This window comes from Phascolarctos cinereus, unplaced genomic scaffold (genome assembly GCF_003287225.1).
Source record: "Phascolarctos cinereus isolate Bilbo 61053 unplaced genomic scaffold, phaCin_HiC Scaffold_1;HRSCAF=81, whole genome shotgun sequence".
Lineage (NCBI taxonomy): Eukaryota > Metazoa > Chordata > Mammalia > Diprotodontia > Phascolarctidae > Phascolarctos > Phascolarctos cinereus.
In genome coordinates this window covers 91,203,104-91,347,282 of record NW_027555514.1, presented here as the reverse complement: position 1 = coordinate 91,347,282, position 144,179 = coordinate 91,203,104, and the positions used below count along the sequence as shown (strand labels likewise).

The following is a 144,179-nucleotide window of genomic DNA, read 5'->3' as shown; positions in this document are numbered from 1 at the left end:
AAGACCAATATTTGTAGCCAGCCCTCAGTTATCACCAAGGGAAAATGATATGGTAGACAAGGCATTAAATTTAGATGCAGATGACTTAGGCTCTCTTCCATCAAAGTATTTCTCATGTGTGTATCAAGATTATACAAGATCTCTTAAAAAATATAACAAAGATAGCTTTGTTCTACAACCCACTATTCATTAATACCAAGTGAAACATAAAACAGGGAAACACTTCCTCAACAAAAGCGTTCATTACTTTCATGAAGATCCAGCACGGAGTCCAAACTGAGGACGCATTTCCTATAGATGTTAACATCCTCTAGGTTTGCCTGGTTTTTTGATAATCTTATGATGATAGCACCATGCCCCAGAAAATTACAGGGGTTCCTAGCTGAGATCCACAAACATTCTAAAGAGTTTGGCTTAATTATCCAGTTCGGAAAAACCAAACAGATAAAAGAATCACCATTATCCAGACTATGATATACAATTGAAAGGACAGCCTGTAGTGCCCACCCATTAGTATCTATCTTAAACTAGGACTGCAAATGGACAATGAATTCTGACCAGAATTGAATGGGAGAATAGACGGCCGGATTGCCTTTGGAAAATTGCATCGTTCTTTTCATGACTAGAAACTTCTCCCTGAAATAGACATTCATTTAAAAAATACCAATATTCATCCAGTGGCTTGAAATGTGTGACGTTACAATCTCTGAAGAAATAAAAATGAATATTGCACACAGTACAACAGAGAGAGATAAATAATGGGTATGAGTAGTCTACAATGATACAACTATAGAGAATTTTAAAAAAGCAAAAGAAATGATGCCATCAAAGAAATGTATGGATTAAAAAGAAGATGGACTGTTCGAATGGTTAGAGCAAGGAATCAATGACCAACCCAAGTGCTCTACTGATGACGGCAAGAAAAAGTGAGTAAAGCTCTCACAGTGCTTCTGTTGTGAATTTATGGGAGATGTGTACAAAAGTCCATAACAGACAGGCAGGGTTGGGTGCAATTATTATAGTTGGAAGGACTACGTGCCTCCTATGTGCCTGGCACTGTGATCCTGTCCTAAGTTTACATTCAATCAGTGAAGACAACATGTACACATACAAGTTACATAAAAAAAAATACAAAGTAATCTTGAGTGGAAGGCACTAGCATCTGGGGCGGGGTAAGGAAAGGGCTACATACTTATGTAGAAGGTATATGAGATTGAGGTGAGTTTTGAAGGAAACAAAGGATTTTAAAAGGCAGAGGTGAGGAAAAAGTGCATTTCCGATACAGGGGACAGCCTCTATAAAGGTATGGAGGAAGATGGAGATGAGCAAAGGGGCAAGGGAAAAGGACAGAAGAGTAGAGGGTCGAAGATGGAGGGTAGGTGAAACAAATAGCCATGGGAGAAATAAGAGAAGGCATGGAAGAGGAGAGAAGAAAAGGAAAGGAGGAAGAAAGAATGGAAAGGAGATACGATGTATAAAAGAAGCTGTTTGAGGGCTGGAAAAAGGAATGGGCATGGATTGTGTCCTTTATATTTGCATACCAGGCCTTTAGAACAGTACTTGGCACATTTGCTCTTGTTCAGTCATGTCCAACTCTTTGTGAGCCCTTGGACAATACTGTCTATGCCAATACTGTCCATGGGGTTTTCTTGGCAAAGATACTGGAGTGGTTTGCCATTTCCTTCTCCAATAGAGAAAGGGATTAAGTGACTTGCCCAGGGTCACACAGCTAGTAAGTATCTGAAGCCAGATTTGAACTCAGGTCCTCCTGATTCCAGATCCAGCCATTCTATCCTCTGACCCACGTAGCTGCCTCTACTTTGTACATAGTAGGTGTTTAGTACATTTTGTTCAATTGAACTGAAAAATTAAATTTAAATTATGGAACAAGAAGGAGAAAGGAATTAGGGGAGCAATTGGGAAGGGAAAGGGAAATGGGAGGGGAACCCCAGGAAAGATAAGGAGAAAGAGGCAAAAGGACAGTGACCGTGTCCAGGCCACCTTAGGACAGAAAGTCTATGCCCTCCTCGAGCTGTTAGGACATCCTCGTGGAGCTGCTCTGTCCCCGCCAGGGTGCGCTGTCCTGAGCTGTTCAGACTTCACCGGTCTTCATGCTGCAGGCTGCGCTGTGGCCCCAGCGCTCCGCTGATCTGGCCTGTCCTGCAGTCCCCTAGTGGCTATGCTGGTCCAGCCCGGCAGCTCAGCCCTGCTCTGTCCTCTTGGAGCGGCTCTGTCCCCATAGCCGAAGCTGAGCTGTCCTCACCACGCTTCGACGTCCTCGCCGGCCTCTGTTGTTTCACTGGAGCGGTTCTTTTCTCATGGGGCTGTGCTGTCCTCGAAGATGCTCTGGCCTCGAGTGGCTGCTCTGTCCTCAAGGGGCTGAGCTGTCATCCAGAGGTGCTCTGTCCCCAGTGGGATACTCTGTCCTTGCTGTCCTCAAAGACAGTCCTACGGGGCTGCTCTGTCCTTGAGGATGCTCTGTTCTCAAGGGGTTGAGCTGTCGTCGAGCGGTGCTCTGTCCCCATTGGGATACTCTGTCCCCATTGTCCTCTCTGGGCTGCACTGTCCTCGAGGACAGCCCCGCGGGGCTGCTCTGTTCTCAAGGGGTTGAGCTGTCGTCCGGAGGTGCCCTATCCCCACTGAATTACCAAGCTCTTCTCTCTGCGATGTGCCGATCCCGACGGTCCCGAAGGTGGGCGCTGTTCTTTCTGGGTTGCACTGGTCCAGCTGGGTCTCTCTGTCCTGTTTGGGCATGCGTACTGGGGCCCAGAGAGAGCCATAGAGAAGCTGGCGGCCAGGAGGAAGCAGCCGGATGCGGTCACCATAGTGACCGGGGAAGCGGAAGAGGAAGGAGCGGGCCCAGGGGGCTGTGAGGTGGCAGCGGCCACAGTAGCGGAGCCGGCAAGTCTCCGGAACTTGGAGTCTGGTTCGTTCGTGTCTTGCGGCCGGGATTCGGGCTTTGTCATCCCCTAGAACAGCGTCAGGTCCTCTCCATTCTTTGCTCGGGATCTCCCTTCTCTGGGGTGTGTGGAAATTAGGCTGCTCCCCCGCTCCGCTTCTCCCCCCCACTCCCCGCACCCATCACGGTCCCCAACAAGTCAGAGGCCGAGCTCTCCCCGGGTCGGTGGGGCTGGAGTCCAACCCGCTTCGCTTCGGACTCCCTGGGAGGAGGCTCGCTGTCTTCCCCGAAGCTTCTATTCAACCTTAGGACCCTCCTTGTCAGGATCCTCCCTCTTTTTGCCTTCTCTCCCCCCCGAAAAGAAAAACGAAAAAAAAGAAAATAACAGCAAACTGGGCTTGTTTTGCTGCTTCCCCTGCGCTCTTTGAAAGAACAGGTTTTCAGCTCTAACCCCGGACAAACCCAGACTCGTCTTTGTCTCTGTGCAGACTTAGTATTTATCCCTGGCTTCTGGGAGGTAGAACTACGTTTTCCTTACGTTTGATGTAGGTACATCCAAAGTTAGCTGAGCTAGGCTTCCCCTTGCAGGGAGATTTAGCAGTCCCTTCACCTTCTTTGGTTTCTTTGGTATTTGAATCTTTCTTGGATTCTTTGGTCTAGAGCTGGAAGGGAACTTGATCTGTTCCAGCCCTCTCATTTTACAGATGAGGAAAGTGAGGCCCAGAGAGGTGAAGTGACTTGTCTAAAATCACATCTCTATTAAGTAGCAGAATCTCTATAGGTAGACCAGATAAAGGAGCAAGAACTCATGCAGCAAAGACTCCTGGAACCTGGCTCTTCCATTTCCCTCAAAAAACGATCCAGGCAAAACTGTTCTTTGCAGCTTGCCTTAAGGTAAGCCAGATTCCAGGGAAATGCCATCTGCTGCTGGGCTCTTTTGAGACGGTGTGGCTGCTTAGTCAGCAAGCTTGCCTACTTCACTCAGGTACCTCTTCTCAGATGCAGAATATTAGTAGCTCTTGGTCACTTTTGACTTGTGGACTACCCTGACCTCCCCCTTTCTCCACATCACCAAAGGGAAGGCCAGGAGAGCCAGACACTCTTTCTTGTATCATCTTGAACAGATAGGCCAAGTGAGAATTCTAGGGTATGGCTGATCTGGAACCTGGAACTCTGCAGGACAGGCAGATCTTGGTTGAGGCTGAGGTTAGTTACTGTGGTTGGTGGCTCTTGGTTTGAGGTGCCATGAATCTCTCCTCTTATCCTTCTTTCATCTCTTATAGCCACCACTTGCACTAGGTCTAGTGCAAGTCATTCTCTCCTTGTATCAGGAACAGGAGTCTAGTCCTTATGTTTGGTTTTCTCATCTTTCACCAAAAGACCAAACTGTGATCCCAGCTGTGGAATCTTGGTAAACTAATTGCAGGCCTAATTGCTTCCTGTTCAAGAGTTAGATTTTTCTGCTCTAACAGCTGGGGAGTAAGAGGGGGCTAAAAAATAAAGGCCTGGCTAGACTCAAGGGAAGCTCCTGGGTCCTGATTTTGTCTTGAACTTCCCTGGGAAACGCTAGATCCTGGAAGCACACCTACTCTGCTGTGCTATACACCACATTGACTCCAGGTTCTTAACATAAGGCTTTACATGTAGCATTACCCCAAGCTATATAACACATATAACATTTGCCCAGTTGATCCCCGAGGCTGTGCCCCTTGTTGGGGGAAGGCATCGCTGCCACAGGACACACCACCATGCGACTGAGCTCCCTTCTGGCTTTGCTGCGACCAGCACTACCCCTCCTCCTAGGACTGTCCTTGGGGTGCAGTTTGAGCCTCTTACGGGTCTCCTGGATCCAGGGTGAGGGTGATGACCCCTGTGTGGAGGCTTTGGGGGAACTTGGGGGGTCACGGAAGCTAGATTCAAGGACCCAGCTTGGCCAGAGTGATGAAGACTTCAAGCCCCGGATTGTTCCATACTACAGGGATCCCAATAAGCCATACAAGAAAGTGCTCAGGTGAGAGTTGTGCTCTGTATAATCCTTGAAATACAGGAACCCTACCTTGGCTTTATAAGAGGTCAAATTTGTAAGCTCCTTGAAGGCAAGAGGGACATCTAATTCACGTTCAGTAATCCTATAAAAACACTTACAGTGCCAGATATTCGGGAATACTCTTTTTTGGTCCACACCTATAATTTCATCAGTGTAAGGAATTCCCAATATGAAAACTTCCTCAGGTGAAGCAGATCAGCAACCTGTTAAATTACAGTCTTTGAGAGTTGCCTGGGATATTGAAAAGTTAACTGATTGACCCATGGTCACTTTGCTTGATTGGTACAAGATTTAAACCTGTCTCCCTGACTCCAAGGCCAGTTCTGCCTGTTATGCCAGGGTGCCTCTCTAATCAGTGAATGAATTGAGTGTCAGTAGAGATAGTCTCTTCCTTCTTTCCTAGCCTAATCTTAAGGTAGCATAATCTGAAGGACAAACTGTATCTCAGAAGGGCTCTGGAGAGTTGAGAAGTTGGTCCTTTGACTTCGGTGGTCTCTCTACAGGACACGGTATATCCAGACGGAACTGGGCTCTCGTGAACGGCTGCTCGTGGCTGTACTGACCTCCCGGGCCACACTGTCCACACTAGCAGTGGCTGTGAACCGCACTGTGGCCCACTACTTTCCTCGGCTACTGTATTTCACAGGACAGCGAGGTGCCAGAGCACCTGCTGGGATGCAGGTGGTATCCCATGGGGATGAGCGCCCAGCCTGGCTCATGTCAGAGACCCTTCGCCACCTTCACACTCACTTTGGTGCTGACTATGACTGGTTCTTCGTAATGCAGGATGACACTTATGTCCAAGCTCCCCGCCTGGCCGCGCTTGCTGGCCACCTTAGTATCAACCAGGACCTGTACTTGGGTCGGGCTGAAGAGTTCATTGGTGCAGGGGAGCAGGCCCGGTACTGTCATGGTGGTTTTGGCTACCTGCTGTCTAGGAGCCTCCTGCTTCGGCTAAGGCCCCACCTGGATGGCTGCCGTGGAGACATCCTCAGTGCTCGTCCTGATGAGTGGCTTGGGCGCTGCCTGATCGACTCCCTGGGCATCGGCTGTGTCTCTCAGCACCAGGTACTGCCCTCCCATAACCTCAGGCTCCAAGAGGCTCATCAGAGTCTCCTGAGTGGTCCTGGAGCCCGACTCAATTGATCTCTGTAGAAGCTGCTGCCAATACAACCTTTAGTTTAGTAGCTACTTGCATTTTCAGCAAAAGCCATCCCTGCCACCAGTCTGTATTTGCATCAATCTGTACCTTCCCTGCAATAGTCATAAAACTTCAGAGACACCAAAATTATTAGCTCAGGACACTTGACCAATAGAGACAGGAACAATACTGAACATATGGGAATTTACTAGACATGGCCTTTACCCCCAGAGAAGAACCATCTTTTCCCCTTAATGAACACATCTGTTCTTCTCCCAGAGAGAGAGTGAGAGCTACTATTACACATTCAGCCCTCTCCTGGAGAGAAAAGGACTGTTCCTGGATATGTTCCACCCTTCCAGTCCAGAAAGATGGGGCTCTTCCCTGGAGAAACAGGAGGCCCATTTAAGGGAATGGGGTATTCTTAGCTGCTGATCTCTCCTTTTGGATATCAGAACAATGGGACTCAGAAGTGAAATTGAGGTGCAAGCTGGAGTGAATTTACAGTCCCCTTCCCCTACCTCCTTTAGAACACTGGGGATGAGTAATCCAGCAGGGAAAAGGGAGGTTCTTGGGCAAGAGACTCTTAAGGGGCAGTGGGCAAGTCCCCTGTATTGGGGGGGGGGTTAGAATGCAGTGGGCATATATACAAGTTGGGTGAAAAGGACATTGTCTTTTCTCTGTCCCTCTAGGGGCAGCAGTATCGCTCTTTTGAGCTGGCCAAGAACAGGGATCCTGAGAAGGAGGGAAGCTCAGCATTCCTGAGTGCTTTTGCTGTGCACCCTGTCTCTGATGGGACGCTCATGTATCGGCTACACAAGCGCTTCAGTGCCCTGGAGCTGGATCGGGCCTACAGTGAGATAGAGCAGCTGCAGGTGAGCCAGAAATTGGAGATAGTTTACAAGGTGGCTTTTGTCATAGGGAGAGGGAAGATAAAGGAATTGAAATGGGTTTACAGTGAGAAAGCATCCAGATGAGCTGGAGCAGTGGACTAGGCCAGAATGGAAAAGAAGGTGGTGACTAGATCTGATTTTTGACCATCTTTAGAGAAGAAGATTTTGACTCATGTCTAAGATAACCAGAGGGAGAAAGCTACTGGGTGAGCCCATGGGCTGTTTAAGTGTCTGAGGTTATGTGAGGAGTAAAAGAGGCTACAAGCAAACTCTCAGGGAGATATGGATACAGGAATACTGTGTGTACTGTGTTGGGCAGAAGCCTGGCAGTTTCTCTTAATTAAGAAGAGAAGCTTTTGTTCCTGCTCCTGGGGACTTATGACCTCCAGAGATGTCTAGATGTAGTAGGTTAATGTACAGCTAGGGGGTGGGGGATGGAAACCATATATAGACAAAGTAGGGGCAAGAACAGGGCCTGGCTGTGACAGGGATGTGCTATTGGGTTTGGGAATGATGGAGAAAAGGTTGTTACAATTTATATTTCTCTAGTGCTCTTAATTTTTGTTCAAAACAATTAATTTCTATTATCTAACTCTCAAAACAACTCTGTGAAGTGGATAGGGTTAGTCTTATTATCTCCATTTTACAAACGGAAGAAAAAGGTTTCATGATATGCCTAAGTTCCTGTGGCTAATGAATGGCAGGGCTAGACCTGAAAGGTGAATTTGAGCTTAGAAAGCCCTAGCTATGTGAGGCCCTGTGTAAGGCTTTGACAGGTTATGCTCTCTCTTTCTCTAGGCACAGATCCAAAACCTTACAGTGCTGACCCCAGAGGGTGAAGCAGGGTTGAGCTGGCCAGTGGGGCTCCCTGCCCCTTTCACTCCACGCTCCCGTTTTGAGGTGCTGGGTTGGGATTACTTCACAGAGCAGCACATCTTCTCCTGTGCAGATGGGGCCCCCAAATGCCCGCTCCGGGGGGCCAGCAGGGCAGATGTGGGTGATGCTGTGGAGACTGCTCTGGAGCAGTTGAATAGGCGCTACCAGCCCCGCCTACGCTTCCGAAAACAGCGGCTCCTCAACGGTTACCGCCGCTTTGACCCAGCAAGGGGCATGGAGTATACGCTGGACCTCCTTTTGGAGGCTGTGACCCAACGTGGGCACCGTCGAGCCCTAGCTCGAAGAGTCAGTTTACTTCGGCCACTGAGCAGAGTGGAAATCCTACCTATGCCTTATGTCACCGAGGCCACGAGGGTACAGCTAGTGCTCCCCCTTCTGCCTACAGAAGCTGCCGCTGCCCCAGCCTTTCTAGAGGCCTTTGCAGCTGGTGTCCTAGAGCCAAGGGAACATGCTTTACTGACCCTGCTGCTGGTCTATGGGCCACGGGAGGGTGGTCGAGGGGCCCCAGACCCCTTTGCAGGGGTGAAGGCAGCAGCAGCTGAGCTGGAGCGCAGACACCCTGGGACACGACTGGCCTGGCTTGCTGTGCGAGCTGAGGCACCCTCCCAGGTGCGGCTCATGGATGTAGTCTCAAAAAAACACCCAGTAGATACACTCTTCTTCCTAACTACTGTCTGGACAAGGCCTGGGCCTGATGTTCTCAACCGCTGCCGCATGAATGCCATCTCAGGCTGGCAGGCTTTCTTCCCTGTCCACTTCCAGGAGTTCAACCCTGCTTTAGCCCCAGTGAAGTCACCCCCAGGGCCTCCTGGGGCTGGCCCTGATCCACCCTCCCCTGCTGGTCCTGATCAGCCTCGGGGGGCCTCAGCTGGAGGCCGATTTGACCGGCAGGCCTCTTCCGAGGGGTGTTTCTACAATGCTGACTACTTAGCAGCTCGAGCCCGGCTGGCCGGGGAACTGGCTGGACAGGAAGAAGAGGAAGCCCTTGAGGGACTAGAGGTGCTTGATGTTTTTCTACGCTTCTCAGGACTGCACCTTTTTCGTGCAGTTGAGCCAGGCCTGGTGCAGAGGTTTTCACTTCGGGACTGCAGCCCGAGGCTTAGTGAGGAACTCTACCATCGCTGTAGGCTCAGCAATCTGGAGGGATTGGGTAGCCGGGCTCAACTTGCTATGGCGCTTTTTGAACAAGAGCAGGCCAATAGTACCTAATCCACTCCTCTGTACACTGGTACTTCCTTATCCCTTCCCTTTTGCTGTTTTTGCCCCAGGAAGGGCAAGGCAAGATGGTCTGAGACAGATGGAGAAATTGTTACTGTATTTTTTTTAAATGAGAAATGTTATTAAAAGTTTCTTCTACCAAATTATTGTTAGGTTTGGAGGCAGGGCTGAGAGAAAGGAAAAGTATGAGGGGAAAGGAATGTGAAAGCGTCCTTCCCAATGAGCCACTGTCTTTTGCCTCTTCCAACTTCCCAGTTCCCAATAACTACACAGTTACTGGTAGCCGAATGACCTTTAATCTGGTCCCCTCAGCCCCACATGGAAAATATCTCAGAAGTGATGTTACAGCCCAGGGGGCGGTCCCTGGGGTGGGGGGGGACCTGGCCCTGGAGGTCCATGGTGGAGTCTGGTCCAAGGAGGTGTCCCTAGGTGTTGCGCACACCCAGGGATTGCTCCAGTTCCTGCCTGCGCTGCTGGATCTGCAGAAAGGAAGAGCAGTACTGGGTGCAGCACCCCCAGGGAGGGAAGAGCCCACCCACAGGCACACAGGCCACCTAACCTGGGCAGAAATCCTGGGAGCAAGCTTCCTGTGTTTAGATGGGAGCAGGGGAGGTACTGTACCTTGGGGGCGGAAGAAGGGAGAGATTTCCCCATAGGGAATAGGAGAGATTTCTCCAGGGGGATTCTCAATGAAGAAGCTATTTTTTTTTAAATAACTTGCCCTGGAATAGAGTGGATAGGGAAAGGAGAGTGTACGTGGTTGGAACTATTGTGCTACCTTGCAGTAGAAATAGCGGCTGACAGCTTCCTGGGACCAGGGCTGGTGGTAGAACTCTGCCCGACGTTCCTCCTCAGGATTTCCTGCTACATCTGTCATTACCTGAAGGACAGCACAGGAATCAGCCTCTCAACCCAGAACCAGCTTTCTTTTCACCCATCTTCCTAACGCTAAAAATCTACCAAATCTCTTTCATTCCTCACTCACAACCCTGAGCTTTTCCTCCACTCCAGCGTCTTACCTTAAGGTCCCGACTCTGGGAGCGGAGAAGGTCTTGGACATAGCCTTTGGGGTCTCTGGAGAAACTCAGCATGAAGTCCCTCTGAATCTTGAGCTGGTTTATAGACTCAATGGTCTCATGGATCTAGAAGTGAAATAGAAAGGCTTTCTTATTCTGAACCTGTCTCGATGGCAGAAAGAGAAGTCATGAGAGAGGGAGGGAGTAGGGTGTGACTTCATTCTCCTGTGCTTCCAAAGGCAAGTCTTCACATCCTTTAACCCTTCAAAGATCTTAAGGAAGTGGGGGAGAGGGGAGTGGCACAGGAAGATACTGAGATTCAGGAAGCAAAGGGAAAAAGATGGAAAAGTCATCATCTGCTTATGCTCCAGGACATTCATTCTATATCTGCATTTTGTTCTCCAGGTTTATGCTCAGTGCCAGCTCTAAGTACTGACCCTACCTTACTGTCCAGGGCACTGATCTCCTGCTGGTTGGCTGTGGACAGAAGGAAGCTGCTCATCTGACCCTTCAGTGGCTCTTCCACCTCCACGTCAATATCATAGCATGCTGTCTTCTTCTGGTCTGAGGGGTCCACACTACCAGGAGAAAAGCAACCCTTCCAGATTCCAGGGCCTGTACAGGGCCCAAGAGGCTTGGGATAGGAGCCAAAGGGATCAATGGGAAGCTGAGGAAAGACCAAAAATTGGAGGCGGGGAAGGGAAAGTACCTGGAGAATTCTGGGGTGGGGAGAGGGAGAGGAACTATCTCACCTGATGACATGGTTGATTACAATTGGGTCTGGGGGCAGTAGCAGGGCTGTGAGGCGCTGGGGGATTTCAGAAAATTTCAGCCGAGGACAGTCAAAGATCTGGGGAAAGGGGGTAGGGGATAGGAAATATATCACCCTTTTGTGCTTGAGGATGTCAGGGTCCTCATTTCATTTTTCCAACTCCAGAAAAGCCCCATTATGGAGACTGAGACCAGCCATCATTACTCAGTAAAAATGGGGGTGTGGTGATATGACTAAAGAAAGAACTCTTACTCTGAGATTACCTTCTGAGATTATTTAATAATAGCTTAGTGATCCTCCCACATTTGTAGAATTCTTTATATTTTTCAAAGTGTTTTTTACATGCATTATATATTTTTCACAAGAGTCCTATGTGGTAGGTGAGGCTGGTATTTCTATTTCAGAAACAAAGAAAATTTGGCTCCGAATGGAAGTTAAGAAATCTGTTCAAGGTCATGTAGATCTTGGGGCTAGAAACAGAACTGATTCCTAACTCCCAGAGAACCTGGGCTTCTAAAACGCTAGAATTTTGGAAGACTCTAGGTCTGGTTGAGGACACTCAAATGGTTTAAGTGACTTGTCTGTCCACACAGGCATTTAGTGGTGAAGTCAGGATCAGAACCCAGTTTTCCTGTTCCTGATCTGTTGGTCCTTCCTCTACACATGTGGCCTCCAATGAAAATCTACTTCTTGAAAATCTTCTCCATGAAGCTTGAAGCCTGCTCCTGCGTGTAGTAGGGAGTTCAATAAATATTCATTAAGTTAGGGAATTTGATCCTCAATGCTCTTGGGCAGTAGGAGAAGAGGTAGCATCCCCATTTGCAAGATGAAATACAGATTCAAGAGAGTTTTAGGTTCTAGTTACCTTGGAAGTCTTTGTCCCTACTCCTTGCTCCCTCAGATCCCTGGATTTAGGGGAGAGGTTACCTGCTGGAAGTACTTGTCCCCATTGATGTACTCTTTGTCATGAGAATCCTGCAGCCGATTAGTCTTTACGTATTGCCACAGGGCCTGCACGATGGCTGATCGGCTCTGTGTGTGAAGCCCCAGCAGTCGTGCCAGGCGAGGATCCAGTTTGAACTGGGGAGGCTGTAGGAACAAGTACAGGGGAGGATAAAGGGAGGTGGACGGGCAGACATTTTGGAACTGGGGACCGTGAAGAAAGGGCTTCTTTGAGATAAGGCATTCCCAAAGGAAGAGACTTGGGGAAGGAGAAGAGGGTTTCCAAGGGGCCCAACCCACAGGTCTAAGGCAGGGGGTCTATCTGAGAGAAAAATCACTGGGGGCCTCTCGGGCCTTTTCCCACAGAGGACAAGGGCACTGATGTGGTTTTTGAGGTGAAGCAGGCAGGAGGGAGCAGGTACCTGGTAATCCAACATAAGGAGTAAGGTGCAGCGCACGCTCAGGTCCCCTGGCCGTTTTACCTGGAATCCATCCGTTTCCTGTGTTGTGGGTGTCCGGTGCCACTGTCCAGGGCAAAAAGAGCTAGGTTACCACCACAGCCCTGCCTGAATTTTGGGTAACTTTGAGCTCCAGGATGCCATTTTCTAGGCTAAATGCTGAGACAGCTTGGAAATGGTGGTGATCTTAGTCGGGGACCTGTCTGCAAGCTGCTGTAGAGTACTGCACGCAGGAGGTACCTAATAAATGTTTGCTAAAAGGATCAATCTTGGGCTCTGTGTGGAGAGGGCAGGACTTGGGGGGCACAATAACAAGACTTTTTTGCTGTATGAATAAATGAATGAATAGGATCTCTCACCTCCACCAAGTGGTTGTCTGGGCCATAGAGATCTTTGTCCAGCTCAATGACCAAACTCTTAAAGAAGGAAGAGAACTTCCGCTTCTGCTTGCTGGGCTGTGGGAGCAGAACAGGGGCCGTGGGGGCAAAACAGGGGCCATGGGGGGTAGAATAAGGCTGGGCTGGGAGCAGGCAAGGGAGGGGCTATCAGGATGAAATTGATGAGGGCAAGATAGGGCAACATGAACACATGCAGCCTCCTCCCTTCCTCCCCTAGAATTGTCCCTTCTGCATAAGCACCCCAATTCCCACATCCCTTCCCCTCATCCCATCCTATCCCATTGCCTCTGTCTTGCCCCCTGATGCCTGGCACAAATATAGCTGCTGCATCTGTCCCAGCAAGTCCATCGTAGACCCATAACCCACCCCGGAACCCGTGGAGAGACCTGGGCCAGGACGTACGTCATCCAGCAGTTTCCCCTCCACCCGCAGTTCCCAGGATGCGATGCTGCCATCTGAGTCCTCTGCATCTGGCTTTGCAGGGTTAAACGTGTTGGAGATATAGAGCCGAAGCTTCCTCTTTTGCTGTAGAAGAAAAAAGAGTGACACACCCACCACTGAGCAGTCAGGGAAGAGCCTTTGATCCCTGAGGCAGATAGCCAACTTGTAGGACCAACATTTTATTCTTCGGGGAGGGTACCATATGCCCGTCTACCTTAGAACAGATGCTATAATATCCAGAGGGCAGATATCAAACTCCCCCAGGGCAGATAATAGCTAACTTTTATAAAGAGCTTTTTCAAGTTTGCAAAGGACTTTACCAACATCTCATTTAAACTTTCCTCAATGATCCTATGAGATGGATACTTCAGGTATTATCCCCATTTTACCGATGGATCTGAAGCTGAGAGGTTAAGTAATTTGAGATTAAATAACTTGCTTGTGGTCACATAGCTACTTAGTATTGGGAGATGGGATATGAATCCAGACCTCTCAATTCTCATCCAGTGTCTTCTACCACTGCTGCTTCCTTATACTCTATCCTCTGGTAATTAGATACTATGTGCCCAAGGGCCTGGCTCTGTGGGGTCCCACTTCCAACCCCGTGACACCTTCATTGGCCTTTTCAGGGCTTCTTGGATGTCCACTCGCTTCCGCATGATGGTCTGGTCCAGCTTCCTCTCAAAGGCCAACAGGTCCATGTAAGCCTGGGACTCAGGGACCAGCTCTCGGATCTGGAGGGGAGGGCAGAGAATTAGGGGCTTCAACAAACTTGGGCTATGAAATGTAGAGATGTCGTCTTCTCCCAGGACTTTGGAGTTAGGGGTGTCTAAACTCTGAGTGTAGAACGTGAGGGTTTCAGTCAATCCTGAGGTGTGGAATTGACTGAGGAGTGGGGAGACTCCATATCCATATTTGCTAGAAAAGACTTCACAAGTTAGGGAGAAGGGGATTATCTCATCCTTTAAGGCAACCCATCCATTCTGTCATTAGGGAGGGGGAGAATCAGCTGGCAAACTAAACCAGCAAGGAGAAAAGCTGCCCACTTTATCCTTTAACATAGTCACTGAAGCTTGGGGGTCTAATGAGACATGGTGGATTCCTAGTGGTCACTGTGAAGCCGAGGGCTCTTGGGTCCTTGAGACAACTGAGGGAGCCAGTAGCCATACTTTTGAGGACTACGGGGTCAGACCTTAGTCTCATAGTGCACAAACTGCTGGCATTTGGGTGACTTAGACATTAATTCAGGCTCCTACCCTTCACCCTAACAGTGGGACAATTACCCTGTTCAGTCTCTTTGCTACCCTCTCCCTATTCTCCCAACCAGTCTCTATGCCAGCTCTCTGAAGTATTCTACTTCCCAGCTTAGCCCCAGGCTCCAGTTTCTATTCCCCTTAACCGTGCCCCCCAAAGCTTCTGTACCCCTTTTTGTCCCCAGTCTCTATTTCTAGATCCCTCAACTTCCATTTACTGAAACCCCACCTCCCCCAGCTCCAGTCAGCATTCTGGCCCCTCATATCTCTGCGTCTTTCCTCTGTCCCCCTCCCCCCTCCCAACCCGCTGGCCTGGGGAGCCTCACTTCTTAATTAGCTTTTTAGAGAAAAAGTGAAAGTGACTGTGACGAAGAAGCTTTGGCCCGGAGGGAGGAGGGGGAGGTATCGCAGTGGGGGGGGGCAGCAGAGGAGGGGAGCAGAAAGGGAGGGGGACAGGCAGGGGGGCTGCCGTGAAAGGCACTCACCCTTTGAGGGAGGATTTTGTCAGCCATCTTCCTCCTCTTGGCACTGTACATTTTTTAAAGAAAAAACCAGGTTACCATGGCGACAGATCTGGGAGTAACGAGGCCACCTGCTAAATTATCCCGACATCTCCGCCCGCCCGGCTGGGGTTCCCACAGCCTGCCCGCTTGCCTGAGGGGCTGAGCGGCCAGGCAGTGGGGCTGGGGCTGGGGCTGTGACCTTTCCTGGGGGACAGGGCTGACCATAATCACTCCCTAGCCTAGAATCCCTCTCCCTCCCACCGCATCCACAGGGTTAGGGAGGATCTGGAACAACTTGGACTTGGGGGACAAGGAGAGGGAGTGATATTCAAAGGTCTTGTTGGCTTGGATTTTGCAGGCAGCTTGGACTGGAAGGAAGACCAGGGATGGGGGCAGGGCAGGGCTGGGGAGCTCGAGCCAGTAAACTCCAGGGTTATCAGGTTAACTTTGGGGGAGAAGGCATGGGTTAGGGCCGGTGGCCTAAGGGAAAGGAAGGCTGCTTTCTTTCTAGTCACAGGGGAATGGGCTAAGGATGTGCCCCAGCTTGGGGGTGAGGCATTCAAAGGATACACATGCATGCACAACCAGGATGATGGGTAGGCTCTGGGGACACTCATGTCTATATCCCTTGTATGCCCATGCTAGGGGCATCATTTAGTATTATATACAGTTAGGGAGGTGTGGCTGGCAACTGGAGACTGAGGGATCAAAGCCACATTGGGGCTTAGGGAAAGATTTGAACTTTCTCTTATAAGGTCTCTGCCTCTGACCCTCAAATAGGATTAAATGCTCCCTAAGATCCCTTCCAACTGTAAATTGTACAATCCTAGGATCTGTTCTTTAAACAGAGGCTGGGGAAATGAAAGGCTCTGGTTTAGGCATGTACTGGGACGATAGCTCCACACTGCCCCCATGTGGTGTTCTGTCTCATTGCCCAGCTCCCCGTTCAACCTCATCCCCCACCTTCTTATCCCACCCGAGGGAGGTGAGGGGAAAGCCTCTTTTTTTCACAGGTGTACCTCACTTTAAGCTAACTCACTATATGGAAAATCCAGATTTACATGTGATAAACTGGGGACAAGTTATGCTGTTCAGGCTAGCGTCATTTACTTTACCATGAGACTCCTTTGAACTCAATGGATTTAGAGTTGGAAGGAACCTCAGAGGTCATTTAGTGAATTCTTTCATTTGACAGATAAGGAAAGTGAGGCTTTAAGGAGTGAACTGAACTGAATGTTTTAAAATAGGATTCAAGTGAACATTAATGATAATTTACAAAAGTTCTAATTACACCCTTTTCAAGAATTCATCTGTTGTGCAAAGTAAGGCTTCCATGTTTCACTAACAACCAAAGACCTAAAGGGAGTTTTGTATATGCAGCCCAAGCTGCGGCAGGGAGGAAGCTGATACTGGTGGGACTGAACTGGATCAAGAGGATATGGAGCCACGCTTGATCTGGTAGGCTTGGCACCTGTCTTGCGGCCTCTAAGACCCTCCCAGGACTATAACCAATTGAGCCACCACCCCCAAGAGCTGACAGAGAACCAACGGAGCAGATATGCTGGGGCTGAGAGCCAGGGGGACAGTAATGATGGGAGGTTGGGGAGAAGGGACAAGGTGGGATAAGGGCAGGCAAGAGAGCACATGGGGAATGCAAGGAAGAGGCAGAAGCTGGGGATATGCCATCACTTCATAAATGAGCTATGGAAGGAAAATAGTTTGGAAAGCCAAAGGCTAAAAAAGCCTAAAGGAAGGCCATTGACTCTAGGTCACCTATTTAAATTCACCTAGAATGGGGAGTGGAGGGGGGAACATATTCTTCCATCTTGATTACTCCTAGCTAAAAACTTTGCCCCTAAGACTAGCTATTCCCAAAGCCAATCACTCTCCTCCCCCCCCTCCTTCCCTCCACTTGCAGGTAGCTCTCTCACTCACCTGCGGCTCCTGGTAGGGGCTGTGGGCACTGGCTGGCCCTGACTCTGCGCCTGGCTCTGCCCGGGTGGGGGTGCTGCTCGCTTGCGGGCTGGCTCCATTCCGGCCGGGGCCAGGCCAGGCCGAACGGCGGGGCTGCCCATGTACGGGGAACCCGGGGGACCCATGGGCGCCCCCTGATGGGGCATCCGGGCTCCAGACGGCATCCCGGGGCGCTGGGTTGGGGAGCAGGGTGAGGGGGAGAAGGGGAGCAAAGCAGAGACATGGCGAGCCAGTCAGACTGGAGCAGCTAGCCTTTGAATCTGTTCTCCAGAGATCACACCTGGAGGCTCAAAGCCCATTTGAGATTTAAACCTCTAATTTGGCCACATCAACATCTGGATACAGCCGACAGTAACAGTCCTTCCCCACCCACCTCCCAAATACCTTCAGAAGTCCAAGACACCTCAGCTACGACCCTGAGCTTTCTAGGCTGCTAGCAATGAGAGGGATGAAGGGGGCAGAGTGGGGGGGGGAGGGGGAGAAGTATCAGGGTGTAGAATATGCTCTACTTTAGTGCAGTTCATTCTTACAAAAGGAAGCTGCGCACTTCCCAGATCCCCTAATGGGATCCGTTTGAGTCCTATTCAATCGGGATCTGCAAGAGTAAATAATAATAGCGCCTAAACTTTTTTCATGCTTATTATCACACCACCTAGTGCAGTAGTTTGCATACTGGTCTGGACATATAGGTTTCAGGAATACCCTCTACTATGGCACATCAACAACTGAATTGCAACCAATAGTCTTTAAGAGTTGCCTGGGGTACTGAGAATTTAAGTCACTTGCCCAGGATCGTGCAATCAGAGTACATCCGAGGAAAGAGTTGAACCCAGGGCTTACGGACTCAGGGACCAACTATCATGCCATTACCTCTCTTCAATACCTCAAGGACCTATCATCATCTTCATGTGGGCTCTCCCTCACCAATGTGTGTCCTAGGCCTTCATTTGCCTTAGAAAACATCACATCAACATGAGCTGCTACAGCAGCCAGCACTCTGACAATGAACTTCTTTGCACTTGGTTGGGTCGTGCTTGCATGGTAGATACAGTCAATCACTGGCCCCATACATGAAGTCTCTCCAGCTTGAGAGCACATGCCAGAACTACTTATACTTGGCTGGCACAGTTTTCAAGACCCAGGGTCACCTCTTTATCACAATGATGAATCATAGTGGGACATCTGTGGAGGTTGTGCATGAGCAGGAATTCAATAAATATTTGCTGAATGAAGGAATCTCATATGATCCTCACAACAATCCTATGCCATTAGTAGGGAAAGTATTATTACACCCATTTGACAAACTAGGAAAGTAAGGTTTAGTGATTTGCTTGAGGTCGTAAAATTATAGAATGTTAGGGCTGGAAGAGATAGATCACCTATAGATTTCAAGAGGTCTGTGAACTTAGATGGTAAAAATTACATCTTTATTTCAATATAATTGGTTTCCTTCATAATTTTATGTGTTTTATTTTATGCATTTAAAAACATTCTGAGAAGGGGTCCATAGATTCACCAGACTGCCAAAGGTTGTCCTGGTCACCAAAAAAGGTTAAAAAACTGCTGATCTAATCAGCATCCCTTTTTACAGAGAGGAAAGCTATATGTTACACAGCTAATTTGTGGCAAAGGCAGGATTAGGGAATCTAAGCCTCAAGGCTTCTAGTTCTGTAATTTCCTTAGAGGATGCTGCCTTTCTAAACTCAAGGGCTAGACTCCTGGGGCTCAATCCAATCCAATCCCAATCCCCAGCCCTGTCTAACCTTGTCTCCTAATTTCTTACTTCCTAACCCTGTCTGCTCTGTGGTTCTAAATAAAGGGGCTATCTTTTTAGAGGGGATGAGAACCGTAGACCAGTTCCACCTCTCCTTGGTAGACAGGAGGGAGGAAAGCAGTTACTGAAATATTACAAAGTAATTGGATGGAAGAGCACCACAGTCTGGTCAAGTCATGAGAAGGCTTTCTGGTTGGTTGAGTTGGGGATTAGAAGAATGGATGAATAAGTGCATACAGAAAACTCAGGTGGGTCAATCCCAAAATTGGCTTCGGTGTGTTCTAAGTAATGGCATCCTTTCCTGGGGCTATGAGGAGAATATGACTCCAGATTAGGGGCTCTTGGCAAAGAAGGAATCATGGAATAGGCTAGGCCTGGGGAACTTTAGTTAAGGATTAGGTTAGAAAACTTAGGTGCCACTCAGTCTGGGACTGGGTAGATTTCTTTTACACATACTTCTAATTACCTTGCCCTGGTGTATTATTTTTGAATTTGTATATTCTCTTTTTCTTTGTAAATAAATCCCAGAAAATGCACTCTTGTGGTCTAGAGGGGGTAGAAGGGAAAGAGGGAAATGGGTGCAATGGTGGCTGCAGCAGAGGAAGGAAGACAGGTAATTAGGGATTGGATATGGCAGTTCTCTGAATCCAAGAAACTAAGACAGCTTAGTGAGCCAAGAAGGTTGGAGAGCTCTGTGCCTCTGACTGGGGTCAGTGATTAGGGAAGTTTAGAAAATAGTGAAAGGTGGAAGCCCTACTAAGCTTCCCTTTGGAGGAGCTGATGCCCCTGGAAGCTGACTGGGATTCTGATTGGTATAAAGCCCAACAGTGGATCCTAAAATGAACCCTATTTCCAGGTCCCTGTTGGACCCTGTTTCTTGCTCTTTGGCTCCAAATCATCTGACTGAAATCCCCACTCCTCTCCTTTCCAATGAGACTCTGCTCTAATCCTGATCCATGTTCTGAGAGAAGAAGATCACAGAGGGATAGGAGACCAGCAGCTTTCTTTTGAACATGCTGGAGGACAGATTGGAGATAGGATCTTGTTGGGTTTCCCATTTCTTTTCTCATCTGGGGGTGATGGAAGATAGTATCCAAGATACTCTCATAGTATAGTACACTATAGTAACTATAGTATCCAGAGACAAGGTCAGAGGTGATATTAGAGTAGGTCAGAATATTGGGTCAAAGAAAGTCTGGGGCAGGTCAGAGTTGGAAATAGGTTCTGTAAAAGCCGAAGAGTAGGCCTTGACCTTGTTTACTTCCACTTCTCTTTGGACCACTCTTTTTTTTTTTTAAAGGCAATTGGGGTTAAGTGACTTGCCCAGGGTCACAAAGCTAGTGTCAAGTGTTTGGTCTGAGGCCGCATTTGAACTCAGTCCCCCTCACTTCAAGGCCGATGCTCTATCCACCGCACCACCTAGCTGCCCCTTGGACCACTCTTTGATAAGGTAGGAAAGAATATTTAGGGAATACAGTCCCAATCTGTCCAGTTTTCCCCAACTTCCTCCAAAGGTTCTGGAATCCTACATGAAATGTTCCCCTAACTGTCCTCCTCATTCTCACCCCCCCCAACTCAATCAAATCCTGCCACTCAATACAGTAAGGGGTCAGAGGGGCCTTGGAGAAGGAGATGAGGCAGAAATCAGCATCCCTGTCCCTCAGTGGTCAGATGACATGCAAATGAGATGCAAATGAGCAAATGAAGTGATCTACATGCTCATTAACCCCAATTGTCCAGGCCCTAGAAAACAGTTGGGGGAGGGAGGAGTGGGGAGCAAGGGAATCCAGGGACTACAAAGAGGGAGAAGAGAGATAGGGTCAAGGAAAGAGAGAGGGAGGTTAAGGATTCTCTGCACCTGTCATCTTCTCATGAAATTACCAGTTCTAGCCTAAGTGCTCCCCTCCCAGGAGTACAGCTGCCTTTGAGTCACAAGGAGGAGCCTATATACTGAGCCTGATGCCCCCAGAGCAGCCAACTCTCCTCTACCCCAGAATATCCCTAACCCTAATCTCCCCTCCCCCTACTTGAGGCCAGCTGTCTCTGCCCATCTCTCCTAAGGCCAAGATACTAAAAGGCCTCAGTATAAGAGAATCCTGGAGGGAGGGAGGGAGGGTAGTCACTTCCCCACAACAGACCCCCTTCCTCCTGTGCTGACTCTCCCTTTCCCCCCTCCCTCAGTCTCCCAGGAAGCCCCGCTGGTCCTGTCACTCACACTTCTGAGGTGGGTTGCTTGGTCATGGATATTCAGAGCAAGTCCTTCTTGGAGCCTTCGATTCCCCTTCCCCACCCACAGAGCAGACTCACAGAGGATTGCCTGATCTCTGTGGAGGGAGCACAGGGCAACACCCTGCAAAGCTCACAGCATAAGATCTAATGCTCTAAGTTGGTCACATCATTCCTTGGTTAGGCATATTAATTCCACATCCCATGCCCATTTTCTCAAAGGGGCTTCATTTGGAAATGGGCTTGAGGCTTAGTATTCTTGGGGTGAGTTTCCTCCAAATGCCCTTCCCTGGGGGTGAGCAACTCCAGAAGTAGACAGCACAGAAGTCAAGTCCAAGGGCCACCACAGGCCCTTCACCACTTAGCAAAGCTAGTCATTCCTATTCTTTCTTTATCAGGGGACCTCCTTTGCCTCCAAGAGAATTGGGGAGCTCTAGATCTCCTCCCCAAGGAGCCAAAAAGAACCACTTACATTCTGGAGAATTTGCCATAACCTAAAAGAGGACTTCCAATGGGGGCAAATCCCAAATTTGGTCTTTTAAATCAATTTCCTCTAAAAAATGAGGGGACCTGAATATACCTCCATCTCTTATCATCATCACCTATTCCCCACCAGGTGATGTCATGCCTGCCCCCCCCAGTCACTTCCATCAGTTCCCATCTTGCTCTACTCCCCTCACACACACACATCCTCTACTGACTCAGTGCCACAGCCCACATCCCCCAGACCATCGAGTTCTCTTTGGAGCCTCATTCCTTCAGAGGTATACCCTGGCCTTTCTGACATTCCATCTTCCCTGCTTCTGCCATCACAATCTCCCCTCTGGATGGTGACTCTGCTCTCTCTCTCCAGGTCCCAAGTCTCACACCCCATGGGGCCCCACCTCTTCACACCTTTGACGACCTGGGAACATCTTCCAGTGTGCTAAGAGAACTCTCAAACCTCAAACAGCCTCAGCTCTCCAAAGGAAGGCATCCACTGCGTGAGGGCTCTCCCTGTCTCTAGGGACAGGGGGCTCCAGGAGCTCTCCCACCACCTCCCTCTTGCCACGATGCTGAGGTTGCCTAGGCCTAGCCTGGACACCTCTTTGGGTGCTGGGAATTTCTCCCGATCACAGCTCCCTTAAAGTCACCTGCTACTCCACTCCCGAGTCCCGGGAGCGAGTAAGACCCAATGCTGATGTCCCAGCTCCGACAACCCTGTTTTCTCCCTGGCCAGGAGGGAGAGAGCGGCCTGAGTCACAGACTAAGTTTGGGGTCACAGAGAGGATGCCCCTACCTGAGGCTGTCCCTCAGATCTTCCCCTAGTCTTCTCCCCACGTATCCCCCAAGTCTCCAATGAGTGGGCGCCTCGCCCCCTCCCTGCCCATCCCCATTCCCATGGTCCAGGCTCTGAGGCTTTCCTGGCACACCTTGCCTTGGGGCTGGGGCGCGGGTCCAGCATGCCCCCCACCCCCAGAGCCGAGGGGAGCTGTGAGGGGAGAGCCCGCCTGGCCCCTCCCGGCCATCCCTCCATTCAGCCGGAGCCAGCTCACTCACCCTCCCCCGCTAACTTTCCCCCACTCACCACCCCATGGACCAGAAACTCAAAAAGTTTGCTTTTCGTGGCTTTGCGCGCCCCTCCAGTAACTTCGTCCGCGGCCATCGGGGTGGGCTCAGCCGCTCCTCTCCCTCACACACACACTCTCTCTCTCTCTTCCTCTTTCTTTCCCTTTTCTGCCTTTTTTTTTTTTCCTCCAACTCTCCCCTCTGAGTCCTGCTGGGCTCTCTCACACTTCTACTAGAGCGGAGTGGGGAGGGGGGCCCCTTCAGGGCTGCCCTGACGGCCCACGGCCCACGCCGCTCCTGCTCAGCTGCTGCCACCACTGCCGCTGCTGCTGCCGCCGCCGCCGCCGCCGCCGCTGCCGCTGCCGCATTCCTGCACTGATAAGACAGAAATAGTCCGGGCTGCCCGGGGTCTGGCTGTTTACTCGGTGGGGACAGAAAATCCTGCCTTTTTAAACCTCGCTGTCCAAACAGCGCAGATAAGCGGGGAGGCGAGCTCAAAATACCGTCTGTTGCTTGGCTCGGCTTGGCCTGCCTGCCCGCCCGCCAGCCCGCCCTGCAGCCCCGAGGCCTGGCTGGAGGGGGCGAGGGGAGAGAGGGGAGGGGAGGGGAGGGCTGCGAGGATGGGGGAGTGGAGGTTGGGGACCGGGGCTCAGCCACCCGGGGGCCGTCTCCGCAAATAGTTTCTGGGTTAGAGAATTCGCCAAGAGAGCCAGGCGAAGAACAATCATTTCCAACTTTCCCCCCCCTTCCCTCCCCAAGTTGTTCCTGCTGCATTTCTAAGGCTCTTTCCCCCAGAGACCTGGCAGGCCAAAGCAGGGAAACATTCACTGGCAAAGATTCCAGCATGAGACCAAGAATGGAAGAGCCCCTTCCGCACCGGGGCAGGGAGGCAGCAGGGGGTGGTGTGGAGGGCTGTGTGGGAGAAAGCCTGGATGAATGTGTGTGTATCCTTGCGTGTGCACAGATCTTTGAGAACGTGTCCCCTTTGTGTATGTGTGTGTGTCGATGCCTTTGTGCATGCGTGAAGACTTGTTCATGCGTCTACGTGCTTTTTTGTGTTTATCTTTGTGCTTAGAACTATGTATGTGAGCCTGTGGTCTGTCTGGATCAGCGTTCAGATGTCCATGTATGAGACTGACCATGTGCTGTGTGTTTCGGCCTGTTTGTAAGTGTATGCATCTATTTCTGGATATGTAAGTCTCTGCTGGTGTCTCTATGTGAGAAAGAGAGGGCTTAAGGGAAATACTTAGGAAAAAGAGAGGGCCTGAGAACAGGGAGAATGTGAAGGAAGAAGAGAATGGGAAAGAAGGCACAGTGGGCAGGAAGGATGAGAGTGCCATGCAGTAGGAGGGCCTTGGCCTTCAGAGGTCCTGTCTCTGGCCTTGGGGGCCTGAGAATGGAGAGAGTGGTGGAGAAGACACTGCAGCTGCCATCCCAGGCACCCAAGTCCCACTGGGACAGCTGTAGGTTCCAAAAGCATAGAAGAGCTGTCTGGGGAGGTGGGGTTTGGTCTTAGGGAGCCTGAGAAAAGGTTTGTGTGGGAGGGAGAGGCCAGGGAGTGGAGGAAGGGCAGGAAACAAGAGAACCCAATCTGTGAGTTCCAGCCTCTGCAGGGGAGCCTCTGACTCTGTCCCCTGACTCCCCACCCTCTGTTTCCACCAGCTTTTCTCCCCCATCAGTGGTGCTAAGGGGTGGAACACTCTGCCAGAGCCACCAAGGACAAAGGGTAGTCCTGTAGAGGCTCTCTAACCTCCAAAATCAACCTGAGGACAGGGGCAGTTAGCATGGCTAAATCAAGCCACCATCCTACTTCCCTTTGACTTCCAAGACCAGGTGCTCCAACTCAACCTTACAGTTCCAGATTCCACTGAAAGAACAGCACATAAAGAGGAGGAGAAAAGGAGAGCTTAGTCAGTCTGTTTTGCCTACTGCCTGGCTTTCTTTCTGCCATTGCCTGGTTTCTTGTCCATCCCCAGTGTCTTCGAGTGCAGACACTGATTTACACAGTCGCCACAGTCCCTTCTGTGTGAAGCCATGCCAATCCCAAAAGGAAGAAGCAAGACACTTGGACACTTAGAATCTGAGATTCTCCCAAAGGGTTTTTTCTTTGTTCATTTAGATGCCCCCCCTCAAATCAGAATAGAATAATTCCTGGAAAGGAATACTTTTCAGCCATCGAAAGCCACAATGGCTGTGTATAAAACATAGGGATTGGACAGGAACAGGAGGTCCAAGGGTTCTTTTGTACAGATTTCAGGGGTCTGTGAACTTGGATGGGGAAAAAAAAACACATCATCATTTTCACTAACCTCTAACTGAAATTTGGCATTTTCTTCAATATTTAAAAACATTTTTTCTGAGAAAGGGTCTCCCTCCTCTCCCCTACATCTTGTTTCTTTCTCTTCCCCAACAAAAACCCTATGTACTATCGAGACCAGTCTTCCCACTGGCCCCCCCCCAACATACCATCCCCATTCCTACCTTCACATGAGAAATTCATGCTGTTCTCCTGCTTGGTGATGGTCTTGTCTCCTCTCTGTCTACCATCTGAGGCCCAGTTCAAGTTCTACCCACCCCTTGAGCGTAAAGTGGTCTCCTCTCTCTGTCTCATTTTACATTCACTGTTTGTACCACATGATTTAACACTTAACTGAAAAATTAAAATGTTTGTTTTTTCATTGTTTTGGTTGTATATCTTGTCTCAAAAACCCAGACTGCAATCTCCTTCAGGACAAAGGGGTCCCCTTGTCTTCTACCATATTTCACTACCCCCCTCAATGTATAAACTCTGTCCAATGCAAGTAGGAATGTGAAGACAACAATGAACCAGCCCCTGCTCACGGGGAGCTTACATTCTATCAGTGAGATACACCATGTACAGGAATCATTATAATACAAGGCATCTGTATTATAATACAGAGACAGAGCACCAATCACTGAATGAGAGAAGGCTCCTTGGAGGAAGTGATGCCTGAAGGAGCCTTGAAGGAAGACAAGGATTCTGAGAGGTAGAGATGAGAAAGGAGCTCATCCCAGGCATATGGTAGGAGGGTTAACACCAGAGCCAGCTCTCCATTTCCCAGCACTAAGATCCAGTCTGTTTTGAGAACTTTTCATCCTCAGGGGTATGTGAGCTCTGGGATGGCTTCTGGGATAGGGAGTATCAGACCAGGGGATGTGTCCAGGTACTAGGCAAAATAAAGTTCAATTCCACAAAGCGCCTGCTATGTGCAAAATGGTGCTAAGTGAGGGGAATAAGAAGAGAAAAAAAGAAACAATTCCTGCCTCTGACTTGGGGGGGAGAGGGGGGAGAGGGAGAAGAGGGGAGGAACAAAAATCAGGAAGGCCAGCCAACCCTAGCATAGGATCCAGGGGAAGTTAAGGGGCAGAGAGACATCCAGGCTTTTGTAGGGAAGGAGCACTGATTATTTGTTGGGAAGAGGTATATTCAGTTGCTAAAGGAACTGAAGCCCTGACTAGCCTTGACATGGTAGTGCCACCTTCCTAATGAGCAAGAAACAGGAATGGACAGGAAGATGAAGCTGGGTAGAGGTCAAAGGCCCTTCATCACTCCTGCTTCAAGGTCCCAGACTATTCTCCTAGAACCACTAACACTATAGGATGCTCCTTCTAATATTCCAGAGCCCTCCCTGTCCATCCCCTGGACCACACTAACACATACATTCACAAGCAGACATCATAAATAACATGAGTATATAACAGAGACTTCTCAGAGATGCCCTCAGTCCTGACATAACTCAATACAAAGCACATGACTATAGACTAATAGTTTTGAATGTAAATATGTATGTGGTTAGGAATTACGTATGTATTCATAGGTGAATCCCAGTGGAATACACAGGCATGCACACACAAGGAAGTACACACTCTTAGAATAGAGCCAGTCACTGGGGCATATATATGGGCACACGTGGCCATTTTGCCCCCCTCCCCCACACCTTCTTCAGACAGGCTCCCAGGAAAACCTGACTTGGTCTGAGTCTCAGAGGCAGGTTACACAGCGCCCCCTGCCTTGATACCCTGCCCTGCTATGTTCTCCAGGTTCAGCCCTGTGGGATGGAGAGAGGGGGCACGGGAGAAAGCTGAGCATCACTTCGGGGGCTCCCTCTCAATCTCGCGGGGACATCACCCCCATGTAGTGACCCCGCTGGGGCTGAGTGAGGCCGGGGAACCCAGGAATGGAGGTTGGGTGGGGTGCTGTGCCTGCACCCCTGCTTAGCGAGAGGCCCAGATCCAGGCCCCCCGCCCCCCGGCCCCCCGCCCTGGCTGCGCTGCAGCAGCGGACGGCAGCGGCGGCGGCCCGAAGCGAAGCCGAAGTCCCCCCTGCCGTCCCCCCATCTCTCCTTCACTCACTCAAGCACCAAATGGCAAAGCTTCTCTCTCTCTCCCCAAGCAGGGGAGAGAGATGCAGCCCCAGCCGTGAAGCAGAGGCTAGAGTCCCTGGATGCTCCAGCCCGCGGAAGGCGCGCCTTCCCTCCCCCTCCCCTGGCATCATGGACAGGGGAGACAGGGTGTGCAGTATGTGTGCGTGTGGGGGGACACAGCTCTCCAGGGCAGCAGCCGCCGCCTCCTCCCTCCCTCCCTCCCTCGGCTCTAGGGTCCCCGGGCAGCTGAGAGCCGGGAGCAGGGCTAGGCATGCGCAGTATGTCCTCCCAGCCAGTGAAGGTCAGCCTAGGGCCTAGCTGCAGGACTCAAAGGCAGTAGAGGGAGGGAGAAAGAGAGAGAGGAGGATGAGGAGGAAGAAGAAGAAGAAGAAGAAGAGGAGGGATGCAGGGAGGAAAGCTTAACTCTTACCCTTCTGGGGAGGATGCTTCGTTTGGGGTGGAGTCTGGTGGCTCACTCCCTAAATTCCTTCTGATCCTTTCCCATTACAGGGGCTGTTAGCTTATGTCATTGGGGAGGGAAGGAATAGCAGAAAGGTAATAGACGAGAAAGATGGTGGGAAGGCAGATACAAGGTCGCAAGAAGGGAAAGAAAAAAGGAAGGGGGAAGGAAAATGGGAGGAAAGGAAGAAAAGAGGAAAAGGGGAAGAACCAAATAGGAGATTTCTTTCTCTTTCCATGCCCCTCCACCCTAATTCCCTAGGAATGAGGCTTTCTTGGAAAACAAAATGACTGACAGGTAGGCTCGAAGGTAAATTGAGACAGTGAAGGAGAAACAGAAGAAAGTGAAGCCCTTGGAGCTACCAAAATGCATAAGCTTCAAGCATTACTCTTTGGAAGGGGGTAGGGCAGAGAGATCTTGACTATTCTATTCTGCACCGCCATGGCCTGGTTCTAGAACTGACCAGACATTCCCCTTGGGGAGGACCTTTTTGACCTTGCAGGTGGCAGTCTCCTGATCCCCATATCTAAGAAATTCTGACTCTAACCCTACCTGACTCCTTAGAAACCTTTTCACGCTGGGAATCTGAGGGATCAAAACAGATTTCATAGCATATTCTGATTCTTCCTAGGTGTCTTTCTGGATGATTAGTTATTAGGGTTTGGGGAGTGAATATATGCACTGCTGGGGTTATTTTTTGAAGAGGGAGATCAGTCTCAACATTTCTTTGTATGTGATAGAAGTATGCATGTCTATCTATGTCACTATAGTGCTGTGTCTATGTCTATGTCTAGGTGAGGGAGGAAAAAAAAAGACAGATTCAGAAAGGGAGACTGAGATAACAAGTTTCTCTACCTGTCTGAACCTCAGTTTCTTCACGTAAGACAAGGTGAATACTAGGTGATTGTTAAAGTTCCTTACAACTCTAGTATTGTTATTGTCTATAATAAAGAGAACACTGGGGGCAGCAAGGTGGCAGCTAGGTAGCGCAGTGGATAGAGCACCCGCCCTGAAGTCAGGAGGACCTGAGTTTAAATCTGGCCTCAGACCAAACACTTCACACTTACTAGCTGTGTGACCCTGGGCAAGTCACTTAACCCCAACTGCCAAAAAAAAAAAAGAAAGAAAAGAGAACATCAATGGGATAAAAAAAAAATGAGAGAGAAATCTAAAGAATGGGTTAGTGAGTCCACAGGCCATCCAGATGCTGAGGACAATCTGGGCTGTTGGATGACCTAAGATCCTGTTGTCCACTTTGTATTCATTATGTGTATGTCCCTGAATTGGCCACTGCTTCTCTCTTGGCCTTCTCAATCCCAGCTTCCTCAACGTAAAGAGAACAACCACCCCACAGTTAACTGCTACATTAGATGTATCATATGTACACATGCACTTACTCCAAATTTTTGATGTTCTGATCAGAAAACATCTGAATAGTTGGTAATGAGGAGGTCAGAGCCTAGGAAACAATCCTAGCACACTACTGGACAATGGGTTTCCAACCAATATGTCTTCACTTGATATCAGCAGTCTGATGCTGTCATTATTACCCTTTGCTATTATCACCAAATAGACACATCATCAAATGAACTTGCCTGTTTGTGACTATACAAGTGAGTCCCATTGGCCCATCCCCTGAATTCCATAACCAAAGAGTCAGCCTGCAGGTACTTAGATAACATTTAGTCCTGTATGGCCCAACTAAAGAGTAGATTTTGTAGACAATATGTATTGATGTATAATTAAGTAGAAGGAGGGACAGCTAGGTGGCGAAGTGGATAGGGCACCAACCCTGAAGTCAGGAGGACCTGAGTTCAAATGTGACCTCAGATACCTGACACTTACTATCCGTGTGACCCTGGGCAAGTCACTTAATCCCAATTGCCTAAAAAAAATTAAGTGGAAAGATGATTATGTTGTATATGAGGCAGGGTCTTGCAAGCTGTACTGAGGGTTGGATGCTGCCTATACAATCACCCTGAGGAAAGGGATTAGATGAAGTACGATATATGGTCACATGGAGGGATGGAGCTGTAGACTATGTGCAACTCTGCAAATTTGACTGAGGGATGGGAATATAGTGGAGAGGCATTCTTATACAGTACGCTAAGAAGTGCATGCTATAGATAACATGGTCCTTTGCACAGGGAGCCAGGTGGTGCCATGGCTAGAGTGCTGGACCTGCCATCAGGAAGATCCATGTTCAAATCCAGCCTCAGACACACGTATTGGCTGTGTGACCTGGGCAAGTCACTTAATGGCTATCTGCCTCAGTTTCCTTATATGTAAAATGAAGATAATAATGATACTTGTTGTGAAGAAAAAATCATGTGATGTTTGTAAAGCACTCTGCAAACTTTAAAGCACTATATAAATGCTATTATTATTATCATCATCATTACTCAGCAATGGGTATTATCAGAACTATACCTAGGGTGAGGCAACTAGGGATTTGTCCAGGATATGGAAATTTAGAGATCACTCATAGTACTTACAATGCACTTTCAATATAGAAACAAATAATATTAACATTTAGTTATTAAGTTATCAAAACCAATTCATTGAAATTAGAAGCTATCACATGGCCATATTTCAAGTAAGATCCTTCTCACCCACAATCCTCACCCTCTAGCAGACAGTCTCCACAACAGCAGCCATGTGCTGGGTCACAGCTCCATCTCCTCACTCCTGGGCAATATCCTGGGATCTTTTTTCCTCAAATGCATTTATTTTTAAAAGGTAATTTGAGGACCTGGTTTGTGAATCTTGTCCCAGTGCTAAGATAGATAGTAATAACTTTGAAACCTATACAATCAGACTAAAGTATAGATGCTATAGAATCCAACTTGATTCAATCAACATTTATTAGGCACCTACTGGAGTCATGCACAAGGCACTGAGACAAAGCAATTCCTACTCTTGAAGAGTTTACATTTTACTGAGGGATACAAAATATACATAAACAAGGGAACACAAGGTAATTGAAGGAAGGAGAAAAAAAATTAAAAAATAAAAAAAAATTTTAAAGGAGGGAGAGACTGCTAACAACTGAGAGTCAAAAGTGGTTTTACTGTTGTTGTTGTTGCTGTACCTGAACAGAACCTTAAATGAAGGTAAGGTGGGGATAAGGAGGGAATGTATTTGAGGTATGCAGAAAAAAATGTGTGCAAAGGCATGAATGGAGATGGAAGGTTCAATTCAAGGTAGAGCTATTAATCCAGTTTAGTTGGAACACAAAATGTGTGAAGGGCACTTTTGCCTTTCTTTGTATCCCTAAGCACTTAGCACAGTGTCTGGTACATAGCAGGTGTTTGAAAAATTCTTGTTGATTAATATGAAATCTCTCTAGAAAGGCAGGTCATTTTTATGCTATTTTATACTAGAGGCCATAGAAAGCCATTGAAGACTTTTGAGCAGGGGAGTAACATGGAGAGATCAGTGCCTAGGGATGTTTTTTTGGTGGTTGGATTTTAAAAGAAAGAGACTAGAAGTTGGAACACCAGTTAGGAAGCTATTAAACTAGCTCCTGTGAGAGGTGATGATGGCTATGAGTGGAGAGAAGGGGACAAAGGGAGAGATGAAATAAAATACACAAAGGAAAAGGTAGGTCATTGACTGGATATGGACTGTGAGGCAGGGAAAAAGTTTAGGATGACTTCAAAGTCATAAACCTGGGTGACCAGAACAAGAGCAGTGTCCTCCATAAAAAGAAGGAAGTTTGAAGAAGGGGTAGGAGGACTGGGGTTGGGGAAAAGAATAAATCTGGTTTCAGATCCGTAGAGTTTAAGATGTTAACAGCATATCCACCCAGATGGAGATGTCCAGCAGGCATGTGGTAATATGGAACTTGAGTTCAGGAAAAAGATTAGCTCTAGATCAAAGTATCCAGGCAGCTAGGTGGTATAATGGATAGAGTGCTGGAACTAGAGTCAGGAAGATGAATTCAAATTCTGCCTCAAAATATTCATTAGTTGTGTCGTCCTAAGCAAATCACTTAGCCTATCTGCCTCAGCTTCCTCATCTATAAAATGGAGATACTTAAAAGCACATACTTCCTAGTGTTGCTATGAGGATAAAAATGAGATAATGTCTGTAAACTGCTTTGCTCACCTTGAAGCACTATAACAATGCTGGCTATGATAATGATGACGACGATGATTTGGTGTTGTGGTCTTTGTACAATCAGACCGAAAAGCAGATGCTGTATATCTATGGGGGTCTTGTATGTTCAGACTGAGAAATAGGCCCTATCTATGAAGTGACAATACAGCAACCCAACATGAGTGGGAAGTGGACTACAAGTTGTTATCTCCAGCTGATGGGATGGGCCTCTAGTCCAATGTCCCTCAGGATCTCAAAACTATATATTGGCTAATGGAGTTAGTTGGGAGTATAGTCTGGTGCAAATCTGGTCTCAGTTACTTCCTAGCTGTGTGAACTTGGGCAAAACTTAACCTCCTTGTGCGTTACTTTCCTTGTTGTAAAGTGAGAAAGTTAGATTTGGCCTCTGAGGTCCCTCCCAGCTATAAATCTATGATTCTATGACCAGAGCTCTACAGTTGGCTCTTGGCTTGACCATTAACTAGGTGGGTGGTCCTGGGCAAATTACTCATCCTCTGTGCTTGTTTCCTTATCTGAGAGATGACTGCATCAATATTTGTCCTGTCTACTTCATAAATCTATTGAGCATCAATTAAGATGACAAAAAGAATAACAGCTTATATTTATAATCATCTTGAAAGTTTACCAAGCACTGTACATATGTCATCTCAGTTGATCTCCAAAACAACTCTGTGAGGTGGCCATTGCAAGTATTACTATTCCCATTTTATAAATCTGTAAATGGAGATTCAGGGAAATGAAAGATGAGCAGTCAGTCAGTGGCAAAGATAGGATTTGAACTTGGATCATCTAACTCAAGGTCCAGTGCTATTTCCACTACAAAAAAAAAAATCATATGGCCAGATTGTGGGATGCCCTGTTGATGATCTTTGATGAACTCTTGACACTTATCCCTGTTCTCATAGGTGGTCTTGTTAAGGTCCTTATCTCCTTCTTCCTTCAGAGGAGCTGACCTAGAAGCTGAGAACTAGATGGCTAATTGGCTTCCTTCAGGTCTTAAAACTCTTGAAGGGGAGGGGACACCGATAGGAAAGAAGTCCTTTCTGGTGCATCCAATCTCTTCTTCTGTGCGTTTCAATGTTGCTTTCTCCTCCTCTCTCTAAGGAGGGTGATGATGACACAGCCAGTTTAGGCAGGAGCCAGAATCAGGATGAGCTCTGGCCTCTTATTTTTTTCTCACTTCTAACACTAGTATATTCCACCCTGATCTTTAAGTGGTATTTTAGGCTTTGATTAAAAGAATGAGAAAAAGATAATTACCTCCTAGCACAGGTATATATAAGGTGGTACCAACCAAGGAGCAGTTTGGTGATTCAACACTGTAAAACCTGAAGCCCAAACAGGTGGAATGAATGATTACTCCAAGAGTCTACGAGGGCAAGTCACCTCTGCTATAGTTCATCTCTAGGAAAAATGGTGGGATCTGGGAATCATTTTCTCCTGGACATAAAATTATATGAACGTGCTACACTGGGTCAGTTCAACAGTCCATGCTGAGCACTGGTTTGGAAGTAAACATAGACTGGATTCTAATCATGGCTTGGCTTCTGATGTATGATTTGGGGCAAGTTTTTTAACCTTTCTAGGTCTCAATTTCCTTTCTATAAAACGGGGATAACAATGCCTATTCTACTTCATAGGGCAACTATAAGGATCAAATGAGATAATGTATGTAGAAGCACTCTGAATAATTATAATCATCATTATGCTGTGTCTGACAGGGGCAGCAAGGGATGGATTATGGGAAAGAGTAATTATTCTCTTACATGTCAAATTCAGAAGATTAAGGATGTGCCTCCAACACTCCAGATTCCTTCAATATCTCATTGTAGTGCTATTGTTCATAAATGTGTCTCAGTCTTCTTTGGACCTATCTGAACATCTCCTTGGAAGTGCTTGAGTGGGGGCCAGATGACCACCTGTCAGAAATGCTCTTCAGGGGATTCTTGGATGGTGTGGGAGCTTGGGGAACAGACGATCTCTAAGGTCCCTCCCCATTCCAAGATACCACTGTTATATTTGTGCTGGGAGGGAGGGAAGGGTCGGGGGAAGGAGAGAAAGAAAGGCCACCTAAGAAGACAGATGATGGAGCCCTCTTCACTAGAGAAAAAGGAAGCCTAGAAGGGATATGTCTGAAGTCTAAAATCACAAAGAAGATAGACAGAGGAAAACTGACTAGTTGACCAAGTCTTGGAACACTGAGGGACTGCAAAAAAGGTAGTAACAAGTTTTGAAATTTGATGGAGGCAGTTTCATACCAATTAAAAAAGAAACTTTTTTCCTTTACACATTAGGGCATAGGTTAATGGAGTCTATCATTCCTAGAGCTCTGTGTGTGTGTGTGTGTGTGTATACATACATATACACACACACACATGCACATATACATACATACATATATATATATATATGTATTTATAAGGAATAAAATATAAGGAATGTTGTCAAAGAAAGCTGGACAATAAATTTGTAAGGATTAGAATCAGAACACCTGATTTTCCTGCTTAGTGGAGTGACTTCTGGCAAATCACTTAACCTCTCCAGACTCAGTTTTCTTGTCTATAAAACAGAGATAATAATGCTTACACTATCTATCTCAGAGTTGCTGTCGAGAAAACACTTGTTAAATTAGGATTTGATAAACTGAAAAGTGCTATATAACTGTGAATTTATTTTTATTTTATTTTTTATTAATTATTATTGTATAAATGTGAATTTATTATCATTTCTAATTACAATACATGTTTCCCATGCACAGTTTAATAAATGTCGATTCAATTGAACCAAATTGTCCTACAGGAGTTTACAATTTAATCAAACAGGCCATTCACATATACTAATCACTGATAGAGGAGGGGCAGAGAAGGAAAAGGTCATTAAGGTCTTGATGCTTTCACAGTTCCAGAGGACTCATGATGAAAAAAATGCCATCCACCTCCAGAGACAACAGATGAACTCTGACTGCAGAATGAAGCATACTTTTTTCACTTTCTTTTTTTCTTTAAAACATGGCTAATATGGAAATATGCTTTGCATGACTTCACATATACAATGGGTATCATATTACTTGCCTTCTCAGTGGATGGGGGAGGGAGGGAATTTGGAACTCGAATAAAAAAAATAAATGTTTAAAAAATTTGAAAAGAAAAACAGAGATCTTAGTGCTTTAAAGATTACCAATTCTATACCAGATTGCATGCCATCTTGGGGAGGAGGGGGGCACAGGGAGGGGGAAAATATTTAGAACTCAAAATCTTATAAAAGTGAACTCTGAAAGCTAAAAATAAATAAATAAAGTTAAAAACAAATAAACAGAAGTTTTAAAAAAAAGATTCCCAATTAAGAGAGCTAGCCATGCACATTAGCACAAGCCTATGGACCTGGGACCTAAAAGAAACTTAAGCTATGTCCCAGGTTCATTTTATAGAAATGGGAAACACTAAATGGGACTCCTATGGATGATCATTTAGGTCAGATGCTCCATCTTCACAACTGTGACAAGGAAGGGATGTATTGGTTAAAAAAAACCCAACCAATCCTTGTTGGGGAGGAGGCAGTAAGGCGCCCTCTCTGTCATTATGTATCTATCACTTCCCTTAAGACATGGTTAGAGGCTCATCTTCTCCAGGAAGCATTGCCCGATTAGCACCTCCATTTCTGTGAGATCAGGCAAGTATTTATTGAGTGCCTGCTCATCAAGGCAGTATTCTGCTAGGTGCCATGGGGGTTTTGGAAGACACGTGAGATATGCTATAGGTCCTCAAAGGAGACAAGAAATAAACACACAAAAAAAATCACCAATGAGGTAAGGTGACATAATACAAAGTGCCCAGGGAGTTGCACAAACAAGTGCTCGAGTTTAGAAAGAAAGAAATCATTTCAGGCTGGGTTGATCAGGAAAAAGCCTTGAAAGATGGTTAGAGTTTGAACAGGTGGAAAAGAGAGGTAAGGACTTTCTAGAATGAGCCCATTACCCATTTAATGCATATCACAGCACTATTTTTCAAATGTTACCTTGAAATCGCTTTTTTCAGACTGTGAGTATGGAGGATTTTTGTCTTCTTAGCTAGAATCTAAGCCCCTCACAGGGGCAGGACCACTGTATTTGAAGGTCAAAGGGACTTTAGGGATCAGCTAGGCTACTTACTACCTGCTCCGATCTTAGGTAAATGATGTCATCTCTCCAGGATTGTTTCCTCCTCTATAAAATGGAGGTTTGAGACTGGAAGACTCCTAGCCCTAAACTGGTAGCTCAGTGGTAGCTCAACTCTCATTTTTCCTCAGACAGAACTTACCAAGACCATCACATGGCTTAGAATTATGAATTTTAAGGGATTTAATAATGTTAAACCGTTTACATTCCTACATGAGAAGATGATACTTGTAACTACTAAGAACTTTACCATTATTAGGACAGTTAGAACTATACACAGACAGAAAGCATGGGTGTGAGTTGGCTATGATGGGATGACTTAAAAAAATAAAATTAAAGGGTAAGAAAGAGGGATGCACTGGGAGAAAGGGGAAGGGAGAGGTAGAATGGGGTAAATTATCCCAAACAGAAGAGGAGCAAAAGGAAGAGCCTTTAACCATGGAGGGGAAGATGGAGGGGGATGGTGGTGGGCAATGCTTGAACCTTACTCTCATCAGAATTAACTCAAAGAGGGAATAACATGCACACTTAGTTGGGTATAGAAATCTATCTTGCCCTATAGGGAAGTAGGAAAGGATGGGGACAAAAGAAAGTGGGGGAGCTGAGAGAAGAGAGTTTGGATGGGGGAAGCAGTAGTCAGAAGCAAAACAGACTTCTGAGGAGGGACAGGATGAAAGGAAGGGGAGAGAGAGAGAGAGAGAGAGAGAGAGAGAGAGAGAGAGAGAGAGAGAGAGAGAGAGAGAGAGAGAGAGAGAGAGAGAGAGAGAGACAGGGATAAACAGGAAAAAATAGGATGGAAGGAAATACACAGTTAGTAATCATAACTTTGAGTGTGAATGGGATGAACTCACCCATAAAAAGAAAGCAGATAGCAGAGTGGATTAAAAAACAGAATCCAACCACAGACTTTTTACAAGAAACACACTTGAAGAAGAATGAGACACACAGAGAATAAAGTAAGGGGCTGGAGCAGAATCTATTATGTTTCAGCTGAAGTAAAAAAAAAAAGCAGAGATAGTGATCATGATCTCAGACAACAAAAGCAAAAATAGATCTAATTAAAAGGAATAAGCAGGGAAACTACATTTTGCTCAGAAGTACCATATATGATAAGGTAATATCAATACTAAATATATATGCAACAAGTGGTATAGAATCCAAATTCTTAAAGGAAAAGTTAAATGAGTTATAGGAGGAAATAGATAGTAAAACTTTACTAGTGGGGGACCTCAACTTTCCCCTCTCAGAACTAGATAAATCTAACCAAAAAATAAGCAAGAAATAAGTTAAGGAGAAGAACAGAATTTTAGAAAAGTTAGATATGATAGGTCTCTGCAGAAAACTGAATAGGAATAGAAAGGAATATACCTTTTTTTCAGCAATACATGGCACCTACACAAAAACTGATCCTGTGTCAGGGCATAAAAACCTTGTAACCAAACACAGAAAAGCAGAAGTATTAAGTGCATCATTTTCAGATCATACTGCAATTAAAACTATATTTAATAAATGACTGTAGAAAAATAGATTCAAATTAATTGGAAACTAAATAATCTAATCCTAAAGAATGGGTAGGTCAAAAACAAATCATAGAAGCAATACATAATTTAATTAAAGAGAATGACAATATATCAAAATGAGACAATATACCAAAATGAAACAACATACCAAAATTTATGGGATGCAGCCAAAACAATACTTGATGGAAAATTTATATCTCTAAACATTTATATCAATAAAATAGAGAAAGAGTAGATTAATGAATTGGGCATGCAACAAAAAAACTTAGAAAAAGAACAAATTAAAAATCCCTAATTAAACATCACATTAGAAATCCTGAAAATCAAAAGAGAGATTAATAAAATTGAAAGCAAGAAAACCATTGAACTAATAAATAAAACAAGAAGCTGATTTTATGGGAAAAATAGATAAACCATTAGTTAATCTGATTTTTAAAAAAGGAAGAAAACCAAATTACCAGTATCAAAAATGAAAATGGTGAATTCACCACCAATGAAAAGGAAATTAAAGCAATTACTAGAAACTATTTTGCTTAACTCCATGCCAACAAATCTAACAATCTAAATTAAATGGATGAATATTTTTAAAATATAATTTGCCTAGATTAACAGAAGAGGAAATAGATAACTTAAATGGCCTAATCTTAGAAAAAGAAATTGAACAAGCCATAAATGAGCTCCCTAAGAAAAAAATCCCTAGGACTTGAAAGAATCACAAGTGAATTCTACCAAACATTTAAAGAATAATTAATTCCAATACTGTATAAACTATTTGGAAAAGTAGGCAAAGAAGGAGTCCTACAAAATTCCTCTTATGATATAAATGTAGTGCTGATACCTAAACCAGGAAGACAAAAAACAGAGAAAGAAAACTATAGACTAATTTCCCTAATGAATATTGATGCAAAAATTTCAAATAAAATACTAGCAAGAAGATTACAGCAATATGTCACAAAAATCAGAGCAGGTTTTTTTTTTTTGCTTTTTGGTGAGGCAATCAGGGTTAAGTGACTTACCCAGGGTCACACAGCCAGTAAGTGTCAAATGTCTGAGGTAAGATTTGAATAAGGGTCCTCTTGACACCAAGGCTGGAGCTCTATCCACTGCGCCACCTAGCTGCCCCTCCCAGCAGGATTTATGCCAGCAATGCAAGGCTGGTTCAATATTAGGAGAACTATTAGCATAATTGACCATAGCAATAACAACAATAACAACAAAATCATATGATTATCTCAATAGATGCAGAAAAAGGTTTTGACAAATTATAATATTTGTTCCTATTAAAAACACTAGAAAGCTTAGGAATAAATGGAGCTTTCCTGAAAATGATAGGTAGCATCTATCTAAAATTATCAGCAGGCATTATGTGTAATAAGGATAAGCTAAAAGCCTTCCCAATAAGATCAGGGGTGAAGCAATAGTATCCATTATCACCACTATTATTCAATACTGTACCAGAAATGCTAGCTATAGCAATAAGAGAAGAAAAAGAAATTGAAGGAATTAGAATGGGCAATGAGGAAACAAAACTATCACTCTTTGTAGAGGATATGACAGTATACTTAGAAGATCCTAGAGAATCAACTAAAAAACTAGTTGAAATAATGAACAACTTTAGCAAAGTTGTAGGATATACAATAAACCCACATAAATCATCACCAATTTTATATGTTACCAACAAAATCCAGCAGCAAGAGATAGAAAAAGAAATTCCATTTAAAATAACTGCAGACAACATAAAATACTTGGGAATCTACCTTCCAAAACAAACTCAGAAACTATATTAACACAATTACAAAACACTTTTCACATCAATAAAGTCAGATCTAAACAACTTGAGAAATATTAATTGCTCATGGGTAGGCCAAGCTAATAGAATAAATTAATTTATAAATATATTATATTATGTCATGTCATGTCATGTTATATATATAGGAAAAAGAAAGAACAGATGGAGTCTGAATGCAGATTGAAGCATACTTTTTTGTTTTACTTTCTTCATTTTTCTTGAGGTTTTTTTATTTTTGGTCTGTGATTGCTTTCAGAATGGCTAATACGGAAATGTTTTGCGTGACTACACATAAATAATCTATATCAATTTGCTTGCCTTCTCAATGAAGAGGGAGGGGATATAGAGAGGGAGAGAATTTGGAACACAAATTTTTTAAAAATGTTATAAATTATTGTTACATATAATTGGAAAAAAGAAACATTTTCACTTAAAAATTTTAAAAATTATGTTTAAATTGTTTTTACATGTAACTGGAAAATGTAAAGATAAAAAAGTTATGATCTCAATGCTCTCTATGCATGAATTTAATTTTCCTCCCAAATTATACCCTCCTAGAAGGAAGGTCCCTAGCTCTATACTAGTGTAAGAAGTGTGGTGGGGCTAAGTCTGAACCCTGGCTCCTTTCAGTGGTCCATGTGGTCTGGCCCCTGGCTAACACACTTGTGAACAGCAGATTCTGGTTGGCTCTGTAACTGGGAGGCTATGTTAGAGAGGGCTGGTGACCGAGCCAGGAAGAGCCATGTACTCTGTGAACTATTGGTAGTAAGGGCTATTGGCCTCTTTGTTGTCCTTTCTTGACCCTCATAGCCCACAGGATGGGCAGCTCTAGTCAGCTGTAATCTTGCATGTATAAGGGACCAAAGGATGGTGTACACCTGAAAGGGCCAGGGTGAATGCTCAGCCCCATCATTCCTATTTCATTACTTTTGTATACCTAATAGTTCTAACTACAGTGTCTCTTAGGCACTAAATTTATATGTTTATTGATTAATTTAGATGGGGGAGGTTTCTGGATTTCCCTATATCACCCAGACTAGAATTCACCATTAAAAGACTCAGTCCCCTAGACGATTAGCATGGAAGCTTTGACCTGCTGTGTTTCTCACTTAGGCCAGTTCACTCCTCCTTAGGCAGCCTGGTATCTCCCCATTTCCCAGAGCTCACCATCTTGGTTTTGGATTTAATGTAGACACTAGATCAGCTTATCTCACTGCAACTCAGACCTTCGAAGCTCAAGGCATTCACAAGCCTCAGACTAGCATTTATTTATTTGTTTGTTTATTTATTACTTTACAAATATCTCATTTTATCCTCACAACAATCCTGGGAGGTAGGTGGCTGCTGTTATTATTCCCAATTTACAGAAGAGGAAACTGAGGCAAGCAGGGGTTAAGTTACTTGCCCAGGATTACAAAGCTAGTAAACGTCAAAAGTGGGATTTGAACTCTGGTCTTTCTAACTCCAGATCACTGTGCTATAATTACAGGCATATGCCTCCACATTCAGCTATTGAGTGATTAAAAAAAAATCAACAGTGGGCCAATAAATAAGTTTTTACCTAGAAGGTTTTGTTTGTTTGCCTGTTTTTTCTTCCCTAACTGTTGTTCTCTCTCCTGACTTCCCCGGCAGGTGATCAGTTATTATCCCCAAACAGGAAATAACTGATTTCTTTTCCCCTCCATTTCCCACCCAGAACTTGTTTAGGGCAAAGAGTCAGTGATGTGGGATTTTTTTTTTTCAATTGGATCAATGAGATCCTGCTTTGTGAGTTACAGTCTTAGAGTTGCCCTGAGCACTGAGACATGGGTAGCGGAACTTGAACCTAGGTCTTCCTGACTCAGAAGCTGACTCTCTATCCATTTCACCTTGGCCGGGAAATTATGCGGTGGAAAAGAAATCCTGTGTTAACAACTCAAAGTTTTGAGGGTAAGGTATTCAAAGGAGGTTGGAGGCAGAATACAGAAGCTTGTGCGTGGACAAGCACGCATACACACATACGTGCACAAGAGGTTGGCAGCAGTACAAGCAAGTGGAGAGTGATATTGCATAGACTTTTAAGACAGAATCTCTAGCGTGCTTCCAAAGGCCAAATGATGGTCCCATATGACAAGCACGTGTGGTAATGGGAAACCCCAGACACCCCCAGCTCGAGGAGTAACCACCCACTAGGTATACGCAGAGTAAAATTCATATTGGCTCCCTGCCATAATCCTAAAATCTGTCGTGGGAAAGTGACCTCAGGCGAGTCACTTAACATTTCTTCTTCAGTTTCCTCAAGAAGGGGGAATATGGGGGGAAAAAAAGAGCACCTACTTTACAGATTTGTCATGAGATTCCCAGGAAACAACGTATAGAAAGCGCTTTGGACCTTCAAAGTGTTATTTAAATGTCAGCTGCTATTATCTGAAGGAATCTTCTGAAGTTCCAAATCGACCTTCTGGACCAAACCAGAGATCAAACTGGAATTTCCCCCCCTTTCCCTTGTAATCAGGGCAGGAAACTATTGGATGACTTCGAGGCTCCAACTGGGCTTCTGACCACAGACAGGCCCAGGCAGGCTTTGGGACCAGCCAAGAGCCACCGTTTGCTCCAGTCTTTAGGCAGGGAATTATTTCCAGGTGTTGGATGAATAGGCAGCTAGGCAGCCCCCTCCCTCCAGTGAATGCACGACTGGCTTCTGAGCCTGTGTGTTAAGTGGTGCTACAGACTACAGAGAGGAATCACTGCTTCTGAGGGAGCAAGGGGGTCCTTCCCTGTCTCCTCAAGGACAGTTACAGGCCTGGGTTTAGAAGAATAAAAACAGACTGGTAGGAGCCAGGAGGTGGGTTTGAAAAGAAGCGAGGATAGGGGCAGCAAGGTGGCACAGCAGAAAGAGCACCGGCCCTGGAGTCAGGAGGACCTGAGTTCAAATCTGGCCTCAGACCTAATAATAGCTGTGTGACCCTGGGCAAGTCACTTAACCCCAACTGTCTTGCCAAAAGAAAAAAAAAAGGAGTCTGAACCACTGAGGAAGAGTGGTCAAGTTCAGCTCAGTCTGAAAGAGGAAAGAATACCAATTTCTCAGGGAGTTAGGTGAAAAAAGGTCCTAAATGAGAATGGCCTGGATTCTGGGGACTGGAGATACTGGTGATTAGATTGAAGAAAATCAGTAAAAACAGCATTCACTCCTAAGTCATTGATAGATGCTATATCCAGCATAAACAGTATAGATTTTATACACACACACACACACACACACACACACACACACACACACACACACAAAGACACATGCACACAGAGTGATAGATGTTACAGATGCTCTATCTATGTCTATGGTAGAAAGAGCAGTGGACCTGGGTTTGAAGTACTGGTTCTGCCATTTTCTATCTGGGTGACCTTATACAATTCCCTTATTAGGTATATGTCTTTAAACAAGAAAGTCATAGAAGAACAGCTAGTATTTATAGAGCACTTGAAGGTTTTGCAAAGCTCTGTCTGTCTATGTGTTTTCTCATTTGATTCTCACAACTATTATGCCTGTGCTATTATACCCATTTTCCAGATGAGGAAACTGATGCTAAGAAAGATGAAGTGACTTGCCCTGAGTCAGAGCTAGTGAATGTCTGAGGTCCAACTCCAGTACTCTTCCCCCTTATGCCACCTAGCTGCAAGATGTTTTGTAGCTGTGTGACCTTGGGCAAGTCACTGTGGGCCTCACTTTCCTCCTCTAAAATTCGGGGGTTGGACTAATTAATATCTAAAGTCTCCTTCCAGCTCTAAATCACTCTCCTACTCATCTACGATCGCCTCACCTGCAGGTATTGAATCTGCATCATTCTCACTGCCTGTAGTTGCTTTCTATTGTTTATATGAAGATTTTTTTTTAACCAGAAACTATGATTTCATCGGTAGTATTGGTGAGAAACGCCTTCTACAAATGAAGACTGGCAATTTATAGTCTTAGAAAGTAGCCTGGAGCATTGAGAGGTTATGACTTAGCCAGAATCACGCTGCCAGTATGTGTCAGGAGAGAGGGACTTGAACCCGGATTTTCCTGAGGCTGAGGCCAGCTTTCTATTCCCTTACCAGGGGCAGGGAATCTGCGGCCTCAAGGCCCCTTAATAAAAGGATTCATTCTGTAAAACTTGGACTCAGTCAAAGGGCCGCACTTGAGGACCTACAGGGTTCCCCATCCCTGCCTCACACCATGCTACCTTTAGACAGACAAAACTTGAGGGCTGTAAATGGAGCAGCATCAGGGCAGGAAAAGCTGAGGGTTTGGGGAATGACAAGCAGCAGAAAAAGGGTGGACGGTGGCTTCCCACTCTCCCAGGAAGTGCCCAGTCCATCCCACCCCTGGCTTAAAGGGCCTCTCTCGTGATCTTCCTGTCGTGTTCCACACAACAAATAGGGTAAAAGACTTGCTGACAATGCCTCCCAGGGATTCTGAGGGGTTCAGAGGGAGGTTCCCTCCTCACTTCAGCTGGTGGCCCTGGGAATGGCAGGGAGGTGGGGGGGGCAGACTTCACCGATAGATGAAGAAGCTAAAGCTACGGACGGACAGGAAGTCATGAAATGAGACTGTCCCAGAGACATCCGGCTGGGCCCCTGGGGGAATTGGGGTGGGAACATGGGAACTACCAGCTAATACAACAGCAATGGACCCGAGGGACCCATGAGGGCTGTAAATCAGGGATGAGGTTACAAATGCAATTCTGAAACTGAGAGGTAGTCATGACAAGGGTGAGGGGGCAGCCATGGGCCCAAGCCCACACCGTCTACTCCAGCCAGGCTGGCTCCTCACTATTCCCCAAGCAAGGCATGACTATTTCTGCCTCCTACTTGCTCACACCATCCCCACTGCTAGAAACACCATTTCATTTTCCAGCTCTGACCTATCCTTCAAAACCAACTCAAGTCTCACCTCCTCCAGAGAGTCTTTGGTGACTATACCTCCCCTCTGAATGCCTAGAGCAGCACTTACTGTCTTACTTTTGACATAGGATTGGGTGAGAGAGGGGGAGAATGAGAGATGGCGAGACAGGAAAGAGACAGAGGAAAAGAGGGGAGAAGGAAAGGAGGAGGGAGAGACAGAGGGAGTGAGGAAAAAGAAGGAAGAAGGGAAAGAGAAGAGCAGGAAAGGGGGAGGGAGAGAGAGAAGGAGAGAGGGAAAGAGGGAGCAAGGGAAGAGAGGGAGAAGGGGAGGAAAAGAGGGGAGAAGGAAAGGGGGAAGAAGGGGAGAGGGAGGAGGGAATCTCCCAATCTGGTTTTGAAGCTCATTTACAGCAGAGGCTATGACTTTTACCTAGGATTATAGGATTCCGAGCAGGAATGGACTTAGAGATCATCTAAATTTCTTTACTTGTAAAGATCTTTTTATAGATAAAGAAAATGAGGATCTGCCCAAGAGCTCACAAGCATCAAGAGCTTTTATCAGAACCCAGTTTCCTCTGATTCCAAATCAGGCACTGTTTCCACTGTTCTACACTCCCTTTCCCCCACAGTGTCTAACACTGTCTTGTATACAGTAGGTGCTCAATAAATACTTTATTGAACAATTTGATGGAGGCACAAATCTATGGTCTGAGACTGGCAGAAGAAAGGAGAATGAAACTGTGGAAAGTGAAAGCTCTGTCTGTGTGGTGGTGAGCTGGTAGAATGCGGGGACCCTAAGACGAGCAAGGCTTCTGGGGTATGGGGAGAGGCATGAACTCTGATTGTTCTGTCGAAACTCTGGAAGGCTTCCCTTCCCTCTCACAGTGACTTGGGATTTCAAAAAACCAAAACAAAACAGTGTTGTTTGCTCTTCTGCTCAATGGACTAGGTGTAGGGTTCTCCCAGATCCCCTGCGTCAGGGCTGTCATTATCTCACATTTCTCAGCTCTCCTCTAGTTACAAACATTACAGAATCTCAGAGATCATCTATCTAGTCCAACCCATACCTGTACAGGAACCCCTCCCTCAGTAAAACATACCCATTGTGTCACAGATCTAGAGCTGTCAGGGAACACAGAGGCCACATAGTTAAAAATCCCTCTCCCTTCCCATTTTACAGGTGAGGAAACTGAGGCCCATGACTTCCCCCACCTCCCCTAGAAAGTTAAGTGACCTGTCAAGGTCACACTTCAGTCACACAGGTATCATCAGTGCCAGTGAGCTCTGCACTGAACCACACCAGTACCATCTCAGTCATCCAGCCTTTCACTGGAGCCTTTTGGTGAGGTGAAAAGCACCCTTCTAGAGGCTGCCATCCCACTTCTGGACAACTCTAATTGCTAGGAATTCTTTCTTTATGTGGTGCCTAAATTTGCATATAGTAGGTATTTTCCCAGCCTTGACATGCAAAGAAGGAGTAATGGCTTACCCTTGGGCCACTGAGGCTAAGGAGAGGTTTGGAGTATGAGCTTCATTCTGGGACAAAAGACCACAAACCAGACCATGTAAATACAGAGCCAAGATCTGGGTTAGGTGAAATCAGGAAATCGAACTCCAAGCCAATCCCATTACCTTCCTCCCCAAGCATGAGTCAGTTGTGAACCAGTTATGAAAAGCCTCTCAACTGGGTATATTTCTAAGGAAGAAAGTGGAAAAACTAGAGATGGGACGTTCAGGATGGCTCTCTCTACAGAGAGAGCAGGTGACCACCTACAGGGCTGAAGGGTCAGAAGGCTCCCCTGACCTCTTCCTTAGTAGGTATTACTAAAATATAAACAGGACACCTGCAGTGAAAGAGATGCTATCAACGCAATTAGCAACAGAGATAGATTGATCAGATTAACTCAAGGGAAGGGGGGAAGAGAATAAGCATTTATCTAGCACTTACTAGTACCAGGCACTGTGCCAAGTGCTTTTTACAAATATCTCATTTGATCCTCACAACGACCCTGTCAGGTAGGTGCTTTTTTTGTCCCCATTTTGTAGTTGAGGAAACTGAGGCAAAGAAGTTAAGTGACTTGGTTAGGGTTACAGAGCTAGTAAGTGTCTGGAGCTTGATGTAAACTCAGATATTCCTGACTCCAGGTTTGGTGTTCTATCCACATGTAGCTGCTTCAGTCTCAAGAAATAGATCTGAGCTCCGAAGGGATAGGACACAGGTCAAATACATTTTGATGGGGGTGGGAGGAAGGAAGGAAGGCTTGAAACACGAACTTCTGCTGGGGGTAGAGGTCAAGGTGGGACCCTGAGCATCTGGGGACAGACGACAAGAAAAAAGTGTAAGCTGGTATATAAAAGGCAAATGTCACCTATAGCCTATGAAAGAAGAATTTTGAGGATAAATTTTATGTCAAATGAAAATATTCTGAGTTTTGGAGATGGGAGAGAATTGTTCTATTTATTTGTATTTCCTCTTTTTTTTTCCTTTTCTTGCCGAGGTGGATGCAGACAAACCAAAGTTTGTCTTTCAGTTAGTTAAGTTAGAATCTGATAGTACTATAAAATTCTTTTTGTTGTTGTTGTTGTTGTTTGTTTTGGGCTAGGCAATGGGGTTAAGTGACTTGCCCAGGGTCACACAGCTAGTTAAGTGTCAAGTGTCTGAGGCTGGATTTGAACTCAGGTCTCCAGGGCCAGTGCTCTATCCATTGCGCCACCTAGCTGCCCCCCTAGTAGTACTCTGTACGAAGCACCAACAGTTGGCCTTGTCATAAGGAGCCTTCGAGATTGGCTAAAGAGATACTGGGATTAGAAGAATGGGCCAATGTGCTGAGTTTAAATGGCCCACCTGTCTGGTTAGGTGCATTCTAAAGAGAAGGTATTCTTGTGAGGTTATAAAGGAAGCTAATGGAATATTGCTCCTCCACCCATAGAGACTCAGGATAGCAAGCCAGGCAAGGGAGGACTTTAGGATAGTTTAGGAGGCTTATGGCCATCTAGGTAGCACCGGGCCTGGAGTCAAGAAGACCTGAGTTCACATCTAGCCTCAGACACTTAGTAGCTGTATGATTCTGGGCAAGTCACTTAACCCTGTTTACCTCAGTTTCCTCATCTGTAAAATGAGCTAGAGAAGGAAATGGCAAACCATTCCAGTACCTTTGCCAAGGAAACCCCAAATGGGCTCATGAAGAGTTGGACAGGACTGAAACAACTGAACAACAACAAGTAGGGACTAGGCAATGACTTTTGACCAGAGACCTCTGCTCTAGGCAAGGTCAGGCTTCTATTCAGAATATCACTATTTTTTTTTTTGTTGTTGGGGAGTAGAGGGGTGGTAAGAGGGAGGTTGAGTTTCAGCTGCAGAGGAAAACCAGTACAAGCTCTTCCTCCTAATAGAGCGAGGTATCTAAGGGAGTTCCAGAGGACTCTCCCCAGCCCCTTTCTGCTCAACATTTTTATTAGTGACCCAGAGAAAAACATACACATATTTATAAAATTTGCCAGTGACACCAAGCTGGGAGTACTTGTCTTCCCAGCACTAGGAACGAGGAATCTTGACTGCATGGGAAAATTGGATCAACCTAACAAGATTAAATTTTACAGGGATAAATCTAAAATGATGAGTCGAGGTTCAAAAACCAATTGTATAAATGGGGAAAGACTTGGTTTAATGACAAGTCAAGTAAAAATAAAAACTTAGGAATTTCTATCTTGGAAGGACACTGACAAACACAGTCAGAGGATAGCAATCATAAAGATGAGGAGACTTAAAGACCACACCATGTGATAATCAGTTGAAAGAACCAGGCACATTAAACTTGGAGAAAAGAAGACTGATGGGGTACATGATAATAATATCTTCAGGTAGTTGAAGGATTGTCATATGGGAAGTGGGATTAGATTTATTTGGCCTGGCCCTAGGGGACAGAATTAGGGCTAATGGGTGGATGCTACAGGGACACAAGGTTTGATTCAAATGAAGAAATAAGAGCTGTCCAACAGAAGGGGCTGCTTTGTGAAAGCAAGCTTACTTTTTAACCCTAGCAGAACTGGCACGATCACTGCTCAGGAGAGGTTCCTGCTAAATAATCTTGAAGGCCCCTTCTGCCTCCCAGATTGGGGACACCTCTAGGGGAATTGTTAGATTTTGGGGAAATCACACTAGGTGGTGGGTGAGTGGTTTCTTGTGAAGCTGGGGTAGGTACCATTAACCCCATTTGAGAGGAGTTAAAGAAAGGGTCAGGAAAGTGAAATGATTTGTTCAAGGTCACATAGCAAGTTAATGGCAGGGGTGGGATGAGAACCGAGGTGTCTGGATTCCCAATTTGATGTACCATTCGTTACTGACCCACCCAAGAGTCCACTGGTCTTTAGCCATACGTGGCCTTCCCCCCTTCCCCCTCTTCAGCCCTGCGTACACCCAGACTGACACCAGCGATAGCTGCAGCAGGAGGGGGCAGGCTCTAATAGGATGGTGGGCTCTGGGCCATCAGCTCCAAGCCCAGGAAAGAGTCTTGGCACTCACCGATGATTGCTCCCTCGGGTCATCAGCCTAATGTGTTGCTCTGGCCAACAAACTCAGAGCATCTTCAGAAAGGAGGTTAGTAACCTAGCTAAAACCTTCTCCTTTCCCCTGATGAAAGCCACAGCAGGTTCACAACTACAATGCCATATGCACCTCTGGCTGCTGCCCTTCAGGAAAGATGGAAGGGAGCTGGAGACAGACTGGAGAAGGGCAACTAGAACGATAGCCTGGCACTGGGAGGAAGGAGGGGGAAAGACACCACCCACAGACCCACCAAAGAGAGCCAGTCTCTTCAGTCTAGAAAGAAGAAGCTGAGTGGGGAGGTGAGAAGGAAAGGGAAAGGGACAAGGAGAAGCAGGCCCTGTTCTCCAAATCTCAGAAGAGGAATCTCCCTTCTTTTGAAATTTAAAGATTTATTTAGGATAAACAAAAAGTAGTCACTAGAATGTAAGCTCCCTGATGGCAGATACTGGTTTTGCCTTTCTTCACGATCAGATGCCTGGCACACAATAAGTGCGTAATAAATGCTTTGTTGATTGGTTAAAGTTTCAAGTGTTTCACAGAAAACAGCACATTTGCAGGAAGTCCCCACAAAGTAATCCAAGTAAGATTCTAAATAGCTTCCAAAAAGGCTGAGGTAGATAAATCTGTCACTGCCAGATACTTGGTGGGTTATTAAGGGAAGGCAGGGAAGTTTGGAGCACCTCCCTAAATATTTAAGGGTGATGTCAGGGAGGTATGAACAATGCTTCCCACAAAAGTCCCCTCAGGTTCATCAGGAAAAAAAAAAAAACAGACCTCTGAGCTGAAAGGTCCCGTGGGGCTGACAACCAGGGCTGACCCCAGCAGGTGACCCGATATTCCGGGGATGCCGGCAATCATCATTAACCACTCAGGGCAGCCGCCTGCCTGTCCCAACCTCTGAGCTGCCAGAGCTCAGCTTCCTTCTGGTGACACCTCCAAATTCATTAACTCTGCCACTTAGCGCTGGCTAATGAGCACTCACTTACAATCACACCCGCACACTCTGTGGAGAGATGGGTGCCAGATGCCAAGTGCCATCCTTCACTTCACCGACCCAAAGTGCAGTCTAGACACTGTAGAGGGGGGCGAGGAGGGGGGAGGCTTGTCAGCATCCTGACTGAGCATGTTCTCTTTCTGCCAAAACAATGTTTAAAAAAAAACCCACCCCATCCCCCTAGCCCACTTGTGTTAAATGGAAGCCAATTTTATGCTAATGTAACCCCAAAATAAAACACTCAAGACATCATGCAGCACATCGCCCCTTCTGCCATGATCTCCGGCTTTGATGTTCCTTGAATTAAAAGTGGCCTACTATTGCCTCAAGAATCCTAGAAGGACTGGAGGACATTTTTAAAAGCCTATTGTAACCCAGGTGCTATATGAAGACAGCAGATTACCAGTAGGGTTTCCAGGCCACCTCCTCCTGCCCCCAAGCTGGACAGGCTCTTCCAAGAAGGCCTGACAAATACCCACGGCATCACTAGGGATCCTTTCTGGGACTCTCATCTTTCCTACTCCCTCTTCACTCCCAGGAAAGTACTAACTGAAAAGGGTACCAATGTGCAACAGAAATGTGACACTCTCAAAATTTGCCTTCAGTGACCCCAGCAACTCTGTTTTGTGCACTTGTCTCTTTTTCCAATAATTCCCCACCTCAAGCACCAGAGCCACAGCTCTCATACTGCCTGCCTGGTAGTGGGCCCCTGCCTCTCATCAGGGAGGACAGCAACTGATAAACTAATTTAAATTTAACAAAAGTGTTACCCCTTCCCCAAAATTTCCTGCATTAAAAAAAAGGACAAAAGGGGGGTGCCCCAGTGAGAAGCAAATTTTTAATCCAAAGGAATGAATCCCTAATGGTAGAATCTGGGCTCTCAGATACAGGCCAGTGGAAAGAGATGTTATAGGGAAGGGGCCCTTCCTAGTGCCCCTCAAATCATGAATCCCATATGGACTGCTACAATAAGGTGGCCTTGCCCTTCTCCCTAATACATGCCTGGAGGGCAGTCTGACTTTGTCCCACCAGTAAGTCACTGGGGCTGGGCCCAGCCTGTGTCTCATTGTGTTTCCATGGTGACAGGTAAGCCTGGTCACTACTCCATGCTGGTCTAATCCCCAGAATCCTGCACTAGGCCTGGAAGCAGGCATTTGTAGATTGCCCACTCACTTGGCAAGGTGTAACAGCTTGGGGTGGGAAGCTCTCTGAAACACATCTCTATTACTGCCTCACCTCCCTCTCCCTCAACTGGAAGGAAGAAGTTGCCCAAGGGGAAGGGGTGTGTATAACCCCCTTCCATGTACATTTCTGTATAGCCATAGGTACCAAAAAACCCAGCTTAAATCCCACCTCTTTGGAGAAGACTAGCCCCAGGGAAATGGTATCTCTTTCCTTGGATTTCAGGCAGCACCTACTGCCCTGTACCATGGTTTGCCATGACTCACGTGTGGCCTAGTATTGTCAGTTACCTTTTCAAGCACACACCTTTGATGCCCCCAGCTAGATCCAGACCATAAACTTCTGAAGGGAAAGTACCAGAGTTAAAACCCAGAGTTGACAAGGTGGGCCAATTTTTAGAAATGCATATATTTTTAATGCCAGAAAATTCCACTCTTTGGGGCACACGGGCACTTATCTTGTGATAAATTAAGGCTTAACACCTCTGGTAGAGGGTGACTATTTCCAAATACCTCTGCAAGGGTGAAAGGGTTGATAATTTTCAAACCTTGCCTAGGGCATGGAAATACTTTGAGCTCTGGCAGGGGCCATGCTTTATGTTTTGTCTTGTATTTCTGATATCTTCCAGCACAATGCCATGTACACAGTGGGGTTCAAATATATATTTGTTGATTGATCCTGAGAGATAAACCATAAGGTCTGGTCAATACGTTGGGTCAGAGCCTGGGGAAGTGGCACATCTGGTCTGGCAAAACCAACAGTGATCTAGGACACCTGGGATCAATCTTGGTCCAATAGGTGGGGGGTAGAGAGGGAAGACATCCCCTGCCTCCACCTTGCTGTGTATGACTCTGGACAAGGAGTTCCATTCACCATTCTATACCTTGGTACTGCCTTCTGTACAATTGGGGAGCAAACTAGGAATATCCACTCCTTTCCTTGAGTACAGTGATGATTGAGCCAGCGGCCAGGATGGGCTCCGAGCACCTATGAAGATCCAGTCCTTATGGGCTCAGAGTATATTTTTTGGTTACCACAGCAACCTGCTTAGAGGCTTCCATGGGAGAATTTACCTTATTGAGGAAGAAAGTACTGCAGGAGGCTCCCTTAGATATACTAAGTTTCAAAATTACCTCCTTTCATCCTCCCTCTTCAAATCTACCCCCCTCCCCAAAAGCCCTCCCCCTCCCTGGGTCACACAAAAGTGTTTGTAGGCATAAGGAATGTGTATGTGTGTCTGTTGGTGATAGAAGGAGGTCTGGGTGGTTTTGTATAGAGAGAGAGTACAATCTCTAGGTTCAGAGAAAAGGTCTGCACACATATACATAGAGTAAACACATATGTGAAGGGCAGATGTATGTGAAGGGAGAGCACTTGTGTGGGAAGATCATGGGTGTGTTTGCTTGTAGACTAAGGAGTTATGTGGAGGGCTATATGTGTCCGAGGAGATTGCATGCATAAGTGTATGTGGATTAGATTTCTCTGCAGGTGAGGGGATATGCATATGGGTCTCTGCGTATAGAGAGAATGTGTCTTGGTATAAACAAATTTGTATGTGTCTTGGGGGTGGGAAAGGAGAGGGAGTGCATGTAGAAAGGAGAACAGGCATGGAGAAAATGTGTTTGTGCACACAGGACCTGCACTAAAACATGTTAGATTCCCACATATTTAAACATTAACATAGTGGAAAACCTGGCCCCCAAACTCCAGTTCTCCCCTTGGCTCAGAGTAGGAGGGGAGAAGAAGGAACCCAGTTGATGCCAATCATAGAAGAAGTCAGTTGTGGAGAGCAGGGGTGGGGTGGCACTGCCTCATTAGAAGGAACAGAAGAGATGGGAGGAAGCACACACTTCAAACAGAAAATGGTCTGTATCCAGTGAGCAACAATATTGGTTCAGCTAAAGAAGGCAAGCCAGTGGTTATCCCTGAGCCCAGAGAGTAATTAGAGCAAGACCCTGATGAGGCTGAGGACCATGACCAAGGGCTAGGTGTAAGAGGGCAGGCAGGCAGAAGAACCTACCTGTACCACGGTGGGCGGGTGCTGAAGGCCTGGAGTCATAGATGGCTGAGTCCCTTGGTGGGGGAGTCATCCAGTGCCCCCTTGGCGCCCTGTTCCTGAGGGCTCCACTCCTCCAGCACCAGGGGCCATTCTGAGGAGAATCTGAAAGAATAGGATGGGAAGGTGGGAAGGGCTAAGACTCCCTTCCCCCAAGCTCATCACCATATACCTCGGATCACCAGGAGGGAACCAGAGGGGAAAAAGGTAGGAGCTGGAGTAAGGTCATTGGCCTGTGCCCCTGATGATGGCCAACAGAGAAGAATGAAGAGATCTGAGTGAGATAATATCAGCTGACATTTACAAAGTACTTTAGATATATATTGGAGATACAGAATAGGTAAATACATATACATATGTGTATATATATATATGACATCTATATATGTAGACATATGTAGACATATATATGACATATATATATACACTAGTCATAACAACTCTATGAGGTAGATAGTCCAGGTATTTTTGTCCCAACTTAACAGAAGAGGAAGCTGAGACTTGGAGAGATTAGACATCTTGCTTAAGGTCACACAACAAGTAAGTGAGAAAACTGGGATTTGAATCTAGGCCTTCTGTTCTGGACTCCAAATCCAGTGCTCTTTTCACCAAACCACAGTTGTTTCCCTTATTGTAGGCTGAAACATAGCTAAGGTCAATGAATGGAAATGGGAAGGTGGGAAGATGAGTAAGAAGTAGGATATGGGGAGGGAAGGAAGCAGGTCATAGAAAGAAGAAAGGATAGAATAAGAAAAGGAATCAGGGGATAGGGCCAGCCATAGGGAATGGCTGGTGTCAAAGTCTGAGGCAGCAGGCAGACTGGAAATGCCCAGGGGGTGGCCATCACAACAAAAGGTCACTAGTTGGAACAATATCCAGGAAGCACAAGGTTCCAAAACTGATATTAGCTCAAGTCCTGGCAGGGCAAACACAGGGGGTGAATTGGGCACTGGGCATTCACATGCTTAAGAGTCATGTGAGGCTCCATTGTCAGAGACAGGCAGTATTGGAATGATAATGACAATAGTGATCATGTTAATAATAACTAATCTCACACAAATCTACAGGCATGAAGATTTTAAATCTGCAAAATGCATTACATGCATTACCTCATTTAAGCATCACTGAAACCCCATGAAGTAGATACTGCAAGTATTTTGGAGGTTGTGCCCACACAATAGGTAAGAGAAGGGTCATTAAAGGGGAGGACAGAGACAGAAGCATCGCAAGGAAGAAGGAGCCAGTGTAAGGGGGATGGAGGCAGAAGCTGAGCCAATTCAGGGGGGACAGAGGCAGAGTCAGAGCAGGAGAGACTGAGGCAGAGAAAAGGACAATTCAGGAGGGTCAGGAGCAGTGGAGGAAGGTGAGGAGTGGCGGGGAGAGCAAGGAGGCAGAGCCAGTACAGGGTCAGGGGGAGAGAGGCATAGCAAAGTCTGGAGTAGGGGGTGTGAAGGGGAATGGGGCAAGAGGAGTTGTGAGTACAGGGGGAAGGGATACAGAAGGGGCCCTGTGCAGGGAGGATGGAGAGTCAGGGGCAGAGCCAAGGTAAAGGGGACAGTGCAGAAAGGGACAGGGTCAGACACTGTACAAGGGAGAGAGGCCAGGCCACTGTAGGAAAGCCTGTGGCAAAAATGGAGCCAATTCCAGGGAGGAGAGTGAGGCAGAGCTAGTGAGGGGCACGATGAAGAGAGGCAGGGCCAAAGGCAGTGCAGGGTTGGGGGGGAGGTGCAGAACTAGAGACAGAGGCAGTACAAGAGGTGGACAAAGGCAGAGGCAGTGTGGAAGGGGGAGGGGGGAAGGGGGGGAGAAGAACCAGTAAAGGGAGAACAGAAGCAGAGGAAGTGGAAGGGGGGGAAAGAGCCAATGCAGGGAGGATGGGAACAGAAGCGGTACAGGAGGGACTGAGACACAGAGCGGGATGTGGGGGGGCGGGGAGGGAGCAAGAGACAGAGGCAGGGCCAGTGCAGGAAGGATGGAGACAGAGGCAGTGCAAAGTGGGGGCGGGGCAGAGCCAGTGCAGGGGAAACTGATGGGGCCAGGTCAGGGGGGAATCTGCAAAACTAAGCCTGCATCTGTCCAGGTAGCTCAGTGGCAATGGAGCAGAGGAGAAGGGGTAGGTTAGACGCAGATACCAGGGACAAGCCCACTGAAAGAAGCCAGGTTTATAAGAGGCCAGTTTCTCAATCTTGAAGTCCCCTATTAAGCCCACTGCCCATATAACCACAGTGAAAGTTGGTCATAGTTTCCAGCTTGTCTCCTTTGAGAGAGATCTCCACAATCTTCCTGGTCACACCTGGACAGGTTAAATGCTACTTCTCAGCCTTACCCTCCCTCCCCCACCTTGCATCTCAGGTTCACATTCACATCTGGTGACAAGAAATGCCGGAGTCTCAAGGAGATAGCCTTGCCCTGGTGGAAGATAAACAATATGGTGTAGTGGGGCTCAATTTTAACAGTTTAGACCTGTGTGACGTTGGATAAGTAATCTGGCTTCAGTTTCTCATCTCTAATATGAAGGGTTGAATGAAATGATTTCTAAGATACCTTCTAGCTTCTAAATTCTAAGAATCTATCTATCTATTTTGTAACTGAAATTCTCATTAGCCTAACAGGCTCAGTCCTGGGGTCCCAGCCTAATCTTCATGGCTAAGTGTAAGAGGAGAGGATGCTCTATAGAGGCTGGTCAAGCACAGAAGTGAATACCAGAGGTGTGTATATGTGAGCATTCTAGATCATCATGGAGTACTATGACAGGTGGGGAAGGCAAGCAGAGGGGTGTTACCAGGGGAAGAATACCTGTGGATAGGAAAGGTGTATATGTATGTGCGGGGGTGTGTGTGTGTGTGTGTGTGTGTGTGTGTGTGTGTGTGTGTGTGAGAGAGAGAGAGAGAGAGAGAGAGAGAGAGAGAGAGAGAGAGAGAGAGAGAGAGAGAGAATGAATAGGCTAGGTATGTTAAGAAGCTAGGATGCTGAGAGGGGGTGTATTAGGTGGGGAGTGAAGAAAATGGGAAAATGGGAAAGGTGAGAAAGGGCTTAAGAGGTCAAGGACGGGGCATGCCAGGAGAAAGAGAATGTTGGGAGGGTACCCAAGCTGTAAAAGGGAAAAGAGAGGCATTTTCAGTAGGGAAAGGAGGCTTTTCAAGACTGAGGGGGTGGAGGAGAATGGGGGAGGGAGATGTCAAGTGGGGGAGGGGTGTGCCAGGCAGGAGGAAGAGGGTGCCCCATTCAGGACAAGAAATATGCCATGAAGAGGGGCTAAAGTGATGCCAATTGGGGAAGAATGATACAGGGGTGGAAGAATGGAGGAGGAGATGCCAGGGCTGCGTAAGTGCCAGGAGGGAGATACCAGTCTGGAAGGAGACAGGGAGATGAGAAGATGCCAGGCAAGGAGGGGAGGGGCTATGCCAGAAGGGAGATGCCCGTCCAGGAGGGGAGGGGTAGATGCAGGCAGGAAGGGGAGGGGGTGATGCCAGAAGGGAAGGCGATGCCAGTCCGGGAGGGAAGGGGGAGATGAGGAGATGCCAGGTCGGGAAAGGCGGGGGAAACGCCGGGGGGAGGGGAGGGAGGTTGCCAAGCAGAGAGGGGAGGGAGGGAAGACGCCAGTTGGGAGTGGGGGATGCCAAGCAGGGGGCTGCAGGGGCCGGGGCCGCCCAGGTGGCTCACCTGCTCCCGGAGCTGCTCCGGTTCTGGCCCCGGGACTCCCAGCCCCGCGCTCTGGCCCCGGCCCCTCTCCCCGGCTTGGTGCTTGGGCTCAGGCTCGGCCAGCCCGGGCGCCTGCGCCGCTGCAGCCCCGGAGCGGGGGAGGCGCAGGGAGCGTCTGAAAAGAGCGTGGAGCGTGCGGCGAGTTAGGGATCAGAGCAGAGAGCGGGGAGCAGTGAAGGGGAGCCCCCCATCTCCTTCCTCACAATGCATCATTTTCCTGCAAGAGGCGCTGCAATCTACCGGGAGCCCCTGCCCAGATCCATTTTGATGCACACTCGCATCGATTCACACATGCCCAATTGCAGGCAGCAGTGTAACAACACAGACATTCACACAGATAGGCACACAACCAGGACCTCAGAGGCCAGCCCCCAGACAAACACCCACCTGGACACAGAGGCACTCTCACACAGGCGCCCACATTGGCGGACTTGCAGCCACCAGGTCACTCCCAATCAGTCGTTCAGAAATATATTTGGAGGAAGCAAAGTCTACCTTTGGGGCAGGACCTCAGGGTTGGGATTCTGGCCAGGGTCTAGTCACCCCCTTCCACCTCCTGGGCCCAGATATCAGGAGGCTTGTCAGTGACTTGATGACTTAACCAAAAGAAGCCAGGTCTCTGTTGTGTCAGGTACAGGTACGCTCTAATTGTGATCTGGGGATTCTGAAGTTAGGTAGTGGATTCTGCCATCCCAGGAACCCATGGACTGATAAGAAGACAGGGCCCCAGACGGCCGGGAGTAGGGCTGACCTTATGAGCAAGAGAAGTAGGTGGCACCCCACAGTAACGGAGCTCCTCATGGGGAACTGTATTAAGAAATTCATTTCTTTTTTCTGTGCCTCGGTTTCCTTATGTATGTGACAGTAGCTGTCCTACAGAGCATGCATGGGGGTAAGCCTGGGCCCTGGCCACTGCTGGTAACACACGTGATGCTCTATGGAATGGCTACTCTTCAATTTATACAGAGGAGAGGTTGCCCAGATGATCTCTAAAGTAACTTCCAGTCCTAATTTTCTGTGAAGTGAGAGCCCTGAGATTTACAAACTACTTGATTCCGTGCAAGTCAATCACCTCTCCAAGCTTGTTTCCTCCCCTACACAATAGCGGAAATAGTTCTGGTGCTAGGTACCCATCTCCTAGGGTAGCTGCAGGGAGAGTTCTATGTAAATTTGGTAGCCAGTGCTGGTCAGGATCCCACTTAGGCAGCATGTGGCACAATTGTAAATTGCACCAACATCTGCTATCAGCTCCATCTTCTCTCTCTCGCTTCTAGTTGCAAGGTGGCTTCTGGCTCTCTGATCCAGAATTGCCTGGCCTCCTACCTTCAGCGGGAGTACAGTGAGAATTTTTATGACCACTGCCCCTTCTGCCCTGGGAAGGGCACCGTTCTCCTTTTCTGAAGCTGGGCTGTCTCATTTTCTCCTCTCCTAGAGCTGCCATGCCTACAGACTTTTCCAGTTTCCTTGGGAGACCACACACAGACCACCCACAAACAGTGATGATTTTTAAAGGCGCTTATTAAAAGAAACAAAGGGGGAGGAGGGGAACCTACTGCAATTAGAATGGAATAGCTTTATCTCTTCCCTAGCTACAAAATTGTTTGTAAGTCTTTGCCCTACTTTTCTCCCTCTATGAACAGAAAAAGCAAATGACTGGGCTTGGAGTCCTCAGCTCTTGGCCATAGGATCTTGGGCAAATCACTGGATCTCTTTAAGCCATGGTTGCCTCATCTGGAAAATGGGGATAAGAATAATTAGCAGTAGAGGTAGGCACATTCTAAGTCCCCTTTGAACATTCTCTGAAACTGTAATTCCTCACAAAGTTGTTATGAAGATCAGAGAAGAATGCATGTGAAAGTGCTTTGTAAACTGTTAAAAAAAAACTAGGCAGATGCATGGAATTAAAATTATTTTTCTAAACTCTAGAAGAGCTTGGTTCAATTCACACTAGAGAACTCCCAGAGTCTCTTTGGCTGACTTCTTGCCTTGAGTTCTTGTCCATCCTATAGGCTGCCTTTTAATTTTCCTGCATCATTTTCATTTCATCAGGTGCCTGAAGGAAAATGACTCTCCATTCTGATCCAAACCTGCCTGGTTCTGATGTTCTCACCCTAGTCTTTCCTTCTCTGGAACAGGGTTTGACCCTACCGTTTCCTGTTCCTGTTACCAAAGCCTACCCGTCTCCTTGGCCTGGGCGTTAAGCTCATTTTCATTCACAGGCTGGGCTCCCCTTAGCCTAGCCTACCCAGCTCAGGTTAACAGATTGGCCCAATTTCCTAGCTGTGCCACGATGACCTTATCCAACTAGGTATTTGTAAGGGTTTTCTTCAAGGTCCTTTCATTGCATTATTAGAATGAGATATTTTCAGCACATAGTATCATAGCATCTAAGAGTTAGAGTGCATGTCAGAGATCATCTAGTCCAAACCGCCTCATTCCTGATACAGAATCTCTCTTATTTCACACAGGAATGATCCTGTTTCCCTTGGATCACTACTCAGCACCTCTCCTGGCACATGTTTGTCCAATGACTTGGATTAGATATACTAACGGCATACTAATGACCTTAGAGTTCACTTAGTCCAACTTTCCACCCAAGGTGTGACTCCTCTCTACAACATTTCTAACAGAAGGTCCTTCTGCCTCTCCTTGAACACTTTCAGTGACAGGGAGCTCATTACATCACACAGTGGCCATTCTACTTTCAAACAGCTCTAATTAGGAAATTCCTCCTCATATAGAGATGAAATCTGCCTTTCTTCATCTATAGCTCTTATTAGATTGATAAGTAAAAAGCATTTTATCTCCTTACCATGACCATGTTAAAAAAAATTCCTTTCAAATTGATCATAGGGTTAGAGCTAGTTCAACCTCTCATTTCACAGGTGAGGAAACTAAGGCCCAGAAATGCTACATCTTCATTTGCCAGAAATTCTCCAAGGGTGTGTTAAGCCACACAAGAAAGAAGATGTAGGAATAAATAACACAGCTACATTTTGAATATCTAAATATTGGGAACTGAAGCTTGGCACATTAGCAATGGTGGCTTGCACAGGAGAGATGTATAAAATAATATAATCAAAGACATATATGACCAAAAAAGGGCTAGTTATGGAGTGAAAGCAAGAGATAACAAATGACCAGCTTCATTGCTACACTTGTATGCAGGAAATATTAAAAGCAACAGAGGAATGCTTTTAACGCTTTGGGTATATTTTCTAAAGAGGATTTTTCTAAATGACATAATGTCCCATTCTGGGCTCATTCCTCCAATGCACACAGATACTGGCAGGTTAGGTCCCCAAAAAGTGGCTGCTACTATTCTCATAGTTCTAGGGGTAATGTTGTGGGTGACTTTTTTTATACCATAACTCTCAAGCCCACACCAGTATGCTGCCCTTTAATAAGCCATAAGACTCAGTCCTCAGCAAAGGCATCTACTCAAATGGTATAGCAACAACAGAAGTCATTAAGCATTTTTCCTGAGAAACATGGGGCCTATTCTCCTACAGATATACACAGAGTCTATGACAGAGTGGGGAGAAAATAATGGCTGAAAACTTAAAATGCAGTAGTAGTGAGGCATGTATGTAAGAAACACACATGACCAAGACAACTCACAATTTTGTAAGACTTTGATCTATTTCCTTTCTATAAAGGGTCCTCAAGAAGTTCACTAATGAGTGTTAAGCTGGTGATGGAACCACGAGAATGAAGCAATAAAACAAAACAACTAAAGAAAAGAAGAGCAAAAAGTATGCTTCCATATGCGTTCAGACTCCATAATTCTTTCTCTGGATGTGGATAGCATTTTCCATCATGAATCTTTTGGAATTGTTAAAGAATCTTGCATTGCTGAGAAGAGCTAAGTCTATCAAAGTCAGTCATCGAATAATGTAGCTGTTACTGTGTATAATGTTCTCCTGGTTCTGCTCATTTCACTCAGCATCAGTCCATACAAGTCTTTCCAGGTTTTTCTGAAGCCTGCATGCTCATCATTTCTTATAGCACAGTACATTCATATACCACAACTTGTTCAGCCATGCCCAAACTGATGGGCATCTCCTCAATTTCCAATTCTTTGCCACCACAAAAAGGGCTGCCAAAAATATTTTTGTACATGTGAGTCCTTTTCCCATTGGTATGATCTCTTTGGGATACAGCCCTAGAAGTGCTATTGCTGGGTCAAAGGGTGTGCAGTTTTATAGCCCTTTGGGCACAGTTCCAAATTGCTCTCCAAAATGGTTGGATCATTTCACAACTCCACCAACAATACATTAGTGTTCTAATTTTCCCACATCTTCTCCAACATTTATCATTTTCCTGTTTTGTCTAGAGCACTTTTTCATATAACTATAGATAACTTTAATTCCTTCATCTGAAAACTGCCTGTTCATATCCTTTGACCATTTATCGATTGGGAATGACTTGTATGTCCTCAATAATTTTTAAGAATATAATGGGTTCCTAAACATTAAAGAACCACTGGTATAGTCATTAGGGCAGTAGATTCACAGTGATGAAGATCTGGGTCCAAATATTGCCTCCAACACTTATTATGGGCAAGTCACTTAACTGTTTCATGCCTCAATTTCCTAATCTGTAAAATGAGGATGCTGGACTCAAACATCCTTTCAGGTTCCTTCTGGTCATAAATCTACAATCCAAGTGTTCCAAGGATTTGGTTGACTTACCCAAGGTCAGATAGTAGGTAGAGCTCAAGTTAGAACCCAGATCTCCATAGCAGAATTTATTTTCCACTACACCCCATAGTCTAGTTGGAAGATCCAGGATCCTTTAGCTATTACAAAGGTAAGTATTGCCAGTTTTAGAGCGTAAACCTCAAGTGGGCAGAGGCAGAACAGGGAATTGGGGTTCTCTAATACCTTTAAACAGTTAAATTCTATATGATAAAAATAACAAACATTTCTAGCTTTTCCTCATGCTGGTCAAAATCGAAAAGTCAGAAAAATGTTTTTTTTTTGTTGCCCCAGTCTTTCCTCTAAGTGGGGAGCCCCACCCACCCCCACTCTGGCACCTCTCCCCCTACCTCCATCCCATGCTGCCTTCATGCTTTGCTGTATTTCTCCCTCTGACTCCTACTGAGGTGCCCCACCAACGTCTGCCCTACCTAGACAGTGTGCATTGCCTTTACATGTCCCCTCTCTCTTTCTTCCTTTCAAAATTTACCCATCCTATGTCCTATTCTCTTAGGGCCCTTCTAGATCACTAAAGCTTAAATGATAAACTACACTTTGCCTGCAGTACATAATAGCAGATAATGGCTTAATGTGTTGCTTACTCCTTAGAGCGTTTGCATTTTAGCAGAGGATTTCTAGAAACTCAAATGAATGAACATCTAATAATGGCATTTGAAAGAGCACTGTAGGCCACTGAGGGAAAGTTCTTTGGCCAGAGGAAACCCCTGCTAAAGGATGCTATGTGTACCTATATAGTGTGATTTGAAACGTGCTAGGGTTTTTCTACCCTCCAAATACATTTACCATAGCAATCTTTGCCAGTGTTTATACTCACACCATTATTCTTTTAGTTATTTGAGCTAAGGGTCTTTAAAAGTTCCCTACAGATTTAGTGTCCTCCCCCACTCTCACCTCCCAACAATCAATGCAGTAAGTCAACAATTTACCTTAGGTTAAGTCTTCGTTCTTTTAAAAGTAATTTTTAAAATTAATAGGAATCTATTTTCCCTTTTATTTTCCCACACACACACGTTGGAAAAAAAGGGAAAAAAACCCTCTTGTAACAAAAATGCATAGTCAAAACAAATTCCCACATTGGCCAAATACAAATGCTTCATTCTGAGTCCATCACCCCTCCGAAAGTAGGTGGGTAACTTGTTTCATCATCATTCCTTTGGAATTGGGTTGGTCACTGCATTGATTAGAATCTTTCAAAATTGTTTATGTTTATAACGTTATTCTTTTATTTTTTAGGTGAGGCAATGGGGTTAAGTGACTTGCCCAGGGTCACACAGCTAGTAAGTGTTATGTGTCTGAGGTTGGATTTGAACTCAGGTCCTCCCGAATCCAGCGCCGGTGCTTTATCCACTGTGCCACCTAGCTGCCCCTATTATGTTATTCTTATTGTGTACCTTGCCCTGGTTCAGCTCACTTTATTCTGTATCAGTTCATTCACATCTTCCAAAGCTTCTCTGAAAATGACCCTTTTATCATTTTCTATGGCAAATTGCATTCTACTACATTCATATACTATACTTTGTTTAAGCCATTCTCTAGTTGATGGATACTCCCTAATTTTCCACTTCTTTGCCACCACAAAAAGAGCTACTACAAATATTTTTGTATACATGGATCCTTATCTGATTCTTTCTAATGGGATAGCTTTCTTAGAACTTTGAAGGAACAGAACACAAGTCAGGTAATTTTTTAAAAATTTTATTTTATGGAATAAAACAAGTATTTCTGTAACATAGTACAATGAAAAAGATACTTGTACATGAAACTGCAAATCTACCATGCACAATTTGCTATTCCTTTCAAATATACAACATAATTATTATGTAAATTTCTTTTTTCCTTCCCTCTCCCCCACCTTAGAGATGGCTACCATTAGACACAAACAGGTGTGTGTGTGTATATGTATATATACACATATATGTAAAATTATTCTATGCATACTTCTATTTATTATCGCTTTCTCTGGATGTAGATAGCATCTTTCTTCATATGTCCTTTATAGTTATTTTGGGTACTTATGATAGACAAAATAACTCATTTGCTCAAAGTTGTTCTTAAAACAATATTGCTGTTACTATATACAATGTTCTCTTGGTTTTACTCATTTCCTCTTCATTATCTCATGTAAGTCTTTCCATGTTTTTCTAAAATCATTGAGCTCATTACTTCTTATATTTACTTATATTCTTTTATTGAGGTAAGTTTCAAAAGAGGGGAAGGTAGGCAGGTGGTGAGGTAGAGGGGAAAGGGAAGTTCAATAGGGGTAACACCAGGATACTGGAGGTCTGGTGGAGAATTCCAGGAGACAGAAGGAAGCCTGAACAATCAGGTCAAAAGGGCAAAGAACCAGTTCTTTTGACCCCTCCCAGTTCAGTCCACGCTAGGCCTTCAAGCCAGAAGGGGAGGAGGAACAGGAGAAAAAGAAGGAAATGAGGAGCCCCTGGGAAGAGGGAAGTCTGGCTTCCACTACCTTAGCACAGTTAAAAGTCTTCATTGCTCTTTGGTCCTGCTTTCTGGGATTTTATATATATACTTTCTCCATCCTGCTTCTCCACAACCTCAACCTCCACCCCCTCAAACATCTACAGTCATAGGTTCATACAAATTAGATCTAGGAGGCACTTTAGAGCTCTAGGGAAACCTCCATTACTTGGTCTAGATCATTACTAGGTCCCTAGCAAATATTAATCTTGCCAACTGACTGACACCTCCTAGATGAAAGACCATCTTTTCATTTTGTATTTCTATTCCTGGATCTGAATCCTTCAAACAGAAAGATAGAGATAAGTTGGGCTGGAGTTAGCAGTGAGGAGAAGTCCTAGAAATACTCAGTAATCTGGTCAGAAAGAATATAGACAAGCCCTTCAGACCCCTCCCAGTTTAGTACAGGCTGGACCTCAGAAGTTGGGCTTAACCTTAGATTGGGGTAAGGAAACTACGAGAGCACAGGGCACAGATGATAGCCAGGGTTAAGGGCTACCTTCAACAGCAGGATCAAGGGTCAAGTTCAATGACTCGGCCAGAAAACAGTGACTGAACATCCATTATATGCAGGGGTCAAATGGACTGAGACAGAAGAAAGAGATCCCAGTTCCTGTTGGATAGGTTACAGTTGATGGCTCCCGGCAGAGCTAGAATTAAGGCAGATGTATCTAGCTCTTTGTCCCCAGTCTGCACAGGTAATATGTATATTTTTTGTTTTGTTTTTCTTTTACATTTGGGTCCACCTAAGTCTATATCCTCTTTCTCTTGAGGTAAGAAAGGGAAAGGGCAGGGGTCACCCCACCTTAGAGCAGAGGAAAGAACAACAGATTTAAGTGGAAGTCAGAGGACCTGGGTTCAAGCTTGCTTTTACCACCCTGGGGCCAGGAGTTCTGGGCCTGGGTGCGTCACTTCATTTCCCCAGACCTCAGTTTCTTTATCTGCAAAATGAGGGTGCTGGAAGGAAACAAGCACTTATGAAGGTTCTGCTCTGTGCCAGGCAGCACACTAAGCACTCTACAGATGTCTCACTGACCCTCACAACAGCCCTGGGAGGTAGGTGCTAGTATTATCTCCATTTGACACCTGAGGAAACTGAGGCAGATGGAGGCTAAGTGACGTGCCGAGGATCACATGGCTAGTAAATACCTGAGGCTAGACTTAAACTCAGGTCTTCAATGACTGCAGCTCAGCGCTCTACCCACTGTGGCATCCACCTGCTTCTGCCGCATTTGATGACCTCGAAGGTGTGTTCCAGCTGTAAATCTACGATCCAGGTGCTTGAAGCATTTTCAGTCCCTCTCTATGTTGAATCTGTTCTCATCTGGCAACTCTTATAGCACTTAGAATGGCCAATGCAGGAAGTCTTCAGTGGAAACTGACTAGGTACTCAATCCTCCACTCTGATCTGAAGAGAAAGAGGAGGCACAGGCAGATAGATACAGCCTCCAGTGAGCCAGGTGGAACTTACTGCCTCCCAAGATAGCCCATCCCACTTCTGTATAACTTGAATTGTTTAGGAAGTTTTTCCTTCGAGCTTAAACCTGCTTCTTCAACTTCTATTTCTTCCCTCTGAGGCCAAAGAGATAATCACTCTTCCATGTGAAAGCCCTTTAGGCATTTGAAGACACCTGTTATGGCTCCTTCCTAAGACTTCTTCAGGCTAAACATGCCCAGTTTCTTCATCTGACCTCTCATATGGCACGACCTCCAGCCCCCTCCCATCCTGCTCATCCATCTCTGGATGTCCTCCTTCCTAAAAATGTGGCGCTTTCTCATCTGTCTATCCATCCAGGGCTTATTGAATGCCTGCTCCCTTCTCAGCTTTGTGATTTGGGGTGAAAATCTGATAAGATACTATAATAGCATGTTTGGCTTTGCCGTTTTACTGATTCTGAAAGAGGCTTGGGGGAACCAGACAAGATTAAAATAGCCAACATGCTCTTATTGACTATTTACTATGCACAACACTGGGGGGGAAGCATGTATCAGAGGAATAGTAGGAAGCAGGTGTGCTCTTGAAATGCAACAACTGGAAAACTTTCAGAAAGGAACTTCCAAATCATCCATTCATTCACACATTTCTCTGTTTCTGGAGGGAATATATACTTACCTGTGTACACACATACACATACACACACACATGGTGGTTATTTGACTAGAAGGAAGCTATCAGTTAGACTGGAACCACTATGGTATACCAAGAACACTAATTTTCCTGAGTTCTAGTTCCTTAGATAGCAAGGCAGTGCTAGCTCCTATGGTCCAGTCTCTGTACCTCTTCTATCTCCCTTTACCTATTGTGTGTCAGAAAGCTTACGTCCAGGAGAGTGGGAGGAGTACCTTAGTAGAACCCAGAAGTAGAGTGTGGGAGGGATCTGGAACCAGAAACTGGATCTCAGTGGAAATTCTTGTTTATGCCAACAGGTATCAGTGTCCACGTATGAGTTCCTTCTCCCGGGAGTTTAGGATGTTTCTTGCACTTTAAGAATCTAGCAATGACAATGGCTGGAGGAAGAGAGAACAGAAATCAAAAGAGATGGAGGAAGGCCGGTGATTGAGAGTCCTCACTACTCTTCATCCTTTTGTCTCAGAATTCCAGATGTCCTTCAAACCAAGACGAGAATTCAAAGGTGATAGTCAGGACTTTAGGGTTCTGGTCTTAACTAACACTCTCTCTCTCTCTCTCTCTCTCTCTCTCTCTCTCTCTCTCTCTCTCTCTCTCTCTCCCGCCTCCCTCTTTCTCTCTCCCTCCCTCTTTCTCTCTCCCTCCCTCTCTCTCTCTCCCTCCCTCTCTCTCTCTCCCTCCCTCTCTCTCTCTCCCTCCCTCCTCCCCTCTCTCTCTTTCTCTCTCTCTCTCTTCCTCCCTCCCTCTCCCTCCCTCTCTCTCTCCCTCCCTCCCTCTCTCTCTCTCTCCCTCCCCCCTTCCTCCCTCCCTTTCTTCTTGCCATCTGTACGTTAGTGACTCTGATCATGTCATTCCTCTATCCAAAGTCTTCAGTGTTTCTCTGTTGCCTAATAATAATAGCTAACACTTATATAGTACTTAGTATGAGGCAGGCACTCTACTAAGCACTTTACAGTTATTATCTCATTAGATCCTCACAACAACCCCAGGATGTAGGTGCTATTATTATCCCCATTTTACAGTTGAGGAAACTGAGGCAAACAGAGGTTAAGTGACTTGTCGAGGATTGCAGTTAGTAAGTATCTGAGGCTAGATTTGAAATCAGGTTTTCCTGACTCCAGGCCCAGTATTCTAAGCACTACACTACCTAGCTACCCACAGAACAAAGTCCTAATTTGTTAACCTGGCATTCAAGACCGTCTATGATCTGGTTCAGCCAAACATTCCAGTTTATGTCCCTTTACCCATTTTACATTCCAGCCAAACTGACCAGTTTTGCCATCTTGCAAACACTTCCCTCCTTTGCCATCTATGTTTTCAAAAGCCCACCCAACGTTCAAGACCAAGATCAAATGTCACCTCCTCCATGAAGCTTTCCCTGATCTCCTTAGTCAGAATTCATTCCCTTATGCCTCCCTCTCCTGTGCTCCCAAAGCCTTGTTGTAATTCCCTTCTACTCTAGTCATATTCTGCCTTGTAAGTTGTCTGTCCGCATGTCTTATAGCCTCACCCAACCATTTCAACAAGGAAAATCTCCCATCTTGTTCAGTTTTGTGTCCCCCCTCACTGCCTTGCATATGTAAGCTTAGCCAGGGGTGGCCCTCTAGGTCCTCAAGTGCAGCTCTTAGTCAAAGGGCCTCTAGGCTACAGGTTCCCTATCCCTGCCCCCTAGAAGCCAGAAGACCAAGATGTCTCTTTTCCCAAGCTCTTGCCCCAGCTCTACCCCTCATGCAGGCATGGAGCATCAAGTGATCACTCTTCACCAATGAGGACAGTCTCATCCAAATGAATTTGAGCCTAGAATTTTACAAACCTAGTAAGTATTCATTAAACATTCGCTAAATTGACTGAACAGTAGGTCAGACCTGTGTGACTTTCTAGTGCCACCTGGTGGGCTTTCACATGCATGACACCTCCTTCTCTCTATTCTATACACTTAAGTATGAGAAAGGATGAAAGAGTTGAACACACAAGACTCATTTAGCTACCAGCTGCCCTGAAATGGGCCACACAAGGTTTTTATAGCTGTCTTTGTTTTTACTCTTCTTATCGCTTGCCATTATTTAGCATAACACTTAAAGATTGTCTAAGCAAGCCCCGGCAACTTCACAGAACAGAATCTGAAAATCTGAACACTAGAAATGGCCTTGACCAAACCAAAGTTAATAAGAGTTCCCTTGAAGATATAACCAGCAAATGACCACTCAGCTCTCACATGAAAATTTCCAATGGGAGGTAACCCACTATCTCCTGAAGCAGCCTAGGACACCTCAGGATACCTCTAATCTTGTTAGGAAGTTTTTCCTAACACCAAGCCTAAATTTGCTTCTTCAATAAATTGCCCCTAGTTCTTTAAAACAAATTTTACAAATACATACATACATACATACACATATATACATATATACATATATATACATATATATATACATATATATACATATATATATATATATATATATACATATATATACATATATATATATATATGTATATATGTATATATGTACAATGCACAGAGGTCCTGGAGTTAGGAGGACCTGAGTTCAAATACAGCTTCAGACACTAGTTAATGTAACCGTGTGCAAGTCACTTAACCCTGATTGCCTCAAAAAAAAGAGGAAGAAGAAAAAATAATATACTGGAGGAAAATCCTGCAATATTCCACGTTCACGGGCTTCCCCTACCTCCATAAAAGAGTTAGGGGACACATTTTTTCATGTTTCTTCTTTGAGGCCAAGCTTGTTCTTTGGAATTTTGCAAAGTCCTTTTGTGGTTGTTCTTTTCATTTACATTGTTGTAAACAATATGTGTATTGATTTCTTGGCTCTGCTTGCTTCACCTTGCATCAGTTCATATAAGTCTTTCCAAGCTTCTCTGTACTAATCACGTCTGTCATTCCTTACAGCACAGTAATGTTCCATTATGTTCATATACCACATTTTGTTTAGTCTTTCTCTAGTAGATGCCATTGTCCCTCGTTTTGCCCTGGAAGGTGAAGGTGGACCAAGTCTAAACCCTCTTCCATGCATCAATGCAGAATATTTTAAGGAAGTTATTGCATTGTGTCTTCATACTCTCTTCTTCAAGGTAAATAACCCAGTTCAATCAAGTCTTGTATGGCATAGCTCCTAGTTGCCTCAGCATCCCGGTCATCCTCCTCTGGAAGGCTTCTAGTTTGTCAATATCCTTCCTAAAACATGATGTCCAGAACTGAACACAATAACTCAGCAGAGCTTTGACCAGGGCAGATACATACAGTAAGGCTATGATCTCCTATAATTTGGACATTAATGACCTCTCTTAATCGGTGAACTAGCATTTATTAAGTGCCTACTATGTGCCAGGCACTGTGTTAGGTGCTGAGGATGCAAAGACAGAAATGAAATAATCCTAAAAGGGCTTATATGGGGAGAACTAATATGGACTTATAATGGGGACTAGGCCTTGAATATGTGCAGATATTTCTTTCCTGGTTCTAGTTCAAGCGACCGCATGGAAATGTGGTAAGATGCTGTTTTTGGAAATGTTTCACTGAGAGGCTGGTACTTCGCAATGATGAAATATCTCCTAATGGCTGCAGAGGCTTGACTCAGGATTGCTGTGCTATAACTCAGTGTGTTTACAAAAGAAGTGGCCTGCCCATATTTCTTTCTTTCTCTGCCTCTTGTCTACGAAATGTGAAGGTTGCTATGAACTGCATTCTGGAGAAGCAGAAAGGGGAAGGGAAACAGCCCTGTCATCCACCTGACCAGTAGCAGTTGTAAGCACATGGCTGCCTCTATCTCTTTTTGTATTTGCTTCCCTGAGTTAGTGACTGCATAGCATTCTCAAGACAGTCACCTTGTGAGTTCAGAAAATCCAGGGGTTCCTTAGCAGGTCTCATTAATAATTAGAACTAGACAGTGGCAGTAGCAACCAGAGCTAGTGTCCATCTGATGGCAGTGGAAGTACCTGCAAAACAGTACCAAAGGATACTGACTGCTTGAGGAAGACCTCATAGTGAGAAAAAAGTGATTGCTCTGAAGTCTTAAAAAAAGCACAGATTCTGGGAGCCAGTTGAGAGACCCACTCAGTAGAGAGCTAGAACTAAGGAAAACTTCATGAAGAGAAAGGGACTTCCGGGTCAGAAGTGGGAAAGTGCCCCTTTGTCACATGTGTTTTCCACATATGTACTTCACTACCATTTCACTTTAAGACTGAGCCCACCTTTTCCTTGTACATCATGTACATTTGTGGAATAGTGTACCTCGGATGTGGGGGTAGGGATAAGTATGCTTATATCAACTATTCTTGCTATACTTTCTCAGTAAATATCTTGTCTAAAAAGAATATTCATTCTAATTGACTTGTTGCTAATGGAGAGCACACTGGTGGGGGCTTAAGATCAACAGTATTAGAAACTCAGTCCCTCAGGATTATCCCCTAGAAATCCAAGAGAATAGTCAACCAATCCTCTGGGGACCCCCCCCCCACACACACACTGGGTTTCCCAGAGCTAAGCTGCCTATGCCTCTCCTTAAGGTTCCAAGGTCTTCAGAGGAGTTTGTGAGCTCCCTCTTTTCTCTGTCATTACCTTAAGCCAATTCCAGCTGTGTTTCTCTGAATTTGTTATAGGCCAATAACTAGCACCCAGTTAATCATTTAACAGTGAATATCTTGTACAAAGGGATAGTTACTTCAAAGATACAGCAAGAGCAAATGTTTCCATTCAATATCTTAAGGGCATATTCTCTGCTATCCTACCTTGGTCTCTAAGGGAGTATGCCCAAAACCTAGCTCAGTTTCTCTATAACACTGATCCTACCAAATGTATATTCAAATATAACTTGATTGTCAGATGATTCCTTCTACAGGGCTGGTGTCCCAAAGGTCACTCCCTAAGATTGCTCTGTGCTCCTCAAGGCATAGATGCTAGGCTTGCTCTAATACTTGGCTTGGATTTCAACTCCCAGATTCCTGTGGTTTGCCATTCTGTGCTTAAAGACCCTGCCACCTAGAATGAAAAAAAATGAATGAAAAAGCCAAAGAGGCCTCATTTCTTGGGGGCCATATGGCCTCAGAGGGAGAAGTCCCTAAGGCCCTTCCCCTTGTCACATGGTCTCTCACTAGTCATCAAAGTCCACTAGATTCAAATAAAGCAAAAAGAGATTGTCAAAGCTCAGAATTTTTTTTGGAGAAGCCAAATAGTCAAAAAAAAAAGATTCCTCCTCACCAGGAGGTTAGTCAACTGGAACCAATTATAGAATGTCTATGTAGGCCCCACGGTCCCTTTGCTTCTATAATCCAGCCATGTGATTGAACCAGATTCATTGCTGGGGGAGCCTGACCTCAACAGGGAAGTGTTCAAGTTGTTTTCAATCATGTCCAATGCTTTGTGACCCCACTTGAGGTTTTTCCTGGCAGGATACTAGAGTGCTTTGCCATTTCCTTCTCCAGCTCATTTTACAGATGAGAAAACTGAGGAAAATAGGGTTAAGTGACTTGCCCAAGGTCACACAGCTAATAAACATCTAAGGCTGAATTGAACTCAGGAAGATGAGTCTTCCTGACTTCTGGCCTGAAACTCTATCCACTGAGCCACCGAGCTGCTCTAACAGGGAAGTGAGTTCCCCATTTCTCTTATTTATTGGCTCATTTCCCCTGCCCCAAGGAAAGTTGCTGATTATAGAAACAATTGTGGATTCAAAAATATAAGGGATTTTCTCAAAAAGGAAGGAAATAAAAAAGGTGCTTTATGTACAAACATGAATTTGGTATAGGACAGGTGATTTATTACTACTAAATAAAAGCAACGAAGAACATAAGAGAACCAGAGAACACATTATCATAATGCAAACAGAATTCAGTAACTTAACCCATCACTGCAGATGAAGTTGACTGGGAGGCCAATAGTTAGGCTAGTTTTCTTAACATAAAGCAGTTTTTTAGCTGCAAGGCTGCTAATTGGCCATTTTGTATTTCATTTCTGAGTCCAATCAAATGACAAGCTTTTCTGTAGCTCCTCTTTCTCCAAAGCTCTCTCAGTCACCAATCACTGCCATTCCGGGCCACTGCAGCCACCAGTACCCACTGGCCTTCTGGGACCCTCTGACGTTCTCAAGTTGCTTACTAAAGGGAAGGAAACAAAAGAGGGGTGCAAAAGTGGCCTGAGTCCCAGGGCAAGCTCCCCTGGTGGAGGACCCCATATGCTAGTTGCCACATAGCTGGGATCTCTAGGTCCCAAAGGCTGGATAATCTACCCTTCATTGGAGGTTTTTTTTTCCTTTTCATTTCAAGGGCTACTGACAAGAGGATGCTAGCTGATAACTGTCTGTTCTTTTAGTAGCACCTGACCCTCTGCTGCTGTCAGAGACAGGGGATGACGAAAGAAACATTCAAGGTCTATCACATCATGGGTAGGAGCAGCCAGGAAGTTTGTCATCCCTAAAGGCCCAAGTAATGAATCACTCCCCCAGGGGGAGTAGGCTCCCTGTGGAAATAAGCAGAAAATGTCTGGACATGATCAAAGTCTTGGGGAGGAGAAAGACCTGCTATACCACAAACCTCTTGCAAGGTCAAGGCTAGTAGTACGCTGTTCACTCTACGTCCGTATTAAGTCCGAGGCCACTAGAGTTTAGGGAACTCTGAGTAAATAAAACATCCATCAGTAGCCAGCTATCTGGTTTTCCTTGCTCTGAGGCTAAAACACTATGGGCAGAGTCCAAAAGTGGATTATACACAGGAGCACAGACTTAGAGGATTTAGAAGTGGAATGTATTTGTCAAGTAGCAAGCATTTATTAAGTGCCTACTATGTTCAGACACTCTGCTCAGTATTGGGGATACAAATACAAAAATGAGACAGTCCCTGTCCTCACGAAGCTTATGTTCTTCAAGGGTTCTTAGAGATTATCTAGTCCAAACCCCTCATTATATAGATGAGGAAACTGAGGCCGATAGGGGAAATGAGTTTTCCCAAGTTTATCCAGCCCTGTATCCACCTAATCACTATACATAGGGCTGACTAGGCTGACAACTTTGTACAGCTCTGCCTCACATAAAACATATACAAGTCAAGACGTCACCCTTGTAATGTCATTGGTCTTCTTCAAGAAACAACAACAATAACACAGATATACACAATTTTTTTCCCTATCCCTACATCAAGTTATTTTTGGAAAATGTGTAGGGGAACCCCTAACTCTGTATCTTCAAAGAAGATTTGTTTTGGGGCTATTTCTAGGTCAGTATAATCCAACACAAACCTGAATCTCACCAGAAAGAGCCCTAAACTCACACTACCTTTAGACTCCAAGCTTGGGGAGAATTGTCTTTTAAGGGCCCAAACCATGCAATGAGAAATGGTCTGTTCCCATTGATTCAGCTATGCAGGGTACATGGAGTCCTGACCTGAGGCACTATTATGAAGCAGCTGAAGGTTGTCTCTTTCTTTCATCCCTTGTTCCATTGCTTTTTCCCCCAAACAAATCTCTGGTGCCCATAACTATCTCTTAATTCCCAGCCCTAGACTAGGCCCTTGTCATCTCATTCCAACTCATTATCCTCACGTGCCTGAATTCCTCTTTAACTCCATACAGTTTCCCCCTTCTAATCTAGCTTGCACATCACCATCAGATTTAGTATTACTTAAATATCGCTTCTATCACAGAATTATAAATGGAGCTGTAAGGTGTCTATGAGGATCATGTAGAATTCAACCTTCTTACTATAAAGGATGAAATTGAGTATTGGGTAAGTGGCTTGCCCAAGACCATGTGACAAGTAAGCAACTAACAGAGTCAAGACACGAACAGAGAACAGGATCCCCAGAGTTCTTCCACTTGCTCACACTGTCTCAAATAATTCCTCTGCTCATGAGCATTCAATAGTTCCCACTTCTGTAACAAAGCTTCTCTGTCTGCTTTTCAGAGACCTTTACGTGGAACTTCACCCAGGCTTGTCCTTCCCAGGCTCATACTCTGGACCTCTTTCTCTGTCTTCTCTCTCCTTAAAAAAAAATTAATTTAATTTAAAAATCTGTCTCATCTGTCCAATGTCCCTTTCCAGGAAGGCCTTGTTCTTCTTCCAATGTGCTCAACTAATTCATACCAAGCTGAGAGCAGCTTCCTGTGTTACCCCTCCAAAGAGTATTTGCTTTGTTAGCAAGAGCTTCCAGAAACCCAATGCTTTCAGGCTAAGAAATGAATTTCTGATGGTGGAATCTCAAGTGCAGTAAGAGGCTGGTGCAGGAGATATCTGTGGCGCAGGCAGGCAGCCTTCTCCCCATCCCTCAAATCCTATCCCATAGGGTGCTGCCTACTCTGCCTCTACTTGGCCACACCCCTGAGCTTCCCATTGGGTTCTGCCCTCTAAAGTACTCAATCTGAATAACCATGATAACCAGCATTTATGTAGTGCTTTAAGGTTTGCAAAGCATTTTACATGTGTTAACTTTACACGTTACCAGCTCAGAGGCAGAAACAGCAGCAATATAGCCAGTCATTCAACTCACTTGGGAAGTGGGGTGGGCAATATAAACATGTCTTTTGACCATGGGACTCTAGACTAATTGCTTTCTTTCTTTTTTTCCTCTAACTCTGCAGATCCATAATCTGTTAAGGCTTGTCTTTTCCCTACACTACAGCCTCCCTATCTCTGCTTCAAGCATGGTGGCTCTTCTACCCTGACTGTGTGGGAAACAAGAGGTTGCTGCAACATCCCAGAGGTTATTAGCAGAATTAATGGAGCAAACTGATGTCTTTACTCTGATCTGGGCAAGTAGCTATTTCAGGGCTCAGCTGCAGGGCCCTTTTAACACAGAGCCATGGCAAGCCCAGAGACACTTAGGAACATAGTCTCAGAGGATCCTGACTCTAATAAGAGCCTGAATAAATTCATATTAGTCCAAGGAGAATACTCTAGACTCCAGGATTTTAGAGTTCACAAATAGGATGGATAGGATCCTATGACCTAAGGCTGTCTCTGGCAGGGAGTCAGGAAACTTGACAGTGAAATTCTGGTGAGAGAGCTGCAATTGATTCTAAGGTGAAAAAAAAGGAGGTGTATAAAGAGACATGTAGCTACCCAGTGAGTTGATGAACAAATTCAGGTTTAAAAGGAAACGTACAAGTGAGGTAAATCACAAGATGAAGATAAAAGAGTGGTCAAGTCCTATAAAAATAGTAAAGTATAAACTTATAGTCACAGATATGAAACTGGAAGAGACCTCAAAGGCAATCTAGTCTGGTGCCTTCATTTTACAGATGAAGAAACTGAGGCCTACAGAGGTTAAGTGACTTGCTCACCATGAAAGTAGTAAATATTAGAGGCTCGATTTGAACCCAAATCTTGTGCTTCTCAAGACAGCTTTCATTCCACTATACCATATAAATCTTGAAATAAATGCTAAGGACAATAAACCATTAAGAGTTTTCTTTTTTATGTTTATTTCTTTTTTTTAAAGTTATATTAGAAATGATGGTATTTGAATATAATATATTATTGTGCTGTAAGAAATGACAAAAGGATGGATTTCAATCAATTAATCAACATTTATTAAGTGCCTACTATGCGCCAAGCACCAGGGGCACAAAAAGAGAAAAGAGAGTCTCTGCCCTCAAGGCACTTACAATCTAATGGAGGAGACAACATGCAAACAAATACAGAAAGCTAGCTATGTACAAAATAAACAGGAAATAAATAAAAAAGGGAAGGCATTGGAATTAAGAAGGGTTGGGGAAGCCTTCCCCTAGAAGGTGGGATTTTACTGAGTCTTAAAGAAAGTCAGAGAGGTTAGCAGTCCGAGTAGAGGACAGAGAGCATTCCAGGCATGGGGGACAGTTAGACAGAGGACTTGGAGTATCTTGTCTGTGGAACATCCAGGAGGCTGGTGTCACTGGATCAAAGGGTAGGGAGCGAGGTGTAAGAAGACTAGAAAGGTAGGAGGGGTTACATACGAAAGGCTTGAAAGCTAAAGAGAACATTTTATATTCGATTCCAGAGGTCATAAGAAGCCATTGGAGTTTATTGAGTTGGGGGAGGGGGGTGACATGATCAGACCTTTGTTTTGAGAAAATCACTTTAGTGGCTAAATTGAGGATGGATTAGAGTGCGGAGAGACTTGATTCAGGCTATTGCAATAATACAATTGTGAGGTAATGAGGGCCAGAGAAACCACGAAGAATTATATATGAACAGACACAGAGGGTTATGAATAGAACCAGGAAAAAAAACCCAATGATTACAATATTATAAAGCAACTTTAAAAGATTTAAAGATCATAATAAATGTATCAACCAGCCACAACTCCAGAAGGCTCATGTTGAAGCTTACATTGTAAACTCCACCATTAGACTGTAAGTTCCTGGAGGGCAGAGACTTTATTTTCCCCTTTATATTCACAGTTCTTGGCATAGTGCATTTAACAGGCACTTAAAATACTTATTTATTGATTGGTTGATTGATACTTCCCACCTTGTTGCAAAGAAGGCCTGGCCTACAAGTGCAAAACGAAATGCATATGTTCAAAGATGGCGAAAATGTTTTTGCTTGACTCTTTTTGCTGAATTATCCATACTAGTGGAAGATAAATAATCAAGTCTCCCTATGGTAGACTCCTAGGAAGACATGGATCTTCTCCAGTGCAGATTCTTAATTTAAGCTAGCAACGTTTCCTTCACTACAACATGTCATGGTATTTTGGCACAGGGGATCTAGCTTTGGCCTTGCCCAAAGGAGGGCTATTAATTTCTAGTGTACTATCGATTTCTAGTGTAAGAGACCTAGCTTTTCTCCCACTCACAGGTAAGCTGTCTCTTTCAGACTTGAATTTTTTCAACCTCCTTGCTGTTGGACGCTCTTGTCTTATTAAAACTTTATATTCTTAACTAACTCCTCCTCTTTCCCCTTCCACTTCCTCTCCTCCTCTTCTTTCTCCTCCTCCTCCTCCAAAGGGGATATGTAAATCAGTTCCCAGGTACTATTCCCTATTGTTAAGGTATCTGATAGTTTTGAATGATCAGGGAATTCACAGAGTAAAAATAACAATAGCTAACAGTTTGCAAAGCACCTTACAAATATTATTTCATTTTCTCCTTGTAACAATCAGGGTACTATTATTATACCCATCTTGCAGATGAGAAAAGTGAGACAGAGTTTAAATGACTTGCCAGGGTCACAGTGTCTGAGACAGGATGTGAACTGGGGTCTTCCTGATTCTGTGTGTATTGCTTTATCCATTGTGCCACCAAGCTAAGTAGGTTCCCCCGATTCAACCCTTGCTATGAATTTACCTTCTAATTCTTTGACCTTTCTCTTTAATATTCTTAGAATGTCCTTATTTCTCTAGGTCCACTCTTAAAATCATAAGGCCTGTGAATTTCTAGGCCAAAAACCATTACTTATTAAACATTAATATGTGCTTAAAAATAGTGACAATATAAAATTTATATTTAGCAAATCAATACTTCTAAACTAATCAATAAAGTCTATACAGTTTATAAACAACAAAATAAAAGTCATATTCAATTGTAAAATGAATAAATGGCTTATAAAGACAGTTATTTCTTAGAACATGTGTATTCCCTGCCTCATTCCAGTCTACTGCATGGAAGCTTAGGGGAAGCTACTTCCATCCATCCTCAATTAAAGGTAATTATAAACATTTTTATTCTCATGATTAGTTATGCTTCAAGTCAATTGGCTATTAAAAATTACATCTAAATCTCAAATTCAAGCCTTCTGACACACAACCTAGTCTTTTCTTTGTGCTGCCTCTTCACTCTCTAGTTTAATTCACTTTAACACAGCATTTACCCAAAAAGCAGATAGGAATCAAGAACTTGAGTCTTAAACCATTATTATACATTATCAGAAATGTATGACATATCAGGGTACCAGAAGGGAGGAAGACCAAAAGGGATTCTTCTCATGCTTCCTCCTCCAGTCTAAGGAAGGAGGGCCACCCTTAACAAAAATCTATTTTCTAGTACCCCCACTTCCCCCTAAAGATAGGCAAAATCCTTGTAACAGTAATTCAAAGGCAAGCAAAACAAATCCCCAATTTGGCCATGTCCAAAACAGGAGGAAAGCTGAGTGCCACAGAATGCATGCTTTTGAACTGTGGTGATGGTGAATACTTTTAAAAGTCCCTTGGAAAGGAAAGAGGTCAAATTAATTCAGATTATTCACTGGAACGGCAAGTAGAGAAATCAATCACATAAATGTCAGAAGTTGGGTAGCATATTTCATCAGGAGTCCTCTTGAGAAAAAAATGGTTGGTCACTGTGCTGATCAGAGTTTTTAAATTTTTCAAAGTGGTCTGTCTTTACAATGTTGTCATTGGATACATTTTTCTCCTGCTCTGTTTACTTCATTCTGCAGTGATTCATGCAAGTCTTCCTTGGGTTCTATGAAAAAGCTCCTTGTGTGATTTCTTATAGTACAATATTTTTCTATCACCTCTGCATGCCATAATAATGTTTAGCCATTCCACAAATGATGGGAATCTTCTCAGTTTCCAATTCTGTTACCACAAAAAGCTGCTATGAATGTTTTTGTACATATGGGTCATTTTCTCTTTTTCTGATCCCTTTGCACCTAGTAGTAGTACTGCTGGGCCAAAGAGTATGTGCACAGTTTAGTAATTTTCTCAGCATTATTCCAAAGTGCTTTCAAAAATGGCTGGTCCAAGTTGTAGATCCACCAATAGGAGGGGCCATCTCAAGTCTTGCTGATCTATATCTTGCCACTGGACTCAAATGGCTTCAGAGGAGAAAAGTGAGGCTTGTGACCTTGTACAGCCCACCCTCACTTAAAACCAATTCATTTGCAAGTCATGGAATCATCCTCCTGATGACATGGTCCTCTTCAGAATGAAGGACAAACAATAACCTGTGAGTAGTTTGAACTGCCCCACTGGGGACCCAACTGGCCAGTGGAGCAAATCAGCTCCTTCCTCTCCCTTTACTCCTACTTCTCCCTCTGTCCACAGGAGCTATCATGCTCTTGGAGTTTACTGGCTTATTTCTTTCTTAAAGATCAAGCCTTAAACCCAATTCACTGGCTCTCACAGAACAGCCAACACTAGATCCCAGCCCAAGCACCACTTAGTGGTCATGGTTTGGGCTCCAGTAATTGTTTCTGTTTTGGACAGAAACCCTGAGGTTCTGCCCTCTCAGATAGATTTATTTATTTTTTGTGATACAAAAAGGGACATTCCTTCCCACATTTCTAAACCAGCCTTAATCACTTAATGGGGCTTTGCCTCAGTCAAAGTGAGAACTCCTAAAGACCTTAGCTTCAAAAGGCCAAGGTCTCTCACAGCATGCAGAACCATCTCCACTGTTCCTGATCTCTATCTTGCCACTGGACGCAGATGGGATGAGAAAGTGAGGCTTGGTGACCTTGCACAGCCTTTCTTCCCTTAAACCCAATTCATTTGCAACTCATGTTCCCATCTTCCTGATGTCATGGTTCTGGAAAAGGATCCACCACTACCACAACAACTATCAACAACATATTAAGGTATTTGTTTTCCCACAGGCCATCTAGAATTTCTCATTTTACTTTTTTGTCAATTCTGCCAATCTGATAAGTGTGAGGGGGAACCTCAGTGAACCTTAATTTTCCTTTATTCCTATCATTTACATTTTTAAGAGGAATAGGTGTCATATCTTGTCAAAAGCCTCGTGCGCATCTACTGATATAACCATATGCTTTTTATTGTTCACCTTATATAGTTTATTATGTCAATAGTGCTCTTAATTTTGAACCAAATATGAATGCCTTATATATGTCCAATCTCATAATATATAACCTTGATGGAATAGTACTGTCATCTCTCCATTTTAGGTAACATCATCTTTGTAAAAGCAATTTGGTAGGAATCTTTCTCTTTCTGTATTTTCAAACAGTTTATGTAATATTAAAATGATCCATGAAAATTCCAAAGGACTAATTATAAAATATGACAAGAGAACTGATGAACTTGGGAGTGCAGACTGATGAATATTCTTTTTCACTTTCATTTTTCTTGCACTTTTTTTTAGATGGGGTCAATATGAAAATGTTTTGCATTACTTCACATGCAAAACGGATTTCCTATTGTCTGCCTTATCAATGGGTGGGGGGAGAAGTGGAAGGAGCTAAAGAATTTAGAACACAAAATTTAAAAAAACAAAAAGTAAATGTAATTAGGTCTTTTTTTGCATGTGGAGAGGATAACTTGGTGTCTATGGTATCTTTCAGCTCTAAATATGATTGTCTGATGCCCACAATTCCTAGTGTTATAGCATAGGACAAAAAAACCTATCCCACGGTCTCTGGCCTGAGATGCTATTTCAGGAAAGCAGCAAGTGGTACTCATCTTCCCGGGCCTGGCTGTCAGGGCTGGAGCCATTCCCTCTTCCTCCAGGCTGTCCTCCTGGGGCAGAGCAGAGGCCACAGAAGGTAGTGCTAGGGAGGAAAAGATAAGCAAGAGAATGAGGGGTCACGCTGGGGGTCTGCCCTGCTCAGAGACCAGACATTCCCACTTCTCCACCGCGGGGAGATCAGGGAGGGGGGCAGGGGGCGTGACTGAAGGAGGATTAGAATCCACCCCCCAGGCTCCGCCTCCGTCTGCTCGGCCTCCAACCTCCGCCCTCCCTCCCCGCATGGGCCGCCCCCAGACCGCTGGGAGGCCCTCGGGGGCTTCCTGCCTCCTCTGGCGGACGCTCCTCCTATTCTCCGTGTGCTCCGACCCCGCCGCAGCCCCGCAGGAGGCTCTGCCTTGGCCTGGCCCCGCTCTCGGTCCCCGCTCACCCCGTCACACTTCAGCTCAGGACAGGGAAGGGGAAGTGGGAACCAGCAAGCGTGGAAGAGGCAGAGAGAAGAGGAGAAAATGTCTTCATAAGACGGAAACCCCTCCCGCCCGTGAGCTTGGAAAATGCCCCTGAGGCGAGCACGGCCTTCTGGGAATCGTAGTCTGGAGGCTGAGGCGCCTTCTGCGCATGTCTGGGTATCGGCCCCTCCCCCGGTCCTGCCTCCCTGCCCCGCCCCGCCCCTCTCGTCAGGAGCCCCGCCCCCTCCGTTCGTCCCCTTACCTCGTGCGTGGTCTTCACAGCCCCAGAGCCCACGGGGAGTCACCAGGCATGGGGTTCCAGACCTTGAGGGGGTCCTGGGGCTCCTCCAAGGCTGGTCCAGCCCGCAGTCTCTCCCATTCCGGCAACCAGTCACAACAGGCCGCGGCTCTAATGAAATGCTTCTTGTGCGTCGGCATCTTCCCGCAGGAAGTGACGCAAACACGCCGGGAAGCCTCGGCTCTGAGAAGGGAAACCACGGGCAGGGGGCTGGATTCCTGGAGCGCTCGCTCAGTCCTCAGGGGCTTCTAGGAGGAGCAGGACACGAGTGGGCCCGGGGCAGCAGGTGAGGTCAAGTGGGCGCCGGCCACCAGGTGGGACCGCGGGGACGACGGAGGGCTTTGCTTTATCCTGGGCTGTGTTTTGGGAAAGCGATGTCGGGGAAAAGCTGAGGATCCAAGAAGGGCCGGGCCCTTTGTGGGGTCCGTGGGACGAGGATCATGGACACGGGGAGAATGCAGAGCCGGGCCGCGCTCGCTTTGTCCCTGTTAACTGTGCCAAGGAGATTGACCCGAGGGGAACCAGGAGACGTGGAGAGCGTTTAGCTGTGCCTGGGGAATGCCAGTCATCTGGTAGATGGGCTCAATAAAACTAAGAGCTAATGTTTATGTGGAGCTTACTGTGTTCCAGGCACGGCTAAGTACTTTAGAAGCACTATCCCCTCTGGTCCTCAGGCCAGCGTTGGGAAGCTATTATAGACCCTATTTTATAGTTGTGGAAACTAGGGCGAAGTGACTTGGTCAGGTTCACACAACTAGCAGGTGCCTGAGCTTGGATTTGAACTCAGGTCTTCTTGATTCCATGCCCAGAACTCTCTTCTTCAGCTAGAGAAACTCTTAGGTTCTTCCCCTCCCAGACTGATTCTTTTGTGAATGCAAAGTAGACCATCTTTTGCCTCAATTCTTGCTTAGGCTTTAATAAATGGGTGTTGCCCCAGATAAACAGACCTGGTAAAGGCCTTAGATTAAAAATTGAAAATCTTATGGAAGTGAATGTTGAAAATTAAAAGTAAATTATTTATTTAAAAAAAAAGATTTATCCCAAAGAAGAGAAAACATATGCTTCCTTTGGTGCATTTAGTAATTCTTACAGATAAAACTCTTTCACTCTTCATTTGTTTAAGAGAATGATTTATAGTTTCCTAATGTAATTCAGATGTTTGGTTGCTGGAGGTAGGTTGGATTGTATCCTATAGTGTCAAGATATAGGCAGTGCAATTTTTCCTTTAGATGTAAAAAATTATTTTTTAAAAAATTTTTTTTGTTGGAATGTAAAGTTGCACATGGGCCTTAGAATGATTTTAAATGTTATGAAAAAAAGTGCTTAAACTAAATTTTTGATATCATGTTATATGATATATATCAGATATGTGTTTTCATGTTAAATTGATCACAAGTTAGCTAATATTTAAAAAAATATATTTTAATATCCAATAACAGGACAGAAGAATGAATTTTGATATTACAAAACCTTTTACATTAAAATCAAATTACAAAAAACCCCCCAATATAATCCAACTATACTCTAGAGTTTGAGAAAGTAAATTTAAAGTGTGTCATAGGAAAGGTGCAGAGGTATGGTCCCATGGAATAAAATGCTTAGGGGGAAGTCAACCAAAAAGGGATGGGGGAAGCTCAATGATGAAATGCTGAAGAGAGAAAGAAAAAATTCCAATCAAGTAGAAAAATGAATTTTGGCTGGACAGACTAAAGTGTATCCATGGCAAACTCACCAATCAGGTTTGACTGAAAAAAAGAAAAGTACAGACAAAAGAAGCAAGGTAAGAAAGCAGCTAAAACAGACACAGCTCCAGCGTGGAAAAGAGTGCTTGTGGTTGCTCAGAAACCATAGTGTAGGAGAGTAGTAAACACACCCCTCCCTAGATCATGCCAAATTGGAAGAAATGAAACAGGTCCCCAGAATTGCCTCTACAAATAGCTGCACAAAAAAACCTTGAACTCAGGACAGTGTCCCTTCCATTCTAGAAGCAGAGCCCCATTTGAGCATAGAGGTAAAAGTCAAGAAATAGACTGGAAAATGAACAAACAGCAGAAAAAGATCCTAATACAGTAAGTTACTATGGTGGCAGGGAAGATCAAAACACAAACTCAGAAGAAGAAAACAAAGTTAAAACTCCTACATCCAAAGGCTCAAAGGAAAATAGGAATTGGTGCCAGGCCATGGAAGAGCTCAAAAAGAATTTTAAAAACTAAGAAAGAGAGGCAATTGGGAAGAAAAATGAGAATGATGTGGGGAAATCATGAAAAAAAAGGCAAAAGCTTGGTAAAGGAGGCACAAAAAAGATACTGAAGAAAACAACACTTTTAGGGGGGCAGCTAGGTGATGCAGTGGATAAAACAGCAGCCCTAGAGTCAGGAGAACCTGAGTTCAAATCTGGGCTCAGACACATAACACTTACTGTGTCACTTAACCCCACTGCCTAGCCAAAAAAAAAAAAATAGGCCAAATGTTAAAGAGGCATAAAAATTCACCAAAGAGAATAACTTCTTAAAAAGCAGAAGTGGCCAAACGGAAGAAGAGTTACAAGCATCTACTTAAGAAAAGAAATCCCTAAAAAGTAGAATTGGCCAAATGGAAAAGAAGGTACAAAACCTCACTGAAGAAAATAATTCCTTAAAAATTAGAATTGGGCAAGTGGAAGGTAATAACTTTGTGACACTTCAAGAAACAATAAAATGAAATCAAAAGAATGAAAAAAATGAAGACAATGTAAAATATCTCATTGGAAAAACAACTGACCTGGAAAACAGGAGAGTAATTAAAGAATTACGGGACTACCTGAAAATGATGATAAAAAAAAGAGCTTACACAACCTCTTTCAAAAAATATCCAGGAAAATTGCCCTAATATTCTAGAACCAGAGAGTAAAATAGAAATTAAAAGAATCCTCCAATTACCTCCTGAAAGAGATCCCAAAATGAAAACTCCCAGGAATATAAGAGCCAAATTCCAGAGCAACCAGGTCAAGAAGAAAATACTTCAAGCAGTCAAAAAACAAAACTAAACAAAACAAACCCATTTCAAATATTCAGTATTTCTGGAAATCAATATAGGGGAGGGAGGAAATAAGCATTTATATAGCTCCTATTATGTGCCAGGAACGGTGCTAAAAGCTTGAATATACTGTCCCATTTGACCTTCACAACAACCCTGAGTGGAAGGTGTTTCTGTTATGCCCATTTTGTAGATTAAAAACCAAATCAAACCAGTCAGATGGTGAAATCACTGGTCCACTGAAAAGTTATTGTGCCATTAGAAAGGCCAGATTCCCTTTTCTTTTTACTACCAATATACCCCCGTTTAGGTAAAAGAAGTATGCACAGGAATGTTCTGAATAGAACACAAGCTAACAAACAAACAAGCAAAAATAATAGCTAACATGGATATAGCACCTAGTATGTACCAGGCACTGTCCTAAGCACTCTACAATGAATATCTCATTTTATCCTCACACCAACCCTGGGAGATATGTGTTATTATGATTTCTATTTTACAGATGGGGAAGCTGGGGCAGAGGCAAGTTTGCCTTTGGTCACACAGCTAGTGCAACTTTCTAAGGCTGGATAGATTTAAACTCAGGTCTTCCTGACTCTTTTTGTGATCCTTTATTCACTATACCAACACGCTTAGTAGATATGGCCACTTTTCCCCCAAGGACCACAACTACCCACCCCTCCCTTTGTGAGTTCCAGGTAATTTGGTGAATGGTGGTGGAATTCACTCCAGCTGCATTAGGTCTGGGTCACAGAATCCTGGCCTACAACCTGTTCGGTCACAGGGAGCATTCATGCAAAAAGGACCTTCTTTTGAATATAAACAGAAACCTATAAACCATAAAAGGGATTGAGTATATGAGCTTGGCTCTGTCAATACATAACTCTTACTCCAGTTTCCTCATTCCTAAAAACAAATGCTTGGAGGGCACCATTCTAAATCCTCTGATCTTGAGTGAATACTTGGAGAAACAAACTATGCCCTCTTACATGTTCTAGATGACAAAGAAGACTGGGACAAGATGGAAGAGAGGTTAAGGTGATGGATAGTGATCCATTGTGCTCTGCACTCCTGGGTTCAAATCACTTGCTTGTGGATGTCTTTCATCTATATTTCCATCATCCTGGATGTGTCCTAAACATGTGGCTATACCTCCTTGAAAGTGTCTAACCTGACCTCATCTCAGAAGCTAAGCAAAATCAGGCTTAGGTAATGTGGAGGGGAGATTGCCTGGGAATATTTGGTACTGCATCTGAGAGTCAGCATAGTATAATTCATATAGTCCTGGACTTGGCATAAAGAAGGCTTATTTTCAAATCTCACCTCAGATACTTAATAGCTGGGTGATTCTGGGCAAATCATTTTGTCTCTCTTTGCTTTAGTTTCCTCATCTACAAAATGAGGGCTTTGGTCTCAAAGGGATTTTTAAAAAAATGAACCAAAATTTTTATTTTTTTTCCTCCAAAATTCAGTGTCTCATCATCAGTTCTCTGGGGTTATGGATGGCCATTCGGTTGATTAGAACTCTTACAGCTTTAAAAGTTGTTTCTTTTTATAGTATTATTGTTAGTTTATAATTGTTCTTCTGGCTTTGTTTACTTTAGTCAGCATCAGTTCATACAAATTTTTCTATGTCTCTTTTAAAAAATCACCTATTTCCTTATTTCTTAACAGCACAAAAGTATTCTATTAAAGACATATCCTGCAATTTGTTCAGTCATTCCTGATTTTTTTTTTTGCTGTCACAGAAAGCACTGCAATAAACATTTTTGTATATATAGTACTTTTTCATCCTTTTGTAATCTCCCTAGGATACAGGCCTAGTAGTGGGATATCTAAGCCAGAAGACATGTACTATTTAATAACTTTGGGGAGATATTTTCAAAATTTTCTTTTAAGAATGGTTGGACCCATTCATAACTTCTCTAATAGTTCATGTATATGCCTTTTCCCCTATAACCTCTCCTATTTTTTCCTGTTCCTTGTTTTTTGTCACCATTGTTAATCTGATGCTTGTGCGATGGAGCCTTAAAATTGCTTGAATTTGCATTCTTCAACTAGTAATAATTCATTGTTTCACATGGTTATATATACTGTTTTTCCGTTGTGAAACTGATGTTCATTATCCTTAGGCCACTTACAAATTGGGGAATGGCTCTTATCCCTATAAATCAGTGCCTTATATATGTTGGAGGTTAAATTTTTATTGAACTGGCTACAAAGATACGTGCCTCACCACCAAATGTTTCCCTTTCAATCTAAGCTTTATTAAATGTTTGTACAAAACATTTAAATTTTAATCAAAATTATCCAATTTGTCTTCTATGATTCTTGTTTGGTCATGAGTTTATGCTGTGTATTTTATACTAATTTTTCCATGTTGCTCTAATGTGTTTATATGTGATCTTTTATACCTAGATCACACACCCATCTGGGGCTTATCTTTGTACAAGGTGGGAGGTTTTGGTCTAAAGCTCATTTCTTCCATATTGCCATACAATTTTGCTAGCAATGTTTATCAAATATTTTTTATCCCACTAATTTGGGTCTTTGTGCTCACTGAGTTCTAGGCTACTAGTTTCCGCTCTCCAGGTGGTATTCCTAATGTTCTCCTGAATGATCTATTTTTAAACCAAGACCAAATTATTTTTTTTGGTCTTGTTTTGTTTTGCTAGGCAATGGGGTTGTGACTTTCCCGGGGTCACACAGCTAGTGTCAAGTGTCTGAGGCCAGATTTGAACTCAGGTCTTCCTGACTCCAGGGCCAGGACTCTATCCACTGTGCCACTTAGCTGCCCCCCTTAAAACTGGGTTTTTTTTTTGTCTAGGACCAAATTATTTTGAAAACAGTAGTATAGTTTGAGATTTGTCACTGCTAAATCTACTTTGTGTCCACTTCCCTCCCTTTATTTCCTCTGAGATTCCTGACCGTTCTTCCCCCATCAGAATTTTCTTATTATTTTCTCTCATTTTATAAATTAACCCTTTGGTAGTTTGAATGGTGTGAACTGAAAAAGAAAATTAATTAAAATAGTGTTATCATTTTGAGAAAAAAGGTTCATAGTTTTCCAATTATTTATGTTTGCTTTTTTTTTTTTAGGCAGTTGGGGTTAAGTGATTTGCCCAGGGTCACACAGCTAATAAGTGTCAAGTGTTTGCCCCAAGGCCGGATTTGAACTCAGGTCCTCCTGACTTCAAGGCCAGTACTCTATCCACTGTACCACCTAGCTGCCCCCTTGCTTTTATTTCTTTGAACATTGTTTTATAGCTTTATTCACAAAGTTCTTATGTGTATCTTGGTAGGTATGGTCTCAAGTATTTTATGTATTCTGTAGTTTTAGCAAAAGTAATTTCTTTTTCTATCTTTTTTTGCTGGGTTTTATTGGTGTGATATAGAGATGTTCATGCTTTCTGTGAATATGTGTAATATTGCTAAAATTAATAATTATTTTGATTAATTTTTAGCTGTCTCTCCAGAGTTGTTAAATACACCATCTTATCATCTGCAAAAAGTGATAATTTTGTTTCTTCTTTACCATTGTTTATTTTTTTTTCCTTATTTCTATAGCCAATCTGAGGTAGTGACACGTTACTTCAAATTGTTTTCATTTACATTTCTCTAATCATAGTGATTTAGAGCATTTTCATTATTATTGATCACTTTGATTTTCTTCACTGAAAAGTCTGTTTATTATTCTTTAACCACGATGGGAATCTTATTCTTTTCACGTGGGTCACCAATTAGATGACAGAGTATTTGACTACCATAAGAAGGTCATAGTTAATCCTGCCCTTTACTTGCACTTCAACGTACTTCTTTCCTTTGATATTCAGAGCACTGGGCAGAAATCACATTGCGTTAACATCTGCCACGGGCCCTAGGGATGCTCTGTGTTAAGTAACGTGATTCCAAATCTTTACAACCCACAGTAGCAACCCAAATGAATAGAAGCAGAAGCACTACTAGCAACATCAGGAACACAGCTCAGATTATGATGTATTATTCCTCAAGCACCATCAACAATTGTTCTTCACACATTAGCCTCAAGCTCATCTCATGGCCAGAGGTCATCCCCAAGTGTCTTGTATGCCATACGCCCAGGGATACAGTTAATACAAAGGATCTCCCAATACCACCATCCGTTCAGTAACCTCTCCCTCTCTGAAGGTCCATGGGAGGATACAATAAATATTTGCCCCTTTAGAGGCCTCTGCAAAGGAGAAGGGAAACCTTCTCCCATAGTGCCTAAATAAGGAATCTCTGAACTGCATCTAGGGACTCAGCATCAATCTAGTCAGCTGGGGAATCTTGCCACACTCCTTACAGTCTTGAAGAACCACTCTAGTATGAATTCCCTGATGGACATAAAGTAGTGTCCTTAGCCTAAAGGACTTATCAAACTCAAAAGGTTTCTCTCCAGAATTGATGTTTAGCAAGTTGTGTCTTCAGGCTGAAGGCCTTCCCACATTCAACGCATTCATAAATTCTCTCTCCAGAATGAATGCTTATAGGTTGACTAAAGCATACATTCAGGTGGAAGGCCTTCCCCTTTACGTTATATTCAGAAGCTACGAATTATTTGAAGTTGAGAAAGCTCTGACATGATAGGCCTTCCCACACTACTAACATTCATAAAGAATTTCTTCAGTATGAATTCTCTGATACACAGTAACATGAGGCTTCTTCCTGAAGGCCTTCCCACATTCACTCTACACATAAGGTTTTTCTTCAACATGAATTTTTGATGTCTAATTAAGATCTGAATTGCAATGGAAGGCCTTCCTACAATCTTTACATTCATGACTAATCTCACCAGGATGATTCTCTGATGGACATAAAGTAGTGTCCTCAATCTAAAAGCCATCCTCCATGCATTACACTCTTAAGGTTTCTTTCCTAAATGAATTCTTTGATGTTGAATAAGTTGTGTCCTCACTCTGAACATATTCCCACATTGATTACATACAGAAGGCCTCTCTTCAATATGAATTTTTTGATGTCCAATAAGATGTGAGTTGTAGGGGAAAGCCTTCCTATACTCCTTACATTTATTAAAGATGTCTCCAGTATGAATTCTCTGATGACTACTAACATGGTCCTTCCTCCTGAATGCCTTTCCACATTCATTACATTGATATGATTTCTCTCCAGTATGAATTCTGTGATGCACTGTAAGTTCTGCCTTATCCCTGCAGGCCTTCCCACATTCACTACACCCATAAGATTTCCTTCCATTATGAATTCTTTGATGCAGAGTAAGATTTGAGTAGTAGAGGAAACCCATCCGACATTCCTTACATTCATAACGCATCTCTCCAGTATGAATTCTCTGATCATCAGTAAAATATGACTTATTCTTGAAAGCCTTTCTACATTTACTACATTTGTAAGGTTTCTCTCCATTATGAATTCTCTGATGCAGTACAAATTCTGTCTTATCCAGGAAGGTCTTTCCATATTCATCACATCCCTCCAGCGTGAATTCTCTGATGATTAGTAAGATGGTCTTTCCTCCTGAAGGCCTTTCCACATTTACTGCATTCATAGGGTTTCTCTCCAGTATGAATTCTTTGATGATCAGTAAGTTGTGTCTTCCTCCTGAAGGTCTTTCTACATTCACCACATTCATAAGGTTTCTTACCGGTATGAATTCTCTGATGTACAGTAAGGAGTGTCTGACTCCTGAAGACCTTCCCACATTCACTACACTCATAAGGTTTCTCTCCAGTATGAATTCTCTGATGCACGCTAAGTTGTGAGTTATCCCTGAAGGCCTTCCCACATTCACTACATCCATAAGGATTCTCTCCAGTATGAGTTCTGTGATGCACAGTAAGCTCTAGCTTTCTAAAGAAGGCCTTTCCACATTCAATACATTCATAAGCTTTCTCTCTAGTATGAATTCTTTGATGTTCAATAAGCTTTGAGTTGAAAGGGAAAGCCTTTCCACACTCCTTACATTCATAAAGAATGTCTCCAGTATGAATTTTCTGATGCTCTTTAAGTTGTGAGTTACTCCTGAAGGCCTTCCCACATTCACTACAATCATGAGGATTCTCTTCAGTATGAATTCTGTGATGTGCTATAAGTAATGTTTTATATCTGAAGGCCTTCCCACATTCACTACATTCATAAGGTTTCTCTCCAGTATGAATTCTGCGATGGATTGTAAGTTGTGTCTTATCCCTGAATGCCATCCCACATTCACTACATTCATAAGGTTTCTCTCTAGTATGAATTTTCTGATGCACAGTAAGGTACTTCTTGCTCCTGAAGGCCTCCATACATTCACTACATTCATAAGGTTTCTCTCCAGTATGAATTCTGTGATGCACTATAAGTTGTGTCTTACACCTGAAGGCCTTTCCACATTCACTACATTCATAAGGTTTCTCTCCAGTATGAATTTTCTGATGCACGGTAAGATTTGACTTCCTATTGAAAATCTTCCCACATTCACTACATTCATAAGGTTTGTCTCCAGAATGAATTCTCTGATGCACAGTAAGATGCTGCTTGCTCCTAAAGGCATCCATACATTCATTACATTCATAAGGTTTCTCTCCAGTATGAATTCTGTGATGCACTATAAGTTGTGTCTTACACCTGAAGGCCTTCCCACATTCACTACATTCATAAGGTTTCTCTCCAGTATGAATTTTCTGATGCACAGTAAGATTTGACTTCCTGTTGAAAATCTTCCCACATTCACTACATTCATAAGGTTTCTCTCCAGAATGAATTCTCTGATGCACAGTAAGGTGCTTCTTGCTCCTGAAGGCCTCCATACATTCACTACATTCATAAGGTTTCTCTCCAGTATGAATTCTGTAATGCACTGTAAGCTGTATCTTCCTCCTGAAGGCTTTCCCACATTCACTACATTCATAAGGTTTCTCTCCAGTATGAATTCTCTGATGCACAGCAAGTTGTGCCTTACTCCTGAAGCCCTTCCCACATTCACTACATTCATGAAGATTCTCTTCAGTATGAACTGTGTGATGCACTGTAAGTTGTGTTTTATATCTGAAGGCCTTCCCACATTCACTACATTCATAAGGTTTCTCTCCAGTATGAATTCTGTGATGCACTGTAAGTTGTGTTTTATATCTGAAGGCCTTCCCACATTCACTACATTCATAAGGTTTCTCTCCAGTATGAATTCTCAGATGCTCTGTAAGTTGTGTCTTATCCCTGAATGCCATCCCACATTCACTACATTCATAAGGTTTCTCTCCAGTATGAATTCTGTAATGCACTGTAAGTTGTATCTTCTTCCTGAAGGCTTTCCCACATTCACTACATTCATAGGGTATGTATCCAGTATGAATTCTCTGATGCACTCTAAGTTGTGAGTTACTCCTGAAGGCCTTCCCACATTCACTACATTCATAAGGTTTCTCTCCAGTATGAATTCTCTGATGCACAGTAAGTTGTGCCTTATCCTGAAGGCCTTCCCACATTCACTACATTCATAAGGTTTCTCTCCAGTATGAATTCTGCGATGGATTGTAAGTTGCGTCTTATCCCTGAATGCCATCCCACATTCACTACATTCATAAGGTTTCTCTCCAGTATGAATTCTCTGATGCACAGTAAGATTTGACTTCCTATTGAAAATCTTCCCACATTCACTACATTTGTAAGGTTTCTCTCCAGTATGAATTCTGTGATGCACTATAAATTGTGTCTTACTCCTGAAGGCCTTCCCACATTCACTACATTCATAAGGTTTCTCTCCAGTATGAATTCTGTGATGCACTATAAATTGTGTCTTATCCCTGAAGGCCTTTCCACATTCACTACATTCATAAGGTTTATCTCCAGTATGAAGTTTCTGATATACAGCAAAATGCTTCTTGCTCCTAAAGGCCTTCTGAAATTCATGTTCATTACATTCAAGAGGTTTATCTTGAGAAAATTCTCTGCTCTCTGAAAGGAAGAATAAAGAGCTGATTAACCCTGCCTTTTTTGCCCTTTCCCAAAGTGCTTGGTTGCTCAAAAGTTTTAGAGCTATTCACTTGCCTGCTCATTAGAGAGGGCTAGTCTTACTACTCTTTTACTAAGAATCAATTTATCTTATTTGAAAGTATGATGACTCAAAGGTAAGATATATACATGATTTGATTGAGGATGAAATTACCTGGATGAGTGAATGAGCCCTTACTCTATTTCAATTGGCTGACATTTGAATGGAATAAAACTACTGAGGAAAAAACAGATAAGTTTGAGAAATGGTAAATGTATCCTTACTATCTGAGGTGAAAATAGGAAGAGAAAAGACTGAAAAGGAAGAAAATAGAGAATTCAGTTTGGAGGAGGAAGAGAAATACATACATGAAGGGAACAAAATAAAGACATATGAGAGGAAAAATGACAATTGTTGCCATAAATTTTCTCTAAAAATCCAACATATCTACTTTGTAAGGAACTGACTGAAATTTGTAAGAGTAAGACATACAGGTGTTTTTGACACAGAAATTATTAATAATTACCTGAAACATTACTCAAAACTCTTGTAATCAAAGAAATAAAAATGAAAATAATTTGGAAGTAGCAACAAAAAGTCATCAGATTAGCAAAGATACTTTAAAATGAGCAATTTTGGCAATCATGTTGAAATAGCTACTTATTAAGCTGCTACTGCCATTTTTCTGAATTTTTTCAGCTAGAGCTACAAAATTGTTCATATTTGATCCAATGGTCCCAGTACTAGGTGTGCATTCTCAAAATGTTACTGAAAGCAAACAACTCGACATAAACTTTTCACAAAAGGTTTTTATGAAATAGCAAAATATTGAAAACTTACGGGTACAATGATGGAGTTATGGCTACATTAAGTCCTGTCACATGAACATAATAATGAGCCTTTATAAACATAATTTCAAAGCATAAAGAAAAACAGGATGACACATAACAAGACAGACTGAAGCAAGGGGAATTAGGTTCGGATTAAATATTTTAAAAACAACACCAAAGTAACATAATCAAAAAACAAAAGAAAATATCAGAAGAGAACTAAGAAGCAAAAAGTGCACATTATTAATATCTTAAGTAATATACTTATGTTAAAAGGGAGAATGATTCATGTAAGTGAGGCAGGAGAATGCCTGCATAAGAGAAAATACTCTTCAATGAACACAAGAGAAATAACTGACCTATACTAAGGCAACAACATGCTTAGAGAGTAACATTTCAGTAAAGAGATACATAAAAAAAGTAACTTCTTAAGATAAAACAAAAGGGGGTTGGAAAGTCTCAGCTCCTCTCAATAGGCCTAAGAGGCTTTGATAGGCCACTTTGTTCAACATTTACAAGAGCTCTGACCTAAAATAACCAACAAATCACTATTCTGCAATGACCCATGTGTTGGGTTTTTATGTAGTCACCTGGACAGCTGCTTCTTGGAATATCTGCCTTTGGCATCCAAGATGCTTCCTTTCTTTCCAATTGGTAGATCACATCTGGTTTGGAAACTGCAAATCCTGTTCATTGAAAAGAAAAAGTGCTAGGGAGTGACCTCAGAGTTCTATCATATATAGATGAAATATTCCATCCCAATCTTAGTAGAAAGGTGGAGGAATAAGGGCACTGAATGTATCTTACACTACCAAGAGCACTATGTTAGCTGATTTTGTCTGAGATTTTTGTCTTTCAAACATGTGGGGCTTAATGTGCTAGGTGGAGAGAAAAGTATGGTTTTCTCGGGGGTTTTTTGTTTCAGGGGGAGGAAAAATTACATTTTTTTTAAAAAGCATCCATAAAACTTAATAAAAGAATTCAAAACTAGTTTCAGCCCTCTTTGGGAAAAAAGAAGGTACGCTAGGAAGACCTCAAGGACAGTACAAAGGATATATTATAGTAGAATGGATTACTGAGTAGGAGTTTGGAAAAAATAGTTCATTTGACTCATTCCCTGTTTAGACAGTGGTAATATTTTATATGATGAAACTTACATTGGGATTAAAAAGAAAATCTTGGATTTGAAACAACAGAGAGGGGATAATATATTCTCAAGGATGACAATTCAAGAAATCAATTTCCAGGAATACTATGCAAAGATCTTTTTTTCCTGGAAACAGCACAAGTAATCTGTCTCTTGGCTACCAAAGGATTAAGAAAACTTTTCTCTTGTACACCAAAGAATAACTGTTAAAATCTTGAAAGTTGTCATAGTATACATCAGGACTTCAAAGGAGTAGCTGTTCTTACCCAAAGAGACCAAGTTCCTATAGTTCTCCAGCATCACATCTCTATACAACTTTTTCTGAGATGGGTTCAATTGTACCCACTCCTCTGGAGTGAATTCCACAGCCACATCCTTGAATGTGACTAATTCCTGAAATAACAAAAATATTTGTGCTTACCCAGCCACAGCTCTGTTATGAAGTTCAAATGTAAATTGCTTGCCAGTAGGATAAGGGGAATTGAGGGTTTTAGGACAGCAAGTGGTACAGGATATTGATGTCTCAGTTTGTTCTACAAGTGTCATGCCTTGCTTAATATAAAACTGATATACCCAAAAGACTGAACCTTTGTTTCCCCGGTCATTTCACCTTTCACTTGCCAAAAGGGATTGACTCATTTATTTATTTGTTTATTTATAGCTCAGTACAGTGTCTGGTATATGGCAGGCACTTACGAATTCCTCAGATAGAAGTGATAAATACAAGTAGGTATAGAATGATTTTACATACACACCACACACCAGCACACACATACACACATTTCTGTCTAATAGTAGCTATCTATAGGGTTGGAGGAGAGAAGGGAAAGAAATTTATATGATAATTTTATTTACATATTTAAAAGAAGTAGGAAGTTGTACATAATAGACTTGTAGTTTCACGTGCAATCATTTTTTTAAATCATACTATGTTTCTAGAATGCTTGTTTTATTCCATAAATTAAAAATTAAATGAATAAAAAATGTTAGAAAAGAATTCCTCTCTTATTAGTTTGTAAGGTCCTTAAGGGCAGGAGTCATTATTGCCATCCTTTGTATCTTCAACTTTTAGCACAACGCCTGGCAATTTGTAAGTGCTTAACTAATGCTTATTGCTGTAAATTATTCCAACAAGATAAATTTTAAATGTGTGGGTTTTTTTTTACTTCTGCCCTCTGAGATTAAGCAGTAACATGGCTAAATCCTTTTCTACTTGCTAAAATAAGCAATGAAAATGGAATAATTGAAGATAGCTATCATGTGGTCCTAAGGCTTCTCTTCCAATCTAAACATGCCCATTTCCTTTGACCAATCAGCCTGATCTCTTCACAACTAAGGCAATTACTTTCCTCTTTTCATCCAATCATTGTGCTTCTTGAAATGTGGTGCTCTGAAATGAACATGATTGTGTTCAATGCTCCTGGAACCATAAGAGTAAAGGCAAGCATAGGGGATCACAATCTCCTGTCTGTAACAGCGTGTGAACAATTTTTTACTGCTGAAAAGGGTGTTAAAGAACCATAACTTTCCAATTCATATATTTAGAGCTGTAAGACTTTAGACTCCAATTTGCTCATTTTAAACATTAGGGAAGTAAGGACCAGAGAGAGAAAGTGACTTGCATAAGGTCAAAAGGGGAGTAAATAGTAGATGAGCACTTTAAGCCCAGGTCCTTCTGGCGATTCTCACTGAACCATGTAGCCATTCACTTTCTGTATAACCAGACCAAGGCCACAGCAGAGACTGCATAAAAACATTCATGAGAGCACTCTTTGGGGCAGCAAAGAACTGGAAACAAACTGAATTCTCACCAGTAAAGGACAGCTAGAAAAAAATGGCATATGAATCACACTGTCACTTATATAGGTAAAAAGGACAAACATGGAGAATTCTGAGAAGCATTGGAAGATATACATTAACTGACACTGTAAAATAGGCAGACCCAACAGAACATAATGCACAAAATTACAAAAATATAATTTTCTTAAAAACAATGAAAAAGATGTTGAACTTCAGGTAACTGAAGAAAGAAGCTAAACATATTACTTCTCAGACTTATGGACAGGTGAACAATTATAAATAAACAAGAGATAGCACAGCCAGGTATAAATATTGATTACATTAAATTTAAAAGGATTTGTATAAATAAAACAAATATAGCCAAGATCAGAAGGAAAGCAGATAATTGGGGATATATTTCATGTTTGTTTCCAGGGCTTCATCTAGCAAGTGGAGAAACCTAACAATAGTTTAGAGTACAAGTTCATTTTCAAACCATGGGAAGATTGTAACAAAATAGCAAAAAAAAAAATCACTGCGTTTGGGAGGTGGGAAAAAGAAGGTAAGAGAGCTTAGGATATGTCCTATGAACCCAGCTGGAGAGGCAGGAAAATATATTTGAAATGGATCAGATCTCATCCATGATGATGATGATCCATGATGATCCACATGATGACACAGTCTACATTCAAACCTAACTACCATTATGTAAGGGCAGGAGGGGTTCAGGGAAGACTAGTACTTCTGTTGTGAGGGCTTGTATGCCTACCAAAATGAGTGAACAGACCCATGACAAGGCGACTGCCACTTGCAGGACAACGCCATACCACCATCATCAATGCCTATGCTTCCACCATGATGAACCCTGATGAGGTCAAAGAAAAATGTTATGAACACCTGGAGACTTTAATCATCAATGTGCCAAAAGGGGACAAATTTCTAATTCTGAGTGACTTTAAAGCATTAATGCTAGAATAGGCTCAGACTACCAGACATGACAAGGAGTCCTTGGGAGGTATGCAGTTGGAAAAACAGCAGTGGTCACTTACTACTGAAAAATTGTGTATCTCATGACCTTCTTATCACCAACACTATCTTCCATTTACTAAACACAATAAAACATCCTAGATGCACCCTCCACAGCAAACACTGCCATTTAACAGACCATGTGATTGTAAGGAGAAGAGACTGAGAGGATGTGAGGTGATGAAGGCAATGCATGGTGCGTATTGCTGGACTGATCATAGACTTATCCTCTCCAGATTAATCATTCTACAATGAAAAAACAAAAGCCAAAGAAGATATAAGTTGTATAGCTTTCTCACAGGTATCCCTTATTACCACCATCCCATCAACCCTGAAACAAGAACTTCACTATTCTCTGATCTTGCCTCCAAACTAGGTTTTAAAAATCTTTTTCTAACATTTGTCACTAGAATAATTTCTTTCAGGGTTAGTTGTCTCTCCATTATTTTTTTATATTGATCTATTTCTTTTTTTATTCATATTCAATTAATGGTAATTAAAAACATCTTTATTCTCATGATTAGTTATGCTTCAAGTCAAATGGCTATTAAAAATAATGGCTAACTCTCAAATGCAAGCCTTCTGATACAAAATCTGGTCTTCTTTGTACTATGCTTCCTGTTGAAACTCTCTAGTTTAATTCACTTTAACACAGCACTTACCCAAAAAGCAGATATGAATCAAGAACTTGAGTCTTAAACCCTTATTATACATGAGATAAAAATGTATGATGTACTAGGGTACTAGAAGGAAGGAACACCTAAACCAGAAGGGATTCTTCTCATCTTTCCTCCTCCAGTCTAAGGAAGAAGGGCCACCCTTAACAAAAATCTGTTTTCTATAGTACTACCACTTCCCCCTCCACATTAGGGGGAAAAAAGATAGGCAAAATCCTTCTAATAACAACTCATAGGCAAGCAAAATAAATTCCCACACTGGCCATGTCCAAATTATGAGGAAAGCTGAGTGCCACAGAATGGATGCTTTTGAATTGTGGTGCTGGTGAATACTTTTAAGAGTCCCTTGGAAAGCAAAGAGGTCAAATCTGTCAACACTTAAAGAGAAATTAATTCAGATTATTCACTGGAATGTCAAGAATAAAGGTCAATCACATAAATGTCAGAAGTTGGGCAGCATATTTCATCAGGAATCCTCTTGAAAACAATAGGTGGTCACTGTGTTAATCAGTTTTTAAATCTTTCAGAGTTTTTTGTACTCACAATATTGCCACTGGATAAATTTTTCTACTGCTCTGCTTACTTCATTCTGCACTGATTCAGACAAGTCTTCCTAGGATTCTATGAAAAAGTTCCTTGTGTGATTTCTTATGTTACAATTATTTTTCTATCACTTTTATATATCAAAACATGCTCCGCCATTCCACAAATGATTGGAATCTCCTCAGTTTCCAACTCTTTGCCACTACAAAAGGAGCTGCTATCAATATTTTTGTACATATGGGTCATTTTCTCTTTCTTTGATCCCTTTGCACTTAGTAGTAGTACTACTGGGCAAAAGAGTATGCGCACAGTTTAGTAATTTTCTCAGCATTATTCCAAAGTGCTTTCAAGAATGGCTGGTCCATTGGCCCTGAAGTCAGGAGGACCTGAGTTCAAGTCCAGCCTCAGACCAAACACTTGACACTTACTAGCTGTGCGACCCTGGGCAAATCACTTAACCCCAACTGCCTTAAAAAAAAAAAAGAATGGCTCGTCCAAGTTGTAGATCCATCAACAGAAGTGGCCATCTCAAGTCTTGCTCATCTATATCTTGCCACTGGACTCAAATGGCTTCAGAGAAGAAAGTGAGGGTAGTGACCTTGTACAGTCCACCCTCACTTAAATCCAATTCATTTGCAAGTCATGGCATCATCTTCCTTATGACATGGTCCTCTTCAGAATGAAGGACAAACAATAACTTATGAGTAGTTTGAGCTGCCTCACTGGGGACCCAATTGGTCAGTTCCAGTTGGGCAACTCAGCTCCTTCCTCTATTCTGTCTTCCCTCCTATCTCTCCCTCTCAGTACATGAGCTATCATGCCCTTGGGGTTTACAGGCTAGATTTCTTTCTTAAAGACCATGCCTTAAACCCAATTCACTCTAGTTCTCCTGGATTGGCCAACAATAGATCCCAGCTCAAGCACCAGCTGGTGGTCAGTGTTTGGGCTCCAGTACCCCATCTACTAAGTAAATAGTGAGAAACCCTGAGGGTCTTGCCCTCCCAGATGGATTTTATTTATTAATTTTTTGTTAGATAAGAGAGGCCATTTCTTCCCTCATTTCTAAATCAGCCTTAATCACTGAATGGGGCTTTGCCTCCGTCAAAGTGAGAACTCCTAAAGACTTTAGCTTCAAAACACCAAGGTCTCTCACTGCATCCTGGGACTTCTCCGTTCTTCCTAATCTATATCTTGCCCCTGGATCCCTGGGACAATGGGAACTGGAACCCCTAAAAGGTAAAGGCCATGTCTTTGAAAGCAAACCAGTCCCTGAATTTTCCCATACATTTCAGATCACTGGCCAAATCCAGCCCACCTAGATCACTTAAAGAGCTTTCTTGACATTCCTTTCACTGTCATATCTGGTCCACCCCAGAATACTTACCACTCCTTAATCCCATCCAAATCTTTTCACTGTATATAAGAATCAGTCTGATCCCCATTAAGTTGCAGGATCCCTAAGAATCTTGCGCACTATATTGGCCTTACAATAAACCTTGTCTTTTCACTGGAAGGAGGTTTCAGTGCTTGAATTAATTCCAGGCAGAAGCTGCCCTGTAACCTGACATTTTGGGGTTCACAGCAACCCAAACTGCATCAGAAATGTTTTATATTATTTCACATCTATAATGGATACCCTATTGTTTGCCTTCTCAATGGGTGGGGGGAGGATTGGAGGGAGGGAAAGAATTTGGAACTCAAAATTAAAAAAAACCCAACAATAAAGTAAATGTATGTTTGGTTTTTTATGTGTGGAGAGGATAAATTGGTGTCTGTGGTTATATGATTCTCTGATGCCCACAATTTCTAGCATTAACAGCACAGGACAAAGAAACCTATCCCACAGTCTCTGGCCTGAGATGCTGTTTCAGGAAAGAAGCAAGTGGCACTCACCTTTCCTGACCTGGCTGTCAGTACAGAAGCCATTCCCTCTTCCTCAAGGTTCCCACCTACTGGGGCAGAGCAGAGGCCACACAAGATAGAGCTGGGGAGGAAAGGAGAACCAGGAGAATTAGGGGTCATGCTGTCGGGTCTCCCTTGCTCAGAGACTAGAAATTCCTATTTCTCCACTGCAGGGTAGATCAGGGAGGGAGGCATAGTACTGGGAGGTGGGGGTAGGAAAGGGCCAGAAGGAAACAGTCATTTTGATGGGGTATGGACCCAAGCCAAGACCTTTGCCCTTCACCCCAAAAGAATTTGGGTTCCATTTGTTTGAGGGGGAAATGACGGGATATGGGCCCAAGTGGAGATCTTTGCTCATTACCCCAAAAAGAATTTGGGCCCCACTTGTCTTCAGGCCCTAGAAAACCTGAACTTGGACCCTCCTCGAACTCTCCCACTTGATTGATTGTCGGGAACATTTCCCTGAAGGCTATAATCTTATGGCCTTTCATTATAGCCTATGCCCAATCTCCCAATTCTGTTACCCTTAACCAAGCCCAACTTTCATTGTCTGTTACTTCCCAATCACCCTCAGACATTTCCCACTCTTGATCCTATCTGGACCCCATTCTACCTCCCAGTCACCCCCATCAAGATCCTTGCCAGACCCCTGCTCCCAAACCTCTCCTCCACAAACTACTTGCCCACTCCTAGATCCCTCCCACAGTCTTTCTGTATATAAGATCCATCCTGTCTCCATTAAAGTGCTCCGATTCTTAAAATCTAGGCAATGGCTGAGAGGTACTCTAGCCCGCTGGTCAATATTCTGTCACAAATGTTTAGATTCCTTAAGAGTCTGGCCAATACGGCAGAACCTTGTCTTTGACTGAAAGGTTTGGGTCGAATTTATTTGGACATTCACTCTTGCTCTCGATATTTAGGGGTCCCAGAAAACCTGAACCTCGACAATTTCTCTCCTTGGGGGGGGGCTGTCTTGGTGCCAGCATCTCTTTAGAGACAAACTAGAGAACAGACAGGTGACCCTTTCGGCAAGGGGAGGGCACTGGTCCCTGGCAGCATCAGGGAAGGCTTCCCGGAGGAGGCGCTACCCAGGAGGATGCTGGGAGGAGGAGATGAGGCCACGGGAAGCCCGCACCGAGGACCAAACAGACACACACCAGAAGCACATTCCCTGGGACTCTGGGAACAGGGCAAGGGCTGAGGCCTGGAGGGGCAGGTCCAGACCGTGGTCACGGGATGCGGGCGTGACTGAAAGAGGGTTGGAACCCGCCTCCAGGTTCCGCCTCCGCCTGATGGGCCTCCAACCCCCGCCCCCCACCCCACTCCCGCACGGGCCGCCCCCGGACGTGTGGGAGACGCTCAGGGGGCTTCCTTCCTCCTCTGGCGGACGCTCCTCCCATTCTCCGTGACCTCCCCAGCCAGCCCCCAGTGCTCCGACCCCCCCGCACCCCCACAGCCGGCTCCGCCTGGGCCTGGCCCCGGCCCCGGCCCCGCTTTCGGCCCCCGCTCACCCCGTCACACTTCAGCTCAGGACAGGGAAGGGGAAGCGGGAACCACCAAGCGTGGAAGAAGTCGAGAGAAAAGGAAGCGGAAGCGTCATGGTAAAATGGCAGTCTAATCCTCCGGCCCTTGAGCTTGGAAAAATACCCCTGAGGCGAGCATGGCCTTCTGGGAATCGTGGTCCGGAGGCTAGGCACCTCCTGCGCATGCCTGGGGCTCCGCCCCTCCCCCGGCCTGGAATGCGGTCCTGCCTCCCCCGCCCTTCCTGCCAGGAGCCCCGCCCCCTCTGCTCCTCCCCTTACCTCATGAATGCCAGTCCTTTGGTAGACGGACTAAATAAAACTAAGAGCTAACGTTTAAGTGGAGCTCACTGTGTTCCAGGCAAGGCTAAGTACTTTACAATGACTATCTCACCTGGTCTTCACACCAACCCTGGAAAGCAAGTGCTGTTATAGACACCATTTTATAGATGTGGAAACTAGGGTAAAGTGACTTGTCCGGGGTCACACAGCTAGCAAGTGACTGAACTTGGATTTGAACTCAGGTCTTCCGTCTGCCATACCCAGAACTCTATGACACTCTGAGAGTCTTTTCCTCCCAGACTGATTCTTTTGTGAAGACAAACTAGTCCATCTTTTGCCTCAATTACTAGCCTAGCCTTTAATTACTGAATGGGTGTTGCTTCAGATGAACTGAGACCCCGGGAAAGGCCAAGGTCTCCCACTGCATCAGTAGCCATCACCAGCTGCCACTGGACTCTGGTGAATGTGGAGGTGAGAATGAGGCTGGTGACTTTGCACAGCTTGGCCTCACCTAAAGCCAATTCACCCACAAGTCAAGACATCACCCTCGGATGCCGTTGGCCCACTGCACCACGTGGCTGCCCCTCCTTTCTTCCTTACTCCTGAAAGAACTGACAGATGTGGTTGCTGAGCCTGTGACTGTGATATTGCAAGAACATGAATAATGGGAGAGGAACAACAGGAGAAGCAGGAATGTCCAATTTTTCAAAAAAACAGCAGAGAACAGGATCAGGAAATTGTAGGTGCCATGCTGTTCAGTCCTGTTCAGTGCTTCCTGACCCCATTTGGGGTTTTCTTGGCAAAGATGCTGGAGTTGTTTGCCATCGCCTTCTCTGGCTCCATTTAGAGGTGAGGAAACTGAGCTTTAAACAAGGTTAAATGACTTGCCCTGAGTCACAGAGCTGATAAAGGTTTAAGGCCAAATTTGAACTCAGTCCTCCTGACTCCACTCTGTGGACTGCGCCATCTAACTGTTCTCGTAGGCTGAGTGAGTGCTTTTATTATCACCCAAAATTCTAGGTTGTATTTTCAAATGTTATTAGGATGTTTGTTTTTACATTGCATTCCCCTGCCCAAATATATTTTTCCCCTTCCCTATACAAGAATCATCGCTTATAACAAGGAATAAAAAGAGAGAGAAAGCAACTGAAGAAATCTAAGTAACACCTTTATTGCCTCGACAGTATAAGTCATATTCTACAAATATAACCCACTACATCTGCAGTGAAAGAGGAAGAATTCTGAAATAGGGGAGGGGGGTATCTCTCTTCCCTTGCTCTTCTGAGATATTGTTAACTTTGAAAATCAAAGAGGCAACATTTCTTGCATGTGATAATGCCTATTCCCTGAAGAGAAAATGGCCCCAAGCAAATTAAAAGATAGTCAGATTTACAAAATGTATTCTACTAAATGTGTTTTATATCACAACCTCATAATCTTACGATGGATTTTTATTTTCAACAAGATAGGAGGAAATAATTAAACATGTCTTCTCACTTCCGACATCCTTTTTTTAAAAAAATTTTCCTTTTTCCTTTTTGGTGAGGCAGTTGGGGTCAAGTGACTTGCCCACGGAAACATAGCTAGTAACTGTCAAGTGACTGAAGTTGGTGACATTCTTTTCTGATGCATGACTATCACTCAAGCATAAATTATAAAATACAAAAGTTTACTTCTTAAGTGATACACATGTACTTATTTCTTTATTGTTTCCCTAGGTCAGAGAATGTATTTTTCTAAAAATTGTGGGGTGCTTTTTAATATGTTAAATGATTTATCCAAAAAAAAAAAAGGAAAAAGCTACATAAACTTTACTACATTAAGTGATTCTTAGAAATAAAACTCCTTCATTTGTCGGGGAAAAAATAATTTATATGGTTTTCCCCCCCTCCCATAAACTTTTCCTAATGTAATTCAGATATGTTCAATTGTTTTGTGGTCTGAGAGGTTGAGACCCCCTCAAAGAACAGAGCGTAGAATGGGGTTGTCTGGAATGATTTCACAGACTCAAGCATTCTTTAAGTCAAGGTGGCAGAAATTTATTTTTATGCTACACAGTGGGCAAGGATTCTCAAGGAAACTGCCATGGTGGGCAGAGCTTCTTAGGGAACTTGCGCCCTGACAGGAATGATGCTACAACTTATACAGGAAAAGTAGTGGATTATGTGCCAAGTATGCTAATTAGGTGATAACACACAGCCTTAGTTACAGGAGTCATTCCCTACTGGAAACCGGGAAGAGGGCTTTCCTAAGGGCTGTGTTTTTGGTCTGTAATGTCTGTAACAATATAGTTTCAGGAGTTCACATCTATAGCTTGACCTCTGGATTGTACACAGTAGCTGTGGGCTTCAGTACTTGATAGTTCTGCTGGTGCAAGATAGTCCTCTTCATACAAGGGAAGTTCTACAGAGGTCAGCTTGTTCTTGTAACAGGAAGAGATGGTTTGCCTCACTGGACCCACTCATGAGTTATTGCTAGAGATAGGGTCCTTAGGCAGGAGTGAAACTTTTAGGGATAGTTTTTCTGAGGCCAGGGAGAAATTTGAGGTCCAAGCACAGGCACCCAAGCACCTCATCAGTTGCTGGAGGTATGTTTCATTGTATCCTATGCTGTCAAGATATAGGCAGTGTGATTTTTCATTTAGGTATAAAAAATTATATTTCAAAATATTTTTGTCAGAGTGCAGAGTAGCACATGGGCCTTAGAATGATTTTAAATGTTATGGAAGAAAAGTGACTAAGCTAAAAATTTGATATCATAATATATATTCATGCTAAATTGATCAGAACCTTTGCTAATATTTGAAAATATTTTTTAATATCCAATAAAAAGGAAAATGTACACTTTGATGTTATAAAATCTTTTACTTTAAAATCAAACTACCAAAAACCCCCCCACAAAAACCCAAACAAAATGTAACTGTACCCTAGATTTTGAGAAAGTAAATTTGAAGTGTTTCAGAGAAAAGGTGCAGAGGTATGGTCCATGGAATAATTGTCAAAGCTACTTCCTCCAGGGTCTCCCAGGGAAGAGAAGCCACTGTTCTGTGTTTTGTACTAAGCTCAGATAGAAGCCCTCATCCCACTATGCCTTAGGAAACTCATTTATTTGGATAATCTCATCATCCCACAAGATCTCAGCAATTTTAGGACTCCACTGAATAACTAGCCTGACATCTCTGATTAGAGAATAGGGGCCTGAACTCCAGTTCTCCACTTAAGGAGAGAACCAGGCTCAGATATTGCTTCATTTCTCCCCTGTACTACCTTGGAAATTCCCTGAGTTCTCTATGAAGTCCTTGCATAGAGTACCTTTCCCACAAACTCCTGCTTTTCAGCTTTGTTCTGTTTTGTCTTCTATTAGATCAGAGGGCAGCTAGGTGGGGCAGTGGATAGAGCACCAGGTATGGAGTCAGCAAGATCTGAGTCCAAATCCAGCCTCAAACACTAGCTGTGTGACCCTGGGCAAATCACTTAACCTTGTTTGTGAGGGGGGGCAGAACCAAGATGGCAGAGTAAAAGCAGTGACTTGCTAGAGCTCTCCCCCAAACCCCTCCAAATACCTGTAAAAAATGGCTCTAAACAAATTCTAAAGCAGCAGAACCCACAAAAAGACGGAGTGAAACAAATTTCCAGCCCCAGACGACCTGGATGGTTAACTGGAAAGGTCTATTGTGCTGGGGTGGGACAGAAACGCAGTTCAGCATGGGCGAGCAGGCAAAACAGGCCTCAGCAAACCTGGAGTAGGCCTCGGAGGACTAAATCAGTCAACTGTGGCAGCTATGGCAGTTTCTAGACTTCTCGACCCACAAACACCAAAGACTACTTAGAAGGTCAGTAGGAAAGGTCTGTTGGACCGGTGAGAGACAAGCTGGGTCCCAGCCCCAGTCCTGGAGCAGCCCTCAGGCTTCCAAAGCTTCTGGCCCACAGACTGAGAGTGAATTGAGTGGCTAATCAGAGGGGGATTGCAGAGATCTCTTTTCTGGTACTGAGGCAGGATTCTCTTGCTTTGCCTGTGCTTGGATCTGGGTCACAGTTCTGGATGGCAGTCCTGAGACGAGGAGGAGCACTGGTATGGTGGAGCATGTAGTGGCAGTAAAGAGAAAATCCTTCTCACAGTTCCAAGACAGAAAAGAGTGCTTATGGTCACTCATAGACCAGAGCACAGGCCAGGAAAGGAGTAAACACCTCACCCCTTATCATACCACCTTGGAAGAACTGAAAATTCACAGGTCCCTAGAAGTATCTCTGAAAACAGCTGCGCAGAACCTCCAAAGCTTGGGACAGTACATTCTCCACACTGGAAGCAGACTGCTAGCTTAATAAAGAGTTTATAACTCAAGTAATTGGCTGGGATCATGAGCAAACTGCACAAAAAAAGTCAGACCATAGAATCTGTCTATGGTGACAAAGAAGATCAAAACATACAATCAGAAGAAGACAACAAACTCAAAGCTCCTACATCCAAAGCCTCCAAGAAAAATATGAATTGGTTCCAGGCCACAGAAGAACTCAAAAAGGATTTTGAGAAGCAAGTAAGAGAAGTAGAGGAAAAACTGGGAAGAGAAATGAGAGTGATGCAAGAAAATCACGAAAAACAAGTCAACAGCTTGCTAAAGGAGACCCAAAAAAATACTGAAGAAAATAACACCTTAAAAAATAGTTCTAACCCAAATGGCAAAAGAGGTCCAAAAAGCCAATGAGGAGAAGAATGCCTTAAAAAGCAGAATTGGCCAAATGGAAAAAGAAGTCCAAAAGCCTATTGAAGAAAATACTTCCTTAAAAATTAGAATGGTGCAATTGGAAGCTAGTGACTTTATGAGAAATCAAGACACTGTAAAACAAATTCAAAAGAATGAAAAAATAGAAAACAATGTGAAATATCTCATTGGAAAAACAACTGACCTGGAAAATAGATCCAGGAGAGATAATTTTAAAATTATTAGACTATCTGAAAGCCATGATCAAAAAAAAGAGCCTAGACATCATCTTTCAAGAAATTGTCAAGGATAACTGCCCTGATATTTTAGAACCAGAGGGAAAATAGGAATGGAAAGAATCCACTGATCACCTCTTGAAAGAGATCCCCAAAGGAAAAGTCCTAGGAATATTGTAGCTGAATTCCAGAGTTCCTAGGTCAAGGAGAAAATTGAAGCAGCCAGAAAGAAACCATTCAAGTATTGTGGAAACACAATCAGTATAACACAAGATTTAGCAGCTTCCACATTAAGGGACCAGAGGGCTTGGAATATAATATTCCGGAGGGCAAAGAAGATAGGATTACAGTCAAGTATCACCTACCTAGCAAAATTGAATACAGTCCTTCCAGGGAAAAAATGGACATTCGGTGAAATAGAGGAATTTCAAGCATTCTTGATGAAAAGACCAGAGCTGAATAGAAGATTTGACTTTAAAATACAATCAAGAGAAGGATGAAGAGGTAAACAGGAAAGAGAAATCATAAGTGACTCTTTAAGGTTGAACTGTTTACATTACAGCATGGAGCGATGATATTTGTAGCTCATGAGACCTTTGTCAGTATCAGGGTAGTTAGAGGGAAAAAATTATATGTATATATGGATAGATAGATAGATAGATAGATAGATGCACAGGGTGAATTGAAGATGAAGGGGTGATATCTGGAGAATGAAATTAAGGGATGAGAGGATTATATGGGAGGAGAAAGGGAGAGGTAAAATGGGGTAAATGATCTCACATAAAACAGACAAGAAAAGGCTTTTACAGTGGAGGGGAAATGGGGGAAGGTGAGAGGAAATGAGTGAATCTTATTCTTATCAGTTTTGGCTTAAGGAGGGAATAACATACACACTCAATTGGGTATGGTAATCTACCTTGCCCTATAGGAAGATAGGAAAGAAGGGGATCAGAGAGGAGGGGGATGATAGAGGGGACAGCAGATTGGGAGAGGGGTAATCAGAAGCAAACACTTCTAAGGAGGGACAGGGAGAATAGAATAAACAGAGGCAGGGTGGGATAGGCTGAAGGGAAATAAACTTAGTTTTTCACAACATGACTACTACTGTGACTACCATGGAAGTGTTTTGCATGACTACACATGTATAACCTGTATCAAATTGCTTGACTTCTCAGTGAGGGGCGAGTGGGGAGGGAGGAAGGGAGAAAATTTGGAACCCAAAGTTTTAAAAGCAAATATTTTAAAATTGTTTTCACATACAACAGGGAAATAAGATATACAGGCAATGGGGTATAGGAATCTATCCTGCCCTATAGGAAAACAGAAGGGGAAAAGAATAAGAGAAGGGTGGGGGGAGAGGGGGAAGAGATAGAGGGGAGGGAGATTAGGGTAAAGTGTATTCAGAATGAATGCTGTGTTGGGGTAGGGGGAGGGACAAGATGGGGAGAAAATTTGGAACTCAAAAGTTTGTGAACTGAATGATGAAAACCAAAAATAAATAAATTGAGGAATCTTAGAAAAAAAAAAGTATGTGCCCAACAGTGGCTGATCAGACCAATATGAGCTCAGAAGGCTCCACCACAGGTCAGGCACAAAGTCCATATGAACATTGGGAGTGGCACACCAATGCAGGTCTATGTCACAGGAGATGTATTGGACAAACACTTCTCCCACTATCTCCAGTTCCCTTAACATGTTGCATTAGCATCATCTCCCATCATCTTCATGATAAATCACTTGTGCCACATTCATTCTCTGCCCATCTGTCTACGGGGAACAAGGCCTCATACATGTTCCTAACTCCTCTTGCTGATACCCTGTACAATCTGTTCTCCTATCTAGCAGGGCATGAAAGAAGGACTGAGGGAGGGAAGGAGGTATGACTCCCCACTCAGGATAGACGGTGTGACTCATGGTTACTGGACATGTTCTGACGTATAAGGATGCTGTTCTTGTTTCTCACCTTGTACTGCTGTGTTTAAGTAAGCCCTGGGTATAGGGACCAGTTTCCAGATGTTCCAAGGAGGCCAACTGAATGCTCCCTAGGGTCCCAGCTGCCTCTTCAGGAAACCCAATTCTACATTCAGATAGATCTTACTGGCAAGTTTTCTTAACTCAAACCTAAATTTGCCTCATTGCAATTTTTAGCAATTATTGCTAATCCTACCTTCTGGAGCCAAAATAAGAATTCTAATCCTTCTTGCCTGGGGTAGCCCTTCAGACCAATCAAATGATCAAAAAGGTATTGAGCATCTACTACGTGCCAGGCATTGAGCTCAACAAAGGTGACAAGGACAACGACTCAAACAAATTTCCAAAAAGCTTACATAGACATGTGTTTGTATGCACATCTGTCTACATGTAAATAGATATTGTTATTGCTGTTCTGTCATTTCAGTTATCTCTGACCATTACCCAATTTGTGGTTTTCTTGACAAAGATACTGGAGTGGTTTGCCATTTCTTTCTCCTGATTTTACAAATGAGGAAACTGAAACAAACTGGGTTAAGTGACTTGCCAGAATCACACAGCCACTAAGTGTCTGAGGCCACATTTGAACTCAGAAAGATAAGTCTTCCTGACTCCATGCCTGGCACTCTATCCATTATATCACCTAGCTGACCCTTATGTAATGGTGGTCTACATATATTAATCTCAGGAAGTCTAGACATACTATAGACTCTCATTACAGGAGGGTTTTTTTTTTAATTAAAAAATTCACTTTTATTTTTAGCAATTACTTTTTCTTCTCCTTTGTAGAGGGCCAGCTTTAAGTGTCCTATCTGTGTTTAAGATCCAGAACAAAGCTTGACCTTTGCCCAGGCTTAACCCACAGGGCTCAAGGCAGGGCTCTCCAAATCTCCTCCTACAAGGGAGGTTCCGGAGACATTCAGTCTCATTCTCTGAACCTTAGATTTACACATCACCCCTCTATGCAGGTGATGCCTAGGCACCAGGGGAAAGTCTTGGAGTTTTACATCCCAATCTAGGAACTCTGATTATGAGAAAATAGGTATTGTCACTTATCAGCAGATGCTCCGGGAGTGTCTCGTGGGGAGGACTCTTTTGTAGCTAGGCTACATTTTCTGTATGTAACCTGTACCCTCAGATGAATAAACTGAGTCAGTCACTACTGGTCTGTCTGGCCCACATCTCACATTTATTTCACACCTTCCCGTTTGGTGCACTATCTGATTGCTGGCAATATTTGGAGCCCTGAACAGTGACCACATTGGAAGTCTGAGGAAGGTGGCTCCCTTGTGCTCCGGAGAAAATAAAACCCTTGGCGGCTATTACTCTGTGGAACAAGGTCCTTGGCAGCTGGAAGCTGTGGATTCAAGGTAAAGGGAGTGACGGTCATTACAAATTATCCTTTAGCAGTTTTAGGGCTAAAAGGGGGAACCACCAGGCTTAAGTGGGAGATTAGAAAAAAAAATTAGAAGAAAAAGATTAGAAGAAAAGTTTAGAAACAGGCTCAGTAATTATAGCATAAGAAAAATAAGGAAAGGGAGCTCGAGCATAAGAAATAGTGTCGCTTTGGAACGGCCTGCATATATACTTTTGGTCTTAAGGGGCGCCCTTAGGATCGAAAAGTATGGGTCAAACACAAGGCAGAATCAAAGACAAAGGATGCTGTCTAAAACTTTTCAAAGAAATAGTGACAGAAAGGGGTTTATTTATTACAAATAGTCAGCTACAGGAATTTTGGAACATGCTAAAAATATGTTTCACTCCTCCAGAGAATGTGCCATTAGCAACAAAAGTGCCCAGGGTAAATGCAGGGACAGGAACACAGGAAGAAGAAGAGAGGAATAGACTATTTGATGAGAAGCTTGGAATTGCAGAAGAGGATGAGGTGAAAGATGTGTGTTCCCTTTCTCTTAAACAACAGAACTGGAGAAAATTCATTCTCCAAACCAGTTGTCTGACTTGTGTAGGGGATTTATGACTAGCCTCTCTGAACTCTCCGAACCGAGAGTCTCTCTGTCATTATGTTATCTGTTCTATGTGAGTATCTGTGTGTATGTGTGTAATCTGAAACTGTTTGCAGCTGGCTAGCTTTCTCCCCTTTCCCCCCTCCCTAATACCAGCTGCCTCCTGGGAGCGGGTGGATGAGGGGGAGAAGGAGAGAAAAAAAAATTTATTACTTACGTTATATAATTGGTAAAAGGCAAGTAAGTTTAAGCATGTAGGAGAGAGAAGTATGTGTAACAAGCTTCAGGAAGGTATAATTTATTTGCACAGTGTGATTAGAGGTTTTGAAAGTAAAAAGGCTTTGAAACTTTTTGAGAATTGTTAGGAAAAAATTCTCTTTCTTTTTGCATTCTAAAGCCCTGGCCAAAGCTTTGGGTGTAAAATTGAAAGATTATCAAAGATAAGTTGTTGGAAAATATTCTCTTCCTTTCTCTCTATTCCAGCCTTGGCCAGGTTGGGGTGTGAGAAATAGAATGAGAATAGTGAAAAGGAGGGTGCACCCCCTCAGATCGTAAAGAAAAGTTTTTTATGTATTTGGAATGCAATCAAAAGATAATTTAGCTCATTCAAATTAGTAGTATGTTTGTTTCAAGTTTTAAAATCTAGTATTGTTACAAATTGGTAAACTTTTGTATTGTTTTGTGTTATGTCAAACAATTTTTAATAATTTAGATGTTATTAAAATGTGAATTAAAAAAGACTGAAAGACAGTGGGAAAGCTGTGTAAAAACCAATTGAATTATTTTATCAAGTCTGGTTAATCTTGCTTTGTAATGTTTTATAACTGTCAATTAGAAAGTCAGGTATTTCCATCTTTACCTGTAATTAAAGAACAGCTTATAGTTAAAACAATTTGACTATCACTTATGAAAATTACCAGATTGTTAATTAAGTTATTTGAAGTTACTGTTTTGATGTTAAAACCTAGAATTTTTAATTACTTATGAGTGAAAAGGAGGGGCACAAGGCAATTCCCTCTACTTTGTAAATTTGCTAGGGCTCCTGGAAACTATCTGTTGTGGGCAAGCTCATCTGCCTTGAGGGAAAAAAAAGAAAGAAAAAACTTGTTAGGATTATACAGTTCCTAAACAATTAATTTAGCTTGCTGAGAAGCTGCAACTTTATGAAATGATTTCTAATATATTTACATTACCCTGCTACCCTATGATACTTCAGATCCTAATATCTCATGAGACAAGACAAGTGCCTGTACTGGGGGCCTGGCACAATTCTAATATCACCCAGGAGACTGTAGACAGTCATTCCCCGGGGGCCAACCCAAAAAATCTGGCTGTAGAGCTTTTAAACAAATCAAGTGCTATCAAAATATTTAAAAATTGACCTGCCTTGTTACTTCATGCATTTTCTTGGGCAGTGTTATTCATCATATTATGTTTCATTATTTCCTGCATTGTCACCTTAATTAAATCAAGAATCACAGAGTTAGGAGTAGATGTTCATCTCCTCAAGCTGCTTGCAAATTCAAAAAGGGAGGAATTTGTAGAGGGCCGGTTTTAAGTGTCCTATCTGGGTTTAAGATCCAGGACAAAGCTTGACCTTTGCCCAGGCTTAACCCACAGGGCTCAAGGCAGGGCTCTCCAAATCTCCCCCTGCAAGGGAGGTTCCGGAGACATTCAGTCTCATTCTCTGAACCTTAGATTTACACATCACCCCTCTGTGCAGGTGACGCCTAGGCACCAGGGAAAAGTCTTGGAGTTTTACATCCCAATCTAGGAACTCTGATTATGAGAAAATAGGTATTGTCACTTATCAGCAGATGCTCCGGGAGTGTCTCGTGGGAAGGACTCTTTTGTAGCTAGGCTAAATGTTCTCTATATAACCTGTACCCTCAGATGAATAAACTGAGTCAGTCACTACTGGTCTGCCTGGCCCACATCTCACATTTATTTCACACCTTCCCGTTTGGTGCACTATCTGATTGCTGGCAACACTCCTTCATGGAACAAAAAAGAAAAGTATAACCTTCATAATATATATACACACAAACACATTTTGGTCACACCTCAAAATGTAAGTTTCACTTTGTACTTTAAATCGATCACCTCTCCAGAAAGAGATGAGCAGAGCAGCATGCTTATCTTCAGTCCCCTGGAATCATGGTTTGTCGAGGTCTAGGATAATCATTTACAGAGTAGTTGTCCATCTTAATGAGTGTAGGTAACCTCCACACTGACTTCCCCATAAGGATGAAATCATAGGTCCAGAACAAAACAGACACATGGGCATTCTTTCTGTCTTTCAAACACATTCTCTACACAATTAGCAAATTCATATTCAAAAATCATAGGTCAAACTGTATCATTCCATTCTAGGGCATCAGTAGCTTTCTGATTGGGCAGCTAGGTGGTGCAGTGGAGTGCCATGCCTGAGTCAGGAAAACTCATCTTCCTTAGTTCCAAATCTAGCCTCAGATACTGTGTGATCCTGGGCAAGTCACTTAACCCAGTTTGCTTCAGTTACCTCATCTGTAAAATGAGCTAGAGAAGGAAACTGCAAACAACTCCAGTATCTTTGCCATGAAAACCCCAAATGGGGTCACAATCAGACACAACTCAAAAAATGACTGCAAAACAAAAAGCCTTCTGACTGACTCTAGGATAAAACACTGCTTTCAGTCTGGCTTTACAAGTTGATAACGTATTACCTGCCTGCCAGGAGGTGACAAGATGCCTCAAAATTGTTGAAGAGGAGCTGGAAGTGAGTAACAGCTCTCGGCACTGAGCTTGATGGGACATGTGTGGTTGAGGGGATGGGCACACTGGAACAACGGGTTTGTAAGTGATCATTTGAGGATCATTCCCAAATCTTTGAGGCAGAAAAGACCAACTGACTATGCTCTAGGATTAGTTCAGTGGCTGCTGAGCCAACTTCTGGCTGCTGTGTATATGAGTCACTCACTAAACCTAGAGCCCAACCTGGGACCTCCAAAAATTGGCTCACTTTGGACTTTGCACCCACCTGGCTAGAACTGGCAACACATTACTGAGGTTCAGGGAGACAGGCAAAAATCTTAGGCTTTTCTTCTCTGCTACAGAAAGATTCAAGTTTTAAGAGTACGATATGATACATGTCATGAGTGATTTCAAATACTTTTAGGGCATCATTTTAAAAAGATATTATTTAAACATTCTTTTTAAAGTTAGTTACAGGGCAGCTAGGTGGTGCAGTGCATACAGCTCCAGCCTTGGAGCCAGGAGGACCTGAGTTCAAATCTGGCCCTCAGACACTTACTAGCTGTGTGACCCTGGGCAAGGCACTTAACCCTGATTGCCTCACAAAACAAAACAAAAAAAACATAAATTGAGTTACATTTGAGTTACAATTGAGTTCTCTCCATGAGCCACTGAGAAGACAAAAATATATCATTTATATATGTGAAATCATGTAAAACATATTTATTAGCTATGTCATAAAAAAGCAGGAAAATTTTAAAAAGTGAAAAAAATTATACTTCTATTTATACTAAGTTTGTCAGATCTCTCTGGAAGTGAACAGCATTTTTCAACATTAGTCCTCTGGAATTGTCTTAGATCATTTTCTTGATATGAGTAGCTAGGTGATTCACAGTTGATCATGAGATCATCATTAAAAATATTGCTATTAATGTGTACAAAGACCTCCTGGTTTTGCTTACTTAACTCTACAGCTATTGATATAGGTCTTCCTAGGTTTTGCCAAAACTGTCCCCCTCCTTTCTTGGAGCACAATAATATTCCATCACTATCATATACAACCACTTCATTCAGCAACTGATGGTTATCCCCTCAAATTTCCAATTTTTTATTACCACAAAAAGACTTGCTATACATATTTTTGTACATATAAGTCCTTTTCCATTGATGTCTTTGGGATATAGACCTAAGTAGTGGTACTGCTGTGTCAAAGGGTATGCACAGTTTTATAAGTCCTTTGGGCACAGGTCCAAATTTTCTTCTAGAATGGTTGGACCAGTTCTGCATTGTGCATTAGTGTCTATATTTTTCCACAACCCCTCCAGAATATCACTTTCTTTTTCTGCCACGTTGGCCAATCTGAGCTAATGTGACATATTTCAAAGTTGTTTTCATTTGCATTTCCCTAATTAATAGTGATTTAAATCATTTTCATTATTATTGACTGCTCTGATAACTTCATTGAAAACTGTTTCTATTCCTCAACCGTAATGGGAATTTTATTCATCTTTTCAAATGTGTCACTAATTAGATGACAAGGCATTTGGCTACAATGAGAAGGTAATAGTTAATCCTGCTGTTTACCTGTACTTCAATGAACTTCTTTCCTTGGACATTCAGGTCATTGGGCAGAAATTGCATTTCATTAACACCTGCCACACACCCTTGTAATGTTTTGTTTTAATTGAGGTGATTTCAAATCTGTAAGGCCCACAGTGGCTACTGAAATGAATAGAAGCAGAAGTAGCACCAGTAACATCAGGAATACAGCTCAGATTATGATATATTCCTCAAGCTGTCAACAATTATTCATCACACATTAGACTCAGGCTCATCTCATGACCAAGAAGTCATCCCCATGTATCTTGCAGGCCATATGCCCAGGGATCAAAGTTTATACTAAGGATCTCCCAATACCACTATCCACTCAGTAACCTCTGCCTCAGCCAGTATAACCTCTCCTTCTATGAAGGTCCATAGGAGGATAATACTAAATCTTTGTCTCTTTACAGGCCTCTGCAGAGGGGAAGAATTACTCTAGTAACAATTCTCTGATGAACATAAAGTAATGTGCTAAGTCTAAAGGCCTCCCTAAACTCAAAAGATTTCTCTCCAGAATTAATTCTTTGATGTTGAGCAAGTCTCTCAATTGTGTCTTACTGGAAAGGACCTTCCCACATTCACTACATTCATAAGGTTTCTCTCCAGTATGAATTCTGTGATGCACTGTAAGTTGTGTAAAATCTGCATTGGAATGGAAGACCTTGATGAATTATCTGATGGACATAAAGTAGTACTCTCTACCTAAAGGCCATTCTATATGCATTACATTCTTAAGGTTTCTTTCCTGAATGAATTCTTTGGTGTTGAGTAAGTCGTATTCTCACTCTGAAAGACTTCTCATATTCAATATATTCATGAAGTTTCTCTTCAGAATGAATATCTTGATGTCAAATAAGATCCAAGTTGTACACTCATTAAATTTGTTATGGATGTCAATAGTATGAGTTTTCTGATGTACAGTAAGGTATCCTTTCCTCCCGAAGGCCTTTTCACATTCATTACATTCATATGGTTTCTCTACCGTATGAGTTCTGTGGTACACTGTAAGTTTTGTCTTAGTCATGAAAGCCTTTCCACATTCACTACAATGATGAGATTTCTCTCCAGGACGAATTCTATGGTGCACTGTAAGTTGTGTCTTATCTAGGAAGGCTTTTCCACATTCACTACATTTATAAGGTTTCTTTCCAGCATGAATTTTTTGATATAGAATAAGATCTGAGTTGTAGAGGAAATCCTTCCCACTCCTTGTATTCGTCACACATATATCCAGTATGAAGCCTCTGATGTATAGTTAGATATGACTTCCTCAGGAAGGCCTTTCCACATTTACTACATTCATAAGGTTTCTCTCCAGTATGAATTCTGTGATGCACTGTAAGTCGTGTCTTCCTGCTGAAGGCCTTTCCACATTCACTACATTTATAAAGTTTCTCTACACTATGAATTCAGTGATGCACTGTAAGTTGGGTCTTATCTCGGAAGGCTTTTCCATAATCACTACACTTAATAAGGTTTCTTTCCAGCGTGATTTTTTTTGATGTAGAGTAAGCTCTAAGTTGTAGAGGAAACCTTTCACACACTCCTTATATTCATAACACATATCTCCAGTATTAAGTCTCTGATGTACAGTAAGATATGACTTCTGAAGGCCTTTCCACTTACACTACATTCATAAGGTTTCTATTTAGTATGAATACTCTGATGCACAGTGAGCTCTGTCTTTCTCAAGAAGTCCTTTCCACTTATACTACATTCATAAGGTTTCTATCCAGTATGAATTCTCTGATGCATAGTAAGCTCTGTCTTTCTCAAGAAGGCCTTTCCACATTCACTACATTCATAAGGTTTCTCTCTAGTATGAATTCTGTGATGCACTGTAAGCTGTGCCTTATCTCTGAAGGCCTTCCCACATTCACTACATTGATAAAGTTTCTCTCCAGTATGAATTCTCTGATGCTTTGTAAGTTGTATCTTCCTCCTGAAGGCCTTTCCACATTCACTACATTTATATGTATAGTATGAATTATTATAGTATGAATTCTGTGATGCACTGTAAGCTGTGTCTTATCTCTGAAGGCTTTCCCACATTCACTACATTGATAAAGTTTCTCTCCAGTATGAATTCTCTGATGCATAGTAGGCTCTTTCTTTCTCAATAAGGCCTTTCCACATTCACTACCTCTATAAGGTTTCTCTCTAGTATGAATTCTGTGATGCACTTTAAGTTTTGTCTTATCTCTGTAGACCTTCCCACATTCACTACATTTATAAGGTTTCTTTATAGCATGAATTTTTTGATGTAGAATAAGATCTGAGTTATACAGGAAACCCTTCCCACACTCCTTATATTCACAACACATATCTCCAGTATGAAGTCTCTGATGACTTGTGAGATTTGACCTTCTCCTGAATGTCTTTCCACATTCACTACATTCATAAGGTTTCTCTCCAGTATGAGTTCTGTGATGCTCTGTAAGTTGTGTTTTATATCTGAAGGCCTTCTCACATTCACTACATTCATAAGGTTTCTCTCCAGTATGAATTCTCTGATGCACTGTAAGTTGTTCTTTATACCTGCAGGCCTTGCCACAGTCATTACATTCATAATGTTTCTCTCCAGTATGAACTCTGTGATGCAGAGTAAGTTGTGTCTTATCCCTGAAGGCCTTCTCATATTCACTATATGAGAAAGGTTTATCTCCAGTAAATTCTCTGATTTCTGAAAGGAAGAATAAAAACCTGATTAACTCTCTCTTTTTTTTTTTTTTAACTAGGTTTTAGAGGTATTCTCTTGCCTTCTCATTTGAGAAGGGTAGTCTTACTAGTCTTTCACTAAGAATCAATTTATCTTTTTTGAAAATATGAAGACTCAAAGGTACCATACGTAAATAATCTGATGATGAAATCACCTGGAAGGATTCTTACTCTACTTTCAGTGCCTGGTATTTGAATGGAATAACTGTATTCAGAAAAAAAACAAACAGATGACTTTGAGAACTTGCAAATGTACCCTTATCATTTGAGGTGAAAATAGGAAGACAAAAGCCTGAACAGAAGAAAAAATGGAGAATTGAGTTCAGAGGGAGGAAGAGAAATAGATATATGAAGTAAACAGAATAAAGAAGAAATATGAGAGGGAAAATGTGACAATCACTGTCATAAATGTCATCTAAAAATCCAACATATCTATTTTGTAAGGAATTGATTGAAATCTGTAAGCTAAGACATAGTTGTTTTTGAGAAGAGAAATTATTAATAATTATCTTAAACATTACTCAAACTCCAATATTGAAAGTCGTAAAACAAGCAATAAATAGCCATCAGATTAGCAAAGATACTTTAAAATGATAAATTTTCACAATTAGGTCAAAATAGCTGCACATAAAGATGCTACTGCCATTTTTTTTTCTGAAAAAGAACAGCAATTTCAGCTAGAGCTACAAAAGTGTTCATATCCTTTGACCCAATGGTCCCAGGACTAGGTCAGCATCCTCAATATGTAACTGAAAGCAAACAAAGAGTTCTCAGTAAAATTTCCACAAGAGCTTTCTGTGAAATAGCAAAATACTGAAAATGTATAGGTCCAATGATGGGGTTATGGCTACATAAGTCCTGTCATATGAACAGAATAATGTTCCTTTACAAACATAATGTCAAAGTGTAAAGAAAATCAGGATGGCACATAACATGATACAATGAAGAAAAGGGAATGAGGTTAGGATTAAATATTTTAAATGTTTAACAGCAGCAAAACAAGACAATCATTAAAGCAAAAAATAAGAAAATATCAGAAGAGAACTAAGAAGCAAAAGGAGCACATTATTTAATATCTTCAGGAATGTACTTATGTTAAAAGGGAGAATGAATTCATGCAAGTGAGGCAGGAGAATGCCTGCTTAAGAAAAAAGAATCTTAAATGAGCAGAAGAGAAACAACTGCCCAGTGCTAAGGCAACAACTTTCTTTGAGAGCGGAGGTACATTTCAGTAAAGAGATACATAAAAAAAAGTAACTTTTTGAGATAAAAAAAGAAGTTTGAAAATCTCAGCTTCTGTCAACAGGCCTCAGAAGCTTTGACAGGCCACTATGTGCAACATTTTACAAGAGCATTGACCTAAAATGACCAACAGAATAGTATTTTGCAATGATCCATCTGCTTGGCTTTTATGCAGTCACCTGGACAAGCTGCTTCTTGGAATATCTGTCTTTGACATACAAGATGCTTCCCTTCTTTCCAACTGGTAGATCACAGCTGGTTTGGAAACTGCAAATCCTGTTCATTGAAAATGAAAAAGTATCAGGGAGTTATTTCAGAGTTCCATCATAGAAGAGATAGATGAAATACTCCTTCCAACCCTTAATAGAAAGGTGGGGGAATAAGGGCACTGAACATATCTTATACCACCAAGGGCATGATGTTAGCTGATTTTCTCTTGAGATTTTTGTTTTTCAAACATATGGGGTTCAATGGGCTGAGTGGAGGGAGAAGTTTTTCTTTTTTTTTTCTTTTTTTAAGGTGTCAGGGGAAGGAGAAATTACATCTTTTTAACAAGCACCCACAAAACTTAATAAAAGAATTCAAAACTAGTTTAAGCCCTATGCTAGGAAGACCTCAAGGACATACAAAAGACCACTATATTATGGTAGAATGGATTACTGAGTAAGGCTTGGGGCAAAAATTGTTCATTTGACTCACTCCCTGCTTAGATAGTGGAACATTTTGTATGATGAAACCTACACTGGGATTAAAAAGAAAATCTTGTATTTGAAGCAACAGAGAGGGGAAGACACATTCTCAAGAATAACAACAAATCAAGAAATCAATTTCCAGGCATAGTAAGCAAAGACCTTTTGGATGCTATACCATTTGGTGCATATATGTTTAGTAATGATATTACTTCATTGTCTATGGTGCCTTTTAGCAGGATGTAGTTTCCTTCCTTATCTCTTTTGATTAGATCTATTTTTGCTTTTGCTTTGTCTGAGATCAGGATTGCTACCCCTGCTTTTTTCACTTCAGCTGACATATAATATATTCTGCTCCAGCCTTTTACCTTTACCCTGTATGTGTCACTCTTTTTCAAATGTGTTTCCTGTAAACAACATATTGTAGGATTATGGTTTTTAATCCATTCTGCAATCCGTTTCCATTTTATGGGAGAGTTCATCCCATTCACATTCACAGTTATGATTACTATCTGTGTCTTTTTCTCCATCCTTTCCCCCATTTATGCTTTTCTTTCTCCTTTTTCCTTTCTCCCCTTCACTAGTGTTTTGCTTTTGACCACCGCCTTCTTCAGTCCCTTCTCCCTTTTATTATCCCTTTCCCTTTTCTTCCCCTTTACTCTTACTGCTGCTTCCCTCCCTTCTTCCCCCCCTTTTCTTTTCCCCCCCTCCCTTTTCTTTCCCTTTTCCCTCCTACTGCCTATAGGGCAAGTTAGATTTCTATACCTAACTGATTATATTATGCCCTTCTTGAGCCAAATCTGATGAGAGTAAGGTTCAAACAATGCTCCCCCCCTTCTTTCCCTCTGCTGTAATAGGATTTTGTGTCTTTTCCTGTAATGTAATTTACCCTTGTCTGCCTCCTCCTTTCTCAGTACATTTTCTAAGATCAGATTGATCCACTTATTTGGATCCATTTAACCCACTTGATTAGATTTTTTTTTATCATTACATCAAAGTCAACTAATATCCACCCTCTTTATGTATACTCCTTTAACAAGGTGTAATAACAATACAGTTCTCAAGGGTTGCAAGTCTCATATTCCCTTGTAGGGGTTTAAACAGCCCCCCCATTAACAACATATTGTATCTTCTGTCCCATTTACCTTTTTAAGTCCTTCTTGAGTCCTGTACTTGAAGATCAAATTTTTTGTTGAGCTCTGGTCTTTTTATCAGGAAAGTTTGGAAGTCTCCTATTTTGAATATCCACCTCCTCCCTTGAAAAATGATGCTCATTTTTGCTGGGTAATTGATCCTTGGCTGCATTCCAAGCTCCTTTGCCTTACGGAATATCATGTTCCATGCCCTGTGGTCTTTTAATGTAGAAGCTGCAAGGTCCTGTGTAATCCTGACTGTGGTTCCATGATATTTAAATTGTTTCTTTCTGGCTGCTTGCAGCACCTTCTCTTTCATCTGGTAATTTTGGAATTTTGCTATTATATTCTTGGTGTTGTCAATTTGGGATCTCTTTCAGGTGGTGATCGTGGATTCTTTCTATGGTTATTTTCCCTTCTGGTTCTAGGACTTCTGGGCAGTTTTCCTTTATGATTTCCTGAAAGATACTGTCCAGGCTCTTTTTTTCATCATGATTTTCAGGTAGTCCAATAATTTTTAAATTGTCTCTCCTGAGTCGATTTTCCAGGTCGGTTGTTTTACTGATGAGGTATTTTACATTTTCATCTATTTTTTCATTTTTTTGTTTCTGTTTGACTGATTCTTGCTCTCTCATAGAGACATTAGTTTCCATTTGTCCAATTCTAGTTTTTAACAGATTGTTTTCTTCTGTTAGTTTTTATACTTCCTTCTTCAACTGGCCAATTGTGTATTTTAGGGACTTGTTTTCTTCAGTGTATTTTTTTTCCAATTGGCCAATTGTATTTTTGAAGGACTCTTTACCTCTCTCATTTGACTATTAAAATCCTTCTTGAGCTCTTCTAAGAAAGCTTTTTGGGCTTCAGACCAGTTCATATTCCCTTTTGTTGTTGCAGATGTGGGTTTGTTGACAATGTTGTCCTCTTCAGAATTTCTGTCTTGATCTTCACTCTTCTCATAATATGAATCTATGGTATTTCTTTTTACTCATGGTGTTTCTTTATTCCCTGGCCTTTAAAGAGATTGAGCTCTCCTGCTGGGGAACAGAGGGTACTGACCCAAGCTTCTTGTGTTGGGAGCCTAGGTCTTGGTCACTGGCTTTGGGTGCTGGGGCCTCTTATGCTGGCAATTGGAGGCTGTAGGTTTCTGGCAGCTTACCTCATGTTGGGCTGGAATCAGCAAGGCTGGAACTTTCAGGCAATTCTAGGTTGCCTGCTTTTCCTTTCCTTTAGCTTTCTTCAGCTCCTTTTAGATGGGTGCTGCAGGGTGTTTATCTGCCTGGGGCCCCTGCAGTGTTGTCTCCCTGTTTCTGCTAATGCATGGGAGATTCCTTTGTGGTGGAGAGCCAAGGCTCCTGGTAGTTTTCTGAGCTGATTTCCATTGGTTCCCCCCTGCCCTCACTAAGGCACTTGGAAGTCCAGGTGTTGGTGTTTGCCTGCTCTACCACCTGGGCTTCAGGATTTCTTCACAATTGGAGGCTTCAGGGCTCCTACAGCTCACCTGGTGTTGGGTTGGAATCAGCAAGGCCAGGGCTTTAGGAAGCCTTTAGGTTGTTTTCTTCACCTCCTTTCAGATGAATGCCGCAGGGTACTTGTCTGCCTGGGGCCCCTTGTAGTTCTGCCTCTCTTATTTTTGCTGAGGCACTGGGAGACCCATTTGCTGGGCTGCTCCTCGTCTTTCTTGTAGTTCAGGTGTTCCAGGGTTTTTTTTCTGGGGTGATATTTTCTGGGTTTTCAGAGGTTGATAGGGAGAGTGAGAGCGACTACCTTTTCACTGCCATCTTGGCTCCCGGAAGTGAAACTCCAAGCAAAGACCTTTTTCCTGGAAACAGATAGCACAATTAATTTGTCTCTTGGTTACAAAAGGATTAGGAATATTTTCCTCTTGTACACCAAAGAATACCTTTTAAAATCTTGAAAGTTGTCATAGTATATATCAAGACTCCAAAGGGGTAGCTGTTCTTACCTGAAGAGACCAAGTTTCTATAGTTCTCCAGCATCACATCCCTGTACAACTTTTTCTGAGATGGGTTCAATTGTACCCATTCTTCCTGGGTGAATTCCACAGCCACATCCTTGAATGTCACTGATTCCTGAAATAACAAAAACAATTGTGCTTACCCAGCTATAGCTCTCCTATAAAGTTCAAATGTAAACTGCTTGCCAGCAGGGTGATGGAATGCAGGGCATTAGGACAGCAAGTGGTACATGCAATTTGAGTCAACCACACTGACTCCATTTTGTGGACTGACTCAATTCTGGAGGTAGCTCAGTTCTTCTTCTGTTCAATTATAGGTCTAGTCCAACTTGTCTTGTGAAAAAAATTTATTCAATTGAGGGAATTGGGAGAAAAAATTTTTGCATTGTTTGAACCTAGTCCTTCCTGGCTGGGAAATCAGAACACCTCTCTTTCCTTGCTGTTTGGAGACCCTTAACTAAGGACCTAGGTTATGCTGACCAGAAACCCAGTCAGATCCAAAAAGACTGATATAAGGAGTTCTCACAATTCTACATTTCAAGCCACCCATATGTCTTATCTGCAAACTGGCCCCACAGTGAACAATTAGTTATTCTTTCTAAGTTCCTTTGATTGTATACAGACAGTTGACGGGACAGGTACACCTTTTTCTGAATTCAGGAAATTGAACCTATTGCCCCACTCACCCCTTCACATACAAAGCCAATAATCGTTCCTCCAATTAGAAATCAGATTATGTAATATTGTGCTATTTGCTTCTAATTAATTGGCTTTGTTTGCTTTTAATGTATATAAGTACATCTTCCCCTATATTCGGGGGTCTAGCCAAAAGTTGAGGAAGGGGCCTGGTCCCAGTTTGCTCTGCAATTGTCATGTCTTAATATAAAATTGATATGCCCAAAAGATTGAATGTTCATTTCCTCAGTCATTTCATCTTTCCCTTGCTATAAGAGATGGGTTCATTTATTTATTTGCAGCCCAGTATAGTGTCTGGTACACAGCAGGGACTTAAGAAGTCCATAATCAGAAATAACTATTACAGACACACACACACACACACACACACACACACACCCCTATCTCATAGTAGCAGCCATCTCTAGGATTGGGGGTGAGAGAAGGGAAAGAAAAGAAATTTACATGATAACTTTGTATATATTTAAAAGAAATGGCAAGCTGTACATAACAGACTCGGAGTTTCACATGCAATCATCTTTTTTCTTTTATCGTAGTATGTTTTGGAAATGCTTGTTTTGTTCTATGAATTAAAAACTAAATGAATAAACATTCTGAAAACAGAACTCCTCCCAATTGTTTGGTAAGCTCCTGGAGGACATGCGCCATTACTGTCATACTTTGTATCCTCCACATTCAGTATGATGCCTGGCACTTTGTAGGTGCTCAATATATTCTTATCATGGTAAAAGGTTCCAATGACATCAGTTTTAAATGTGTGGTTTTTGCATGTGTATTCTTATTTTACAATGTGCACCCATAGCTCCTACTTCTGCCCTCTAAGTTGAAGCAGTATTATGGCTAATTCCATTTCTACTTACTGAAATAAACAATGAAAATGAAGTAGCTCAAGACAGAGCTATCACATGAGAGGCAGGTAGGTGGTGCAGTGGGTAGAGCACCAGCCCTGGAGTCAGGAGGACCTGAATTCAAATCTGACCTCAGACACTTGACACTTACTAGCTGTGTGACTCTTGGCAAGTCACTTAACCTCAATTGCCTTAAAAAAACAAAAAACAACAACAAAAAACAGAACTATCATGTGGCTATAAGTCTTCTCTTCCAATCCTAATACAGCCAGTTCCTTTGACCAATTGGCCTGACCACTTCACCACTAAGGCAGTTACCTTCTTCTTTTCATCCAGTTGCTGTGCTCCTTAAAATGTGGTGCTCTGAAATGAACACCAACCATTGTGTTCAATGCTCCTGGAACCAGAAGAGCAAAGGCAAACATGGGGGACTACAATCTCCTGTCTGTAACAGCATGTGAACAATTTTTTTTACTGCTGAAAAGGGTGATAAAGGACCACAACTTTTCAATTCATATATTTACAGCTGGAAGAGACTTTCAAGTCTAATTTGCTCATTAGAGAAGAAAAGTGACTTGCTTAAGGTCAAAAAGGGAATGAATGGTAGATGTGCACTTTGAGACCAGGTCCTCTCAGCTGCAAATCCAGGGCTATTCTCACTGTACCATGTTGCCATTCCCTTTCTGTATAACCAGATCAACTGAGTTTTTACACTAAACATTCATAAGAGCACTCTTTTAGGCAGCAAAGATCTGGAAACAAACTGAATTCTCACCAGTAAGGAACATCTAGAAAAAATGGCATATGGATTTCCTGTCATTTATATACTTGAAAATAAGAAAGATGAGGAATTCTGAGAAGCAGTAGAGGATGTACATTCACTGACACAGTGTAAAATGAGCAGACCCAACAGAACATAGTACACAAAATTACAAACATATAATTTTTAAAAAACCCACCAAAATATGCTGAATTATAAGTAACTGAAAAAAAGGTGACTACATTTATCAGACTTATGGATAGGTGAACAATTTATAAATAAACAAGAGACAGACAGCAAAGTCAGGTATAAAATAGATAATATTGATTACATTAAATTAAAGAGATTCTATATAAATAAAACAAAAACAGCAGAAAATTGGGGGAAAATTTTTACAGGTAGTGTATTAAAGGTCTCATATCTAAAATATATAAAGAACTTTGTCAAACCTATAAGAATAGGAATCATTCCACAATTAGTAAATGGTCAAAGGATATGAACAGGCAGTTTTCCAATGAAGAAATCAAAACAATTTATAGTCATATGAAAATAATCTAAATCATTACTGATTGGAGAAATGTCAATGAAAACAAACTAGAGACATCACTTTACACCTAACAGATAGGTTAAAATGATAGAAAGGGAAAGTGACAAATGTTGGAGGGGATGAGGAAAAACAGAGACACTAATTCATAGTTGGTCTAATACTATAATCCAACCATTTTGGAGAGCAATCTGGAATCATGCCCAGAGTTATTAAACTACCTAGACCCTTTGACCCAGCAATACCACCACATGATCTATCTCCAAAGATGATTAGGGGAAAAGGAAAAGAACCAAATGTTCTAAAATGTTCATAGCAGCTCTCTTTCTGGTGGGAAAGAAGTGGATATTGCAAGGATGCCCACCAATTGGGGAATGGCTGAACAAGTTGTGGTACATGAATGTGATGGAATACCACTGTGCTATGAGAAATGTTGAGCTATAAGATTTTAGAAAAACATGGAAAGATTTGCTTGAAATAATGAAAGCGAAAAAATGAGTAGAAACAAGAGAACATGTACACAGTAACAACAATATTGTTTTAAGAACAACTTTGAGCGAATAAATTATTTTATCTATTACAAATACCCAAATTAAACATAAAGGACATATGAAGAAAGATGCTATCTGCATCCAGAGAAAGAACTGATAAACTGAGGTATGTATAGAATAATTTTACATATATGCATATATATTATACGAACACACACATACACACATTTATTTGTGTCTAAAGGTAACCATCTCTAGGGTGTAAGAGAGATGGGAAGAAAAAGAAATTTACATTATAATTTTATTGTATATTTGAAAGAAACAGCAAGTTGTACATAGTAGATTTGCGGTTTTAAGTACAATAAATCTTTTTCACTATACTGTGTGAGGGAAATGCTTGTTTTATTCCATAAATTAAAAATAAAATTTAAAAACATTACCACTTCTGATAGTAGAGAAGATGGAGACCATTAAAGGAGAATGTTTTATGAACTATCAGATAAAAGTCATTATCACCGGTATTTTTGTGCCACTACTTCTTTGTTATAAAAGAGGATTAAATTTTGGAGGGTAAAGGAAAAGAACTCTGTCTTGAAATGTCTGTGGTGAAATAGCACAAAGGCTTATAGAAAAAATGAAAGAAACTTTTCTAATTGCTCACTACCACTCATTCCTTGCACAGATGATCCAGTCTGTATTCCAATCACCTTTGTGCCCTTCAAACGTTTTCAGGAAGCCTGCTCTCCAGCCACAAGAGGTCTTCCAACATAGCTGCCAGCATAACAGTAGGCTGACATCATGTCTCTTCTGGATTACCCACAAGCTAAAACAGCCAGGTAGCTCAGGGGCTATGGCTTTGATTGGAGAAGTAACTATAATTGCTTCAATTGCTATGTACATTCAGTCTCCCTTCATAAGCTTTCTTACACAGATATGCTTTAAAAAAAGGGCCATTCTTAAGGGGCAGCTAGGTGGTTCAGTGGATAGAGCACTGGCCCTGGATTCAGGAGGACCTGAGTTCAAATCTGACCTCAGACACATAACACGTACTAGCTGTGTGACCCTGGGCAAGTCACTTAACCCCATTGCCTAGCCAAAAAAAAAAAAAGGGGGGCCATTCTTTGGCCAGTGGTCTTTTTTGGCAACAAACATTTGGAAAATTCTTCACAAAGGTAAAGAAGAGCACTGATTCTTCATACTCTATGCTGGTGACTTTAGATCCTGGTGAGCCAGTGATTCAACCCCTTTCATCCAGGTTGGATGAAAGAACAAGGATCCAAGAAGACTTCAAGAAGTTGGAAGAATGGATTGAATCTAATAAGATGGGACCTAGGAAGGATCAATGTAAGCTACATTTCTGGCCTGAGGCACTAATGGAAGTCTAATTTCAGGACTTTGGAGGACAAGTTTTTCTCCTCATCATAAGTGGGTTGCATATTGCTATTAAAAGCAGCTGAATGACTTTGTTTAGGGATCCAATGTGCACGAAGCCAATGTGACAGTTTTGATTACGAGTCTGTGTATGAAGTCTCAAAACAATGTACCAAATGATAAGAAAATGACAAAAATGTCTCATTATTTGAACTACACAGTGCCCGGATTTACCAAACCAAATATAAAAAATGCTCATTTAAAACCAAAAACACCCAACTAATCAATAAGGGAATAATTATTTTTATTAACAAAATGATTGATCTATTATATGAATGTGATGGGGTGCTTGTGCTTGTACTTGTACCCCAATTTCTCCCTAGTCTCAGAAACACTGTCTCTAACAACCATTCCCCAGCCCAAGGACACTGTGCCTAGCAGTTATTCATGCATGGGCCTCAGCACAACCCTTATCTCTCTCCCAGGTACAGCTACACAGAGCTGGGCTGCTCAGGCCTCTGCCCTCAGATCATGTCTCTGGAAGCCTCCCAATTCCTTAGTAGTTCCTGTCTTGTAAGAAAGCTTTCCCTTGTTGCAGAACATTCTCTCATCAAGACAGAGGGAGAGGGGTGCCTTGCCCAGCCCAAGGAGTTCTGTCCTTGGCCAGCCCAAGGACTCTGCCTCCTGCCAGACTCCAAAGATCCATACCTCTGTCATCTCCCTCCCTGTCTGGTATACTCCCTGTACTTTCCCATTCATAGCCCCCAAAGACACCTGCACTTTTGGATTACCTCATCAGTGTTCCTGGCATTTCTTTCCCATGCTCTTTTCCATATAAACCCTAGCTGCATTCTCAGTCTCTGGCAGGATCCTTAAGAACCCTTGCCCGCTGAAAAGCGTAACAATAAATCTTTGCCACCTTGAATTAAAGAATGCTTGAGTCTGTGAATTCATTCCAGACAACCCGTACTGTACTCCGGTCTTTAAGGGGTCACAACCTCTCAACCTCTTACACCGCAACAAATGCATAAAAGGAGGCTTTGCTTTATGAAATGATGTACTACAAGAGTCCTTTAAACTTCTATGGTGTATTTAAAATATGATTTGATTAATACAACTTGTCGTGGACAAGCCAACTGCATTAAACAAGGCAAAACAAAATAACTACTCTTTAGTTCACTCTGCTTTAGGAAAGCTCCTACCAAGGGGGAGGGCCCTGGGGTAGAAAAGAAAAGAAAAGCACACCGTGACACTTATTCACTGTAATCTGTGGTTTAGAATAGTTTCTTAAAAACAAACAAAAAACAAGGCTATCCCATATATGAATGTGTGTATAGATATTCATGTGTACTAGGGCAGCTAGATTGCTCAGTGCATAGAGTGCTGCACCTAGAGTCAGGAAGACTCATCTTCCTAAGTTCAACCCTGGCCTTAGATACTTATAAGCTGTGTGACCCTAGGCAAGTCATTTCACCTTGCTTTGCCTCAGTTTCTTCATCTGTAAAATGAGCTAGAAAAGGAAATGGCAAACTACTCAGTATCCCTGCCAAGAAAACCCCGAATGGGGTCAAGAAGAGTCAAACATGACTGAAAATGACTGAACAAACTTATGTGTACACATGTAGCTTTCTAAACAGGTATATACATACACAAGTATGTCAAGGTTTATATATTTCATGTTTGTTTCCACGGCTTCATCTAGCAAGACATTGAGTTCAAATGTAGCCTCAGACACTATCTGTGCAACTCTGGGCAAGTCACTTAGCTAGCCTCTGACTCAGTTTCCTCAACTGTGAAATGGGGATAATAATAGCACCTACTTCACTGGGCTATTTTGAGGATCAAATGAGATATTTGTAAAAAAAAAATCACTCAGCACATAGTAGGTGCTATATAAATGCATATTCCTTTCTCTTCCCTAATCTATACCTCTCAGTTTGAGGAACTTTGTCAAAAACTTTGCTAAAAATTTAGATAAACTATATCCAAAGCAACCCCACCATCTACTAGTTTAGTAATCTTTGTCAAAAAAGGAAATGAGATTAGTCTGGAATGACCTGTTCTCAATGAAGCCCTGCTGGCTCTTTGTAATTATTGCTTTGATTTCTAGAAGTTCACCAACCACTTCTTTAATGACCAGTTCTAGAATTTTCCTAGGAATTGAAGTCAAGCTCGTTGGACTAGTTTGTCTCTTCCCTTTTTAAAAATTTAGGACATTTGCCCTTCACCAATATTGTGGTACCTCTCTCATTTTCCATGATCTTTTCAGTATCTCTGACAGTAGTTTGGCAATTGGTCCATTCACACCTACCAGTTCTTTTAGGATCAGAGGATGTAGTTCATCTGAGCCAAGTGGCTTGGGTTTATCAAGGTCAGCTAGGTGTTCTCTTAACTATCTCTTTACTTATCCTGGGTATCAGATTTCCATGAGGCATATTTGTTCTGTCATTTTTGGTGTAAAAGTAATTTCTTCTCTGCAGAAAATACAATAAAATTTTCCTATCTATCTCAAGCAAAATTCCTATCCCTTCCTAAATCCTCTTTTTTTTCTCCCCAAAAGAGAAAAATCCCCCCCTTTTTTTTGTCCTTAGCTTCCCTCATTAGCCTCAGTTTATTCTGAACTTTTTTGCATTGCTGACACTATTTTGACAGTATTTTGCCATGTTCTCATATTAATTTTCTCTTACCCGACTTTGCTTCCATCTTTTATACATTAAAGGAAATTTTCTGATCATGCCCTCGGATAAGAAAGGCAGCATGGTGTAAAAGGTGAAAAACCAGTCTGAGTTAGAAAGCTCCAGGTTTAAGTCCTGTCTCTGACACATACTGACTATGAGACCTGGGCAAGTCACTTTACCTCTGAGTGCCCCGGGCAAATCTTTAAGATTATAAATTGTAGAATAGTTGCTAATCTGTATTGTGGAAGGAATTTTCCTTGCTAAGAGTTTCAAATGCTAATAAAATCAGTTTCAGACCAAATTTTTAAAATTATTCAGATAAGAGTTGGACTGAAAAAGTCTAGAAAGCATCAAAGAAAAGACAATTCAAAAAGGCAGATGTGGATGCCATCTTGGGTCTTTATCTCAAAAAGAGACAGTTAGAGACTGAACTGAGATCTTAGAAAGGGGAACAATTGTGCTCAGCAAAGAGGCTGCTTTATAGCTGACAACCAGTAGATGGTAGCAGAAAGCAGCTCAGTAACAAGGGTAATCGGCAGTTGGGCAATCTCCAATCCACTAAACACTTATTAAGCACCTACTATGTGCCAAGCACTATGCTAATATCAGACGTATGTTTTCCCTGGTCACCCAAGTTTCCTATATGAGTGCCCCTTCACACGAGGTTCTTGTAGGTGTACCCAACCTCCCTGGTGGGATGCCTGTGGATGACTTTCTGAATTCGTGTTTGAATCTTTCAACAGTTTTGCTATGCTGTTTGAGTAAATGTCTTTGCTTTAAACTAATAGACCTCTAGTTGGTCTAGTTAGTAAAAGAAACATAGCAATGGGGCCTCATAAACTGTGGTTAAGAGTGGCTGCTGATCCACAAAATGCCTTAAATGTGGGCTTAAATAGCTTTCTGTGGGCCTGTATGTAGAGGGTCCCCTGGACTGTACAGTATGACTATGAACCTAACAAGTCTAGATGTCTCCTTTCTCTTTCTTTACTCCTTCCCTTCCCCCTCCCTTTCTCCTTTTTCCTCCACTCCCTTTTCTCCTTCCTTTTCTCTCTCCAAAGAACAAAAAAACCAAAAACCTAAAACCTCCACTCCCCCAAATCCTTATATACGTAGGGTGTGAGACTGCATTTTATTAATGCTTTCTAGAGAAGTGAAAACTAACAGGTGGTTTTTATGGTTCAACTATATTTTTAGCTCTCTTGACACACACTATAGCTAACAGCAACTGTAAAAGCATGGTAATAAGCTACAGGACTAAGTGTAAGTGATAAGCTCTATTATTACAGTTGAAGCTAGTATTTCAATAACCAAAAAAAAAAATCAATTATTTTGATTTTCCTGTGAATGACTGGGTGTGGGTGAAATATCTGGGATTTTCTGAGGAGCAGTTATGAACTGGATTTTGAGGATAATTTTAGAAAATGACTCATAGTTGATTTTATCTGGCCAGCGTTGACTTTCCCATTCATCCTTATCTCCAGGGTGTAGGCTTCTGCAGTTAGCTAAGTGTATGAACATATGAACTCTTCACTTACTGCCAGCTTTACCCAGTCTAAATATCTCTTCACCACTGCCTCTTTCAGTTTCTAGAACCCTGGCTGGCCATGGGAATTCATTTGATTTCAAGAACAGTCCTACTGCTCCACAAACACTTTCCTTGAGCCTCCAAGTGGTTAATACCTTAGAACTGTATTATTTTAGCTTAAAGCTTTAACTTCTGCTTAAATGCAAACCCAGAGAAGGATAACTCTTTAAACTGTGATCTAGCTTGTTAACCACCAGAATGGCCAAGCAGCAAAAGTACCTCTACCACCTCTGTTACACGAGGTTATGTGATTTAGTGCTGGAAGGGACCTTAATCCAATTTGCTCACTTTACATGTAACCTGTGCCCACCCAGTGCTCTTATCTATTTCAATTATTATTGTTTTCCCCTGAGCTTGGGATCAAGACAGTGATGATTCAATTATTGTGCTATAAGAAGTGACAAACAAGGTGATCTCAGAAAAACCCAGAAAGACTTACATGAACTGATGCATAGTGAAGTGAACAGAACCAGGAGAACATTGTACACAGTAACAGCAATATTGTTTGATGAAGAACTGTGAATGACTTAGCTATTCTCAGCAACACAATGATCCAAGACAATCCCAAAGGACTAATGATAAAGCATACTATCCACCTCCAGAGAAAGAACTGATATTGTTTGAATACAGACTGACACATGCTATTTTTTACTTTCTTTCATTCTTTTTCTTTTATTTGAGTCTTTTTTTTTTGGTAAGTTTAAAAAAATTTTAAACTTGAATACAAAATAAGAAAAGAAAAAAGGAACAAACTTAAATACCAAAACAAAAATAATACAAAAGCAAAAAAGCAAAAAAGCATTGCCACATGCACAGAAGAATGTGAGAGAGGGATTCAAAATATACAACTTTCCATTTCAAGAAAACCAATATAATAAAAACTATGCACTGTGTTAAGAGCTGTCCATCTTTCCTTTGCTTCCTTGTAAGTTTTCTTTTGTTCTCTGCTATGCACTTTTTACTTTGTTCTTTTTTCCCAGAAGAGTACAACTAACCATGGATATTTTTATATATAGATATATACACATATCAATATGCATACATCTAGACACATACACACTAAAATATACATATATACATATTCATACATATACCCATATTACATACATATACTTAGATATCTATAATCATACTCATATATAGACATATACATTCATATGCATCTATGTAAGACTGTACTATACTTATTTGTCCTCTGGTTCTCTGAGAGAGGATAACCTCTTCCTTCATATGTCCAAGTCTTTCCATATTTTTTTTTTTTACTTTTAGGCAATTGGGGTTAAGTGACTTGCCCAGGGTCACACAGCTAGTAACTTGTTAAGTGTTTGGTCTGAGGCCGGATTTGAATTCAGGTACTCCTGACTTCAGGGCCGGTGCTGTGTGCACTGCGCCACCTAGCTGCCCTCCATATTTTTCCAAATACATCAATTTATCATTTCCTATATCATAACAATATTCCAACCTTATACTGTCTAGTTGTTTTAAATAGTCCAAAACAACATTGATGAATATGGTTGACACATGGTGTAGTTTCCCTATTTTTCTCTTTTGATTAAATCTATTTTAGCCTTAATTTTGTCTGAGATTATGATTACTATTCGAGTCTTCTTGTACAAAATGACTAATAAGCAAATGTTTTACAAGATTGCACATGTGTAACCTATATCTGATTGCTTACTGTCTTAGGGAGCGGAGAGGGGAAGGATAGAATTTGGAACTCAAAACTTTAAAAAAACCACATATTAAAAATTGTTTTAACATTTAATTGAGGGGAAAACAAAATATATTAAGAAATAAAATCAAATACCCCCCCTCCAAAAATAGTGATGATTCAGAGAGAGAAAATCTGGTAGTTTCTGATGATCCCTATTTCTCTGAAACAGGAAACTTGAAGGTATAAGAGGGAATAAGTTAGAAGGATATGGGACTTGTCCATTGGCATATAGGTCTGGGGGACCCCTTCCCTTCTGGAGATTGGGACTTCCTGCTCACATTGCAGGAGATTGAGGCTACATGGGGCTTAGCATGAGTCACCTTGAATTTAACTGCCCTTGAATTTAAATGGCTGAGACCTTCTGCTTACCATGTAGGTGACTGACAACTGACTTGAGGACTGGCTAAACTCATAGTGTACACTAACAGAATAATTTAAAACAGGAATGAGTAGTCTGATTTATAACTACTGTTACACTCTACTGGGAGGCTGATATTTAAACTTCTCCAGGAATATAATGCAGCTTGCAGGACTACTAATTAGGCATTTTAAATTCTACCTCAGCTCTGCACTGTCCAAACAATTCTACTGGTAAAATGGCCAGGCCTGAGACAATCTTATTATTGGTACCAATTCTCTCCAAGAGCCCTGGAGGAGTTGCCAGGGAATTCTCTCTTGCTGCTATTTAGTTCCAGCCTAATGGGACTTGGGTCCTCTGTACCTCTCAAACTCACAAGGTCATCTGCAAGACTGGACATAGCCATCTCAGGGTAGGTACTCATTCACCTAAGATATGGAAAGAACAAACACAAAAGAGGTAGCCTAAACCCAGGCTCAGCCTTACCTAGGTAGGATCTAAGCCTTAAATGCTATATATTTATGGCTGCGTCAGGGATAGAGTGGGGATTAAGGCAAATTGCCCCTTTTCACAGCTCCCTCTTGGGAAGCTACTTGAAATGATCCTGACAGGATTTGCAACTGGAAGTGAAGAGAGACTGAGCAAGCAGTTACTGCTTTTCATATACCCACAGAGTTAAATCAGCACTTCCAATTCCACTTATAATAAAGGGACTCTTCACCATTTCAAAGTACAAAGCCTTCAGCCCTTATCACACATGTCTGGAAGTAGGACTTAAATCTCCCCATATAATCTAGAATCAGGATATGTCAACCCCAAGGATATTGTGGGGGAACCTGTGGCTGCAAGGTTAAGTTAGGAAGCCAAGGTCAAAGGGAAAGAGAAAGCAGAGGGGAGTTAATAGCTAGTGGATAAGGTTTCTGCTGGACATGTTTCCTCCTCTTGCAGACACTGAGGGATCTACTGGCAACACACAATATGTCCTGGTAGATGATTTGAGCTAGAAGCCACAGGGAGAAACGAGTTTCTGAGAGTCCCTCCTCCACCACTCCATTGAAAATAACAGAGAGCTGAGGTTTGTCTGGTGTCAAAGATAAGCCATAACACCTGCTTCCCTAGAATTGTTTTCCAGTGCCTTATATTCCTATGGAGAAATAGCAAGGCTTTTCTGAGGCTAAAACATAGTCCCAAAGCTACAGGTTTTGTTCCTGGTAGGTATCCACAATAACGGCAGGAATATGGGAAGACAAAAATGATCTTACCTCCTTTGCTTATTTTCTCTTTGGTTTAAATTCATGTGTATGTTAAACTAGAAAAGATGCTGGGAATGTCTAACTTTAAGTGACAAAGCTGTCTGGAAGAGCTATCAGCCTGACCACATCAGGGAGATAACAGCTAGCACTTTTAATAAGGACTTACTAAGGCATAGCTGCTCAGCCCAGTAAAAAAGTCAGGCAGAGAGCCCCCATGCTAAGATGAAGCCTTTTTACTTTTGTCCTTCAGCAGAGAGCCCCGACCTCTCTCTTCCAGATATCTTTGTCACTTAGGGTTAGGCATTCCCAAACTCCTCTCTGGCTTTAACATACAAATAAACCAGAACCAGAACAAAGGTAAGCAAAAGGCCAGGTCATTATTCTCTTCCTATGTACTCCTCACTAATGCCTTTATTAAGCACACTCTGTCAGCAGCAGAGCCCTTCATTTGGTGATATATTCTGGCTACTGGGGAAACCTTTCTCTCCTTTTATCCTCCTCCTAACATAATGCTCCCTATGCAATAGGTGCTTAATAAATGTTTGTACAAATGGTGCTTGAAAAATTTTCCAATATATCTCCCTATAGCAATAAGGAGGTTTCAAAATCATTTCACTGACCTTCAAGTGAAATTGAAAGTAGCTGATGTTTAAATGTTTGATGGTGGTTGTGATGACAGTTTTTTCTTCTACTGAAAAACAATTTTAAAATCTAACATTTGTCCCTTTCGCCATTTCTCTCCTCAGTTTATTCAAAGCTACAAGCATGACTGCTCAATATTAGGCAAAAACAACAGAAAAGAGAAGTGTTATTCAATTATTCTCTCCTTCAGGGACATTTTATTTTTCTGGCTCATTGTCCCCACGAATGAGGGCCCCGAGACTGTTACTATCTGACACTCTCACAAGGCTAGACATCAATTCCCTTTATAAAATGGCTTGCAAAGCTCAAAATACAAAACAGTTTACTTTATAAATTGGTGGGCACAAAAAAAAGGATTCATATCCCAGGTCTTAGAGAGTCAAAAGAACCCCTGAAAATAACCTTTTCCACAGTCCTGTATAGTCTCTGTGACTTCGAATACTGACCTGGATGTGGTTTTAGCAAGGTGGCAGAGACTCAGGTTTGATGTTCCTTGTTGCTCTTTGCTTTCCGCCTCCTAGGAACAGTGCCTGACTCCTGTTGAGAAGTGAGATGAACTCCAGGAATTCACCTCAACTCTCAATAGGGGTCAGTCACTTCTCACAGGCCCCACTTATTGTCATGGTTGGAATCTAAGACAACTGGCAACTGAAGGAGAAAGAAGAGTCATTGCAACGGGAACTGGAAATGTGATGGTGCCCTTCATAGAAAAAGGGAGCACTGAAGCTATTTTTTACATATTACCAGATGAGTGGTTCAGTAAAATCTGAAGTGGTAGAGTGCTGTCAGGTCTGCCTCCACAACAGTTCTCACATCAGTCTTTTCCTCTAGTCACATCATTATCACCCTAGTGTGGGTTCTTACCACAAGCCTTCTGGTCTGGCTTTTCCTGCTTCCATTCTTTCCTCCTCCCCAACCCATCTGCACACTGTCAAAATAACCTTCTTAAAGCACACATCTGACCATGTCATTCCCCTCTTGAAAAATTTTCACTGACTTCACATGGACCCCAGAATAAAACACAAATTCCTTTAGTTTGCTATTTAAAACCCTTCATAATATAGCTCTAACCGGCCTTCTCAAAGCATTTCATATCATTCTTTTCAATGCACTCTGTGTTCTTGCCAAACTGGGCTACTATCTGTTTCCCAGATTCTACATTTCATCTCTTATCTTCCTCTCAAAATCCTTATTTTTACTGAAGTCACAGCTTATATGTCACTTCCTATTTGAAACCTTTCCTGATTTGTACCCCACCCCATTCCCCCACCGGTTAAAGGGCTCTCTCTTTTCCTCAATATCTTTGAATGGACTTTTCTCCTTTGCCTGTCCTATCCCCATCCTGAGAATGTAAACTCCTTCAAGGCAAAGACTGTCATTTTATCTTTGCATTCCTAGTGACTAGTATGGTGTCTCGCACATTCAACTTGATTGTTGAATTAAATAGAATTGGCAAAAAGCAGACTGCCTGTCCTGCATATTTCTTGTTACCTTGTGAAGAAACAACCTAGAGAAAAGTGGAAAGACGCAGAGAAGTGAGAGGTTTTAGTCTGAACTGGGGAGTGTTGAATGAATGTCGGCTGATTCATAAGAACTGCCTTGAAAAGATATCAGCCCACAGAATACTGTAAGAGTTCAACAAATTATAGGGTTTACTCACTAGCCTCTCAGAATTCTGTTACTCATTGTTGATAGCTATGCCTCTTTTCCTCTACCTAGCTAATGAATTATCTCTTAGTCTATTATTCTCCCCAGATCCCTCCCAATTTTTCTTTACAGCTACCAAGATTTTCTATCACTAGTCAACAATTCATTCTAACCCCTATCTCAGTCCATTGACTTGCAGCTGGGGCCCTGGATTAACAGCAAAGGCTAGAGTTTGGGGTTCTAAATCTGCCCTACCCATCAGCAGCAGCATGGACCAAGTTGTTACAGCCTGGTAAAAGAGAAGCAGTGAGAGGCTAGGACCACTTGTAATTCTCTTGTATCTCGTAGGAAACATCTAGCTCAGTGCTGATCAGGCACTAGTCACTTATAGATGCAGACACTTACTGATGTGAATTCACTTTTTCATTTGTACACACATCATACACTATATATCACCCCACAGCCACAAACCCCAGATTTACCCAAGACTCACTTGGGTCTCCATCTCAGAAACACCAGAGTGTATAGCTCTGAAAAGAAAAAAAAAGGAACAAGGGTTCTGACTCCCTCAGATCCAGTTTAAGAAACTTTACTCTAGTTTGACATTTTTTAAGCTAACTTAAAAAGACATGCACATTAGAAAAGCCAATGTTCTTGGAAAGTACAGAAAATGCATTTTCAATTACATTACAAGATATGTGATTAGAATAGTCCCTGATGTTCTGATCAGAAAAAAGATTGGGCAACTGAAGAGACTAGGTTATAGAACTTAAAGTGTTAGACTTTAAAAGGACCTTAAGTAATAATAATAACTAATAGTGCTCACTATATGCCAGGTACTTTGCTATGTGCTTTACAATTATGATTTCACTTGATCCTCACAATCAGCTTGGGAGATAGGTGTGATTATTATCCCCATTTTATAGATGAGGAAATTGAGACAATCGAGGTTACATGGCTTGTTTATAGTCACACAGTAAGTTTCTGAGGCTGGATTTGAATTCAGATTTTCCTGACTCCAAGCCCAGCATTCTATACACTGCACTACCTAGTTCCCTACAGAATAAAGTTCAAATTTATTAATCGGGCATTCGGTGTTATCTACTTCCTGTCTTCAACCAAACTTTCCAGTCTATGTCCCTTTACCCATTTTACATTCCAGACAAACTGGTCAGCTTATCATCTTGTGAACACTTTCTCCTCTCCTCAAACAGTTCCCTCCTTTTTGCCTTCTATGTTTTCAAAATCCCATCCATCTTTCAAGACCAAGATCAAATGGCACCTCCTCTATGAAGCTTTCCCTGATTTCTCTAGTCAGAATTTCTTGCTTGATGCCTCCCTCTACAATACTATCAAAGCCTTGTTGTAATTCCCCTCTACCCTAGTCACAATCTGCCTTGCTGTTCTATCCACGGCACCACCTAAATATAGTTAAGAAATACAGTGAATCCTCAGCCTTGCCCTTTGACTTTTAGGACTTCAAGCATTAAAGTGATTTTATTAGTAACCTCACTTTCACTTTCGAATTGACAACCCACATTCCTAGCTATGCACAGTAGAGGGAAAAAAAACACCAGAGGAAGGATGCAAGCAAGTTTATATCCAAAATAGGAGGAAAGTATTCATAAAAGTGTTGGTGAATCTACTCCAGAAGTAACCTCTCAAGTTCATGATGAGGAAATTGAAGGTAAATGAGATGGTGGTCACCTCTACCCTCTGGACCAGCCAGCCTAGCAATTGTCTGGCCTACACCCACACCCCTCACCCCCTGCCACTGCCCCTGGCTTAGCCACTCAGCAGGGGAGTTGGGAGTTCAGACAGAGTCGGACTAACCCTGAAGCACATGCTCTTCATCTGGGAACAGTTTAATCACAGGGCCAAAAGGGAGATTAGAGATGGCAGGTTGCCCTTTTCCCTTTTTTACCTTGGTGTTCTTCTGATGATGTACTCCTGCCCTTCCTCATCCAATCCAGCATGGCCTCTCCTCTCCCTCGAATTTTATGGGTGATTTCATGGTTACTATGTTAGGAGAAATGCATATCATCAGAATTAATGTTTTGTTATAAAGAATTGTATGCAGAAAAGTGTATTTTCAGCAATTTCTAGCGAATGATTACGGTTTGGGGTGGTCTAGGGGACCTAACCCTTAATTTCCCATAGGTTCAATGTATCAACACGCAAGTCTTTTTACTTTGGGGCTGTTTTCTAGGAACACTGTCCCCATGAAAGCTGTATATTTTATGATGCAAGATGAAGTGAGCAGAAGCAGAAGAACAATTTACACAATAATAACCACACTGTAAAGACCACTAGACCACTCAAGAATTCTGACCAATGCAATGACCAACTAGAATTACAGGATGAAATGCGCTACTCATCTCCTGACAGGGCTCTGAATGCAGTCTGGTTTTTTTTCTTTTGGAAATGGCTAATGCAGAAATTAGTTTTACTTAACTATACGTCTTTGTAATAGGGTTTTTTTTCTTGCTTTCTCAATAGGGGAAAAGAGAGGGGAGAAAATGTGTGAGGGACAGAATTTCATTTTTAAAAAATATTTAATTTTAAAAAGATTTTAAATTAATTTTAAATTTAAAAAGGTATTCAACCTCCTCATTTGAAGATGAGATAACTGAGAACTAAAGTAAAATGTAAAAAGTAAAGTAAAATGATTTATTTGCCCAAGGACACAGAGTACTAGTTTGGTAACAGAGCACTGACTGGAACCAAGGTTTTAAAGCCCACATACTTGTACTTATTAGATTTAAGAGTGTTTTGTTTATGAGAGGGTTTTTACTTTTTCCAAGGTTGTCATATAGAAGTAATACCTCATACATAAGGCGTACTTCAGAGACATTATCTCAGACCCAGTGGACAAGAGTGAAAGCATGTTTTTCAAAAGTGATACCTGGAAGAGTCTAAGCACAATGGAAAAGAGGTAAAGAAACAGCTGTGTGTGGGAGGTAGCAGAGCCACAAAGATTGTTGCAGCTGACAACTCTCAGGCATGTTGGAGAAGGAGCTGCAAAGTGTTCTCACAACTGATTTTCATAAGATTGACAGACCATAAGTTGGGTGAGGCTGAGAAGATTCAGTGTGAGCTAAGGCTAGAATTTCAGCCCCAACAGTTACAGGGCAACTTGGAATGAGAATGTTTGTTTTGGGGAGTAGGGAAGAGATTGGACTGTGTTCTAGGTCCCAGGTTGCTCTCTATTTGCCACACAGGAAAAGAGATTGTAGGAAGACAAGGAGGAATGAAAAGAAGAGAAAAGCTGGGAAGATAGATTTAAATGGCCTGAGAGCAGAGGTTCTTAACTTTTATTATATGATGGAACTCTTTGGCAGTCTGGTGAAATCTACAGATGAGGCCCTAAAATGTATAAAATACAATATATAGGATAGCAAAGGAAAGTAGTTATATTGTAATAAAGATGTAAATTTTTTTTTCCTATTCAAATTCCCAGACTTGCTGAAATCTGTCCCCAGGTTAAAAATACCTGTCCTAGAGTTTGGGGAATCAGTGTGTATGAGTTTGCCTCAGGTTCCTTCTGCTGCCCATAAACAGACATGGAATTTTAGGTATCTTTCCGTGGGATTTCTGTTCTTCTTGGGACACACAACTCATTTTCCTAGATCTAAAACCAACTGAGTAAGTGCTAAAGCAAACACAGTGATTCATATAAATGTAGTACAATAGGGGGCATTCTCCTAATGTTACAGTCCCTATAATCTTGCATTCTTCAAGACTGCAGTGCACTGTATTTAATATAATAGTAAGCTGCCAGGCAATCCGGGTCAACGTTGCTTCTTGCCTGCCAGCCACTAAACCTATCGGCTTCCACCTATTCACAAAGGGTTGAGGCGCATCAGCTGATTCCCCACCTGCTGCAGCTGTGTCACTACAGCAAGTTCCCCTTCCCAGATGAGAGTGACTTCTCTCTCCTTCTGTCTCAGCGTTTTGACAGCTGACTCTGTTGTGCAGATTTCATGAGGGGACTGGCTTTCCTCAAACACAGGCCTCAGATCTCCCTAGTCAGACACCTTCGGGGCTTCATCAGGGGAGGTGTGCATGTCTGAGCTTCATTAAATTTACTTTTACAACAGGGTCCCATGAACCTTGACCTAGACATGCCTGAGAGATTAAAGAAAGGCTCAGAAAATGTGGAAGCCACAACTGTGGCTGACCTTGTGACATGTCCCCCCAACCTTTTCAGTGTTTTTTGTATCTATTATCTTGGAAAGTTTGCACTGTAGCCCTGCACACTTCCAGTTCTAGATCTTACAGTATGATAAAGCACACAGGGAGTATTGTTTCCCTGGGGACACATACATACAACACAAGAGAACAAACACAGGAAAAGTCAACCAGGGACACTAGACTTCCCTACCTCACTGCCTTGCCAGATTTCACTCACTTGGCTCACACTTCCTTCAAAGACAACCAGCTCTGTAACCAACAGTATAATAGACCATACTGTAATACCAGCCAAGAAGTCTTGCTTTTAACTTGCTTTTATCTGCTGGATTTAGACAGAATGGTCAAATTTGACCTCAGACACATGATACTCACTAGCTGTGTGACTTTGGGCAAGTTACTTAACCCCAATTGTCTTGAAAAAACAAACACAAACAAAACAAAAACAAGAATTAAGTGGAGGGAGAGCCTACTGGTGTTTGGTGGTTTACTTTAGGTGGTACAAGGAGTATTGGTGGAGGAGGTAAGATTTGAACTGTGCTTTGATGGAAAGAAAAGTCTTAGATCAGAAGCAAGCAGGAGAGGATTCCAGTTCCTGACAGTGACTAAACCAGCCAGGCTGGGTCAGAGGGATGGCATAGGGGAATGTGGGGTAGAAAATGCAAATTGAACAGCAAACTTTAGCTTGAAATAAGATTAATCAAGGTACTAAACATGAGAATACTGACCAATGTAAACCTCTGAAGAAAAATTTAAAATTGGACATTGACAAGAGATTGAGAAGACAGAGAGAGAGACGGCAGTCAGCACAACAATCAGAAGAGGGAGGTTAATACTTCCCCTTCTCTCCTGCTCAACAGCAATTGGTTATTGCATTTGGGGTTATATTAATCAAATAAAAATAGTTCAGGTTATAACTCTCTTGTGATCTCTGTATTCTGTGCAAGTAACCAAGACCTAGGCTGAGATTGTGCCTTTTCTTAATAATCAGGGCACTGAATACTGGAAATCTCCCCTTGAGTAATAATTTATACTCCCATCAAGTCTGAACAATCTTTTTACATAGAAGAGTGTTGCCATGCTTTGGCCTGTGATTAGGTGCTATAATTATAGAGAGCTGATTCAGGGAATTGTGGCTGTGTTTCCAGTGCAAGAGTTTTTGTAGTTGTCTATTTTAAAATTCCTAGAATTCCTGCCATCCTGCCCACTCTTTTCTTGAGCTCCAGAAGGCCTGGGTGTCTGGCATCAAATCAATAAGTATGTATTGAGCTCTTATAAACAAGGCACTATGCTAGGCATTGTTTAAGATGGGGATTGGGAAGGGTCTATACAAAGAAGTTCAGTTTTCAGTCTAGGTAGGGAGACTTGCTATAACTATGTGAAAAGATAAATAACCATAAAAGTTTTAAGTGAGATTCAAGGCAACTTACTAAGATGGCTAAAAAGTTTTTCCCACTTTACTCACTGTGTTGTCTTCTCCTTCCCCTACCCCAGAACTTTTCAAATCCTCTTACTGGCTGAGTTAGCAGTGAATGAATTTCATTTCTCCTTATGCCTCTAGCAGTTAATATCTAGACCAAACAAATGGCCTTGAAGTTTCGATAAGCCTCAAAAAGACACTTAGTAAAAGTCTGGCTGGCAGTCCTTGTTCTGAGTTACTGCTCATTAGGGCAAAGAGCTTTGTGTCCCTTACAATCTCCTTCTAATGAAAATTTATAGTTCCTGTATATATCATCAAGTGCACAAGTACAATCTGCAAATATACATTAAATATCCATTAATTTTCATATAGTATGGTAACATATACAGTACCCCAGATACTTAGCTATTTGCAGGTAGGTACCTAGTACACGAATTAGATCATACAGTGTAGCAAACACAGAGATAACATTCAAGCACATAGTAAAAAGCATTATATAACATATATATATATATATATGAACTATATAAGCTGTACATATTATGCAACATCATATTTGAATTACACAAAATACAGAGGGAAGGCACTAGAATTAAGAGGAGTTGGGAAAGGCTTCCTGTAGATGGCAGAATTTTAGTTAGGACTTGGAAAGCCAGGGAAACTAGGAGCTGAAAAGAGGAGAGAGAGCATTCCTGGCGGAGGGACAACCAGAGAAGATGCCCAGTTGGGAGATGGAATGTTTTGTTCATGGATCAACGAGAAGGCCAGTGTCACTGGAAGGAAAAGTATAAAGAGGGGTGTAAGATATAAAGATGGGAAAGGTTATGGTGGGGGAACTAGGTTATGAAGGGCTTTGAACACCAACTAGAAGATTGTGTATTGATCTTCGAGGTGATAGGGAGCCACTGAAGTTTATTGAGGATGGGGATGACAGGTTGGATCTTTGTTTAGGAAAATCACTTTAGCAGTTAAATTTAGGATGGACTGGAGTAGGGAGAGACTTGTGGCAGGCAGACCCACCAACAGGCTATTTTAATAGTCCAGGGGTAAGGTGATGAGTGTCTGCACTAGGGTAGTGCCAATAAGGGAGGAGAAAAGGGGGTATATTGGAGAGATGTTATAAAGGTGATAGTACCTCCAAGTCTACCCAGGCTCACAACCTAGATGTCATTGTCAATTCTTTATTCTCTTTCATACTATCCCTCATATCCAATCTGTTGCCAAAGCCTGCAGATTTTAATTTTTTAACATCTCATACCTACCTCTTCTCTTCTCTGACACTGCCCCCACTCTGAGACATGCCCTTATCCCCTCATACTTGGACTACTCCAGTAACCTGCTGGTTGGTCTTCTTGCCTCTAGAATCTCCCCATTCCAGGCTATCCTCCACTCAGCTGTCAAATAACCTTCCTTAAACACAGATCTGACCATGTTAAACCCAACACCCACCCCCTTTTCAGTAAACTCCAGGGGTTCCCTGTGCTCCAGGATCAAACATAAAATCTTCTGACATTCAAAGCCCTTCACAATCAGGCCCCTTCCTACCTTTTCTAGTCTTCTTAAAATTTACTACCCCACCCATACTCTGCAATCCAATGACACTGACTTCTTTGCTAGTCCTGGTTCTCAAGAAATACTTCATCTCCAAACTCTGGGGATTTCCACTGCCTGTTCCCCACGCCTTCTTTCTCCTCTCCATTTCCTGGTTTCCCTTCAAGTTATGGGACTTCCTTCAA

The 144,179-nt window shown here is 42.7% G+C and overlaps 3 protein-coding genes, 2 long non-coding RNA genes and 2 pseudogenes across 7 annotated transcripts; 1 reads left to right on the top strand and 6 right to left on the bottom strand.

The window, feature by feature from the left end:
* Positions 1-2,794: 2,794 nt before the first annotated feature.
* On the top strand, positions 2,795-9,238 carry CHPF2 (chondroitin polymerizing factor 2). The gene is made up of 4 exons (XM_020977844.2): positions 2,795-4,910; positions 5,450-6,014; positions 6,780-6,962; positions 7,779-9,238. Exons 1-4 carry the CDS (start codon positions 4,648-4,650, stop codon positions 9,084-9,086), a joined length of 2,319 nt encoding a protein of 772 aa, XP_020833503.1. The 5' UTR covers positions 2,795-4,647; the 3' UTR covers positions 9,087-9,238.
* Positions 9,239-9,372: 134 nt separating this feature from the next.
* SMARCD3 (SWI/SNF related BAF chromatin remodeling complex subunit D3) lies at positions 9,373-56,239 on the bottom strand. 3 transcript variants are annotated; one of them, XM_078152722.1, is made up of 14 exons: positions 56,131-56,239; positions 52,432-52,572; positions 16,814-17,025; positions 14,861-14,903; positions 13,734-13,856; positions 13,084-13,206; positions 12,643-12,738; positions 12,248-12,349; positions 11,811-11,972; positions 10,864-10,961; positions 10,554-10,689; positions 10,115-10,237; positions 9,874-9,975; positions 9,373-9,574 (listed from the first exon to the last, which is right to left on the bottom strand). In XM_078152722.1, exons 2-14 carry the CDS (start codon positions 52,468-52,470, stop codon positions 9,521-9,523), a joined length of 1,413 nt encoding a protein of 470 aa, XP_078008848.1. In that variant the 5' UTR covers positions 52,471-52,572; positions 56,131-56,239; the 3' UTR covers positions 9,373-9,520. The 3 variants fall into 3 exon arrangements, with proteins under 3 accessions (XP_078008848.1, XP_078008844.1, XP_020833505.1); XM_078152718.1 differs by lacking the exons at positions 52,432-52,572; positions 56,131-56,239 and adding an exon at positions 22,626-23,189; XM_020977846.2 differs by lacking the exons at positions 52,432-52,572; positions 56,131-56,239 and adding an exon at positions 22,420-22,619.
* Positions 56,240-74,899: 18,660 nt separating this feature from the next.
* On the bottom strand, positions 74,900-80,481 carry LOC110201994 (uncharacterized). The gene is made up of 2 exons (XR_013485965.1): positions 80,174-80,481; positions 74,900-79,931 (listed from the first exon to the last, which is right to left on the bottom strand). It is a non-coding gene; the product is annotated as an uncharacterized LOC110201994 (long non-coding RNA).
* Positions 80,482-87,579: 7,098 nt separating this feature from the next.
* On the bottom strand, positions 87,580-101,177 carry LOC110201992 (uncharacterized). The gene is given in 6 exon segments (XM_020977942.2): positions 87,580-91,053; positions 91,056-91,540; positions 92,998-93,093; positions 93,821-93,947; positions 99,473-99,563; positions 100,993-101,177. Coding segments are annotated over 5 exon segments (2,724 nt in total). The 5' UTR covers positions 99,506-99,563; positions 100,993-101,177; the 3' UTR covers positions 87,580-89,070.
* A 12,803-nt stretch (positions 101,178-113,980) lies between these two features.
* On the bottom strand, positions 113,981-116,029 carry LOC144455844 (uncharacterized; annotated as a pseudogene).
* LOC144455843 (uncharacterized) lies at positions 114,552-118,844 on the bottom strand (annotated as a pseudogene).
* A 3,325-nt stretch (positions 118,845-122,169) lies between these two features.
* On the bottom strand, positions 122,170-139,356 carry LOC144456831 (uncharacterized). Its single transcript, XR_013485966.1, has 2 exons — positions 138,757-139,356; positions 122,170-122,360 (listed from the first exon to the last, which is right to left on the bottom strand). It is a non-coding gene; the product is annotated as an uncharacterized LOC144456831 (long non-coding RNA).
* Positions 139,357-144,179: the final 4,823 nt, after the last annotated feature.

Excerpts from the sequence above, each read along its gene's own strand:
- SMARCD3 (XM_078152718.1), bottom strand. The coding sequence starts at position 23,174 with ATGCAGCAGGAACAACTTGGGGAGGGAAGGGGGGGGAAAGTTGGAAAT. Across the intron at positions 14,904-16,813 it reads GCCCCTACCAGGAGCCGCAG|TGCCAAGAGGAGGAAGATGG; the intron begins GTGAGTGAGAGA and ends AAAAATGTACAG. Across the intron at positions 9,976-10,114 it reads CCCAGAGTCGGGACCTTAAG|GTAATGACAGATGTAGCAGG; the intron begins GTAAGACGCTGG and ends GCTGTCCTTCAG.
- CHPF2 (XM_020977844.2), top strand. The coding sequence starts at position 4,648 with ATGCGACTGAGCTCCCTTCTGGCTTTGCTGCGACCAGCACTACCCCTC. Across the intron at positions 4,911-5,449 it reads CCATACAAGAAAGTGCTCAG|GACACGGTATATCCAGACGG; the intron begins GTGAGAGTTGTG and ends GTCTCTCTACAG. Across the intron at positions 6,963-7,778 it reads GTGAGATAGAGCAGCTGCAG|GCACAGATCCAAAACCTTAC; the intron begins GTGAGCCAGAAA and ends CTCTTTCTCTAG.